Below are 143,960 nucleotides of genomic sequence, written 5' to 3' on the forward strand. Positions count from 1 at the left end.
AAATGACCTCAAGTAACTGTAAAAGGTACAGTGGTGACTAATGCGTGTTACATCAGCAGACTCATTTGATTTCCTTCAAACATGGTTTTGGTTTAGCGCTTTCCAACAACACTGATCCAACATGGAGGGGATTTCTCTAACTGGACTAAAGACATTCTGCTGTCTGTGCCTGATGACCTTCCTGGCTGGGGGAAAGCTGCTGTACCTTTCTTCACATTTTTAGTGCCCTGACTTTTTTTTCCTTCCTTCTTTTCACTAGCAGCTGCTGCTTCTTTGATTCATACTGGACTTAGATTATTCCACAATACACAGGAAGTAGAGATTATAATAGTCCCAAAGGAGTCTGTTCCCTTCACACACCTGAAAGGCCTGGTTAAAAAAAAAAATGAGATTAAGTCTCTGAAAACTGTGCACTAACATGGAAAGAATGGCATAGCTGTGAAAACACTTTTTGAGTGGCCATCGAACTCTGATTAGGACCATCTTGAGATCTAGAGTCTCAAGAAGCACTGAACACCTCTAAACTATTCCCAGTTTAACAGGTGTTTTTTTTCTTCTTCCAGAATTGTAGTAATCATTTTCTGATTTTTAATGTTTTTGTATTTTCCTAGAATACTGTAAATTCTTTGAAGACAGGGGCCACATTTTATTCATATATTAATTCCCATCAGCCCTAGGCTTTAACTAGCCTGCTGCAAATACTGGCTGTTGTTTCATCGTTTTATAGTCTTAATTTTCTAATAAACTCATGCCTTTATTATGGTTCATTCCCATAGAACAGTATGCTACTATTTACTGTTAATAAATTTAAATCTTCCAGCTTTTTTTTTTTTAATATTAGGAAAAGCCCAAGCAACAATGCCAGATTTTAAAAAAGTGCCGCAAAGCATGTCACTTCAGATGCCCAGCAGGCCAAGAATTTCAGCATAGAGAAAATCCGGAAATGCAGGGCCAGTGGGAGAGGCCCTATAAATACCTACAGTCTTACAAGGCCTCTATGTTCCAAATTCAACTCGTATTTCAGGCAGCGGCTTGCAGTTTCCCAACTACATTTGGGAACAATTCTTCGGACTTGCAGGCGCAGATGGAAAGACTTCAGGTAACGTGGACAGGTTGGGAATGTTTTCTGACACAATCCTGGCAGGGACCGAAAGGCGGGTTGGCCAGGAACCTAGTCTCTGGGTCACCTGCGCGACGTGGTCATCCTTTCCACTTTAAAACGAGGGCTGCGGTTCAGGATTTGACAAGCCCCTTTTTATTTCTTAATAAATTCTAGTGCCCTGACACGTCTTCAAGAGGGAACTAGGCTGGGAAGGGCAGTTGTTTCGCTAGGGCACGTCTGAATTCCCCTTCAGTGTTTGAAGGGTTGGGTGAGGCTTCCTTTTCGGTGGGTCCTCCGACCGGCTGCAGCCGGAGCCGAATGACTGGCGGGGATTAGTACCAGGTCATAAACAACCTTTCACTTCCCCTCCCCCCCCCCCTTGGTTCCCCCCCCACCCTCCCCTCGGGCCGCCCCAAGGCCGGGCCTGCTCCCGCCGCGAGGGCCTGCGCGGTCCCCTATCCTTCGCCCTGCCCTCGGAATCACGACGCAGAGCCCTCACCCACAGGCTTGGGGGGCGGCTTCCACTTCCCTTCTCCCCGACCCTGTCACCTAGCACGGCCCCAAAGGCCGGACGCCCTGACACACACGCCTCCCGCCGCTGGCGCCCTGCGCGCGCCGACGCAGTCCCCGCCCCCAACCCGCGGTGCTTCCGCGGCGTGTCCCCGCCCCTTCCCGGAGCCCGCCTCCCGCCTCCCGCCTGCGGGGCCTCCGGCCGCCCGCCGCCCCTCGCCCCTCGCGCTGGCTCCAGCGTGCACCCGCTGCCCCGCTTCCGCGCTTGCTCAATAACTGTCCCCTCGGTCCGCCTGCGAGCTTCCCCCCCCCCTCCCCGCCCCTGAGCTGTTTGAATATGCTAATGAGGCTCTAAGGCCCAGCCAATAGAACGGCGGGACTGTGCGTCACATGACCCGAGTACGTGTCAGGGGCGGAGCCTACGTAGCCCCTGCCCGAGTTAAAACCGGAGTGTGAGAGAGAAAAGCGCTTCAGTAGCGAGAGGGGCTGAGAAAGTGGTGACACCGCTGGGGTGCGGAGGGAGTCCCTGAAACTTCTCCCAACAGCCCCAGGGCCAATCTCCCCTCAGCCCACTCCCCTCTTCGCCAGAACCCTGATCCCCACTCCCTGCACTGGGGGTGGGGTGGGGAACTGGGCCCGTCTCCCGCGGGGACACACACAGGGGCCGGGAGTGGGGACGGGACCCCCCAGGCCGGGGCGGGGGACGGACGGACAGACGGCCGTGCGGCTGCCCCAGCGGGCGGGCAGGCCAGAGGCGGGGGTACGACCGGGAGGACCTGGGCTGGGGAGTTTCCTCTCAACTATCGGGGGAGAAAACTCCCTGTAGCCGGTGTTTTCCTCCCGGGGGCCGCGTTCCCCGCCCCGCGTAGCGGCGGTTGCCGCCGCCGGTGCCTCCACCTCTGCCATCTCTTCACCACCTCGGGCCCCGGTGTCCCCGGCCAGCACTATGCCCATCTTACTGTTCCTGATAGACACGTCTGCCTCTATGAACCAGCGCAGCCATCTGGGCACCACCTACCTGGACACGGCCAAAGGCGCGGTAGAGACCTTCATGAAGGTACCGACTGACCGAGCCCCGGCGGCGACCCCGACCCGGTGGCCCGCGGGGGGCAGGGCGGAAGGGGGGGGCAGCAGCGGGGCTACTGCGGGCTCCGCGGGCGCGGGGACCCCCTCCCCCACCGCGCGGGCGGGCGGGCGGGCGGGAGCTGGGGAGCGGGCTCTGCTGGGCCTGGCCCATGTGGGGTTGCTGTGGGTGCTGGGGGCGGCGGAGGGACGGCCCTGCGTGTGCGGTACTGTGGGGGGCGGCCAGCGACCCTTCTGCCACTGGTAACCTGGCCTCTGTGCTTCCCTCTCTTCCGCCCGTCCCCACCCTGGCCCGCAGCTCCGTGCCCGGGACCCTGCCAGCAGAGGAGACAGGTATATGCTGGTCACTTTCGAAGAGCCGCCCTATGCTATCAAGGTAACAACCCTCGCCCTCCCCCCTCCTCCCTTCCCTGCTCCTTCCTAGCTCGCCCTCCCCGCCCCCTCTTCATTATGCTCCCCTCCCCCACTGCTGCTCCCGCCTCCAGGTCCCTTCCCCTGCGGCCTCCCACCCCTCCCCAGCTCGGGAGCGCCGGCGCGGTGGCAGTTTCTGGCCCACTGCCGTCCCCTCCGGGTCCAGCTCGGCCTGGCGGCGGAGGCGCTACGATCAACATGGCCGACATTTCCCCTCCGCGGCGTGAGCGGCAGCAATGAACTGTGGGGGATATTTATTCAAGTTAGCCCGAGTGACAGCCGGGCCCAGCCTTGCCTAGCCCGGGTTTGCATTAAAAGGGAATCAGTCAAGCCGGCAGGGAAGCGAGGAGAAGGGGGGCTTCAAGACTTTGGTCATCACGGAGTGGAACTAGGAAGGCCACCCGTGGGACAGCTGTGGTCAACTTAAGAAGTCCTGCTGCCATCTGCCTTCCACTAGTACCTTCGCAACACCCACCCACTTACACACAATTTGGAGGATGTTATGTTAGCAAATTTTCCAGTGAAGTTATTAAAGTATTAAGACTTGTTACCTAATCGAGAGGTGTAGGGCAGGCAGGTTCATTCTTGACCCCCTTTGGAAGAGTTTCCTCACTAGAGACAACAGTTATAACACATTGCCCGAGCCGTATCCATCAAAAGTGTGAAGTTCAGTATACAAACCCGAAATGGAATACCTGCTTGGTGGACATCACTTTATAATCAGTGTCAGTGTGTGTCCGTGGCTTCAAATGATAAAAAAAAAATTCTTACATCTTTCTTTTCAGGCTGGATGGAAAGAAAATCATGCAACGTTTATGAATGAACTGAAAAACCTTCAGGCAGAAGGACTTACGACTCTTGGCCAATCCCTAAGGACAGCTTTTGATTTGTTAAATTTAAATAGATTAGTAACTGGCATAGACAACTATGGGCAGGTAGGTTGAATACTAAGCTAGAAAAGAGTTGTTTTTATTTATGTGTACAAAACCACAATCCAGTCCAAAAGTATGTAACATGGAATGCAAGTATAGAAAACATTCGAGGTTCAAAAACAGTGCGCACACAGTTCAAAACACCTAAGGTGTATGGTTTTATGTTCCTCACTTCCCCCTTAAATGTGTTTGCATTCAGAATTTGAAATTCAGTCCTTGGCTAGAAAGTTGACACAATTTGTTTTCAGTCCCTCAAAGTTCATAAAAGACAAAAGGGAGAGATAACCTGTCTCAGTATTACCAGTCTGGAAGACGCGTGGGTGCGTGCAGCTACTGCAGTGGGTCACTGCCCTGAGCTTACTTAGTAGTTGCTTCTTTATCTGTAAAGGTGTTGGAAGAAGGCTTACTCTAACCTAGACCAAATACTTGGAAAGACAAGGTCTTTGAATAGAGAGCAGGAACTTGCTGGCTGCATCCAGTAGGAAGTCTGAAATAAATGGCAGATTCAGAAATTTTACAGTTTTAAAAAATCCAAACCCTTGGGAAAATGTTTTCCGGGAAACACGAAAGCTCTCTTGTCTTACTTAAGCTCCCCCAAAGTCCTTTTCTCATCTGTGAGGGTGCGACAGGAGCTTTACATCACGGCAGTCAGAGGGGAACAAGATTATTATGTTGCTATCCTTGAAATACAAGATGCCAAAAAGTGTGCAGTGGTACACACAAAGAGTCCTGTCACGCCCAAGGAATTTAGTATGCAAAGCACCATTACCATAATGCTGTGTTTAGGAATATGTGCTATATGCATTCCCCAAGTTCCATAGTGCACAGTACTCCTGCAGTTTTGAATATTTTAAGGAACTCTTCATGTCATTTGAAGCTATATGCCCAATTGGGGATTACACTTTAACCATCTTTAAGAATGGTTGAGTTTAATCCAATAGTATTTAAGTATGCATTACAAGTCACATTCTCTGAAAAGCATTTCTATCATTTAGGTAACTATCAACACATTTTCCTTTTTGTTGCTTTATTTTATAATTCTTTGCCACTTGTTGGTCTGTTTGTGTAAAGCGTTTTATTTTCTGTAGTGTATGCAGCTTTTTTTTTTTATCGTTTAAGAGTTTAATCTGAACTTTGCTGAGTTCAAAGACACATTTGATTTTTGCTATTTAGCTCCTTTATTTGCTTGTCAGATTGTATTGTAGAACTCTTAATTTCCTGCGTTCTGTGTCAGTCCATGAGAGGGAAGAGCGTTTGGATACAGCCATCTGTGACTACATATTTAAAACATAACGTAAGGTCCTTCAGGAGAAGGAGTGATCCAGGCACTTGAGCACTTAGACTTGCAGGGAGCTGAAGGCTGCAGGCAGAGCTTTTGTGCTTTATCTCTTTGACCAACAGAAAAAACCTGGAGATTGGGTTGTTCTTACTGGTTAGGGTTCTTAACTTGACAATAAGGAAGGGTAATGTTTCTCAGTTATTTTAGTGGATCAGCTAGGATTCAGGAAGCAATACTAGTACTTTTGCTTATGTCCTGGATTTGCACATAGTGAAAGTAGCATTAAAGTAATCTAAGCTATAAATCTAAATAAAAGGACATTTTTGAGTAAAATTGACTTAGAAGAAATTATGCTTCTTTTTTCATCTTAAAGCCAGGGTTTTTTTTTTTTTTTGTGGATGTTTTGTTTGTTTATTTAATTATTTAGCATTTTTTGTTTATCCAGAAGCTATCGGAATTTTGGATGATTGAAAATACTGAATCCTAAATCTCATTTTGGATATTTGGGAAAGAACTTTGTAGGGTAGCTTTATTCCTTAACCTTAGTATTTTTCTATATAAGTATTTCATACTGAATCTTAGGAATACTGGATATGGTCTCCGTTGAAGGAAGTGAGAGAGGTAGGCCGGCTGGAAGCATGGTAGTCCTACAGAGCATCTATACAACTTAAAGTATAGTTCCAAATTATTAAATATGGCTTAACTAGACACATTTGTATATGTGCATCAATAACCCTTTCCTATATTCATACATACCATCAATTGCAAGAACACTTTCTATATTGCATTTATTAACTGAGTAGTCTTAATTAGATAGGATACACAGATTTAATTGTAAGGTTAAAATAGCTGAGCCAAAAGGATTCTTGAGTGGTTTTCTCAAGCACCTTGGATATTCCTCTGACAGTTGGTCTGCCTATATAGAAGGTCCCTTTAAGTACTTGGTAATCAATACCATTTGCTGGTGTTTCTATAGTCATAGGTCCATTTGAGTCTCTAGTCATCCCTTCCCTTAATAAATTGCTCATTATTGCAGATAAACTTGAAAAATTATGTCCACGTTAGCAGTTTCAGATGATGTTGATCCTTTTAGAGTCAGAAAATAAGCTCAGGTAGATGAGATTAAGAATGTAGACAGATTGAATAGTTTTACTTTATAGATTGTTCTGTTTTTGTATTGTATGTTTGTTTATTTTTAAATTTTTATTTTTTATAATGTATGCACTATTTTTTGTTTTTGTTTTTGTTTTTGTTTTTCGAGACAGGGTTTTTCTGTGTAACATCCCCAGCTGTCCAGGACTCCCTTTGTAGACCAGGCTGTCCTTGAACTCATAGACATCTGCCTGCCTCTGTCTCCCAAGTGCTGGGGATTACAGGGGTGCACCACCATGCCTGGCTTTTTTTTTTTTTTTTTTTTTAAGCTGACGTTTACCTACTGAATCTGACTCTGGCATGCACATCATTATCTTTTTCACTGGCCTGTCTTTACCACCACTCACCAGTACAGTAGCACTGATTAGATTATTTAGAATGGTGCCTGATCATCTGTATTTTATTTATTATGTATATAATGTTGTGCCTGCATGTGTGCCTGCCCACCAGAAGAGGGCACCAGATCTCATAGAGGTTGTGGGCCACCATGCGGTTGCTGGGAATTGAACTCTGCACCTTTCAAAGAGCAGACAGTGCTCTTAATCTCTGAGCCATCTCTCTAGCCCTTTCTATATATTTTAAGAAGAAAAAATTATTCAGGGCCTTGAGGATTTTAAGTGGGAGTAACTACCCATTTGAAAATGATAGTTTTGCTATGAGGTGAGTTGGATAATCCTGTTTTTGATTTTTAAGTTGGTTTCAATGTCTAGCCATTGTTGGCCTGGAACTCACTATCTAGACTGGCTAATTCTTGAACTCATAAAGAGATTTGTCTGCCTCTGCCTTGAGTGTTACAAGCCTGTACCACCACACCTGGCCAGGCTTTTCTTTTAATGTTAATTAGTGAAGTAATGAGAAGTTGGTTTCTGAGCTTTAGGTTTTTCTTTTCCCTTAGATTATCAACAAATTCTTTATTAAGCTATAAAATAAATTTTTATGTTTATTTATAAAGCTATAGATAACCATTTCAAGTGGAAAGGTGTTTTCTTATTATGCTTGCCTGTATATTGCATGTACTACACTGCTGAAATGCGAATTGAAATAATAGTTAGTTTTGTGTGGTGTTGAGTAAGAAACCCAGAACCGTGTGCATGTTAAAGGGCCTACTACAAAGCTATACTCTCTTTCCTATTTCAAAAACTTTAAGCCCTTAAATTAAAAAAAATTTAATGACATTTATGTGGGGGAGGGGCAGTATGCCATATGTGATGTAAAAGGACAGTTTGTGGGAATTGGTTTTATCCTTCGCTGTGCTGGGTGCTGGGCTCCAGACGCATGCCTAAGATGTGGTGGCATGCCCCTTTCCTGCTGAGTCATCTTGCTGCCTCAAGGTCTCTTATTTAAAAAAAAAATTAAGATGTAGAAAACAATATTTCCTATCTTCATTATTTTCAAGTATGCAGATTTATAGAACTAGGTATATTCACACTGTTGCACAAGCAATGCTAGTACTTTTTAATCTTGCAAAATTAAAACTCTACCTATTAATAACCTCCACTCCCTACACTCCCTTGAGGATCCTTTGGGTACTTTGTGTTTTTTTGAGTTAGACTACTGCATATACCTCTTATAACTGTTATCATATAAATATAGTTGTACCCTGCATCTGTGGGGTTTGCTAATCTATGGATTCCACCAACCACAGATCAGAAATATATCTGAACAGATCCTGCATCTGTACTGAACGTGTTTCCATGCTTCTGTTTACAAATACAACTCTTTACATAGCATTAAAATTGCTTTAGGTATTTAAAATAACCTAGAGATGATGTAAATAGTACATAAGTAGCTGTATGTAGTTTATAGGTAAATATTCTATTTTATATAAAGTACTTAAGAATCTGGATTTGTTATCGTTGGAGAGGAGCCAACTATTTGTGATGCTGAGTGAGCTAGGGTGTGTTTGTCTTGTCTTGGGGGGTGTTCTGAGAAAGGGGTTCTCGGTGTGTAGGTTTGGCTGTCTTGGAACTCGCTCTGTAGTCCAGGCTGGCCTTGAATTCACAGAGATACACCTGCCCCTGCCTCTTGAGTCCCCTGACTAAAGACATGCAACATCACTGCCTTGCAAGATTTACTATTCTCTTTCAATGTGGGTAGCCAAAAGAATTGAAAGCAGAATCTTAAAGAGATATTTACCTATATACATTAATTATAGTATTATTTCTGTTAGTCAAGAAAATTCTAACAAAAATAATACATGCTACAGCATTGATGAATTTTAAGGATTAGGCAAATAATACTTAAAAAGACAAACACAGCCACGTGGTAGTGGTGTACACAGAGGCAAGTTGATGTTTGAGTTTGAGTCTAGCCTGGTCTACAGAGCAAGTTCCAAGACAGCTGTTGTCTTGGAAAAAAAAAAAAAAACAAACAGAAGAAGAAAAAAAAGTTGTCTTTTTTCTTTTTTTAAGAAATCACCAAACTTTTTTCCATAGTAATTGCACCATTTTACTTTTCCAGCAGTACTACGTGAAAGGCTATTTTTCCTATGTCTTGGGTGTGATTTGCATTTTTAAGATCATTACTTATATTAAGCATCTTTTCATGTGCTGGTTAGCTATTTATATGCAGTCTTTGGAGATGTGTGCATTTAAAGTCTTGAGTTAAAGATGGACTCAAGACACACATATACATGCACAGGAGTTTCTGTTTTGTTTTTAGTATTGTTCAAAGTGTTGGGAGTTGAATTATGGCCATACATACTCTAGGCAAGTACTTTGCCATTGAGCTACCTTCCTAGCTTCTAGGATTTAAAAAAAAAAATAACGTTTTTTTGGTTTTTAAAGCCAGAGTTGCGCTGTGTAGCCTTGTTGACTTGGACTCATTTTGTAGACTTAGGCTGGCCTTGAACTCACAGAGATTTGCCTCCTCTGCCTCCTGAGTGCTGGGATTACAGGTGTGCGCCATTGAGCCTGACTCTATTAATACATTTTTTAAAAAAATTTATTTTATGTATGTTGGTGTCTTGCTGGCATTTATATCTGTCTGAGTGTCTGATCTTGGAGTTACAGACAGTTGTGAGGTCCCATGTGGGTGCTGGGAGTTGAGCGTGAGTCCTCGGGAAGAGCAGTCATGCCTGAGCCATCTCTCCAACCTCTGGTTCTTAACTCTTTATCAGGTCACTCACACCTCTGTCATTGTGTAGATTATACTTTTGCACCCTTGATTATTACCATTTATGATTTGAAATAGTAATTCATAGTTACTGGTAATTTAGTGGCAATTTAATGAGTCTTATTCCAAGGTAGAGTCAGCAGATTTTCTGTTTTTCTGTCTGTAAATGATACAGTGCGAAGTTTTGCGGTCTTGTTTGACAGTAGCATTTTATTTAGCTGTTACATTTATCCGTTTGCATAACACTTTATCTAAATATTATTTGTTACCTTCAATTGAATTTCTTCTCCAGTTTGGAAAATTGGATGTGGATGTATAAGGGGTGGGGGGGTTGATAGTCCTAAAGACAAGGTTATAATAATACAAATATTACAATTTTGTGTGTGTGTGTGTGTGTGTGTGTGTGTGTGTGTGTGTGTGTGTATGTGTGTTTATCTGCTGATTTATCTCCCTGGCTCCAAGGCCAAGGTTCTAACATATGTATGCAGTTAATAGAATTTTTTTCTCGATTTTAACATTTTACTTTCTGATTTAAGCGTACAGCTAATAACTTAACTAGCTGATCTTTTCATCTGTGCCAGCCAGAAGAAGGGCTATAACACCTTCCCTGAGCAACTTTGTAGTTAGTTAACTGTCATGGTTTCTTTTTGTCTAAGATGGTTTTGAAGATATTTAAACCTCCTGTCTTAAGTCAGGAAAAAAATGTGACTAGGTGTGCTTATGGATGTCCGCCACCCGGGTGGGTTCTTGCGAGGCCTTGTAGCCTCTCATCCTGCCCTTCCACCAGGAAAATTGAATAGAGGAGCTTACCATAGATGACTGTTGTGAGCTCTTGAGTGGTGTGCAGCCCACTTCATTACTGTAATGTAATGTATTTTATAAATTTCTTTTTGGATTTAAAAAACTAAAATAATGAGAACCTAGTTTTGGTTTAATCCTGCTTTTTCCCTAGATTGATACAGAAAAACAAGACCAAAATCAAACAACAAAATCTCCAACTTTATTTGTAAAGGATATATGCTGGTTTGTCCTACTTAACAGCTTATGTTTTGACAAGTCAACTTTAATCTCCAATCTTCAAATTTCTCATCCACAAAATGTCAGTACCAATCTGGAAAGTTTTGTAAGGACTAGACATAATGTTTGTTAATCAACCAACCTAGAAAATAACTACCTGGATGTGGTAGGATCTCAGTTGATAAGGATCATTATCTTCATGTTAAGGAAAATACTTACCAGGATAAAAGCTTTCTTTTGTGAAACTGACCAGTCCCAGAATATCTGTTGTATACTGTCTGCTCCCACCACAGGCGGCTGTATGTTATTTCCCACAGAAGTCATAGGGAACCTGTTTCTTGGTTTTAATTTTGAGTCCCAATATTTTCTAAAAATATATTTTTAAAAAACCCTTTATTATATTACTGTAGTCTTTCATGAAATCTTAATTTTTTTTTCAAAGGAAGTTTCATACTAACAGACACATGCAAACACACTTGTGATTTCAAAATAAGAAACACCTTCAGTCTTTGAGGAATCTCAGATCAGTCTATTTCTAGGACTATATATTTTAGAACTCACATTGGTGATGTTTAGGATGAAATAGAAGACAACTTTGTCCTAAGAGTTCAACAGTAAGATGTTCCCTTTGTATAGCTTTGTGAAGGAAAAGCTATTTATAGGTTAAACAAATTGAATGATTTTTTTTTAAATATGAAGGGCATTTTTGATATATACTATTTGAAATTTTGTTACTTATAAATTGAGGTACTCCTGTATGTGGAAAAGACCTCTTAATTCTGTCAGCTTAGTGACTTTTCATAATGAAAATTTATTCTAATTCTTACATACTTCTCTGTAATGTATACCTTAAAAAAACCATGGAATCTTCCCTGTTTGATATGCCCAAATATAGTATGGGCCTAACAAGGATCTTAGAAGGGCTATATTTCCTACAAACACTTGATTACTAGTTTTAAGTATGTAAGCAAAGATCATTGTAATATTACCTGTTAGGTAATACAGTTTATGATTAATGAATGACAAAACTGATGTTTGTTTATTAAAACATTTTCCTAGGCTGAGCGTGGTGGCATGAGCCTTTAATCCCAGCACTTTGTATGCAGAGGCAGGAGGATCACTGTGAGTTCCAGGCTAGCCTGGTCTACAAAGCAAGTCTGCCAAGAAATCAGAGAAACCCTGTCTCGAAAAACTAAAAAAAAAAAAAAAAAAAAAAAAATCTTAGTCTCAAAGCTGTTGAACCTTGTTAGGTATTAGAAAACATAAAATCTTCCTAGGGATATTTTGGAGCTGTAAGATTAAAAACTCCAAATATAATTATTTTAATGTTAAAAGCAATTATTTTAAGAAAGTTAAGATAATTGAGTCAGAGAGCTGAGAAAAGTTAGGCTGCAAATACAGTCAGTGGATGATGACAGAGGTTGTGTTCATGAGATGGCAAGGTATAATGCTCTTGAATTGTCATAATTTAACAAAACAATAATTTCCATGGCTGGAGAGATGATGGCTCAGCAGTTAAGAGCACTGCTTGCTCTTCCAGAGGTCCTGAGTTCAATTGCCAGCAACCACATGGTGGCTTACAACCATCTGTAAGATCTGGTGCCCATACATGTAGACAAAGTACTATGTACATAATAAATACATAAATAAATATTTAAAGATAATTTCCATGGCTTTTGGTAATGCCTAAATTGCGATAGTTCATGGTCAGTTCTATATTTTTTTTGAATGTAAATGGTATTTTTAACCAGTAAGTTGGAAAAGAAGAGATAATATGCAAAAAAATAGGCCTAGGTGGAAGAATAAAAGGTCTTTGTTTTAATTTTTGTTGAACTGTTGTTTATCCAGAATGGATAATGTCTAACCTCAAATCAGGTTCTTTTGAATACAGGTCCTAATGTAAAAAAAGTGTTATATTGTGTTCATAGAGTTTCTGCTACAATGAAATGTATATAGTAAGATTTTAAATTTGTTGCAATCTGTATTTTCATCCATATGTGACACCTGATCTTTGTGACACATATTAATATGCTAAAGCCAGTATCTGCTTTCTGTGTGCAACTAAGAAGTCTTAGAGACATTTTTGGGAGTACTATGGGGATGTAGCTTCATACTTCGTGTCTGTAATGTATGAACCCTTGAGTTAGACCTTTGGATACAGAACAGATAATAAAGCTATTTTTGAAAGATAGGCCTCGTAGCTGGATGTGGTGGCGCACGCCTTTAATCCCAGCACTCGGGAGGCAGAGGCAGGCCGATCACTGTGAGTTCAAGGTCAGCCTGGTCTACAAAGCGAGTCCAGGACAGCCAAGGCTACACAGAGAAACCCTGTCTCGAAAAACAAAACAAAACAACAACAGCAAAGGCCTGGATAGAAAACTAAATTAAAATTTAAAAAACAAAAAGCTTTAAAAAGCTTTGAAACTAACCTTGTTAAGATTTACTCTCAGCCTTGGCGTATGAGAAATAATACCCTTATTGTGAATTTCCTTTCAAAATTGTAAAGCTTTGTCACTAATTTTTGTGATCTGTCACATATTAACTAGTTTCTCACTATATATAGAGAAAGCTGTTGCAGAATTCTATGTTATTGTTTTAAATTTTTTTAATTTAAAAAAGTAAAAAAAAAAAAAAATTGGGTGCATGTATATCTGTATCCCATGTGTGCCTAGTAGGTATCCTTGTCTGCCAGAGAGAGTGCTGAATTCCTTGAAATGAGTTATGGATGTTAGCCTTCATATGGGTATTAGGAATTCAACCATGGTCTTTTGGAAGAGCACCCAATGCTCTTAACTGTTGAGCTATCTCTCTGGGACTCCTATGTTTTTGTTCTTAAAGACAGTAACGTGTGCAAATGTATTCTTCTGTGAACCTGTTTGTGGTGTGGATCTTTAGAGAGAAGTAACCTGAATCTTACAGTTTTGTCATACAACCAAGGACTGCTTGATAGAGCATTTAAATTTGAATTTGATTCCTGAGTTCAAGAAATGATTAGGAAGCTGGACAGCTGGTCTGATAGTTAAGGGCTCTTTGAGAAGAATTGGCCAATATTTCCTAGCACCTACATGGCAGCTCTCAGCCATCTGTAACTTCAGTCTCAGGAGATCTGACACCTCAGGTACCATGCATGTGGTATACAGATTTGCATGCAGGCAGAACACCCATACATATAAAGTTAAAAACAAATCTAGCTAGGCTTTTTTGCCAAGGTGTAGTGTCTGTAGATTCTGTGGTGGTGAGCAACTGGGGGAGATTGTTAAACATGAGGATAGGATAGACAGATCTGGGAGGCAAATTTGAGTTTTAATCTTTTTGTCTTATCTTCATTTACCTGACTTTGAAAATATCTTTGCATTTATTTTACTTTTCTGTCATCTAACATTTACTGCATAAATTTTTCCCACATTAATTTTACCTATTCCCTATAATACAATTGCTATATTAGATTTTCTATCAATAATATTAATATTTCTTAAGTATACTTATCCTCTCATTTTCATTTCTCTTCTATGCCTGTATAAAATCTGTTTGTCTGCTCCTACTTTTTAGGAGTAACACCAATTTGTTAATCTTTTTCAAACTTTAGAATCCAGTTAAATGTAAAACCCAAATTCTGTTTGAGTTATTAAAGAAGACTTAGCATTCACAAAGTCAAGCGTTAGTAATTGTTTATTTTATGGTGAAGGTTATGCTCTTTATTTGTTTTAGATGAAGTTACAGAATAGAGTAACCTAGTCTCTATTGTAATATTGTTACATCTTCCTGCTTTCCCCTCAGTACTAGAGATTGAGTCTATAATTTTGCTTAAACCTTTTTACTCCATGTTTTTAATGCTGTTACATTTTCCACATAAGAAATTATAGGACTGAAAGAGCAATCATATTGAGATACAAGTGTATAGTAGAATTAATTTGAAAAGAAAATGTTTCTTTTAGTTTATAATTTTAACATAGTTTTCTATAGTTAGAGACCTTGATTATGTGAAGATACTAGGTTTTTGTGCACTCCCATTTTCTGTTCGTTTTGATGTAGGGTCTTAATAAATGCAGCTTCATTGGCCTTGCACTGGCCAAGTAGCTCAGACTGGCTGTTAATGCTCTGCTCTGCTTCAGCCAACCAAGTGCTGGGATTACAGCTGTTAGTTGCTGGGATTACAGCTGTTAGTCTCTATGCCCAACATACCCTTGTAGAGTTATTAAAGTTTTAATTTGGAATCTTAAGCATTTTTAACTTTTCATGAGTATTTACTTAGAATTTGTTAGCAAATGTCTAATCATTATTTTAAATGTGAAAAAAATTAAGATGCATTAAGAATAGATATAAGCAACCTTGGCTAAAGAGTTTCTAATATATCCTTTATGTATAGTCAGACTTTTTTTTCTCTGTGTAACAGAGCCCTGGCTGTCCTGTAACTCACTCTGTAGACCAGACCAGCCTCAGACTCACAGGGATCTGCCTGCCTCTGCCTCCCAGAGTGCTGGGATTAAAGGCGCGCGCCACCACTCCTGGCTCAGAAGTACTATTGTGTTTTAGAGGCTGGAGGCTTGGTTCAGTGATAAAGAGCACTGGCTGCTATTGCAGAGGATACAGGTTTGTTCCTAGCATCCACATGGCAGGTCGCAAGCATCTGTAACTCCAATTTTATAGGGGATCCAATCCTCTTTCCTGACTTCCTCAGGTACCAGACACATAAGTGGTGTACATACATACATGTAGGCAAAACACTCATACACATAAAATAATAAATGTTAAGAAAAATGACTACTTTAGGGTTTGATATATTAAAAACAAAACAACTTGTTTTTGCTATAGCATTTGATACCTTAATAAAAATGTCAGGTTCTAAAACTGAAATTTTGTTTTAGAATTTACTTGTGGAAACAAGATTTTATTTGAAGTTTTTATTGACTTCAATAATTGTATTTTGTTTGGAATCTATAACTAGCCAGTTGTATATCTATTTTCATAATTTGATGAACAACCTCGCCCTTTGGAAGGAGCAGCAGTAGTTCATGGTCAGGATGTACTTGTTCTACATACCTGTCCCACTTTTGTTGTTGTTGTTGGTTTTTGTTTTGTTTTCTTTCCGTTTTTTGAGACAGGAGTTCTCTGTTTAGCCCTAGCTGGCCTGGAACTCACTCTGTAGACCAGGCTAGCCTCAAACTCAGAGATCCACCTGCCTGTGCCACCAAGAGTGCTGGGATTACAGGTGTGTGCCACTGTGCCTGGCTGTTGCTTATGGCTGTTTATTTGAAAAAGAAGCTTTAGATTGGAGAAAAGTTTGAGCTATTTTTGAAAATTAAAAAAAAATTCCTGCTTTTCCTAAAAGCTTTGGCTAAAGGACATACATTTTGACATCTCATTTGGTTATTTCTGGGCATTTCCTGTCATATGGCAAAACACTAAGACTGAATAACAGATATGGGTTAAGTAAAGATGTAGTAGGAGAAGCAGAGTGCTGGCTCTTGGTTCACACTTTTTCCTTTAATAGGAGCTTCAACCACAACAAAATAGTAGTCCAGGCTCTTCGCTGTGCACGTGTGTGGAATGTGCTGGCATAGGAAGAAAACGTGGGCCCACGGGGCCAGTGGCAGATGTAGCCACAGCTGTTTGTACTGAGTGCTCAGGACTGGTTTCCTTTTGCTTCAGATTGTCACTGGCTTAAGGGCTCAGTAGGAATCGATGCTTCCATTGCTTTTTCAGGAATTTGAATGAAATAGACTTTAGGCCCTGAAATTCATTTTGGTATTTGAAAGAAACTGACTTAACAATTTTAAAACTACATTCACAATTCTTTTAACATTTCCCAAGCTTATTAATATTGCAAAAATAATGTAAATTCTAAGTAGGCTCTTTAATTTATATTCTTTTTTTTAAAGGATTTATTTATAATGCATTTTATGTATGAGTGCTCTGTCTTTGTGCACACCAGAAGAGGCAATCAGATCCCATTGCAGATGGTTGTGAGCCACCATGTGGTTGTTGGGAATTGAACTGAGAACCTCTTGAAGAGCACTCTTAACCACTGAGCCATCTCTCCAGCTCCTAATTTATATTCTTTAAAAATTTCTGAAATTTTATGCTTTTATTGACATATTTAACACCATGATCAGTTGTTGATTGAACTGTTAGTCTTATGTGAAATGGTGGTTTTTGCTTTATAATATCTTGGTCCATATTAAAATCAGGATTGTTTTTTTCTTTTTCTTTTTCTTTTCTTTTTTTAATTTAGATTCTAATTTTCTCTGTGTATTGTGGCCTAGCCTTGAAGTGGGTCTGTATGTAGCCTAGGGTGGTCTCAAGATCTACAATTTACAATTTACCTCAGCCTTCAAGTACTGGGATTACATTTGTGTCCCACCATTCCTGGCTTAAAATTAGATAAAGTGGAGAATTTTATACCTGTCATGTTTTCTAATGATGGTGTTTGCATTCCTTAAGAATTTAAGAATGAGCTGGGCGTGGTGGTACATGCCTTTAATCTCAGTATTTGGGAGGCAGAGGCAGGATTATCTCTGTGAGTTCAAGGCCAACCTGGTCTACAAAGTCCGTCTAGGACAGCCAAGGCTACACAGAGAAACCCTGTCTCGAAAAACAAACAAAACAAAACAAAACTTAAAAAAAAAAACTTAGAATGGCAAAGTAAAGAGTTAGTCCCTCTGCTGGCTGCTAAGTCTTAGCACAGCTCTCTCTCTGTGTGTGTGTGTGTGTGTGTGTGTGTGTGTGTGTGAGTGTGTGTGTGTGTGTGTGTGTGTGTGTGTGTGAGAGAGAGAGAGAGAGAGAGAGAGAGAGAGAGAGAGAGAGAGAGAGAGAGAGAGAGAATGAATATATTATGGGGAAAGGTCAGTACAAAAGGGAAATGAGAAAATTAGTCAAAGTCAAGTATGTTTGAAAGTGCCATAATGAAATCTGCTCTTTTGGATGCTAAGAAAACCATAATGCTTTGTAATGAAGATGGACACCAAGAAAAATTCTTTTTTCCCTCCCTCCTTTTCTTTTTTGGTTTCTTGATACAGGGTTTCTCTGTGTAATAGCCCTGGCTGTCCTTGACTTGCTTCATAAGACCAGACTGACCTCGAACTGACAAGAGACCTGCCTGCTGCCTCTGCCTCCCAGAGTTCTAGAATCAAAGGCATAGGCCTCCATGCCTGGCTTAAGAAAAATTCTTATGCATTGTTTCCAAATTAAGTGCTTTTACATATGTCCTGATAAGAATATAAATATAAAATAACTGTATTACACAGCTATTGAGAGTAAGTGCAGTGAAAAGCAGGGGAGGTTTTGTGTAGAACTGTTCATGAGAAAACTTCGGCAGCAGCACATCCTGCTACTGTTAGTGATTTGAAACTCATGCTAAAAACTAATTAATTTCTAATGTGCATAGGGCTTTTCACCCTGAAGAAATAAAACATTATATTTGTATATCAGATTACCTGTAGTCATTCTTTAGTTTTGTAATTTGTGTGTGTGTGTATATGTATGTGTGTAATTTTTGCTTAACAAATAGAAGAAAGGGTCTTAATTATTATAGAGGGGAATAATTGGTGCCAAGAAGATGATTATATTTTCTTTGATCTTTATCTGAATTTTCCAAAATTTAAGGTATTATTTATTCATGTACACACGTGAGTCTGTGGGTACATTTCTGGTTGTAGTTGGTTTTGTTGTTGTGTTCTTTGGGTTTTTTGGCTTTTGTTTCTGTTTTTTTTTCCGAGACAGAGTTTCTCTGTGTAGCTCCTGCTGTCCTGGAACTCACTCTGTAGACCAGGCTTGCCTGGAACTCAGAGATCTGCCTGCCTCTTCCTCTGAGTGCTAGGATTAAAGGCATGCATCACCACCTCCTGGCTAGAAGTTATAGTTTTTACAGTAATCATTCCTGTATATTGTGCTTTGTTTTATGTTGGGACAAGATTTATTGATTTATATGTAGGGGGAAAACTATCCTGTTTTAGTTAACTTTGCCCCAAATAGAATCCACTTAAGAGAACAATGGTGGGCTGTCTAGCCGAGTGACCGCCCGGGTTATGTGTGAGACTGAGGAGTTCTAATAGCATTCACTGGTGGCAGACAGCACAAACCAGGTTTTGTGCAACTTATGTGCTACCTGTGCAACTACTTTTTAAAATTTTTTTTTTCGTGCAACTTCTTATTTTCCTTTTACTTTGTGTTTTCTATGTGTGCATGGAGGTCATAAGGCAGGTAGTGGGGGCGTCACTTGTTGCCTTTCTCTTTCCACTGGCATCCAATTCAGGCCACAGGGCTGGCAGCAAGTGCCTACGTGCTGGGCCGTCTTGCTAGCCCTGTGCAATCTCTTGATGCTGTGGAATAGCTATGATTTATAATTTAAGTTTTGGCTTTGCTGCTTATTAATCTTACTAGTACATCTTGAGTTACACCATTTCATCTTCCTGAAAAATGTGACTTTTAGAATATAAGTACTTTATGTTATTGCCAAGGTCTGTAGTAGTGCAGTAATTTCTGGCATGGCTTTTGAAAGTGTAGTACAGTAAAATTGTAGCTGACAGTTTTTTGTTATAGAAAAACTCATGTAACATTCTCTTCTGACCTGTAAATAATCTGTAGATCGTCATACCTAATTCCTTGTAAATTCTGTGTGAATTATAGTTTCATTGCTTACGGAATGACAGAAAAAAGATAGACAACATATTCAATATAGACAGCTTTCTTTTCTGAACAGTTTTAATTCATAGGAGTTGAATCTGTGCATGTAACTACTAGGGAACCTAGTTTCCTAGAGACAAAGCTCAGCTGTGTTATTTTTGGGCTGAGTTTCATCATACGTGAAGGTCCTAATATACAATAGCTTTTTGCTACTTAATTAAAAATTTGACCAATTCTTTTCCTCTAAAAGCTAATTTTCATTGTGTTTATGAAAGAATAAAAATGAAACTAAAACAATAATAAGCAATATTAGATTATGTATATGTATACTGTTATTTTTAAAGGCTTATATATTTATATGTATGAACGTTGCTTGCATGGAAGTGTGTGCTCCATGTGCATTCCTGAGCCATAGAGCTCAGAAGACAGCATAAGACTCCCCCCCCCCTTCCCCCGCCTCCGCCCCCCGGAACTAGAGTCACAGAGTGTTAGCCACCATGTGGGTGCTGGGCCTTGGACCCTGGTCCTCTGCAAGAGCAGCAAGTTCTCCTAACTGCTGAGCTATTTCTCTTGCTCCCAACTACATGGTATTTATTTTTAGTCATGATAAAAAAGACAACATAAAGTTTAGTATCTAAATCATTAAAATTTAAAAAATGTATGTTATCTGTATGTGTCTGCAAAAGCATGTACCTATACCCTGTGGAGGTCAGGAACAACTTTCTGGGACGCTGTTTTCTACCATGAGGATCCTGGAGAGTAAACTGAGGTTGTTAGGGTTGGCCTTTCCTTGCTGAGCCATGGTTCTCTTATTTTCACTCTACAGTATAGTAGTGTTAAGTATGTTCTCATTGATATGAAAATGGTTTGTGTGTGTGTGTAATTATTTTTCTTCGTTGAGACAGCTTCTTGTTATGCTCAGGCTACCCCTGATACATTCTGCAGGCTCAAAGCCTACTAACTCAGGGGTCTCACAGATCTACAACAACTTGACGTTAATCCCAAGTTTATTTGAAGGAATGTTTATCTTAATATAAAGCTTGAACATTTTTACTATATTAGAGTTTAGAGAATCAAAGGTTTGGCTACTGAAGGCCTTAGTAATAAGGAAGATTTCATGGAAGAAGAGAGATGTATACTGGGTCTTTTGGAATGAGTAAGAATTGGATAGGTTTTAAACAAGGACTATTAACAAGCATTTTACTGAGAGAGACAAGACTCAGGTGGGCATAGACATAGCTGTGTGAAAAGACTTGAACTTTTTAGAATTTAGGATTGACTTCCAATGTGCCTGGTACAAGAAGCAGTATTATGTAATGGTTCCCAAAATGCATTTTACCTAACATAAAAAGGGAGGTTAGTAATTATGTTTTCTTTCTAAAAGGTACCTGGGATGTTCTAATGCTGTTGTGTGTTTAGAATCAGCCTCTCTGTGTTTCTCTCAATCTTTCCACCCTTCCTGTCTCTTGAGTGTATATAAAATTGGAGGTGTGGATGTGGAGGTCAGAGGTCAATGTCTTTCACTCCTCATTTCTTCGCCATTTTATTTCTTGGGGACAGAGTCTCTCAGTAAACCCAGAGCTCACCTGCTTGGCTGGGTTGCCTGCCCAGCAAGCCCAATCATTTTTTTGTCTCCTCATTGTTGGAATTTCATCTGTGAGCACTACTGACTAGTTTTTTCTTTCCTTTTTTAAATGTATGTACTGGGGCTCTGCAAGTTATATCCAAAGATAGTGTTCTAACCAACAGAAATTGTACTTTCTACAACTATTTTTTTTCTTTGACGTCAATTTGAGAAATCTATGTGCTACTTACAACTTTTTATGACTTGATCAAAATACTTAACTTAGCAGTTCTCCTTCCCTCCTTTATGATGATTAGATTATAATAATATAATAACTACACCTGTAAATTTATTCAACAGATAGTATGGGGTACATACAATATGGCAGGAATTGAGAGTAGTGAACGTAAAGGGAAGGGAATAAACTGTAGATGGTTTATACATATAACCCTTTACCTTACTATTCTAGAGATGGTCTGTGGATATTAGCATCTCCCAGACTCTGGTCTCGTTGAAAACACTGAATGAACAACTATATTTTACCAAGATCTCCAAGTGATTCTTTTGCTTTCCTTTTTTTTGGTTTTTCGAGACAGGGTTTCTCTGTGTAGCCTTGGCTGTCCTGGACTCGCTTTGTAGACCAGGCTGGCCTCGAACTCACAGCGATCCGCCTGCCTCTGCCTCCCAAGTGCTGGGATTAAAGGTGTGTGCCACCACACCCGGCTCCAAGTGATTCTTATAATCACTAAACTTTGTCATATACTGTATGTCAGACACTAAAATCATTCAGTTTTTGCTGCTATTGATAGCAGAGAATTTGTCTTTGAATTCACTCCTTTCTTTTTTGAGATGGGCAGAATCTTACTATGTTGTTTAGGCTAGCCTGGACTTCTGCTTCAGTCTCTTGAGTTGTGGTGACTGTACCCTTATGTATCACACTATGTGTAAACATGTTCAGAAGTACTTAAGATTTCTATGTAGTCCTGGCAATCACTTGTCTTCCTCAATCAGTTCCTTAGTTCTAGGATTTCAGTTGTGTACCATTGCACCTAGCTTTTAGACTGCTGTTACTTATTTTGAGATAGCCCTGCAGTGTTACAGTCGCAAACTCCTGGCTCCCTCCCTTAGCTTCCAACATACTGGAGTTACAGGTGTGTACCACCATATTCCACTAGTACTGTCCTTACTATTCTGGTTTGTACCATGCAGATCTTAGCCAAAGGGCTAAGAAGTGGTTATTATCACAGTTTGTGATAGCCTCTGAAGAATCTAATTACCAGAATTCAGCTATTGGGATGCTATTTAAGAAATTAAGTATTGGGACTGGAGAAATGGCTCAGTGGTTTAGAGCAGTTGCTGCTTTTCTAGGTTAAGGTTCAATTCCCAGCACCTATAATTGTCCACTTCCAAGGCATCTGAACTCTCTTCTTTTTCTGTTTGGCTTCTGTGGCACCAACCACAAAGATGGTCCATATGTATGCAGTGCAGTCCAAACACTCATATACCTAAAGTGTTATAGGTACATAAGTATTGTACACTGTAAAGTGAAAACAAGAGTATATAATGAATGAGAAATCCATGTTTATATCTCTAATTAGTTTGTATTCTAAAAAGTTTGTTTTTAAATGTGCACACAGACAGGTATGTTACATAAGCCTTACTGACAAGAGAAGTAGGGTTAGAGAGATGGCTTAGTGGGTGCTAAAAAGGCACTTGACTGCTGAGCCTGACAAACTGAGTTTGGTTCTCAGGTCCCACATAGTAGGAGAGAATAGATGACTCCAGCACGTTGTCCTCTGACCCGCACACATGCTTTATGACACTTGAGTACAGACACATACAAACACACACACACACACAAATGCAGTAAAAAATGTCTTAAAAATGAGAAGGGAGATGATATGCATTCCAGGGGGATTGTGAATGTTCTATTTTAAGAATTGGCTTTGTAACTAAAGGTTAAGCCAGAACTTAAGCTTTAACCCCCCCCCCCCCCTTTTATTTTGTACTTTAGGGAAGAAATCCTTTTTTCTTGGAGCCAGCAATAATTATTACAATCACTGATGGGAGCAAGTTGACTACTACTAGTGGAGTCCAGGATGAGGTAAGTCGTGTGTGTGTCGCACGGGCTATATAGATGAAGGTGACACCTGTCTGTGTGTGTGTGTAATAGGGTGCTGAATACTTTGTAGTAGGTTTACTCTTTAGTAATGGTGCAGTTGATGATAAGCCATCCCCTGGGGTCATAGGTCTACCTTTGTTCATAGCCGTTGTCATCATATTTTCTTGCAAAGCAATCCTTTCTGTGCAGAGTTTGTGAGTGTACCTCCTGCTCTCATTTAAGATATCACTTTATATGTGAGGATGGTGTCAGTGTCTGTACAGTAATAAGGTTGTTATTCTCAGGTTTAAAAAAACCCCAGAAACAGAATTCTAATAATAACTTTGCTTACTTAGTTGATTACTATGAGAGCTTTTAATCACTGACAGTGACTGAAGTAAATAAACTTAGAAAAAGGCAAGATTTATTTTAACCTCAAAGAGGTTTTAATCTATAGTCAGTAGACTAAGAGTTTGGGCATTTTGGTGAGGCAGCATTGGTGGGACAGTATGAAGGAATAAGCCTCTCACTTCATGTCCCAGTAAGCAGAGGGACAGGAAGAGACTGCAGTCAGATAACACTTTTAAGACTATACTCACAGTGACCTAACTTTCTGCAGCCAGACCCTGTCCCTCAGTGTTGCCTTGGTCTCCCAAAAGCACCCTGAGCTTGGGACCAAGACTTAGAGGACTTTCATAGACAATTCATCCTCTTTACTAGAGTCCATATTGGACTACAACACCACCAAGTGAAAATTGTTTAACATTTGTTCCCTCTAAGTCATATGTAGTATAAATAATTCAGAGCTAATATTATTTGCTCTGTCAGAATTTTATGTGCTGTAGTATGATACAGTTATTAGATTAAAGGAAGCAAACTTCAGCTGGGCGTGATGGAGCACGCCTGTAATCCCAGCACTCGGGAGGCAGAGGCAGGCGGATCACTGAGTTTGAGGTCAACCTAGTCTACAAAGAGAGTCCAGGACAGCCAAGGCTACACAGAGAAACCCTGTCTCTAAAAGCCAAACCAAAAAAAAAAAAAAAAAAAAGCAAACTTCACAGTGTTTTTACTGTATTTGAACTGTTGGCAAATGTTTTACTTTTTATTTCTTAACGTGCTGATGTTCAGATCATCTTTTAAAGACTCGTTACTCTTTGCATTTGCTCTTAGTTTTTATAATATTTATTAGAGTTTGAAATGGGAAAGGTACAGACTTTAAAGTTTAGATTAAGATTTAGAATTAGAATTAAAATTTAGTTACAGATTTGGGATTTATTTCCGTTTGTGTGACACTGGAATATACATTATATGGAGTGAGACCGTGTGGTTTTATTCTTAATTCAAGTACTTATACCAGGGAACTTTGTACCAGTTGGCCTAATTTCCCTAAATCTCTGCCTTATCATTGAAATAATGACAATAATTCTTGTTCTCCTTCATAGAGTTGTTGGAGTGTATAAAATAACATGTGAAAGTGTGTGGTGGGCTATAAAAAAGTATATTATATCATTCCATCATGAGACAATGGAACTAGTGTAGAACTTAGGTTACCTAATTTGACTTATGGAGGCAATGCTAGAATTGCTTTGTTTCAGCAGGTAATATTAAAAAGATTTTAGGAATGATTCTTGAGGTAACAGTGAAAAAAGAGGATACACTTAATTAAATATTTTACAGCCTGCTTGAAAGTGGAACTTAATGGATTGCTGAGCTTTCTTGGACTTAGTTGACATGTACAGCCGTTAATGGTCCTGCCACTCTTAGGAATAGACAGACACCAATTAGATCTGTAACCACGAGCAATAGAAGTGTCAGTAAGCTTCAACTTAGAAATTCTCAAACTCATTTTTCTATTTTAACCATAATAATTTTAGTATTTGTATTTATGTTTATTTTGTAGAAATTCCAAGTCTTTTGGTGGTTGGTATTATTATTATTACTTTTTAACTTTTAATGATTTTGATTAAACAGTTATTTCTGTTTTCTGTTATAAACTATGCTGACCTGTAAGATTATCTATTCAAAGCACTTGTTTTCTTGCCTTTGTAGAAATGTGTTTGGTGATGTAGTTTGTTCACTTAAGTCTGGATCTGTTTTTAAAAATCTGTTTATGAGACTTCCTCCAACTTCAAGATGTCTTGAAATGTACTCAGGGCTGGACTTACTTTCTGACTCCTTCCTTAGGAAGGATATGAGAGAAATGTAACTGTGTCTTTATAATATTCCAGTATTAACTTGCAAATAAGATTTGTTCTTGTATGATATTTAACATATTATTAAGAGTAGTGTTTACATTAAAAATATTATAATGGTAGGAAACTTAAATTGATTCCTATTGCTGCTTCTTACCTGAAGCAGAAAGTTTATTTTTAAGGCAAGCATTTTTTATTATGAAGTTGGAGCATAGGCCTGTGAATTATTTTGAATATTAGCTTTGAGAAAGTCCCTGCATGTTTCTTTTTCCACCTCTCAACAACCCAATATTGTGGATCCAACACAGGGCCTAGTTCATGCTAGGCAAGTGTTCTAGCACTGCACAGTATTACAAGTCATGTCTCTCTCCCTCTTCCTCCTTTGCCCTCCTCTCCCTCCTTTCTCTCTGATGTTGTGAATTTGGATTTACATGTTTGCTCCATAGATGGTTTATATTGTCATTTCTACCAGGGAATATCAATTTTGCCTTTACAATTCTTCAAGTCTTGTTACCTTTGCCTTTGGCAAAACTGGATTCTCTTTCTTTATTTTTAAATGAGTAAATGTGTGATTAATTTCCATTAAAAAGATTTTATAGAATATGTGTATGTAATATTGGTGGTTTGTGGCTACTCTGTGTGTGTGTGTGTGTTTGTGTGTGTTTTAATAGGCTGTACCACTGGCCTCACTCAGATCCTCTTACCTGCGCCTCCGAAGTAAGTAGTTAGATTACAGGCATGCACCACCACATTTGGCCAGCTGTGACTGCTGTTGATGTAACCTGTTTCTATTTGTGGATTTGTGTGTTCTACCCTCATGATACCCTTTGATGAGAGGTGTGACATCTCCTGTGATAGATCATATCTGTTCTGTTTTTATAGAATGAGTGACCCTGCAGCTTTCCCATAAACCTCATTGCATATTATATATAAAATTCATTTAGTCTTTTTTTGTTTTTTGATTTTTTTTTTTAATACAGGGTTTCTCTGTGTAGCCTTGGCTGTCCTGGACTCGCTTTATTTATTTATTTATATTTTACAAATAAGGAAATTGAAATAAAAAGAAAGAAAATGATTTGCTTGGGTTATGGTATTTGTTGTTGGCAAATTTATTTTAGAATTAATCTAAGTTGTGACAGTATGTCAGCCCAGTGGTGTTTCCTCCCCTGGGTCTACCCAACACCTCTTTGATTCTCTTGTTGAATGTATTAGAATTTACCTTCTGTTGTGCAGGTTTGTGTATGTGCAAGTATGAATGCAGTCCAAAAGATGGTGTTGGAGATCTTTTTTTAAAAAAAGATTTATTTATTATTATACATACGGTGCTCTGCCTGCATGTACACTTGCAGGCCAGAAGAAGGCACCAGATCTCATTATAGATGGTTGTGAGCCACCATGTGGTTGCTAGGAGTTGAACTCAGGACCTCTGGAAGAGCAGTCAGCGCTGGTAACCTGTAAGCCATCTCTCCAGCACCGGATATCTTCTTCTATTGGTCTCTACCATATTTTTTTTTTTTTTGAGACAAGGCTTCTTCCTGAACCTGTAGCTCACTAACTGGGCAAGATGGTCAGCTTATCTCAAGGATCCTCTTGTTTCCACCTCCCTCTTGGTGCTGGCCTTTTTATGTGATGTTGCACATCTGAGTTCAGGTCCTTGTGCTTGTGGGACAAGTACTTGACTGACCCACATCTTAATGTCTATTTAAATTATTTTTCTATTTCAGCTTTCTATGTAGTATGATATGGATTGTTCTTTTCTTAATTTGTTTAGTTTTCCATGAATCACTACTGAACTGAGCATTTCTAGGCGATGAGTATATAACAGGATAAGTTTTTGGTGTTGTGTTTCATGACAGTGTTTAAGTCGCTTTTTGAGTGATATACATAGTGATTCTGTCTGTGGAAGCACTGAGAAGGTAAACTCATCCCATCTCGTAGACACTGCTACCTCTCATGCAGTTGGTAAACTTTTTGATCAATCTTACTGACGCCCATCTTTGCTGCTGCAGTACCGAGAAGATAGATAGAGAAGCAACAGTGTGCAGCGACTGCCACAGTTCTCGCATACAGCCAGACCTCCTGTGTGCCACAGGGGAAAGCGACACACTGAAGCATACTTAGTAACTTAAAATACTTTCATAGCAATCTAACTTGATCTGAAGATCTTAGAATAGCTAGGTACTGCGTGTAGCTTACTATATATATTTGTGAAATTTATAAAAAGGCTCAGTATCAAATGGTTTTGAGCATAGGAAAATAGTTAATTGAAATATTTAGAGTCACATTAAGCATTGGCCTTAATAAAGCTGCCATGCACTCTGTGTACTTAGCAGTTGTTGAGTTAGGAGAGAATGACCGCTTTGAACTGTGGATGAAACTCTTGATCTAGCTGTGATCATTTTATATTAATTAAATGAAGCTTAATGAGTCTGGGTTATTGCTTGAGGTGATATGATATTGTGTAAGACTTCCCATGACTCTTTGGATTGATAGTTTAAGTATTGTTTTGGCCTTTTTTGTGTGTTTGTATGTGTCTGTGTATACAGCCATTAGTAAAACTGGTTATCTCCACTATTTTCAGTTAAGGGAAAAGGTTACGTATAGATTTGAATCCTGATATACAAAGAATGCTATTCCTCTTGCTTCCATGGTATTTATTTATTTATTTATTTATTTATTTATTTATTTTGGTGTTGAAAAATATTTCTGTGGCCAAATACTCATAATGCTAATTATATCAGTATTACTAGTGTCTCAAATGTTTTGGTAAAATCACCAAATTTTTTGGTGTTTGGAGTTGTTTATTTTATTTACTTAAGTTTGAGGCAGGGTTTCACTTTGAAGCCAAAGCTGGGCCTGACCTCAAACTCATGGAGCTTAGCCTGGCTTCAAATTGAGGGCAGTTCTTCTTAGCTCAGAATCCTGAGTACCGAAGTGAAAGTCGGTCATCATGCCTTGCTGAAAACTTGTTTCTTTTTATTTTTTGCAAAGGTCCTCTGGAGTACTGAGTTGCAGTGGTAATGTGTTCTGAACTGATTTCAGAAACACATTGCCAAGTGCACTGTTCAGTAAGGCAGCAGCAGAAGTTCTGGTGAAACAATTCAGAGTAGTGAAACCTTCATTTTTGTTAATTCCCAAAGGTACTAATAGTACTGTTCTTTTTCAGATATTGAGATTTCTGTGTACAGATGAGCCTGTTACTATTTCAGTATTAAGATTGCCATGAAGGTCACCTTTTTTGAGAAGGTATTTGTTCTCAAAATGAAGTGTTGGTTTCACAATGCTAACTAGGCTTTAAAAATTTTTTTTTTGTTGTTGTTGTTTTGTTTTTGTTTTTGTTTTTTCTGAGACAGGGTTTCCCTATGTATCCATGGCTGTCCTGGGCTCACTTTGTAGACCAAGCTGGCCTCGAATCCACAGAGATCCATCTGCCTCCTCAAATGCTGGGATTACAGGCGTGTGCCACTGAGTCTGGCACTAACTAGGTTTTTAAGACCAAGCTGAGTAATTACTTTTATAACTTAGATGTCCAGTTAAGACACTTGTACAGATCAAAATTTAAAAATTAGTATCAGCTTATGGGTTCAGTTGATCTTCTACTCTGATTTGTCATTTGTTAAAGTTGGTACAAAAGTCCATCAAGCTTTGGGTTATTGGATTTGATACCAGCAATTTCTTTTCTGGATCATTCTACACCCTACACAGTGAAAATAGTTTTCTTTTATCTGACAATGATGTGTAGTTACGCATTTGCTTTCTTAATGATTCAAAAGTAGTATAGATTTCCTCCCTCCCCAAAATATTTTTACTGAATGAAATCACGAAAATATTTGCCAAAGGCTATTATAACTATTTTATAGGTAAAGATTTAAAAACACATATTTAGAGTGGGTTTCCTACTCTCGGGGATATTTAGAATGTTGGACAACTTTCTTTGTTTTTAAAAAAGACAAAGAAATCTTGAGGAATTTCATGGAGTGATGGAAGGTTTCTGCATTTTATTTTGTTCTGTGGTACCCTCTTTATACTGTTATTACTGGGATCTAGTAACTCTCAAGGAATCTTATTTGTCTTATTTGTGATTAAATATTTAGAATTTTACTTTATTACCTCTACCAAGTCAGCTTTGTAGGAACAGCCAAGAGAATGTGTTTACATTTCCCTTTTCTATTTATATTTTTGCCTCAATTTTCTTCATTCCTGGATTTACCACTGTTGGTATGGTTTAGAAATGTTTGTACTTGTAGTTAATAGTTTCTTGAAAATACATACTTAGAAAATAAAGATGTTTGACACAACTTTTTGTAGTGCATATTCAGAAGTTCAGTTATACAGTTAAAACTTAAGAACTGTTAAACTTATATAGTAAGAATAATCCTTAAGAAAAACTCCTAGACAAACAGAATAATTAAAAAAAAATGCTTCTGGTTATCCTAATGAAAGGGGTATGGCAGCAGTAACAATTATCTAAAATTCTGTGGTAAGATACATCAAAAATAGATTTTATTCAGAGGCTGTGCTAATCCTGTCAAGAAAGTTTCACTTGGAGACACTTCTATCACTGCTTGTAGCTCTGACATACTTAAACTATACAATGGTAGCTTTTACAAAGCTGCATCAAAATCACCAACTGAGCTTATAAAATATGCAAACCTCAGCTCTGATTATGGATCCATTACTTTAGGCTGGAAATGTAGAAGTCTGTATTTTATAAAAATGTTGTAATTGATTCTGATGAGTAATCAGATTTGAGAACACAATATATTGCAGATAATTTTTTCCTGCATAAAAGCATGTGAAAACACGTTAATAAACAGTATAGAAATGTCTTTAACATAACAAGGCTAGCCTGCAGTTACTCTAAGATAAAAGTAATCCTTGATCTTTACAATTGTTATATTTGTAATCCTTTCCAAGGTTGTAGACTTGGGTTTATATGGATATTTATAACAGGATTATTTCCTAATCTGTTGATATGGCTTAGAATTGATTATTGGATAGTCTTAAAATACTGACTACCTGTCAGTGTAAAGTTACTGCAAAGAGTATGCTATATTGAGGGCTTTCTTTGGACCCTGGTTTTAAGAGGAGGTAGGGAAGATGAGCTGCATATCTACACCCTGATGAGGACTACTTACAGAAGATTGATGGCAGTCAATGATTAATTTTCTGGAGTTGTGACTTAGTTTCTTTCCAAAATGGATTCTTCAGATCTGAGTTATTAAGTATGCTTCAGTGTGTCGCTTTCCCCTGTGGCACACAGGAGGTCTGGCTGTATGCGAGAACTGTGGCAGTCGCTGCACACTGTTGCTTCTCTGCAGCAGCAAAGATGGACGTCAGTAAGATTCTTGCCCCGAGAAAACATACTGTCTTTGGAAGCAGGCAGCAAAATTAGCATTTGTAGTATACTGAGAAATGTCATGGCAGAAATAAAATGAAGTGTCTCAGAGAGTGTAAGCAAAGTAACTTTAAACTTTGTGTAAGGAATTGAATTGTGATATTCCAGGAGAGAATATACCAAACTATAAGTACATGGATACCATTTAGTAGATGATTATAATTTAGAAAGCATAAGATGCACAAAATGTGTTATGCATTGAATGCAGATGACAGTGCTCCAAGGATATAAGCTTTTATTATGCTAACATATGCAAGGGAAGGTATTAAGATTGAAGTTGAGCGTTTGCACCGGAGTTGTTCTGATAGCTGGTCAGTGAGGATGGAGCGAGGGCTGGACGAGGCTGCTGTGTGGAGAGAACGAGGAAGCTGCGTACGACGCGCAGGGAAATAGTGTGTGTGGAAGGTAAGCCAGTGTTAGGGAGAAACTGGAAGAAATTTGATAGTGTCTGAGGCAAGTTTTCAAAGATATGTTAGGTAAGAAGAGGAAAAAATGTATTTTACAGGGTGTTTTATAGAATCTTCTATAAAAAGGTATTTTATAGAATCTTGGCCCTCTTAAGGGTTCTGTAAATTTCTTAAAGTAATCTAAGCATTGCTTTTGTGCTCATGCACACTTCACTGAGAAGTCTATAGATTTGGGGTGTGTGTGTGTGTGTGTGTGTGTGTGTGTGTGTGTGTGTGTGTGTGTGTGTGTGTGTGTGTGTTCTGGTATATAAGTCTAGGCTGCCCCAAAACTCACCTACACCTCCTGCCTCAGTGCTTGAATCAAAAGTGTATATTATCCTACCCAAACTCAGTAGCTTTTAGTCATATTTTCAAATAAGTTGGAACAAATGGTCTAGTGTATTTCTAGGCTTTCATCTTGTGTGTCTAGGTAGGTAGTATTGTTACCTGGAATATGGAGGATACAGAAAAGTAGGAAGAAGAGAAAATAAAGTAATTGTTTTTAGGGTAAGGATGTTGTCAAGGAATTATGAGGCAGCTTGTAAAACAATCACCTCAGTCAGTAAAAGGCTGAGGATCTGATGTGGTCTCCCATGAAAATGCTGGGCTCTTGATGCAATTGAAGGCAGAGACACATGGATCTCTGGGGTTCCCCAGCCAGCTAGTCTAGCCTAATGCTCCAGGTCAGTGAGGGGTAGACACATAATCCTTTAGCTGTCATGTGTGCACACTGGAAAAATAATTGCCTCAAAACTTTACAAGTGTCATTATTGTAAGGCTTCAATTTTCCTATTCTGTTTTATCCTTCCAAGTGCTGTGAACATGGCTGTATATACCCAGTATGGTCACGTGAGGTTGTCCTGTTCTGTCCTACCCTGCCTCCCCTTCCAGTCACCTTTCTGGCCCATTGTTTGTGTTTTATTTTTAAAAAATAATTAGTTTTGAGACAGGGTCTCATTGTGTTCCTTGACTGGTATGGAACTGGCTATATAGACCAGGCTGGCCTTTCAGAGATTGGCCTGTCTCTGCCACCCAAGTGCTGGGATTAAAAATGTTATGCCACCATGGTCAGCCCCGTTGTTTTTTATTTTTAAGAACATGATGATAATATTTAAATTTTTTAATTTAAAGCTGCCATTGATACTGACATTAAGAAATTGCTAGAACTGGAATATTCTCTTCCTGTGTGTATAGATGTATATCAGTCTGTGCATCTACACCCAGGTCAGTTTTCTTGTGAAGTTAGTCTGGCTATTGTCTGCCTTTGTGAGTCAGAGTCTAACCTGAGAGAATGGAAATGTTAATGTTTGGATTCCTGATAGCCACACTAACATAAGCGTGAGGTTGCTATTGCCTTATAGATGTGTTGATTATATTTACTTAGTTCTATTCCCACTATTTAAACTTAATCTCCACTTTTGGTTCTTTTCAGGTGTAATACAGTAGATTTTAAGTTTTTTAGATTTATATATTAGAAGTAAACTTGATGAAGTGACCAGAACAATCTTGAAACTTTGGCTTTACACCAAAGCAAGGCTAAATTTTGATCTAGACAAGGCTGTTTTGGTATATTTTTCCCACACTCTCTTTTCAGATTGAATTACTGATTCCCCCTCCCCCTCGTTTTGTTTGTTGTGGTTTTGATGTTCTTTTTCCTTTCAGCTAAAGGAGCGGCCCAGTGGTTTTCAAGAAGTGCCAAAGTGCACTGACTGTCTCATGATGACTGGTGCCTCAGGGAGGGTCATGATTCCTGGATACAGGATCGACCTGATCCTGGATGTCACTTCAAGCAGTCATATCGTGGGGAAAAGCCTTGTCTAATGGCTAGCCTTCCACAAAAGTCTGATGCTAGTCATCTCGGAAGGCCTCAGAAAGCCTTAAAGGTGAGCAGAGTAGAGTGTAGTTCTCTCTGGGGACTGTGCCTTTTTTTGTTGGAGAATCTGATTCAACACAGAATGATGACACTAACCTGATTATTCAGGTTCAATTGGTCAATTAACTTGAAACTTAAAAATTTGTTGTTGATGATGGTCAGACCCCAACTTTTGAGTTACTAGAGACTATCTTTCTGAGCTTAACAGCCATATAGGGAGGAATTTGGTATTTCCCATTCTCGTTAGAGCTTTAGCTTAATACTTGTTCTCTTAGAAGGACATACCCTTTCTGTTGTAGCTAAGTGAAATTGCATTTAGTTGTTAGCTACAACTAGATTTTTAAAATTCAGTTCATGAAGAATCCTTTTAGTTTATATACTTATCATGTACTAAATATCAGGCAGTTAAGCTTCAGAGATTGACTAGAACAAGTTTGCATTTGACTTTTGTCTGTCATAAGTTTTTTTTTTTTAATATAGTTATTGCTGGGCATGGTGGTGCATGCCTGTAAATTCCAGCACTGGGGAGGGAGGAGGATTATAGTTTGGCTGGGCTACATATGACTCTGTCATAAAAGAAAAATGAAAAACTAAATGAAAAGTAAAAAGCACAGAAGCTGTGAAGCAGTTCCTATTTTATTGTATTGAACTTGAAGAATATTAATACTACCTCCTGCATCAACATCTTTCATCACAGTAAAAACAATTCTCGAGATGTTTGACCCTTTTAGTTGTGAAAAGTTTCATCTTAGATTGCTTTCTCTGTATTGTAAAGCTCTTACAGAACCCAATAGTTCATTAATAACCTCAGTTTCTAAACTTAACGTAGTAATTTTTTTGTGTGTGGACATGCATGTGGTGGCTAGAGGTTGATGTTCAGGTATCCTCCTGTTGGTTTCCACCTTATTTCTTGGGACAGGGTCTCTAATGGAACCTGGCGCTCTAGTGCAGTTAGATTTTTCACCCAGAAAGCCCTAGGGATTTAGAATTATAGATATGTGCTGCTATGCTTGACATTTTACTTGGGCTCAGGGGATCTCAGGTCCTCATGCTTGCATGGCAAGCACTTTACCAACTGAGCCATTTTCTCAACTATGTATGTATGTATGTACACACACACACACACACACACACACACACACACACACACACACGCATGCGCGCGTGAAGTTTTCATAATAAAATTAACCATTTTGAAATGAACAATGTTCTTTGGCATTTTTGTATATAAATATGAATATGGTTGCTGGGAATTGAACTCAGGACCTCTGGAAGAGCAGACAGTGCTCTTATCCACCGAGCCATCTCCCCAGTCTTGTACATAAATTTTTATACAGTGTTGGGTATTGAGCCCTGGGCCTTACATGACTTCTGTAGCAAGCTCTGTTCCACTGAGCTAAAACCCTGGCCCATCCTCCATCTCTTCTTTTTTAATAGGCTTGTGCTTGGCATCATATGAAATGCATAAATTCTAGGTTAAGCAAATGTCTTTCATGCATGACCAGATAATTTTAGTTTGGATATCCCTGAATTTAGAATTGCTATTCTTAGAAATAATTAGAAAAAATTTTAGAGATTAAGATTATTAGGATGATTGGAAAGCAAACCCTTAGAGAATAGAGGTCTGTCTTTGCTTATGATAGATAATATGAAATCCAGAAAGCAGAAGACCTAACAGAAGGGAGGTGTTTACTGGAAAGGAGGAAACTGAAAAGAATCTGAAGGTCCTAATACAAGTAGTTCTTGTCTCCCTCTGATTTGTTTTGAATAAAAGTGTTGTATTTGAGAGGTGAGTTTTAAGAAACACTGAAGTCGGGCCCAGGGGTCCTGCGCAAACTATGACACCAGCAAGGACAATACGTGCAGTAAACTTCGAACCCCTACCCAGCTCTAGCCAAAGGACAGGACGTTCTTCACAGTTGAGTGGAGAGTGGGGTCTGACTTTCACACAAACTCTGATGCCCCATATTTGACCACATCCCCTGGATGGGGAGGCCTGTTGGCACTCAGGGGAAGGATAGCAGGCTACCAAGAAGAGACTTGATACCCTATGAGCATATACAGGGGGAGAAGGTCCCCCTCAGTCATAGGGGAGGGGAGTAAGGGGGAAATGGGAGGGAGGGACGGAGGAATGGGAGGATACAAGGGATGGGATAACAATTGAGATGTAATATGAATAAATTAATAAAACATATTTTTTAAAAAAAACACTGAAGACATTAAACTCTTTTTTGAAAAATTTCTATCTTTGTTACCTAAGCAAGTCAGAGAAATTGGGACTAGAGATACTAGCTTTATGCTTAGTAAGTTACATAAGCATTTTCATTAGTTTTATAAGGATACATAAATTCTTGCCTTTGCTAAGCAGCACAGTTCCTTATTTGCTTTTTGAGACAGAGTCTCACATATAGCCAAGGTTAGATCTCTTGCCTCTTTCCCAAGAGCTGAGATTATAGGCCTGTACCACCTGTTACAGGGTTGGTTTCTCTTTGAGTGCATATTTTCTCCAGTAAACAAAATGACAAATTAATAAGCCATTAGTTCAGTGGTTCTCAATCTGTGGGTTGCGACCCCACAGGGCTCATATATCAGATATCTTGCACTCCAGATATTAACATTACAATTCACAACAGCAGCAGAATTACAATTATGAAATAGCAACGAAATAATGTTATTGTTGGAGTCACCACAGCATGAGAAACTGAATTAAAAGGTCTCAGTGTTAGCAGGTTGAGAGCCAGTGCTCTAGTTGAATGTTGGTGGATTTTTTTATTTTTTTATTTTTTAAGGTGGTTTAATGGTCTAGTTGGAAAATAACAAAAACAAAAAGACTATTTCAAAGATAGGTCTGATCCAGAAGTAGAGTGCCTTGCTCCAATCCAAGCTATGCTGGTCTCAAGTGCTTCTTTTTGGTGGATAGTTGACTGCCAAGTGGGCTCATTTTATAAAACATCCTGCAACTAAAGTTTGGCTTTCAAGGAAAGCCGCAGACTTTGGAGAGAGCAGCTTCCCTACATGAAGACCATCCCAGACTTACACAAGACAGTCCCTGCCAGCATCCATCAAGGAGAACTTGGCAACTTAACTAATATCTGTATGGGTCATGTTGAGACGTGTGTGTGTGTGTGTGTGTGTGTGTGTGTGTGTGTATGTGTGTTTGTGTGTGTAGTGGGTTGATTAGGAGGAGGAATGAGAGATTGATTAGACTAAAGGAAGGATCTGGAATTAAAGGAATAATAAATTATACTTTAGAAGTTTGAATCTTCAAAGCTTACATTTTGCTTCAGGCTTAGTATTGGGTCAGGTTTTTCATGCTAAACAAACAAATACTCCTGGTGTAGGGGTAATTCTTACTGTTGGGTTGGTGTTCTTCCTCCACCTTGTGAATAGACAATTTTTTTAATCTCAAAGAGAAAATTGATTATGTATTTTTATTTATATTCACTTCAGATTTAAGTTATTGTAAATGCACTGGTTGAAGTGTTTATGTTGTTAAAGTTTTGAATCCTGTCTCTGCAGCTAATTAGCGATCTGCCAGTATTCTCTCCTGTCACAGGGTTAGTGGTCTAGCTTTAGGATGAGTATAATAATGACATCTTAAGGTTACTTTGATTTTAAATGTCCTCAGTATCATTGAACAAAAATGAGACATTTTTACATCTTACAGGGGTTTGAAAGTTGTCTTTTAAGGTAATCTGTGTGCCTTCAGAGAGGATTGGCTTTAAGTGGGATGTAGCAGTTTATTTAGTCAGAAGAAATATTTGGGTAAGGGACTTTGAGAGGTCATGGTCTGCATTATTTAAAACCCAAAGCAGGGGCTAGAGAGATGTCTCAGTGGCTAAGAGCATTGTCTGCTATTCCAGAGGTTCTGAGTTCAATTCCCAGCAACTACATGGTGGCTCACAACCATCTATACTGGGATCTGATGCCCTATTCTGGCCTGTAGGTGTACATGCAGATGGAGCACTCATTTACTACATTAAAAAAAAAACAAAACCCAAAACTTAAAACAAAACAAAAACAACAAAACCCCAGAGCATAGGGTTCTTCTGTGTAGCCTTGTTGTCTAACATAGGGGCTTTGAATTTGCATTTAAATTTGGAATTGGGATTGTTACTCTGATCCTTTATTATAGCTTCTTCTCATATTTTTACATCTTTAATGTTCTCAACAGTACTTACAGCATTTAGTGTGTGAGCTTGACACGTCTCTTGTAAATCCGAGTCCCACGTCAAGTTGTGATTTTTGTGTATTGCTAGTGTAGAAACATAGTGAGTGGGTTTTGTTGTTATTCTGAGACCTTTATCCTGTGAGCTGCCCACATTTACTTACTGAATAGTAGCCTTTTCTGGAGTTTTGGGGAGTTTTTATACACACAAAGTAGTGTCTAAAAAGTTTTACAAACTCCTCCTTCTTACTGTTTGTCTACCTTTTCTTAATTTTTCTTCTGTTAATATACTAGTAAAAATGGTGAGACTTGGCATCCCTGTCTTGTTCCTGATCTTGGGAAATCAGGTTAGAGATGAACTAGTCTTTTCCTCTGCTAATGTGATGTTAACTACCGGTTTGTGTTTGTGGGGGTGTGTACCTGTATGGTTTGTTTTTAAGAAAACCTTACCCTGTAGTCCAGCTGGTCTGAACTCAACTGTGTAGCATAGCCCAGACTAAGCTTGAGCTCAGAGTCATCCTGCCTTGGCTTTCCAAGTGCTGTGATTATCAGCTAGTACCTCAACCCATACCTGAGTCTATGCTGGCTGGCAATGCTATGCTGCTTACAAATCTTTTTATCAAGTTGAGGCAGTTTTGCTTTATTTACAGTTTGCTGTGAGGTTTTGTGTGTGTGTGTGTGTGTGTATGTTTGTTTTTTGGTACCGTTTTTGTTTTTAAAATTATAAATAGATACTGAGTTTTAAGATGATCATATTTTCTTTTTAAATTCTGTTAATATGGCTAATTGTATTAACTTGAATTTAAAGCAATTGTTTATTATTTATATATTGTATTACTCTGTTTTGTAGGCGAGAAAATATATTCAAAAGTGGTAATGTACTTAGGCAATCAGAGTAACCAGAAAAAAAGTATGGGCTTGTCAAGTGTAAGTTGCAGCAGGAAGCATAATGGAACCAGTATATTACACACTGTAAATAATTGGCTGGGGTCCAGACGCACGGGGTGGGCATTTAGTACATTGGTTCTTTGAAAAACCTGTGAGACTTAGAACGAATAAATCAATTCCTTGATGAGAAGAAGGTCTCCTTACCCTGGCCTTTCCAGTGATAATTATGACAATTATGTTTCTTTGTATAAAATACTACTTACCTGTTCTCTATCTACTTTTTAAAGTAGGATGGGACTAAAAACTACTGACAGAAGAACACTGCAAGTTGTCATATACAGGAGTAGTACATACTCCTGTGTCTGACCACAGCAGGCCAGTGCACATTCTCACAAGGGTAGATGGCCACTTAGTGCTGCTCCAGCTGTGTATTTGCTTTAGAGTAATTAATACCTCACAATGATGAGAATTTTTAATACTATTTTAAGGTGTTGTTTCCCCCTTTGGTATTTCAAGACAGGGTTTCTCTGTGTAGCCAAGGCTGTCCTGGACTCTGTTTGTAGACCAGGTTAGTCTCGAACTTACAGAGATCTGCCTGCCTATACCTCTCGAGTTCTGGGATTACAGGGGTGTGCCACCATGCCCTTTTGCTGGCTCAGTTCTTTTCATGACTGCCTTCTCTAAAATATGCTGTTTGTGTATTTATTCTGCTCTCACTATCTCATTGCTTTTAATTGTTCAGTAGATTCCTCAATGCCTTCATAGTTAGCCAGTCATATTATTAATCCTTTCATTTTCACTCAGCAATATTTGTTGAACAACTTCTGTGATCTAGATATGCTAGCTCTAAGCATAGTTTTAAGCATAGAATAGAGAGAAAAGTGAACAGGACTCCAAGGTTCTGGAGACAACAGAAATTATTAAAGATAATTAATTGTGTGGATGAAAGTATATTTACATTCATGATTTACTCTCCCCAAAGGGAGAGTGGGAGAGTGCTATCTTAGTATGTATGTGAAGTACTGGGCTCATCCTCTAGCCCTGAGAACAAATTGGGGAACAGGAGGGAAAAATATGCTATGAGGGCTTATAGAGCTGTATTAGATCTGCTCCGTGAGGCCATGGGTTGCTGGTATCTGAAGAGAAGCCAGTGTGGTTGTTCAGTTCTGTGGTTCCAGCACTTGAGGCTGAGACAGGAGGATTCCTATGCCAGCTTGGGCTACAGAATGAGCCTTTGTCTAAGAAAAGACCTGAAGAGAGTAAGATTTATTTCATGGAATATATAAATAAAGATCATACCAGGTAGAGGGACCTTCTTTTCCTGAAGGGAATGTTTTAAGAGTGAGAAACTAAAAACAAGGCTAATGGCACTTGAGATCATTAACAAAAAAGGGGACTTTAGTATAAGATGGAAAAGTTTGGGCTTGACTATGTGTGCAAAGAGCTTGAACCATGCTAAGTAATGGCGGTGCTAATATAAAAGTATCAGAGGCTGGCAATGTACGTAGCCCAGTGTTTGAGAGCTTGCCTAGCATGAACAAGATACACAGATGTCACTGAAAGCTTGGTGTGGTGGTGGGGAGAAGACAAGTAAGTGTTGGAAGACTAGGTAGGCACTGCTGTGTTAATGTAAGCAATTTGAGCAAGGAGACAGAATAGATGACAAACCCCACAATTTAAAGTAATATTTAGGATGTCACTGTCATAAATTGAATTTAAGTTTCAGGGTCAGGGAAATGGCTTCTGGAGAACTGTGTGGGTGACGATGGTAAAGCCATTCATTTCCTGGCCTGGGGAATATTGCAAGACTTAGGGAAGAGAGTCATCATGAGTTCACATTAAAATGCTTAGATTTTAAGGTATCTTTGAAATCATCTTAAGAGAAGAATTTGGTATTAAGAGGAGAGAATTTGCCTGGGTATATTCAAGTTCAATGCTATCTAAATTTAGATAGTAATTAAACCTGTGGATAAGTGCGCTGGGGCTGAGTGTAAACTGGCGTGGGCCCAAGAGTAAGCTTACTTGTCTTCAACATTTAAAACTTAAGTATTTGGGATTGCGACTGGGTTGGTGTTGAGGCTAGAAGTTAGGAGCAGCCAGAGAAGAGGAGGGAGGCCACAAGGACACTTTCATATGAGAAAAGGCTAAAGAGGATTTTTAAAGTGGTAAACGTTTGAAATGCTATTTTGAAGGTGAATCTGAAATTCTCTAGATTTGATGATGCTTGTAGTTACCAGTTGATGCATAACTTACCATCTTTAAATCTGTTGACTTAAACAATTTATTATTTCTTTGGATTACGTGGCTGGTGCATTCATCTCTAGGCTTTTTGGTGCTGAGGTACCTGGCTTCTCTTTCCTAGAGCTCCTTTGTCTCTGTCATTCAGCAATCCAGTTCAAGTTCCTTTACATGAGTTCCATTTTCAACAAGGGAGAAATACACCTTTCAAGGCTTAGTAAGACTTAGTTCAGAATATTTGGAGCCCATTATGTTGTTTACCATAGCAACATAGGAAGAATCAATAAGAATTAGTGCCATTTGGTTAAGTGCAGTGAGTGGATTGACAGATAACTAGATGAAGAAAGGTACCTATTACTTCTCTATATTTTTTCTAAGCTTGACCTGAACTGGACTGCTGATTTCCCTGAATGCTAAGCTGTTTGTCTCCTTACTAAAATCCTACCCATTTATCTGTAAGCCACTTGTTGGAATGTGCTTGGGGATTGTGGTGTTTGTTTTTATTGTTCTCTCTCCTTTCTCCATCCCCTCTTCATCTTTCTTCTTCATCTTCCTACCCGTCTTCCCCCTCTCCCTCCTTCTTTTCCTCCTGCTTTCACTTCCCCTCCCCCTCTGTTTCTTTTTTCTTTTTTCTTGGCCTCTTTTCTTTATGTCTTCTTGCCTTTTGGAGGCAAGGCCTTAAGACATAATCCAGGCTGATCTTGAAATTACGGTGACCCTTCTCCTTTAGTCTTTTGCTGGATTATATAGGTTTGAGCTGCTATGCTAGGCTTAAAGGTGCTCTTAACATCTCCACTTTATTCTCTTTCACTATTCTAAAGTTCTCTGTCTGTTCTAAAATGTGTTTGTGGGGGCTATTGGTCCTCCTGTGTCTTCTGTGCAGTTATGAACTTTCCGTAAGCTTTCATTCTTTACTCCCGCCTTTTCTTGTTTTCCCCTAGGTAACTAATTACTCCTTCTGTACCTTGTTCATGCTTTTACTGTTAAAATTGCTACAGTTACTTACTCATGTGATCTTAAAGGTAAGAAATTATAACATGTAACATGTTACCTTTCATTAAATAACCTGAGTCACAACTTGATTTATGATATCTATTCTGTTCTAAAAAGGTTTCATTGTTAACAATTAGACATAATTATATCTTTGATACTCTGACAGGCTCATTGGTACTAGGCCCCTACAGAAACTACACAAGAACGTTAGGGTTTGGTTTGTTAGGTAAAAAATTACAAGAAATGATATATGGTTAAATTCTTTGTATATGTCAGTACAGTGAGAATTGAAAAGGTTGTGTTCTGTGTGGGTCTAAATGGAATTATGTCCAACATAAGTACATTTTCATTGTGAGTGCTGAACAGGATATAGTAGCTGCTATGGTATCTGCATAGGAAATATTTTATCTACCCTATTTTTGTTCCAGGTGTTGGGTAGGTTTTGTAGCTCATTACTTTATCCTCTATTTCTGGGTATATAAAAATGCTATTTGTAGAGTTAAGTATGTGCACAGGGATAGAATTGCACTTTTATGTCTGGAGATGGGACTACCTGGTTTTATGATCTATTGATTTCTTGTTGTTAGTAAAACTATGTAGCCCTGGCTGATCACTATATAGATCAGGATGACCTTGAACTCACAGAAAACTGCCTGCCTCTGCCTTCTGGGTACTGGGATTAAAGACATCTACCATTGTGACCAGCCAGCTCCATCACACTTATTTTATGGGAACTGTTGTGTGTATGTCTGGTATTGAGGTAGAGGAAGCAGCTCATTGAAAGGTACTTGCACTGTGGTTTACAACTCTTACTCATTACTTTCTTCAGAGTTTCATTTGGTAGCTGTTGTGGGTAGAAAGAATCAGCTTGTCTTCTCTATGCTCACTAAACTAGTAAGATAGCCAAGTAAACAAGGTCATTAAAGCTCAAGAGGGAAGTGCTATTCTGAAAGGACATATATGTGCAATTATTTTAGTAATCGAGTTTGTTAGCAGAGCATGCCAGAGCAATGATGTGTCCTAAGTGTCAGTGCAGACGATGGTGTGCTTTCACCTAGGAACTGGCTGAGTTGTGGCCAGATGTCTGCTCATATGCAATTAGACTGCTGAAAAACAAGTTACCTTTTAGTGTTTCCTGGCTTCTATCTATTTCTTATATCCTTTAATTTAAAATGTAGTTAATGTGTAAAAATTCTGGCTATTTGAGATTTTATTCATTTTTCTTAAAAGGTGAAACAGCTAAAATATCCTCACCGCATGGCAGCTTCTAACCATCCATACCTCTAGTCCCAGGGGATCTGACATCCTTTTCTGCCCTGCAGGTACACACATGGTACAGAGACCCATATGTAAGCAAGTATTCGTATGTAGTGATAGAAAATAAATCTTTAAAAAAAACTATTGTCTTTACTTTTTCTTATTTGGCTTTTAATATCCTTATATGTACCTGTCCCATAAATAAATAAATTGAAATCGAACTTTTAACAAGGTCACAGATGATTAGATATGAGCCATTGTCAACTGTTAGACCGTCAAGAATGGGAGAGAAACCAGTAAAATGCTCCCTGAGCAAGCATGAGGATCTGCCTTGGGCATGGCAGCAACTTTCTAACCTTTTTCTGGAGGCAGGGAAGGCAGGGGAGGCAGGGGAGGCAGGGGAGGCAGGGGAGGCAGGGGAGCTGATTGGCCAGTCAATCCAGGCAACACCTTTTGTCTCCTGGTTCAGCAAGAGACTGACCAATAGAAGCTACTTCTGCCTTGGCACACCATATGCTAATGACAAACAAATAGGCTATTGCACTTTAATAAAGACAAGGTTTGACATGCAATATGGTAAGTTGTCACCAACCTACTCTGCCATTTGTTTTCAGAGCAGTGTTTGGAAGAAGTTTAGTTTTTGTAAGGACTCAAGGAGTTCCAGGGGAAAGGTAAAGCCGCCGAGGGGAAGAAGGGAGACAGCTTTCCTTCTCTCAGATTGAAGCTGAATTTGATTTTCTATTGGCTACCAAGAGAATCACATACCTAGATTGATGATGTTACTAAAAGTACTCATTTTAACAATAGAGAAAACCTCATTTGTACCTAAGTTAAACTTTGTAAGTATAAACAGTAATTTTCTCTGTGTATTTGTCCATTAGACTGATACTTTGCCAACAGTTGTGTTGTATAAAGGTCAGTAATATGGTTATGGGAAAAATAGCTTACTAAGTCACATCTGATTTATCCAATCCTCAAAGTTTACAGCCCTTTTTAGATGTTCTAAATTTAATTGTAAAGCAGGGATTGTTTGAGGGCATTCTACAAACAGATGGTTCTGAACATATAATCTCATTATATCTCATCTCTATAAGTGGAGTAATGATAATATGTATCACTCCAATTAACTTGTTATAAATATTATGTAAATCTTGTAAAATTATGCTAAAAATGTGCTATTATTAATTTCATTTTTAATCTTTGTTACTACCCATGTTTTGAGAACTAGAAGGGGAAAGAAAAATAAACATTGTTGCCTTTTTCTGTTAGCTATGAGGGTGAGTGGGAAGAGTAGAGGACCTAAGTGTAGTAGTGACCCCAAAGTGCTCATAAGAAGCTTATGGACACAGTCGGCAGTTTATAACACTAGCTTAATTCAGAAATCATTAAAAAAATTTTAAGTAGTTATTTTTATGAAGTTTCAGGGTTCTTTGCTTTGATAAAATTAGATCTTTTAATAGTAATGTTTTAATACTTGGATTTTTAGAAGGGGTGTGTGTGCACGCTCGTGGTTTGTAATGGTTCAGTATTAAAAGTCATAGGATCAGGAACTAGACTACCTGGACTTTAATTCTGTCTCCTCACTTCCTGTATATCTTCCAAAAAGCTGCTGAAGTGCTTCTGTACTTTAATTCTTGAAATCTGTAGTGGGGACTATAATGGCCATTGTTTTATGTATTAAATGGAATATTATGTGTGTGGCTATTTATTGCCAGGGCATGACTCATGTAAAGTATGTATGCATTTTACCGATGAGTTACATCTCTAGTCCAGTGACTGGGGTTTGTTTGTTTGTTTGTTTCTTGTTGTCTTTTGAGATAGGATCTCACTATATAGCTCTCACCAGCCTGAGTGTGAATGTACTAAAATTTCCCAAGATAGATAATGTTGCCTATAAAAATGTTTTCTTATCAAGTATTCAAAAAATAGAGATCTTCTAAATACCATAAAGCTGCTGGTACTGTGATTTTTCAGTTTTCTTCTTTCTGTTTGCTAGTTTAATTTTAAGCACATCTATGAAGGATTCCTAAAGGATCATGACTCCCTCACACCAAGCTTTCCCAGTTCTGGAACCATATCTTCTTATTTATCTTTAAACCACCCAAATCTAAATTTAAATTTGCGTAAATTTTTATTTGGTAGCTACTTTGTGTGTGTGTGTGAGTGTGTGTGCGCGTGCGTGCATGCGTGCGTGCACGTGCGTGTATGTGTATGTATGTTCGCCTTTGCACATACTTTTTAGGTAGCTGATCAAATCCTAACAGATGTATAATCATTGCAGTTAATTATCTAACTTTTCTATTTCCTTGATGCATGTGTGAAGTTTTGTCTTTGGTTTTATATAAAAAAAGACATTATTATTATTTTTTAAAAGTCTGGATAACTACCTAAACACTTTGTTGGCTTCTACAGTTGCCTCAGTATTTTCCAGTATTTTGGGTAAGAATAAGTAATATAAACCTTTTTGCCATGTTTACTTAGTTGTGTTCATTTTGTTGTGTACTTTAGCACATGGAAGAGAACACTGCAGATAGTCTTTATACTCTACACACTATAAAGTGTGTAGTCTTTATACTCTTACATAATGCCATTTTTGTCCCTCTTAAATAGGTATTTAGTCCGTATTGCCCTTTTCTACATATATGTGTTGAACATACAGGAAATGACACTTGTTTGCTTTTACCTTATATAAAGATGCTGTTCTGCTCAAATCATTTGCATTTTGCCTTTGTAATTTTGACTGAAGAATACAGCTAATTATGTGGACAGGCACCTAACAGAAAAGGCCTGTGCTCAATGAAGGAGTGAGAGGATGGTGTTATATATTAGCCACAGCTCTTAAATGCACCACGCTCACTTCCAGAGGATTTATGAGGACAATAAAAGGCACTAATAATGAAAGAAAAACATAGATGGTGCCGACTGAATGAAAGTGGTCACAGAGTAGAAGATATTTGCAGCACCTTAATCCAGCACAGGGCTAATTCCTGGAATATATCAACCTCTGAAATCTTAAAAACAAACAAACAAAAAGCCGAACCAAACAAAAAACCCAGAACATAAGACTTCACAAAAGAGTACATTGAAATGATCAATAAATTGAATGAAAAGATAACCACCTTCTGTAGATCCCAGGGAAATAGAAACTCCACCGATACACACACACACACACACATACACACACACACACACACACACACACACACACACACACACACACACTTAATGTAAGGCAGTTCATACTAAGTATTGGTAAAAAGAGAAGCAAGCAACTAGTTCCTCTCATACATTGCTTATGGGAATATAAATTAGTTACACTGCTTGGAATACTTCCTTTTCTTTGGAGACAGTGTGCTTCTGGGTTGCCTTGGCTGGTCTCACATTTGGGAATCTGCATCACTATTCTCTGAGTGCTGGACTTAATAATTGTGCCACTGTACTAACTTGACCTTTTTATGATAAAGGTAAATATATTATTGCCTTCTGACTATGTGCCTATCACAAAGACCTTCTATTATACCAAAACAACTGAAATTTCTGTCAACAAAAGATGGGTATATTATAACATGTTTACAGACATAAATACAGTGTAGCATGTTTATGATGATCTGCAGCTACATGGAAAAACTTAATGGAACTCACCTTACAGTATTGAGGTGGGGGGAGCTGTAAGCTAGAGAGACCCCATTCCATAATTCCATTATATAACGTTCAAATTCAGGAACTGTTTGGTTCCTGTTTGGTATCATCAAAAGTAGTAGCTGGATGTGGTCATCTGTGAGATCATGCTTACCAAATTGTATATTCAAATGTTATTTTATTAGTGGGTAGGTATATCATAAAAAGTTCTATTTTGAGATCTCTCCTTGTTGGATCTTTGAGATTTAGGTTGCTCTTTTTAACTGTGGTATAAATGAATGACCGGCCACAGTTTGTATATGATTGCCTTATGGGACTTAGCTGTAGGTGGTTTTTCAATTTTCAGATAATACCATTGTATGACTCTGTAGTAGTTGAACCTAGGGTCTCATGCATGTGAAATACCACTGATAATACACACAAACATTCTTTGTCCGAACTTTTTGTGAAGATGAGAGTGTTTCTGGGCAGTGGCTTTTCTGTGGCCTGTGCTTATCTTCAACTCTGCCAAATGACATCAGTATCCTCCAGATGGCCACATACTTACCAGCACACCAGCAGTGCGGGTCATTCTCACTGCTTTGTATTCACTTTGCTTGTGCTAATTTTATGGTATGAAATAGCGTTCTTTGTTATTTCAGTGTGTAGTATCTGGTAACTAATTGATATTTCAATGTGTAGTGTCTGTTAACTAAATACTTGATTCTCTTTCCACATGTTGTAGGTCACACGAATTTCCTCATAAGCATTTTTCCATTTTCCATTTTAGAATGTATCTACTTCCATTGCATATTTTTATGATGATCAGATTTGTGTTTTTCTTGATTTATGTGCAGTTGTTTTTAATTCTCAAACTATTCATGAAGATTCTTCCCGTAGTGACTAATGCTAATTAGGATTTCAGGTATTTTAGGTTGAATAGTACAGCCCTCGCAGATTTTTCCCTGTTGTTGTTTGCCAGTCATTATTCTTCCTGGCTTTGCTCAAACATTCCCATCTCAGGAGATGAGAAGTTGGTGATACTAAGGGGAATGAATAAGAAATACAACAATACATGAGTAAAAACACAGGCAGTTTTATAAAATTGAAATAACCATGTATATAATACTTGAAAATATTCTCATGAACCTGTCCTTTTTTCCTCTTAACTTGTCATTATACAACCAAAGACCAGTTGTGTAATGTTGTCAGTGCTGATGGACTTTATCATTGCATGAGGAGTTGTGCGTGTGTAGTTCAGCAGAGCCTCTTCTGCCTCAGAATGCTTGAGTGGTTCTGTGCCTTTTTTTGGGAGCACTGAATTAATCATTGAAAAGGTCTGCAGCCAGTGTCTGTGATTAATGCTTTTAAAAGTAAAGTTGTTTATTTACTCATTTATATGTCTGTGTGTAAAATCTTATACCAAGATTTCTGAAATTGATATTAGGGCCTTCTGTCAAACCTACCCTGATTTAAAACTCGTTTTTCTGTTTTTTTTTTCTTTTCTTTTTTCCTTTTTTTTTTTTTAAACTGGTTTAACAGTCCCATGAAATTTTTTATTTCTTTTCTAGGAAGTATGCTTATCCAAAGATTCATGCTTAATAGACTATACTTTAAGACTATATACTAATGATAATGGGCAGTCAAGGGTTTTGTTTTTTGATTTATTCTAATTTTTAAATTTTTTATTTGTATGGGTGTTTTGCCTGAATATAAGTCTGTGTACCTTGTAGATGACTGTACATACCTGGCGTCCTTGAAGGCCAGAAGGATCCTTGAGGCTTGAGTTACAAACAATTGTGAATTACCATGTGGGTGCTGGGATCCAATCTAGGTCTGAAAGAACAACCAGTACTTTTAACCTGAGTCATCTCTCTAGCCCCTTTAAGGCTTATCCTTGTTTTTTTTTTTGTGGGGGGGGGCATGTAGTGGTATATGTCCAAAGAGGCCAAAGGTGTTAGATCCCCTGAAACTGGTATTAGAAGTAATGGAGAGCACCCACTGATATGAATGGGGCCCTGGAGCCAAATGTGCGTCCTCTGTCAGAGCAGTACGTGCTCTTAACTGCTGAGCCATTTAGTTTTTTTTAATTTCAATTTAAGATCTTTATAGTAAAGCAGTATGTGTTTTAATGATAAGAGACTCTGTGGTTTTGATCTGTTTTTTAAAGTTGTTTTAAAAAATAGTATGAGTAGCTGGAGAAATGGCTCATAGGTTAAAGAGCACTCACTGGCTGTGCTTCCAGAGAACCGAGGTTAGCTTCCCAGCGCCCTTGTGACAGCTCTCAACCATCTGTAACTTCAGTTCTAGAGGGTCGGATTGATGCCCTTCCTGGCTTCCATGAGTGTCAGGCACACGTGTGGGGACACAGACAGCACATACAGGCAAAATACCCATACATATGCAATAATAAAATAATCTTTAAAAATTAAAATAGAGTGTGGAAAACTTACTTATTTTTCCCCATTACTTTCAGCTTCATTTACCTCTTAATTCTCCTTTGCCTGGAAGTGAATTGACCAAGGAACCTTTTCGTTGGGATCAGAGACTCTTTGCTTTAGTCCTACGGTTGCCTGGTACCATGTCAGTAGAATCAGAACAGTTGACGGGTGTGCCTTTGGATGATTCTGCTATCACACCAATGTGTGAAGTGACAGGAGGTAAGTTTTTACTGGTAGTAACTCGGGGACTTAAAACAGTTTATCTGAGTGTGCTAAAATGTACATTACAACATTTGCATGTTTATGTTTGTCAAACAACATTGACATACTTGTATTTTTTAAATTGCATGTGTTGATGGTGTATGGTCTTGGTAAGTCAATAGTTACTGTTGGATTTCATGAATGTTAATTTTTTTATACCTATGTAACAAATGTTAGTATTTGAAGTTGTTAAACAAACTTTGTCTACCAGTGATTTAGCTGCCATGGTTGGCATATGCCTTTAATCCCAACACTGAGGAGGCAGACATGGGTAGATCATTGAGTTCCAGACTAACTAGAGCTGGCTACACAGTGATTCCCTGTCTCAGAATAGAAATGTTGTACAATGTACAGCCATTGATTAATTGATTTAAAAAGCATAAACAAGTTATAATCTTAATATGAAATAAAATTGTTAAAGATTTTTACAGAAATTAGAGAAAATGAATACATAAATCATTTTACAAAAAATTCAAATAATTTGAGATTAGCTGAACAAACTGAACTTTATTCTATGTAATGTTCCTCTTATGATTATTGTTTAGGTGAAATCTCATCCTTTGTAATATTTGGTAATTTTTACCAAAGCATAAACATTGCCAGACTTGGTCATTTTAACTGTGGAAAAATTATTATTGCACACCTTCAAGTAAGAGGTTGGCTTATTTTCAGTTAGACACACACACACAGCACATACGCACACAGAGCCAAACTAAATATAATAAACCTGGAATCAGTATTAGCACCTGAGTAAAACAGTGAAGAGTCAAAAGAAAATTTCTGAGTTGGGCAAAGTTAAATTTATTTATTCTATAAAAACTGTAGGCAATTTTCATAAAATGCCTGTATCTTTTGAGTAGTATGTGTGTTGGATGCTTTTAACTTGCTTTCATCCCCAAACCACCTTTTCCCAGCATGCACAGGTGACTTGGAGCCCTGTAGCTCATCTTTTATCTCAGGACAAATGAAGCACCTGGGAATCATCCTTGGTTCTCTGGTGAATCACAGTAGCTCTTGCCACTCCGAATTTGGCAGTCAAGACAGATCAAAGTGTCGTGGTCTCCTACTTGTCCCGATGCTTCCCTTTTAGGCTGTGCTATCGGTCTCACTGAAAAGCTGATTGTAAGAAATAGAAATTTGATCTCAAGCTGTATAAAATGACTTTCCATATTTGGCAAGTAAGCTGTACTTATGGGCTGGAAGACACTTAATCAATGTTAGGTCCCTAGCTGTGTGTAAATCTAGCACTCCTCCACATGTAAGGTCTCAGATGTGCTCCCACATGCATGCAGTGTGTGCTTTTCTGCACTTTCTTTTCTCTCTCCAGATTTTCTTGTGGTTCATTGTATTTTTCAGGTTCCTGACTCAAGTGTCACTTCCTCAGAAGAAACTTACCACAAAATACTCATTCTCAACCTCATCACTACCATCTATATGTTAAAATAAATGCAAATACTTAAGATCTGTGGTAACTGCCAGAAGAGCAGTTCTCCTCAGTACGAAATTTATATACTCACCTACAATGAGATTGTTGGTTGGAAATAATTTTTTGTTTATTCTTCTTTAAAATTGGGAAATACCAACCACTGAACTTCTATTAATATTGTCAGAAAAAGCCTTACTGTAGTTCTTATAGGAGATAGACGTCTTATAACTAACTAGTTTATGTCATCCTTTTTATCTCAGGCCGGTCATACTCTGTGTGTTCTCCAAGAATGCTTAATCAGTGTCTAGAATCCTTGGTGCAGAAAGTACAAAGTGGAGTAGTAATAAACTTCGAAAAGGCAGGACCAGATCCTTCCCCTGTAGAAGGTATTGTATTATTTTTACAGACATTCTGAACTTGATTTATGAATTATCAAACTAGGTGCGCGCTCGTGTGTGTGTGTGTGTGTGTGTGTGTGTGTGTGTGTGTGTGTATACACATATGTGCATGTGTGTTGGTCTTAAGATCAACAAGGGTGTGATGATGCACCTTAAATCCAAGCATTTGGGAAGTAGAACTCTTTGAGTTAAAGGCCAGCAAGATAGCCAGGGCTATATAGAGAGATTCTATCTCAAAATAAAATTTAAAGATTAACAAGGCTTTTGTGTCATGGCTACACAATTGCTATTGGTACCGAAAGCAAGATAGTAGGAATATTAGTATAAACTAGTGGTCTAGGAGCATAACCTTTTATATAATAAAGGTTGTTTGAAGTTTTAGAGAACCAAACACCCTTTAAGTGTCTATAGATAGCATGAACTCTTATTTCCTTTTTAGTATTAGAACATTGACTCTTATTTCCTTATGCTTGGTAATTCTGTCTTCATCCTGAGATGCCTATTCAGTTCCATAGCTACTGTTGTTCCATTCATAAGGACATAATAGTTTGTGTGGACCCCAAAATGAAGCCCCAGCCTTTGCTGTTGAGGTTGGTTCTTTAAAAAAATAAAAACAAGCCAGGCATGGTGGTGCCTGCCGTAATTCCAGCACTCGGGAGGCAGAGGCAGGCGGATTGCTGTGAGTTCGAGGCCAGCCTAGTCTACAAAGTGAGTTCAGGATGCCTAAGGCTAACGCAGACAAACCCTGTCTTAAAAAACCAAAAATGAAATAAAAATAAGAATTCTGCTCTGTTTCACCTGACTTTATTCTCAGCTTGCTGTCCATACACTATATGTAACAGCTAGTGGGTCTGAGGGATTACAATGATTCCATGGGCAGCTGTCCATAGCTTCAGAATTAGAATGCCATCAGTGCCACTTTGCAAAGGTAATTGACTAGAGGATGATTGGGAGAAGGGAAAGGCCGTGGGAACACCCTGTGCTGATATAGCGAAGGACTGTATAGTGAAGCACTGTGTTAAGTTTAAGTAACAAAAATGTTAAAGGTTAGTAGGATGTATTTTCTTTACAGCTATTTTAATGTTTGGTTTAGGCCGAAGTCTAAACTGAATAAATGTTTATTGAATTATTTTTAAAAAATTACTTTTTCTAGAGTTATTCTAGATTGAAGGTAAGTAATAAGTACTTTAGATCTAGATTTTTTTTCTTTTTTTTGCTAAGGTTAGCCTTTAATTCTAAGACTGTTTTGCCTTGTGTGTGTGTGTGTGTGTGTGTGTGTGTGTGTGTGTATTAGATTAAATCCAAGGCACTGTCCATGATAAGTGATGCACCATTAGCAATACTTAGATGCTATTTACTGTGTGCCTGTTATTATTTTTGACAGTGGATATACAGGGATAAAGAGTGCAAAGTGATTGCTTGCCTTCCTTTATCATCTGGTAGGGAAAGCATGTAATTCATTAAATTTTCTGTGTAGTATGTTTTACACATTCTGATTCAGCAAAAGGTAAAATGTTCTTTGAACTGATGAATTCTTATTTGAAATGGCAGATTTTACTAGCTAGTAAACTGCAATCTTGTCTAACTGTTAAGCAGTCATGACTTAAAGGAAAGTCCAAAAATCAACAAGCACTGGGATTTTTGTTGTTGTTGAGTAATAATAGATTTGACTTAATTTTTCCCTCCACCTAAGGTTATGTTTTCTTTGTCCTAATTTCTTTGCTATAGATGGGCAGCCAGATATATCAAGACCTTTTGGATCTCAGCCTTGGCACAGCTGTCACAAACTCATATATGTCAGACCAAATCCTAAGACTGGGGTTCCTATAGGACATTGGCCTGTTCCAGAGTCTTTTTGGCCAGATCAGAATTCTCCAACACTAGTAAGTACCAGAGAAACCATGACTATTTACTAATAACCATTTAGATGACTTTGTTTTGTGGAACTCCTTGTTTGCGAGAAGGTCCTGCTTTGCAGCTCAAGCTTTGTTGAGCTAACTATGTAGCAGAGGCTGGCGTGAAGCATGTAGTGATTGTAACTCCAGTTATTTAAAGGCATGGCTCATTTACAGAGATTAGACGGACATATAAAGTGCTATGATAAGCCATCATTTGCTATCACATGTGGTGTTGTGAAACAACAGAAAAGGAGTATCTTGTTTCCTTTAATAGTGGCTTACCTTTTCGTTATTGATATTTGGAAACTAAATTGTAAATGTAGTAAAACTTATTTATTTGGATTTTAAACGTAGTGTACCCTGAAGAGTTACCCAGGGTCCCATTTGAAATTAAAACGAAGGTGGAGAATGCTTGTGATAGTTGGCCTGCAGTCTTTCAGGCCATAGTCTTGGAAACTCAGATTTACTTGTACACCTTTTACATTTAGGTGTGGTGTTACAACTTGGAAGTTTAGCTTCTAGGGAGTTTTATAGTTTTACTTATAAAAATTGTTTTTATGAATGTATTTATTTAGACTCATTTAATCTATTTTTTTATTTGTTAATGTTTTTGTAGTGTCTAGAGCATGGCAGTGTTATTAGTAGTACTCCTAGAAAGTAGGTTGTGTTTCAGAGATTCAAGCAACTATAACTCATGAATTAAAATGACCCACTTGTACTTTTTCTTTTCTTTTTTTTTTACTGTAAATGTGTCTGATTTTCATGATAACTTTTACTTTGAAATATGAACTTCAAGTTTATGTCTATTAATAAGGTCTCTATCCTTGAAAGAAGTAGCACACGAAAGTACAAGTTTAGTATGTTTCATTGGGTTACCTGTTTATTCTTTTCTTTTTCTAATTTAAATGTATATAATTTTTTTGTTTGCTCTTAAAAACATGCTTTCCATTTCTTTGGTAATTTTACCATGTTTTCCTAGAACATTTTAAAAACTCTTTTCATATTTTTATTAAGTATCTTCTTGTTGGATATTCATACAGTTGTGCTGCTACTGACAGCAGTATCTATGGGATTTCGTGGGAAGTGAGAATCATCTGGAATTCAGAAAGAACAAGGCCCACCTGGAGGAGTGGGAGCGGTAGCTGGAGCACTGTTAAACAGTCCGAGCTGCCCATGGTCTGAAGTGCAGGGTTAGAGACTGAGCGCTCCCTGTTTCCATTCAGAGTGCGCAGGAAGTTGTTGTTAAGGAATTGCTTTAGGAAAGTGGCTTGGTTTTCATCTGGAGCAAATTAGGAGGAGGTAAGTTGGAAGGGCATGTAGGTTCCCTTCAGGACAGCGATATGGCTCATTGAATACTGAAATATTTTGTCTGAAATGAAGAAAATCATAAGAAATGGTACCGGAAAGAGCTCTTTAAAATTTGTTTGTTGAAGGCTAATAGCAGGGGAATGGCATTTTTCTACAAATTATAATTTTTAAGTAATTATTGTTACTGAAGTTAAAAGGATTATCTATTAACTGTGGGCCTGCGGATCATGGCTCTTGTCTTCCAGGATTATTTGGGGAATTAAATGGAAGAAACACATAAGAAAAGGGGTTTTTTGTTGTTGTTGTTTTGTTTTGTTTTAACCTAAATATAGAAGAATTTCCTCTCAGAAAAGGTAAAAGGAATTTTTAAGATTGGCCTGAAAGATGACAAACTATTAAAATATTTTAAACCTTCATTTAAAGTTGAAATAGTTGGGTAAAATCCCACCCCCCCACCCCCCAATACGTTTAAACAAAATGCACCTAGGCAAGAATATATTTATGATCTTGAACATTACCAGTCTCTGGACAGGTTTTCAGAATGTGTAGGTAGAGCAGTGTCCTGATTGCAATGGAAGGCAGGGCAGAATGTCAGGAAATGGGACCTAACTGCTTGGTGTGTGTTTGGAATACATGTTGGGAGAGAGTACTGGAGAAGTTCCCCTGAGTTTGGTTCTTGGCACTCGCTCATTCTCTTAACTGTAGTTTTAAAACAGCCAATAATGAGGTAGTCAGAGCGAAGCACAGGGGCAGGAAAGACGATGTGGGGCAGCTGCACACAGGCAGCGTGGGCGTGACTGAGGAATGCCTGAAAGACCAAAGCAGTGAGAAGAACCTCTGCTCCTGCCTCACCCCATGTGTGATTGGCTGCTACTTTTCCTGCATACATTTAAATAGGGAATTACATAAAATGACAACAGGATTGTTGGAGGAGGCTGACTAGTCAGTGAGACTATTTAAGCAGTTGTGAGTCGTCTTGAGAAACTGAAGATTTGAGTTAAAGTGGTAGGAAAGATTAGTTATTGTTGTTGGGGATTTAATGTTGTCTGAAAGGTGGAAGCAGCTAGTACCAAACACATGTCCTGTTCATGTGTTCTGGTAAGTGCCTTAGAACTGCACTGCTGTTTATGTAAGTTTTTGACAGCTAAAATGTCGAGATTATTAGAAGAGGCCTTATGGTTTGAAGAGAAATTAGATACAGTGTATCTGATGCATGTGTAAAAGCCAGGTTATGTCCAGTAGACACTTGTAGACATAAAAGAAATGAGAAAGTTTTTATTCCTTAAGGTAGATTTGGGAGCCACCAGAGTATGGGTAGTTCTGAGGCTGAGTCTTTATAGCAATGACATAAATTATAGCACATATATATTTCATAAGTGGGATTTTTATGAAGGAGACAATAAGTTAGTATCATGTCTTTTTTTGGGGGTGGGGTAGGGTTGGAGACTGGGTTTCTCTGTAGTTCTGGCTCCTGGAACTCACTCTGTAGACCAGATTGGCTTTGAACTCAGAAATTTGCCTGCCTGTATCATACCTTTTTCAAGTGTTGTGTTTTTATGCCTCTAGGACAGGGATCTTCAAAATAAGGTACTTATATATCTTAGGAATATACCAAAGGAATAAACAGCCAGAGGAATCCATTGAGAAATAGAGAAAGAAAGAGAACTTATAAATAAAGTTTATGTCTTTTATTATATATACATTGGTTATGTATACATATCAATAGTTTATACATATTATTTGAATATTACATATTCAGAAATTAATCAAGGAATGCGACTGATGATAAATTTGATTTTAAACAAATAGATTTTCATTTTTTGATGTTTTTCTTTTTCTTGGTAATATGACATAATTTAACATTGGTCTTTTTGTTTTTTCAGCTTAATGGTATTTCTAGTAAATCAAATTTACTAAAATGACTGTCAAGTAAGCTTTGGTAGGAGAAAAAAGGTAGTAAAGATGTGCTGATTTCTGGTATTATGTTTAAATAGTAATGAGATTTTCCCCTCCAGCCACCTCGTACATCTCATCCTGTAGTGAAGTTTTCCTGTACAGACTGTGAGCCAATGGTTATTGACAAATTGCCTTTTGACAAGTATGAGTTGGAACCTTCACCATTGACTCAGTTTATTCTAGAAAGGAAATCTCCTCAAACATGTTGGCAGGTAAGCTGAAAAACTATAGTGAATAAAAAGTTCAGGTGAGATGTTTCTTAGCGAACTAAGCCAGGAGTAGAGAGATGGGTCAGTCAGTAATGTTTGCTGTAAGAGCACAAAAATCTGGTAATCCAAATTTTATATCCTAGCACCTGTGTAAAGAGCCAGGTGCAAAAGCCCGGCCCGTGTTGGGGGGGAGACAGGAGACAGGAAGACCCCTGGGACTCATTGGGTGCATAGTCTTGCTGAAATGGTGAATTCCACGTTCAGTAAGAGACTGTGTCTCAAAAAATAAAATGGAGAACGACTGAGGAAGACACCCACTGTTAACTTCTGCCTTCCAAACATTCTTGCATGAGCATGTATATACATGCACATATAAGCTAAGCTGAACCTGTGGTGTGTATAACATTCACTGCAGGTTTATAGAATATGAATTGTAACCTTTCTTTTTAAACAGGTATATGTAAGCAATAGCGCAAAGTATAATGAACTTGGTCATCCCTTTGGTTACTTGAAAGCTAGTACAGCACTGAACTGTGTCAACTTATTTGTGATGCCTTACAATTACCCAGTCCTCCTTCCTCTCTTAGGTAAGTCATTCTTGCCATGTGCTCTTACGGAAAGCTAAGGAATCGCCCTATCTTCCTATCTAAAAAGTAATGAGAATGCTGAACCTACTTACATTTTAATCATAGCCTGCTTGTGTTTACGATAGATTGAAAGCTGATGTAAAAATCTTTTCATTTTACTAACAGGTACTGCTGTATTTAAAGCTTTAAAATTAAATATTCTAACTACCTATTTCTTATACTTTCTGGGGTAGGCTTTCTGTTTGGTGCATAAAGCATGGTATATTCATAAAAATATAAATACGTGTTCTACAAGTTTATCTAACTTCATTTTGAAAACAGTTTTGTGTTAGTATGTGCATGTGGAACCAATAGGTCATTCTTGGGATATTTCTCTAAGGAGCTATTCACTCAGTGGTTGTTGGGTCATTTAAATTTTTGTGAGCACATATGTTCATGTAATCATGTGTGCATATGTGCCACGGGGCATGTTTAGGGGCAGAAGACAACTAACTTGCTTTCTACCATGTGGGTTCCCAAGATTGAAGCTAGGTTCAGGTTATCAGGCTTGGCAGCAAGCACATTTGCCTGCTTAGCTATATTGTTTTTAAGTCAGGCTCTCTCACTGGGACGTGGGGCTTGCTGCTAGCTGGCCATGAGCCCCAGCAGTCTGTTCATCGCATCTGCATTGAGATTACAAGCATGTGCACCACACTCAACTTTTAAAATTCTGGTTCCCCTGCTCACATGGCAAGCACTTGACCAAGTGAGCTGTGTCCCTAATCCTGAAAAATACTTATACACTATGAGAAAACCTAGGGTTTGCTTTCAGGTTTAAGCTGGCTGTCATTTTTGAAAAGTGCTGAGAAACATTCATTCTACAAACCATCAGATTTAAAAGTTGTAGTGAAGATATTAGTAGATATATTTTTATAGGAAATATTGTACGTACTTCAATTTTCTAGCAGGGCATAAGATTTATTTCTTGTGTATTTTCTGATGGTACCTAATGGATGTGTATTTTTTTAGACCATAATTAACACCCTTTCACCTTTAAAATTGAATTACAAACAAAAACTTCTAGAGCAGGTTTATTGTTCTTAATTTTGTTAAGATTTTTCTGGTGTAACTCCCTCATCAGCAACAGAATAGACTTGAGAGGGAAACTTTAGCTAGAGATGAGAGCAATGAGTGATGCTCCTCTGCTGTTGACTGTTCCTAGATGACTTGTTCAAAGTGCACAAAGCAAAACCAACATTGAAATGGAGACAGTCATTTGAAAGTTATTTGAAGACAATGCCTCCCTACTATCTTGGGGTAAGAATCATATTGTTAAAATAAACTTGACACTTAAAGCTTATTGTCGTTATTATAACCTTTTACTCAGCGCCGGAAATGACATGGAAATTGAATGTACAGATGATGTAGAATGAATGTAGTGATGAAGAATTTAGTAGTTTGTAGAATAATAGTGGCTGTGAAAATAGGTGACTACTGTATAGCCAGGGCCAGGAACTGTCCTAAGTGTGATGTGTGTACTAATGGTATTTAATCCTTGCAGTCACTCTGTGAGGTAGAAATGACTTGTTTCTGCCTCAAACGTGGAAGTCAGAAACTGAAAGTAAGAATCATTCTTAATTCTAGCTTCTAATTTGGATGCAAGAATTTTATACCTCTATCTAGATTTAATCTTTCTAAGTGGTCCCTAGTATCATTAGGAGGTTAATAGCCTTGTTTTTATGGTTGTAAATTTTAAGTCTGACACCGGGTATTTGTCATGTTAGAGAGAATGAACAAAGAAACTTGTAGATTTTTTTGAATAAGGTGTCTTTATCAACCTTCAAGACTGATCCAGAGCTTCATGGGTATTAAGTATGAGCATTGGGATTTGATTCCAGGAGATAGCAGAGCTTCTGCACATATATTAGTAGGCATGTTTGTTGATGATCTATAAAGTGATTCTGAGTTAGTCTCTATTACTAAAGATTTCTACTGCTAGATATATGGTTTACATTTTTTTACTATGCTTATTCTCCTGTGTGCCCGTCACCTCCACACTCAGAGCTTGTTTGCTTTTTTTCAGTTCAGTTAATGGTAATAATAGTGAGGATCAACACTCTTTGAATGCTTACTGTATGCCAGATGGTTTTATAAGTGCTTTCTGTGTATTAACTCATGTAATTCCATAACAACTTGTTAAAGATCCCATCCTCCTTCTAAAAGTGAGAGCTAACTGGGAAGTTGTACCACTAGCTCAGCTGGTGTGCTGAGCTGGGTCCAGCTGCTTTAGGCCCCCGCCCCTCCCAGGTAGCAGTCAGACTGGCCCCCACAGTGTCTGCTCCCGTCCTCTACATGAATATCTCCCCATGGTATTGAGCTCTTCAGGGCTCATTCTTTCTTCCCTGGAATGGATTATTAATGCTTCTAATTCATGTTAACTCTCTTACTGCTTTTTGTGTCACTGTTGAAACATTTTACTAAAATACAAATAATGATGCATTGTGTTCTTAAGGCAAAGAAGGCAATTTGGGGTGAAAAGTTTTAAAATGTTACTCCATAGAACATTTTTAACAAACTTGATATTGAATGCTGTTTTTTCTTTTATAGCCTCTGAAGAAAGCTGTTAGAATGATGGGTGCACCTAATCTGATAGCAGACAGCATGGAGTATGGACTCAGTTATAGTGTCATTTCATACCTCAAAAAACTGAGTCAGCAGGTAATGTGAGAAAGTGGAAGTGAGCATTAAGAATCGGACTGCTAGCTAGCATGGCTAGCAACCAGAAGCTAGCTCGTTCTTGATGACTCTTCTTTATCGCTATGGTACTGGGGTCAAAGCCAGGGTTTCCCGCATGGTGGTAGGTAAACACTTTACGACCAGTCAACCCTTTTTTACTTTCATTCGAGGCAAGTTAATCCACATCAGACTTGGATCTGGCAGCCCTCTTGCCTCAGTCTCTTTAATAGCTGGAATTACAAGGGTGCTACTGTACCACCGTCCCTAATAGACTACAAGCAAGTTCTTGCTGACTCTAAATTTTTATAATCTCTCATTTTTTAATATGGCGTAACTACTTTCTGCATATGATTATTGGTTGTGTTTTGTTTTTGAGAATTTATTTTAGAAAGCCGTTTTCCTTGGCAGGGGGTCGGGAAGGAAGGATGTGATACTATTTTATTTTGCTTTTGTGTTTTAAAACCTGTACCTTTTATTTTTATTTTTTTTCAAAACTGGAAGTTTCTTTGGAACTGTAAAATCATGGGATTTTTCTCATTCTGGCTATAAGTGCTGTTAATAGATACTGTGAATATCAAGCAGCAGGCACTTTACTCCCATGCAAATTGTGAACACCTTTTCAAAACTTTCCTGGTACTCTAGACAGCTCTCTGCAATGTAAAAGGAATCAAAATGTGACCAAAGTGTGCATCAGTGTTTGCCACATCTGTAAATGTGTATATGCACTAATCACAAGGTCTTCAAGCACGTTGTTATCTTATTTCCTGTTGCTCTGACTTGGGAATGCTTTCTTTTATGAAACATACTTCATGGCTTATGTGTGATAGGTATTAAATAAGTAAACTAGCTAGAAGGAATGTTTATCCGGCTGCAAAAGTTTAGAGTTGTAATTATTTTAACTGATAAGGTATTGTTATTTAAAGCATGTTTGGTTTACCTACTACTTAGTGTAAACTATGGTTACTTGAAGTTTAAAATTTTTAAGTTCAGTAAATAATTTGTGGAAGAACGTAATCACCAGTATCTGATTTATAAACTTGCAGATTGTATTGAAGCAGTTTTTGTTTCTTTTTACTTTAGGCCAAAATTGAATCTGATAGAGTCATTGGATCCGTAGGCAAAAAAGTAGTGCAGGAAACTGGAATCAAAGTCCGAAGCCGGTCACATGGGCTGTCAATGGCACATAGGAAAGGTTTTCAACAAGTCCTGCAGGGAATTTCAGAGGATGTCCCCCACAGGCTGCTAGACCTTAATATGAAGGAGTACACTGGGTTCCAGGTTGCTTTACTGAATAAGGTAATAGTCAGCTTAACATTGCTTTAGTTGTGTTGTATTCTGTTATAGTGTAAGTCACAGTTTATATTAACAATTTGTCCAAGCTTCATGAGGCCCTTTTTTAAAAATATGACTACAGAATGATACTTGTTATATTATCACTGAACTATTGAGTTTTAAAATTAAAACAAATTGTATATGGTGTGTGAATGAATGAGTTGATTGATGGTAAAAACAAAGGCTTAAAGATTGTTTAAAATTATAGAGCTGATATTAGAATTCACTTACACTGAAGGCCTTAAAATGTTTTATACTCATTATTAAAATTATTTTCATTTCAGCAAGCTTTCTGTAAGACAATAGATTAGCCAAACCGATTGTAACATTTATATGGAAATATAAAGGATCTGGAATAGCTGAACCAGTTCTGGGAAAGGAGTAAAGTTGGAGACCTGAAATTACTGAAAAGCTACAGGGTTATGTTGAAGTGAGTGTGTGTGGTAAAAATACAGAGGGAAGGTAGAACGGAATAGAGCAGGTTTTCACACAGTCATTTAACAGAGCTGCCATGATAATCGAAATGGGAAAAAGCCTGTTAACAGGTGCTACAGCAATTGCTATCTCTAGACAAAATAAGTAACTTGACTCTTACCTTATATTATTTGAAGTAATCAAAGTCCTAAATGTAAGATAAGCCTTAAGCTTACAGAAGGAAAAAAAAAGAGAGAGAGAGAGAGAAAGAAAGTCTTCATGATATTTTAAGCTAATGAAGATTTTTGTAAAACAATACAAAAAGCATAAACCCAAAAGGTTGGTAAATTGAACCTTTTTCAAATTAAATATCTGTTCTTTTGTGAACTAGTGTAAATTGAGATGCATTTGAATGGTAGTGATTGCCTAACATCTGAGAGTCTCTGGTTTTACCCTCAGTACTATATACATTAAAAAAAGAACAAAGGAAAACCAAAATAGGAAGATAGCATCTGATAAAAGACTGCTGTCAAGATAATTGATATCTGGACCATGAAAATGCCCTAAGCTAGGTTGTGATGATGTCATCCAGCTGTAAACCCACACACTTTGCTTAGATGTTAGAAAACCTTCCAATGCTGAAAGAAGGGGTTTTGTAAAGTGTTTTGCTTCTCTTACCTAGAACATATTAAGAAACCTTAAAAGTTAAAGATGAATTTGAAATTACTTCATTGAGCTTATAATAAACTTTCTGTCATTTGGCCCTAAAACAGTATATTTAAGATTGCATTATGTGTCTTTGTTTTCTTTCTTTCAAAGCTACCTAATTAACTTACATATTTTATATTTCATTGCTGGTCCTTGTTTTCTTTCTTTCTTTTAAAGCTACCTAGTTAACTTACATATTTTAAATTTCATTTCTGATCCTATGCTTCAGGCTAAAAGAGATTTTTTTTTTAGAAATATTTTGTCCTTGAATGTGTTTATGTAGGATTTGAAGCCTCAGACCTTTAGAAATGCTTATGATATACCAAGACGGAATCTTCTGGATCATTTAACAAGAATGAGATCTAATCTTTTAAAGAGCACCCGCAAATTTCTTAAAGGCCAGGATGAAGGTTAGAGTATGATTTTAAATATATCTGTTTTTAAAATAACTTTTCTGTATAATTTGTAAGGGCATAATAATATATATTTTACAGGCTTATATATTCCCATTGTTAATTCAAACATGTGACACAAAAGAAGAATTATTTCACCCAGATATACATACCCATAATTAAAAATTTTTTGCTTTGTTTGTTTTTTGTTTTTCTGAGACAAGGTTTCTCTGTGTAGCCTTGGCTGTCCTGAACTAGCTTAGTAGACCAGGCTGGCTTTGAACTCACAGAGATCACCTGCTTCTGCCTCCCTGAGAGCTGGGAGTAAAGGTGTGCACCACGACACTCAGCTAAAAATTCTTTTAAAAGGGTGATTCATCCCTCATTTTCTACCTTCCTTCTCACTGGTAACTTCAGATCTTGTTAACAGTTTAGTTTTCTACCTTCAGACACATGGACACATAGAGCCATTTTCTTGTGCTATGTGACTGATAGTTTGACTCAGGCAGCCATTTCATGACATGTTCTGTTACTTCCTTGTTGTATCTACTGCAAATCACACCAGATGATTGTTAACCCTTGCTGTAACTTAAGCATTCCCATCACTACAGGTTTATATGCATGTGATAGTTCCACTCTATTATTTTCTACAAATTCCACTGTATTTTGTGTAGAAGATAAAATTAGAACTTAAAATTTTACTTTTGAAGCATTAAGGGCTGTTTTATTTATAAGTACCCTATACTAGCTTTCAGTATGTAATAACATGGGATGATATTTATTTATCAGATAACTAGAGTATAATTATTAGTGAGGGTAACTTTTGTTGTTGATATATTCTCTCTGAAAAGATCAAGTACACAGTGTACCTATAGCACAAATGGGGAATTACCAGGAATACCTCAAGCAAGTACCTTCTCCATTGAGAGAACTTGATCCTGATCAGCCTCGAAGGTTGCATACCTTTGGCAATCCTTTTAAACTGGATAAAAAGGTAATTCTTCAGATTTGTTCTTTGATATAATTTGTTTGTGGTAGCTGTTGTCAGTTTAGCTATAGTTAATATCTGGGTAGAGTATCTTATTAAAGTATCAGTTTTAAAGTATTTAATTCATCAATTAAATAATTGAGATTACTTATACCGCTTAAAAATTGTGTAGAGGTGCTGGGGAGGTGGTTCAGTGGATTAAGGGCATGCCATGCAAGTGTGAGGAACTGAGCTCAAATCCCCCAAAGCTCATATAAAAAGGTAGACAGCACTCATTTGTAATCCCAGCACTCCTTTGGTGAATTGGGAGTTAGAAACAGGTGACACCTAGATGCTAGTGGGCCAGCTAACCTAGCATGCGTAGTGGTGAATAAAAGACCTTGTTTCAAACAAGGTAAAAAATGAGGACTGATACCTGAGGTTGTTCTCTGACTTCCACACGCGCAGGATGGCATGCTCATATCCACACTGACAAGCATGCACCCCCACCCCCACATGATTGCAGGCAAGTTCAGGGAAAAGGTTTGTTTTTTGTTTATTTATTTGTTTTTGTATAGAGTAGAATGTTAGATAGATACCAGAGGCTATGAGAAGGGCGAAGAAGAAGATAATGGTTAAATGTCAGCTTCAGCTTTTTAGTAATCTCTTCTGTAGACCAGCCTGGCCTCGAACTCATAGAGTTTCACCTGAGTACTGGGATTAAAGGGTTGTGCCACCATGCCTGGCTACCTTTTTAAAGTGTGTGTGTGTGTGTGTGTGTGTGAATGCATGCATACTGGTGTCATGGCCCACATGTCAGAGGGCAAATGTTCCTGCAGTCAGTTCTCTGGTTCTCTCCCACTTTTCTTTGGGATCTGGGCTTTGAGCTCAGGTCACCCAAAGCACCTTTGCCTGTTATTGCACCTTGCTAGCCCTTGATTGACTCTTTCTACATAGCATGCAGAGATCAGGCTATCACATTGTAGGCTCTAAATGTATAGTTACACATCAGTTAAAATAAGGGTGGCCTTTACATTTTTTTAAAATTATATATAAATCTAAGATCATTTAATATCTGTTTAATAGGGTATGATGATAGATGAAGCGGATGAATTTGTGGCTGGACCTCAAAATAAACACAAACGGCCTGGAGAGCCAAGCATGCAAGGGATCCCGAAAAGGCGCCGGTGTGCCTCTCCACTCCTGAGAGGCCGGCGGCAGAGCCCTGCTATGAACAGTCACATCGGAGGGAAAGGACCGCCTGCACCCATGACTCAAGCACAGCCAGGTCTTATTAAACCCCTTCCTCTGCATAAAGGTAGCACTTTGGGGCTTTCAAATACTACTTGCTATTTTGGGGTTCCTAAGGGAAGAGATTTTTATAATAGAAACAAAAAGAGATTGTTCAGCAGAGTCCAGTGAGTATTACTTATTGTGAATTGGTATGTAGTAGCTTGGGTATCTTTTTGATGAACATTATAAATGCATACTTTGTCATGCTCTAAAATGATGTTAGCAAATCTCAAGTATTTCAAAAATGGTTTTGGAAGGAATATTGTCACTATCAGTGAAAATAGCTTTTCAGTTCAGTGAAACTCAACAACTAATTAGTTAATGCATATTATACTGTACTACAGACTGTAGCATGTCTGCGGTGATTTCTGTCCTCACAGTAGGGAAGGAAAGAAAGTAATTATTCAGTCAATTACAAGTGGACAAATATTAGAGAGTGAGCTGTGGTAACATTTGACATGAAGAATTAATTTTCTGACAACATTGTCTCTGGATAAGTGGGAATTAAAGCTTTACTGTGCTAGAAAGTCTAGAGTGTATGCATAGAAAGAGATAAAGAGAAAGATATCAAGGAGACCTGAAAGAATTCCATTGTAGCATTGGTATTGGGCATATTTAGTAAGAAAAGAATGGAAAGATAGCCAGATTCCAGATCTTGGTGGCCTTGGCACCTATTATAAAGATTCTACGTTTTATTCCAAGGTCAGTAAGAAACCACTGAAAAGTTTGAAAGTGGTGGTAACCTGGTTAATTAGCATTTTATGATTATATTTTGATATAATGTGGGACTGTGTATGAGGATATAGGAAACTTAATAAACCAGTGTTTTTATTAACTGTGCATAGTGATCTCACTGGCTTATATAACATCTTAAATGGAGAGAGACCCAATATTATGTACCATTAAATGGAATTCTACAGGACTCCGACTTAAACACACTTGGCCCTTCTCCTCTGCCCTCTATTGAATATCAGTGTGACCCAGCCTCTAGATCCAATAATCCCATGGGAAATACAAGAGTCAGAAGGAAGGTTAAATAACAAAAGAGGGTATAGTCAGAAAATTACGATCGTGGAGAACTCTATAGGACAAAAACAAGTCTTGTGTTAGTTTTATTAAAATACATAATGAAAAGCGAGCTACAGAAAGACTTTATAGAGTCAAAGGGAGCAGGAAACAAACCAGTTGCCGTGCATGCATAGGCCTAATTTGGGCCCAGAATCAAAGAAGATCAAACTTTTTCAAAAACAAAATACAATAACTGAAGGATGGATGCTAGTTAGGTAGTTCTCTGTTGTGAATCCACAGGGGCTAGTTAGAAAACGTAAATGACTATGACCTGACAGTGTGTCTTGAGAAACGATAGGCAGCTTGCGAAAAGCAGTGAATATGAGTTTACTTTAATAGTGTGTTGGTAATTTCAAAAGAGAAACAGACCATGAAAATTAGAAACATCTTTTGGTCTCTGGCTGTCTTACCAGTAAAATTTTTTTTTGTGGACCAAAGGACAGAAAGCTTTAATAATAATAATAATAATAATAGTAATAGTAATAGTAGTAATAATAATAATAATAATAATAATATATTATAATATAATATTATAAAATTATAATATAATATTATTATTATTATAAAGCTTTAATGATGATGATGATAATGGTGGATGAAGACAAACTGAGAAGAAGAAAAAAATAGAGATGCACATGAAAAACTAGTTTTGAGTTTAGCTGTAAGAGGCAGGGTGTTTAGTGAGTTGTCCAGAAGAGCTCATGGAGATGAAAATGGTGGTTTTGCGTGAGAGTGTTAAAGTGCTGGCTTGGTGGACCCAGTAGAAAGAAAGGTGAGAGAGACCACTCTCTCCACCAAGAAGGCCAGGGAATGGCCCAGTGTACTAATGAAAGACTGCTATTTCTGTTGAGTGTGAATCTGGTGTGAGTACAAATTCATTAGGAACAAGGGTAGAAGCAATTCCTCACCCAGGGCTTTGCATTTCTCCTTTAAATAGAAAGTAGGTAGACTGCTGAGACAGAAGGGGTGATTGGAAAAGTTAGAGCTTGGAAGAGAATGAAGGACGCAGACTATCTGGGACAGGGAGAAGGCATGTGGTAGGCTTGCTAAGCAATGCAAGATCCAGACCTAGGTGGTAATGGAGACCACCCTTGTAGATCTGGTGTCTGTTTCTACAGCTAATGCCTGCAGCTAGCAGGCACTGTGAACCAGCCATTAAGTCTGATGTTTTATTTGACAGATAGAATAACCTGGGGTGTTAGAACTAGCTCATTGGAACATTGGTAAAAAAAGTGATCTGTCATGGGATTAAGCTTCATAAAGAAGAAAGTATATATAACGAGTCTGATTATTAGAAGAAAGTAGAGGCGTTACTGGAGTAAAAATCCAGCTGTATTAAGGACAAGGAGCTGGAATATTACAAAAGGATGCAATTCCATCTCTGAGTTTGTTTTAAATGGGAAAGATGAAGTAGGAGTGGAAAGCTCTTTGAGGTCAGATCTTTGATAAATGATGCTCTGCATAGACATTGGTGCTGCAGAACTTAATCAAATTGGAGCATGCATGGGGTTCTTGTTAAACTGCTGGTTATCATGCAAGGCAGGGCTGGGGCACAAAGGGAAGCACTTGAGAAAGCTCTGCTGGGGCTAGTGCCACTTTGAGTTGTAAGACCCTTCTAGAATGTCAGGAAGGCTTAAGAATGTACAGTGAACAGGTGCCAGAACCATGTGCACTAAACTCAATATGAAGATAATGGTGAAGGGAATAGGTAAGTGATAGTACTGCTCAACAGTGCATGAGTTTAAAAAAAAAAGAAAATTTAAAATTACATAGAAGAGGTGAATTAATGACTGTTTCACCTTTATACTCATGAGAAAACAATTTCAATTCCAGGTTTGAAAAGGAGAGCAATGCAATTATTTTTGTCTTATTTTTAAATAGGAGAACTTGCTCTTCATTAAAGCAGGAATTATTTTGATTTTTAGATGAATTTTAGCCAAAGGCTGAGAAGCAGTTGTAGAGAAAAATCAGTAAAGAGGTGTTTGCAAACTATCGGATAGAGTTTAGAAATTAGAGAAGAGGTGGTGGAAAGAGAGTAGTGGATTTGTGGGAATGTGCGTTCAAGGAAGCATGTAGACACTAGGCCTTACATTGAGATCTAAGAACTGTTGTTTTAATTGAAAATCTCAGATCCTCTTACTTTAACAATAAAGACTAAGGAGCCAGATGTTGTGGTGAAAAACCTGCTAGCTCGGAGAGGCAGAGAAAGCACCCAGCTGAACTTCCTACTCAGCTCATGTCTGGGTGGAAAAAGCCAACAAACCCAAGGCCAGAGACTTGCCAGCACACAGCCAGAAAAGCCAAAGGCCAAGGAGCTGAGGAGCTCCAGAGCTAGAGAGCTAAGAGCCAAGCAAAAGAAGCGCCAAAGACACTTTGTCTTAAATACCCAACTCAAAATCCCTCCTACTCTTTAATCCCAGTCAGCTGGTGTTTTGCTCTACCTCTTTACCTGGGGTTTAACTTTATTAAATCCTGTGTACAGAAAGCTCTTGGATTAAAAGAGTGTGTTAGGGATCAACCGCGCAAAACAAAAGATAGATTTTTATAGTTCACAATCTCAGGGATCATATTGGGATCAAAGGTCGTGTAACGGAACAGATGGAGTTCAGCTGGTACTCAGAGGCTGGTGAACAATCCAAGCTTAAGGTCATGTCTAAGGAATATTTATTGGCAAGCTAGTAAAATTTTGCATCTACTGGTCTAATGAGCAGAAGTGGGTACCAGATTACTTTCCATGCCTGGGGATTGAAAGGATAGCTAGAAAACAGTGCGATGTGAAATGTGCCCTCTTTGGTGTTCCCTGCACAGTGTTAATTTTTCTCTCTGAAGAATAATGGATTTATAAAGGCAGAAGTATACTTGAGGTGAGATAGGTAGGACTCTAAGCTAAAGTTGGCAATGACAATTTTAGTGGTGTGTTTTTTACTGAAGTACTGAAAACTTGTTTAATAAACTTGATAAAATAAAGTAGAAAACAAGGCTGAAATTAGCTTTAAATTTCTTTCTATGGGCAGAATTGCAGGGTTCTGTGTTACTGATGCTTCATATTGATACACTGTATCTTTGGCAAAGCCTAAGAACCATGTCACATTGTTGCTGTGTCTTAGTCTAAGAAAGGAGTTATTTGTGGAAATTGTGTTACTTTAATACCCAATCTCACTTTTTGCTCCATCTCTTTGGTTTCATTTTAGAAGCCACTAATGATTCAACAGTAGATGATGTGGTTGAAAATCATGTTGCTGACCAACTTTCATCAGATATGACACCAAATGCTATGGATACTGAATTTTTAACATCTCCAGCCAATCTTTTGGAACCGTCAACCAATCATACAGAGGCTCTTGGTCATGAACATTTAGGAAACAATGACCTCACTGTTGGTGGATTTTTAGAAAATCATGATGAGTTAAGAAATAAAGAACAGAGTGCTGAAGAGAATATACCATCATCTTCACTCAACAAAGGAAAGAAATTGATGCACTGTAGAAGCCATGAAGAAGTTAACACTGAACTAAAAGCACAAATAATGAAAGAGATCCGAAAGCCAGGAAGAAGTATGTATAATGAGAAACAAACAAAACTTGTTAATTTTTTTGTGTGTTCAAATAAGCAAAACCAAGTCAAGTTTAGTAAAAGCATACATGTTGTTCTAGATTACTTTTGAAGTAGTTTCTGAACTCTTTCTGGAAAACACTGAATAATCTTGGTACTTAAGTGTGGTAGACAACACCACACTTGAGTCTATCATCTAAAGTAGACTCCAGAGATGCAGTACATGTAGCTGCCATGGCCGAGACTCAGAGTTTTGACAATTGTAACTAGGAGTTGACATTTTGGTAGAACAGCCAACCCAAACACATAGAATGAGCACTACTAAATGGCTGGGCGTTGGGCTGACAGCATATAGAGCAACTTGTATAACCAAAGTTCAGTTCTTAACAGTGTCTCCTGAGCAAGCCCCTCCACAACCTGTGTAAAGTTGCTCTCTACTGCTCATCACCACATACGCCTATGATAGTACTCTGAATGATGTGCTTAGGCCCCAAACCAAGGTCTTTAAGGCCATTACACGAATGCAGGAGAATTCTCTGGGTACAAGAATGTGTTATTCATTGCTGTGACATGAAATGAAATGGAAAGGGCATTCAGGGACTTCTGTAATCTGGGGTGGAGCTGTATGTGAAAGCCTGAAATTGAAACAGTGCCTTTAACCTGTTTCAGGTTTTAACCTTCTACTGTATTAGAGTTTAGAATTTAAATGATAAAGATAGTTTCTGTAAAGGCCATTTTCCTTTACAGGGGTAACTGAGGGCTCTTTAATTCATCCCCTAAGCTCACTTACTGTGTTACTTGGAAAGTTTTGGGGGAAAAACAGTACTTGGAAAGTTGTTTTATTTTTGGTGATACATACTTACAACAGTCATGCTCATATGTGTTAACTGTGGTCTGTAAAAGCTTTAAAAGAGTGGTAACATCTTTTTATGTAGAGTATTTTTTAGTATATCTCAGTACAAAGAAGCTGCAGGAGAAACATAGTTAGAATACAAATAAAGCCAGTTAATTGGTTTTCCTTTTTTGTTTGTTTTAAGAATATGAAAGAATCTTCACTTTACTGAAGCATGTGCAAGGCAGTTTACAAACAAGGCTAATATTTTTACAAAATGTCATTAAGGAAGCATCCAGGTAAAGAAACTTGTTTGTTACTAAATAATGATGAAATAGTTTTCAGTTTGCATCTGTGATGTTTGAATGGCGTTTGTTAGGCACTTTGGTTTATGTATGCATTTGATTTGTTGAAATGTGTGGGATTTTTTTTTAAGTTGTTCACTGAAATAGTTATATAAACCCTTGAAGAATTATGGATCTTTTCCCTAGTAAATTATTACGAATTCTTTTAAAATTCTTGTTTTTTCATCTGTGTTGCTTTTCAGTGGTTTTGTCTTAAATTTTTTCTCCTTTCTATTTTAATGATTATTTTGAGTGATTGGAAGTACACTAGAAAGGTAATATTTGAATGCATTCCATTTTCACATGGCAAAACATGGGATAGAAGGGGTGGGTTCAATAAGCCATGATTATGTGCTTTCCTGTGTGGGATGAGTCAGGATTATATACTATAGCAATGACCACACTGAATTGGTAAGCATAGTTGTATAACCTTGCGGACATTTAAAATTTTTTCTTTCAAGACTTAAGTTTTAGTATTTACTTATGATCTTCTATGTTTAAGCATAGCCACCCCGCTAACTGTTTCTCTTTCTCTTCCTTGCTACCTATGAAGGCTTTAGATAGGGGCTTCTCAACCTCTGGGTCATGAGAGCATGTAGAACGACACTTTCACAGGAGTTGCCTAAGAGCATTGGAAAACACGGATATTTATGTAATTCATAACAGTAGCAAATTACAGTTATAAAATAGCAATGAAAATGATTTTATGATTGAGGGCCACCACAGCATAAACAACAATATTAAAGGGTCACTGTCCTTTAATTGAACCACTGCCTTAGACTGAATTTTTGTTTTGTGTGGTTTTTTTGGTTGGCTTGTACATGGGCTGCTTGGAATGCTGAAGATAAGGCTATGTGTTTTCATATGTTGAAATATTTAAATTATTCTGCATTTAATGAAAACTGTTTTCATCTTTTGTTCAGTTCAAAGAATGCCTTGAATTTTTAGTGTTGATGATTTTTGACATAGCCCAGGCTAGCCCCAAACTTAGGTTCATTCTGCCTTAGACTTGCAAGTGTTGGGATTACAGGCACGTGCTGGTGTGTCTTGGCTCTAGTTGTGTCCTTGCACTTGCCTTTCTGCCACCTTTGTTGTAGAACTTGATGCCAATTTGCATCATTTTACAAGTAAGAAAGAAGTAGGAATAGAACATCCAGTATTTTGGGATACTCTAAAAAGCAGCAATGATATTAATGATTTTATATATAAGTTTTGCCTATCTATGTTCATTGCCGATAAATATTTTGTGCTATATATCCTGTGTTATAGATACTTTATGATACTTGCTGTCCTAGTTTTCAAATTATAGTAGAACACTGATTTTTAAATGCTATCAGTTTTCCATTTCCATTTTGTAGGGACTCTTCAATAATCAATTTTCAAAAAGGACTAGATATAACAGTAACTGCTTTGGCATTCAACTTTTAATATAATGTTTAGAATCCTTGTACATTTAGTATTTTCCATTTTTCTTTTTTTGGCATAGGAAGAATGACCACTCTTCCATTGTTCTTAAGGCTAGATTAGTTCTCTTAAGGAAGAACTGTAATCCTGTTTTGGTATGAACAATATTTTTCATCAGATTTGTACAACTTTATTTTGTGTGTTTGCCACATATGTGGAGGTCAGAGCACAACTTTCAGAAATCAGTCTCTCCTTCCATGTGAGTTAAAGAGACAGAACTCAGGACATCAGGGTTGGCTGTAGGCTCATTATCTTCTGAGTTATCCTAATAGTCCCAACAGATTTTCTTAAAATATATTTTTTGAGATTACAATATCATGACATAATTTTCCTCTTCCCTTTTCTCCCTCCAAAACCTCTCATATTCCCACACCCTCGCTTTCTTTTCGAATCCATTTCTTCCAAATCATTAACAACTGTTGTTTAACATCCCCTCATCCCCCTCCCCCGTGTAATAAATATCTTGTTACTTGTATGTATTTGTTTCCAGGGCTTATCATTTAATATTCCCTTCCTGGAGGAAGACTTTGTCCACTGTCAGCATTCTTTAGTTTTCTGTTAGTCTTTTGATAGGGTTGAGACCTCATGAGCTCTCCCCATCCACTTAAGCATGAGCCTATTGGTGTTATTTTTGTTCAGCTCATGTCCAGGTAGTGCCCACCAGATTTTATGAATTGTTTTTCATTTTCATCCTACTTTAAAATAAATGAATCTTTCCCAAAGCCAGTTTTTCTTTTTGAAACATGCTAGTATATACTGCCCATTAAGAGGTAATTAAGAATGCTCTTTTTTTCCCCCCACACACAGGTTTAAAAAACGAATGCTAATAGAACAACTGGAGAACTTCTTGGATGAAATTCATCGACGAGCCAATCAAATCAACCATATTAATAGCAATTAAAGAAAATAGAATATGGCCAGTTATTTCACTATTTTCTCCAAATACAAAGTAAATACAAGACTGTTGTAATCTTGTATTCATTCTTTGACATGCATTGTTGGCTATTTGAAATACTAAAAACAGTCTACAGATCTTTTCCATCATTCTACAGTGACCTTTTTATTTTGGTTTATTTTTATAATGTGAAAAGTATCACTAAAGTTTTTTTTCTTTCTTTTTTAATTTAACAAACTAAAACTACTCTCCAAATCCTCTGCTTGTCATTGGCTCTTGCGTGTCAGTTTCCCTCAGGTTATATTTTCTTAAACCAACCTTTAAAATTGTCAGCTCTGTTAAGGTTGATCTTTGCCAAAAAATGAAAAAAGAAAAAAAAAAAAGAAAAGAAAAAAATTAAGAAGTTACTTTGTAATTTTTGGGGAAAAAAGCACATACATTAAAAACTAGGTAATGTTTTGTATATACAGTTATTTTGGATATATTATTGTAAGTTGTACAAATGTATTTTGAAGAATATTTAAGAAAAGCACTTTTGTTATTCCATCAATAAATGCTCTATTTTACTCTTGTGTGGTTTAGGAAATAATCACATTTAAAGTAACTACTTAAAAACATTCTAAGACAATGGAATTTTAAAGGCCTTGCTTTTTAGTCTTAAAAAATACACAACTTAATATTTGTTAAACTAATGTAATTATATGTTACATAGCCTGCATTGTCTTTTTTACTATTTGTTCTTAGTTTTTGTTGGCCATGCCAATATACTCCACTCTTGCCTGGATAATAGGAATAGCTATGTCTGGAAGACAGACAGACATTTAAAAAAAAAACAATTTTAAAAGTAGATAACTTGGCATTATTGCTTTCTTAGCACCCTTCAGTCTTTCGCACAGGATTTGGATGACACTCAAGTCTGGCCATTAGTTGGTTGTGGTTGGCTTAGGGTACATCACATTTGGAAATGTCTGGTGTGTAGTAATTTGATCCCATGTCATTGGTTACATGAGTCCATGATGTGTTGATTCAGAAGGGATCTCTTGGTTTTGCTCTCTAATTCTCACATTTAGACTGTTGTTTAGAAGCTAACTGGAGAGGATAAGGTGACTGGTTTTCCTTCTTATTTGCACAGGATGAGGATATTTGTCACTTGCATTCTCCATCCTCACAGGGCAGTGCATCCTTACTAAGGATGGGATCCTGTGTCCTGACTCATGCACACATCCATAGGTCACTGCTGTGCCTTTTACTGGTTTGGAGGGAACCAGTAGAAAAGGTTAGAATTTTTAGATTTGGAATAATCGAGGGGAGTGGGGAACTTCCAAAATTATTTTTTTTATTGAATTATTTTTAGATTAATAATATTTGGAAATCACATACCCTTAAAAATTGTAAATATTTATGAAGGAACACATACGTAGAACATTCTTGAGATCTGCTATTTTAGTCAAGGGGATTTGAAACTCTCCCAATACTGAAGACAAACCCTGTAAAGAAAAAGAAGCATTTAATGTGACTTGTAGTATTTTCATATAACAGTTCATTAAACATTTCTTACCTCTTCAAAATTCCTGGAAGTAAATGAAGATATAATTTAGAGATGAAATTATTGAAGTAATTGCCTGTAGTCACACTGCTGAATTCAGCAAGAACTGTACAAAATCCAGATTGACTTTGTGGTTATGAGCTTTGTGTATTAAAGGGAACACTTGTAGGCAGTAGAGAGAAGTCTGTTTAAGTGAGAGCACCTGGGGAAGGGTTGTCATGCCACAGTCTGGAACAATGCTCACATCTTCTGCCTTTACTACAGTTCCATAATGAGCCCTGAGGGGAGCGCAGAACAACAGGCTCTTCTGTCTCTGTGCTCCTGCCTCTCCCTCCCACTCTCTCACTCTCTCCCCCTCCCTCATCTCTGTCCTTTATCTGTGTGGCATAGTATTCTTTATATCCTAATACTAAAACTAAGGCTTAAGATCCCATGCTTTTTTACCTTTCAAAAAGTTTCTACAGAGTCCTTGTCAGGAAAGGAAAGGGAGGGCATACCTGGGAGGCAGGGATTTTAAGTCTTTGGGATCGTGGGATGATGCTATGCTGGATAAGTGGTACTTTCCAAAGGGTTAATATTGGGGTTTTTAGATAATTTTTCTTAAATGTTTCCCTATGTCCCCACTTATTGATTGATTCAGTAATTATCTTTTTTTTTTTTTTAAATAAGATTTGTAAGCTTTTAACAGTGAAGGCTGAGGCTTTTTCTTTTTAAGGTTATTTTTTAAGTGTTTTGCCTACATGTACGCAAATGCACCACATGCATGCCTGGTATTTGTGGAAGTCAGAAGAGAAGAGAGGATGTCCAATCCCCTGGAATTGGAGGTACAGACTGTTGTGTATTTCCACGTGGGTGCTGGGAACTGAGCCTGGGTCTTTTACAAGTGAAGCAATTTTTTTTAACCCCTGAGCCATCTTCTAGCCACAGCTGAAACTTTTTACATTCCCTAAAGTAATGCCATCAGAGATGTAGCCACTTTTAACAGTCCCTAAAGTAATGTCATCAGAGATGTAGCCACTTTTTACAGTCCCTAAAGTAATGTCATCAGAGATGTAGCCACTTCCGTTGGGTGATGTGAAGAACCACCTTCCAGAAATGAGAGGCCACAGAGACTAAGACTTGTGGTGACTTAGGGAAATAGTTTTTGATACCAGTGTAGTTAAAAATTGTACCATTGGAATTGTGATGTGTCTTTCTAGTCCAATAACTTTACATGGTTTTTACACAGTTGAATCTCAAGAATCTGTTATTTGTATTCTTAGTGCCCCTTACTGGATATGAGCTTTTCACAGTGGCTCTTCTGCTCAAGGTTGGTATTCCCTCTTGGTTTGAGGGCTTAAAACTTGTCTTTTTGTTGTCATTATTTTTATTTTTGCATACTTTCTGTTGCCTGCTCTGATCAGTGCCGTTTTTCTCAAAGCCACCATGGGGTTGGGGTAATTATGGTGAAATACTAAGTGGACGTTGTCTGTTATGAACTCTCAACTCCCAAATCATCCCTTAGTAGATTATTTTCAAGACTTGCATCCTTTTGTCATGAAATGTTTTTATTTCTAGCATAAATTATGGCAGTATACAAATGATTCTCAGATAAAATGATGTTGACAGTATTTCCTGTTAACAGTCTGTGTTAAACTATGCTAATTTTCATCCTTTCGATATTCTTTCCACAAATAAAAGTAATGCCTGATGTTTAGTTAAAGTACATCCACTTTGGCTTGATTTTTATTAATCTTGTTCCATACTATTGTTTTAAACTCTACTGAGAATTGCCAACAACTCTTTACTGAGAATCTCTTCTACTTGAGGCTAGTAATTGTTTGGGAGAGACGAAGGAAAGAAAGTAATTAAAAAATGATTTTGTATATTGCTGAGTTGTAGAGACATCTGCTTGCCTTTGTATTGTGCTAGCTAGACTAACCTGTGTCTACCATCTTTATAGATACATTGTTCTGTAGTGGTGTGGAAAAGTACTAGGCAAGTATTTGATTTTTGAGAAAGTCAGCAAACAGCATAGAAATCTGTGCATCATTAAAATACTGGAGTCTCTGTGATACATCTTGGCCTGAAGAAACCATCTTCTCTAAAATAGGGGAGCAGCAAGAAAAGCAAGATTTGATTGATGTGTTTTCATAACTTTTTAAGTCTCTCTAGAAGCATTAGGGACAAATAAACAGAATAGAAAAGTAAAAGGCATGAAAGAAAAGAGTTAACTGTACTATGAAATAATTCCCTTTTCTCAGGTTGTAAGACAGCAGCCGCAGGCAAACACCAGAGAACGAGCTAGAATACTTGAGATTATAAAGAATAAATAAATTTAGATCACTAGAGAAATGAGCTTTAATGCCTGAGTCCAGTTGTTCAGGAAGTCAGTACCTGTGCTGTGTTCTCTCAGAAGAAAGATGAAGGGTCGATCTGCTTTAAAAGCAGGGGTCCGAGACCTCCTCAGCAGCAGCACAGCTGTGGGAAAGAATAGGTCACATTTCCTTTTTACTGAAAGCACCATGCAGATGTAGATACATAGGTGTGGACCTAGATTTGCTTTAAAGAATCAAGGCATCTTAATGACATCGTTTTTCTTTTTTTTCTTAGTGACATTTTATCATGTAGTATTACAAAAGTGCAAATGGAGAAATTAAAGAGGAAAGATACTACTTAATTATTTCTCCTCTCTCTTTTTAATGTTACATAAAATAGCTTCCCTCTTGAAAATGGAGTACTTTATGAGGCATTGGATGATACCTTGTTAAAATTGTTGTCACCAGTTTTCAAAAATTTTGTTTTCTCTCATTGTTTTCTTTTTTTCTTGCTTTTTTTTTTTAAGACAGGGTTTCTCTGGGTAGCCTGTGTAGCCTTGGCTGTCCTGGACTCAATTTGTAGACCAGGCTGGCCTCAAACTCACAGCGATCCACCTGCCTCTGCCTTCCGAGTGCTGGCATTAAAGGCTTGCGCCACCACCACTCGGCCTGTCATTGTTTTCTTAAAAAGTGCTACATTACACCTGGGCTTGGGCTTAAGTGGTGTTCTGGTTTACAACTGCAGTGTCAGCTGGTGAGACTTAACAAGGGTAGATGTTAGTGAGCAGCCCCTCGCACTGAGTGCTTGCACCTCTGAATGTACCTGTGGCTGCAGATGCCTTGGTGCCATCCTCTGAAAGCTCCATCTTGGCCTTGTGGGTTGCTTCAGAAACATAAAAGCCAGCTTGGCCTAATTTGCAAATGACAACAATATGAAGTGACTTATTTCCATTTTCTTTGCACATAGTGTATGTGTTTAAAAACTCAAGTGAAACTTGAGTGGTACAGAAAATTGCTACATTTTATTTTTCTACAACTCTCAAAAGCTTTAAATACTAAATTTAATAATACCGCCCCCAAATTAGTAGAGACTAAACTCATAAAGTTAATTAGGTACTGCTGTAGGTTCCCAAGGTCGTGTGTTAAAAGATCGTATAGCCCAGGAATAATTTCAGTGAGCTTTTGAGATAATTTCCCAACTATATCCTTGGGCTTCAGGTTTTAAGAAGACACTGGTGTTAAAGCCATAGGTTTGTATTAGGATAATCTAGGGTTAAAGGACCTGCTGCTACATGGCTGCATTCTGTGGAGCTGCTTGTGCTAGTTGACTAATTTGCTTACCTTAGGGGCTGGAACCTGCTGAGCAATGTAAGGTTATAGCTGGATGTGTGTGTTAACAGTACCAAAGACATTCTTAGCAAATAGGAATGAGAGAACTTAGAAGACTTGGCAGATTTCTTTCTTTTAACAGTTCTCCACAGATAAGATGGCATGTGTTTCAATAAAGGGTGAAAGCATGTAGAACTAAGATTTGAAGCTGCTCAGCCCTTCTGTTTCAGAGGAAGTTATCGTTCAGACCCAACGCGTGTTTCTGCCCGAGCCTCCCGTTCAAGAACTTGCCCTCTACTCAGCTGTAGCACTCACAGAGACCTGAGTATTAGCAGTCATTTTGATGTACTTTGGGGGAGCTTTGCTTGTTAGATTGGACTGTCATGCACACACAAGGAGATGGCCCCTCAAGGTCATGTAAGACTGCAATCCAGTCTAGGATACAGATTCTTCTTTATCATCATTGTAATTGAGACAATGGGATATTGGGAGGTGGCTAGTCTCACTGTGAGGAACAACTGTTTGCTGACAGTAGAGGACGGGCAGCACCACAGGAAGGAAGAAGTCAATAGACATTCACTTGGTATCATTGGAGAATCAGATTGATTTAACAGGAGTCTTTTTCTGCTTGTCTTTGAGAAAAGAAACAAAATTCTCTGTTAGTGGTTAGCCCCTTCTAGCCCATTCAGCGAATAGGGTCAAAGTTAAAAAGAGTTTTATAAAGAGCATCTTTGCCAGTTGAGGTTTTACTGTCTGTGACTTGGTTACTTTTATACTGTCTGAACATTTCCATATGATTAAATGAATGCAACTTCACTCTGAAACCCCTTGTCGGCTAACATACGGCAGATCCTGTGTCTGGATCATCTGAAGTGGGAATGGCTGATAGGAATGCATCTTCAATAAGCTAGGTTGGGCTGTCTCAGTGTCTTTGGAAACCAAGTGAATTCACAAATATACACAAAAACATACACATACATATATACACACTTATATGAATATTATATATGTATATATATGTACACATGGGGATAGATTTGATTATTTATGCAATAGGGGTTATGTAGTCCTGCAACAATCATCTACACCCTGGAGAATCTGAGAACACACACCCACGTCCACTTGCTTATGCCTTTGAAAGGCTGGCTAAATAAATATCTGGATTGCAAAAAAAAAACAAACAAAAAAAACAAGTGAATTGCTTAAGTACCTCTACTCCACCAGATTCTAAGACTAGTATAAGAATAAGCCCAGTGATTGTGCACAGCCATGTTGAGACTACGCATAGCCGTTGTGCCACCAGCATCACAGCTCTCAAGTTTTATCTTTGGTAAGAGTTGGCATGTCTGTAGACTAGCTCATGGTCTTCCTTTGTATTCTGACTGGGCTTTGCCCACGTTTTTTATGTGGCTACTGAAATGTTTTGCCATTGGGGGGGGGTGGGAAACAGAAAAAGTTGAGAGATTTTTCTGTTCTTTGCTTTTCTGAATTGTTGGCATCTGCTTAGTGCCATTAAAGGTGATGCAACCTGTTTCTCCAAAATTTGCCCTCAGAGTCCTGTATAGGTGCTGTTCTTTAAAATGGCTCCTTAGTTAAATGTGGGAGAGGCAGGTTAATAGATTCCATGTTGTGAGTAGGAAACTTTCTTGGAGCTATAATTTGCTAATGTTTGCTGTATGTGGCTCCAACAGGACTGCAGTACATAGCTTCCAACCTTGAAGCCAGCCCCACCTCCCTTAATCCCAGTTTTCTAACTGAACTTTCTGGACTGCACATCACTGCCAACTATAAACATATCTGCACCTATATTTTATTACATGTTGGTGTGCAGTATATGTGAGGATCTTCTGCCTTACCAGCACACTGTCCATTCTTTCCTGGCATCTGCTGTTGGGGATTAGCCCTCCCCACCTTAGACTCTTAGCTCTAGCAAGTAGAAATTGTGGCATATTCACTTTACTACTTTGTCCCGTTTTTCAGAATAATGCTTAGTGCCTACGTGTGTTAGAGAAATGGTTGGTGTGTGTATCCAGAAGGACGAAGCACACTGGTCTTTTGGCAAGTGTTTAATTCCCACCCCTTTGGTTGGTAGAAGCTGTCATTCTTTTTTATACTGTTGGTCCCATATTTATTAATCATTGTCTGCATCTATACCTCAGCTCCTCATCAGGACAGGGACTGGACATCATTTGCTTCCTTTTGTCTTTCTGATAATGACTTCCTTTGGGAAGAGCTTATCTTTTTCATCTTTTCCGTTAACTACCGAGAGTGGGTGTGTAATGTGTATCATTGCAGCTAGTCCAGGATAGAGACAGGGTTAGGACGTCTCTTAGATGGCTCAGAAACTAGCTGTAGTTGGTAGCTTTCTCCATCCCTCCCCTAGTTCTCTCCTTTTTCCTTTCTGGGCAGTGTTGACTTACTGTGGCCCAAGTTAATTCATGTGCCGTAGACAGTTGGTTTATTGAAGTCATAGCTTTAACTTCTTACTAGGCAGATACTGGAAGCTGACTACCTACTTATGAAAGCAAAGACCAAGATAGTTTCTAAAGAATGTTGAGTTTATACCCAAGGAATACCCAGAACAAGTGCCTGCCTACCTGTTCCCCTCAGTGAGGGAGACAGGAACAATTCATACCTTTGTAACCTGTAGAAATAAGTGGGGAGGGACGCTCTGGACTCAGGTGAGCTTTGAAATAATTGAGAAGGAGCAGAAATGTGTTTTAGCTGGGGAAGGAGAATTGTGCTTCTGGCTTTGGAACTGAATGGGAAGAAGGACTTTGTGGGCTTCCTCAGTAGTGCAAAACTTGGTAGCCCTTTGTTAACTGAAGAGAGGGTGGCTCTGTTTATTGTTCATTTCTTGGTAAAATGTCTGCAGATGGGGCTGGTGAGATGGCTCGACAGGTAAAGTTGAGGACCTTAGTTCAGTCTGTTGAACCTGTGTTAGAGTGGAAGGAGAAACGGACTTCACAGAGTTGTCCTCTGGCCTTCACATGTGTGCTGCCTTCATGTGCTCCCCTCCCCCGCTCTAGTATGCACACACAAATAATTTTTAAAATCAAGGCATTGTCATACAATTAGTGAGTTGGGTGGTGGCTCCCCATTTTAGTGATGCTGGCACTGTTAAATGGTCTTGTCTCTAGACCAGGCAGAAGCCTACTTTGGGTACTGATATGAGTGGTCTTGGGTTAAGTTTGAAGAAGGGCATTGCAAAGCTGTATCTATAAAAATATTAAGGTTAACTATCACCAATTCCATGATGTGTGTCCTAGTGACTCAGCTTCACTACTGTAGCAAGAAAACCTTAGATTATTTTTTTAATGAGTGTAAGCAGCTGCTTATTTAATAAAAGCAGGTGATGGTCATCATTTGTTGACTTCTATGTTACTGGAACAAAACAATGGGAGATTGTTAGGTCTCACTAGCAGAAGTATGAATACAAGCTCCGCATTTAGCACATTCTGGATTATTAAGTAAGTGAGATCTGTGAGCCTATGATTATGTTGGTTCAAACAAACATAAGTAAATTGCATTAGATGAGTGCCATCAAAATGGTGCTCAAAAAGACTTGGTGGCAGGCTGGGGAAGTTCTTGGCTGTACAAGCATGAGGACCCAGGTTTGATTCCTTGAAGCTATGTAAAAGGCCAAGGGATATAGTGCGTACTTATAGTTGCAGCACTGGAAGGGCGAAAGGCAGGGAAGTTCCATAGCTTGCTTTCCAGACAGTGTAGTCTGATGCTTCTGAGAGATTCTCAAAAAACAGAAACAAATAGTGGACTGCTCATAGGTTGTAGGTATATTTGCTTATAGTGGGACTGCAAGATATGAATGAAGACCACTACTATTTAAGGACACAAGATTGACATTTGAGTGTTTTTCTCACATACTGAGGGGAAAAAAGTCTGGGAATTATGAAGGAGCAACAGTAAAATTAATTGAATACAGTAGTGTGGAAGAGGGCCAAGAATAGCACAAAGCTGCCCCCACCCCCATCCCCAGAACTGGATACTGAACCTAGTGCCCTAAAATTTTTAATTTGGATGACTAAAAGTAATAGAATTTCCATTAGCCACAGGGATGCCACGGCTGCACTTTGAAGCCTTGAGAAGACAACATGGCGGCCCATTATTGAAAATAGAATGTGTATAGCTTAGTTGTCCCTTGCTCCTTCTCTACCTCTGAAAATTTTGCTGTTCTATTTTTCCTTTTCTGCAGTATCAAAGCATGTCTGTCAAATAAGGAAAGTGTCCGGTTTAAATTTCTAACTAAGCCAGCAATATTGCCCTGTGTCTAATTGTATACCAAGCATTGTAGACACTGGAAAATTTTGACTATTGTCTTATCTCTGTGCATTTAGACAAGTACAGAGGTGAGAGAGAGAGAGAGAGAGAGAGAGAAAGAGAGAGAGAGAGAGAGAGAGAGAGAGAGAGTGTGTGTGTGTGTGTGTGTGTGTGTGTGTGTGTGTGTGTGTTGTAGTGTTGGGGATGGAACCCAGGACTTTGGGACTACTCAGCCTTCTAGTATGAAGTCCCTTCCCCAAGATGGCAGATTTTTAGTACTCTGATAGATACTCCCTGCCATGCTATTTAATAAGTAACTGGCAATTGTTCTGTTTGTTCATATCTAAAGCACAAGCCAGGATTTGAAGATCAAACTCCCATTATTTTTTGTAATTAAGAAGGAAGATTCTGACCAAAGTTTTGGTACCATATGTTCAATGGTCTGGCCTTTAAAAGGGTTACTTTGACATCCATCAAGTAAAGGCAGTGTCAAGACCAATGAGAATGCCTGCTGCCGTGCTGTCGGGGGCCTTCTGAGCTGGCAGAAGCTGAACCAATGGCTCCCTCAAGAAATCCTCAAAGTAGATGTTAACATTCCTTTCCTTTTGGTGTGCAGTGGAAGCTTAGAGCACATGCAAACATGGTAGTAGAATGTCAGCTATTTTTTAAAAATCGAGTACAGATGCTAGGAAGAAGAGCATCTTAGGACAGGGTGATGAAAGCATGGGAAATTTGAGGAATAGGTGAAGGAGAGATTTGTGCTTAGCTTCTTAGGAAAGGCAGGAGTTAAAGGAAGGAAAAAAGTAGAACCAGGATAACCATGGTGCTTGTGTGACAGCAGTGTGTAGTGGGCATCTGTTACTTCATGGGTTCCTTGGTCTCACCCTTCTCCTCCATCCTTTAGTTATTCCCTTTCAACCCCCTAACACTAGATGGAAAGGGGGAGAGGAGAAAGGGGGCGTTTTTGTTAGACTATTTCCTGCTGATTAGGGGCATAAGTTCTTTGGGGCAAATTTGGTCTTCACAGTCACGATACCTAATTTCTTCTCATCTCTGGGTATGACTGCTTGACAAACTGCAACCAACAGCATCTAGTCACCTAGCAGGGCTCTATCATTTGTATAACCCCTGAAAGTTCCCCAGGATTTTAAACATCACACACTCACAGAAACTATCTGCAGCTGGCAAAAACCACACCCCTACCAGAGCACAAGGCAAATCATAGTCAGCTGCTGTGGAGCAGTCCCATATTCCCACACCTGGGATTAAAATAAAAACATTCCCATAACATTTCTGTGGGTTTTTTTTTTTTTTTTGTTCGTTGTTTGGTTTGGTTTTTCAAGACAGGGTTTCCCTGTGTAGCCTTGGCTGTCCTGCAAACCAGGCTGGCCTCAAACTCACAGAGATCTGCCTGCCTCTGCATCCCAGAGTGCTGGGATTACAGGCATGACCCACCACCCCCAGCTCTTTTCTATATTTTTTAAGAAACCAAAATTACAAAATTCTCACTATAGCAGAGGACATAATGAAGGTTCTGGTGCTGCCTACAGTGTTCATGAGCGGCTGGTCATGGCAGAGGGAGGGCTCTTTATTGCATCTTGTGGCCACTTGCCCCACTGTGGTTTCCATAAAACACACCCGCAGGAGCACCCTTTCCCCTCCAATTCTAATCTAAACTTGACTGTTAGCAGAAGCCCCACATTCGTACACAAAGCAAACCACTTTATTCTTTAATGCAGTGTTTACTGTGAAAAACCGTAGAAACAATAAAGATCCCTTAGAGTATGACAGAACTGCCCCAAACATTACCCCTCAAAGATTGGAAGAATTGAAAAATTACCTGAAATTCCTTTCAAGTTAGCTTTGAGTGGGTCAAAAAGATCAGTGATACCCCATGATCTTAAAATACTTTTTAAGTCGAACTGAGTTTGGATCCTAAACCTGCAAAGGAGAAGCAAACTGTTAGCTGTCATTTAGAACTCACTATTCTCATATACACTACATGAAGTGTAAGGTTCTAATGGGAGGTCAGTGCATACTGGACCGCTACCTCACTGCAGTCTCACTGTTCTTCCCCTTGCATCATAGCACCTGGGATTAACCTGACTCCCAGCTCTGTCCATACTGCTCACTGTGATGGCTCTTTCTCTTGACGGCCTTTAGATAACTGTCCACTCTTCAGCTGTTGCCATCCTACTCAACTAGTCTCTTAATTTTTCAAAATGGTACTAGAGATAGGATCCAGAGCCTCCCACATACTAGAAAAGCATTCTATTGCTTGAGCTCTACCCCAGCCTTGTGGCTCCTGCTTCTTAAAGCCCAATTTGCATAGTTGCACTCAACATGCACAGAACAGACTGCTTCCTATTAATCTTTATGACACTGTATATGACCTAGAATCTACCTCAGCTCTTTTATTAATATCAGTAAAATATAGGTTAAGATAAATTTATTGAATACTGAGTGCTGACAGTATGCTAGACACTATGATGAGAGCTTCATAGAAATTACTTCATCTTCATATAATGGTTACTCCCTATGCAGTAGATGGAAAATTCAAGACAAAGTATTTAAGAAACCTGCCCAAAATGACCTAATGAGTATGTGGTGACTTTCAGTTCAGATGTGGGCTGTGGGAATGTGGAGCCCAGCCAGGATTATTGGCATTTTGCTCCTCACATTCAGTTGGAATCTCACACATAGAGGATGCAAAAGAAAAGAAAAAAACTACAGTACCTCGTATGGCACTTTGTATGTCTTTTTCTACTGTGTAACATTTTCATGTTTGCTGTGTGCAGTATGTGCCTTTGCTGTGTGACAGAGAAGGAACTCAGTCTTGGTTTGCCCATAACCCACTGAGAGGAGAAAGAATCAGCACACCAACATTTCCCCAGGACAAAGCACTTTACATTTGCCATTGAAGGAATCTGGAAATTTGGTTTCTTTACAAACACAGAAATAGAGCCAGGCATGATGGCACATGGCTTTAATCCCAGCACTCAGGAGGCAGAGGCAGGCGGATTGCTGTGAGTTCGAGGCCAGCCTGGTCTACAAATCGAGTCCAGGACAGCCAAGGCTACACAGAGAAACCCTGTCCTGAAAACAAACAAAAAACAAATATAACCCCAGCACTTGGAAGACAGAGGCAAGTGGATCTCTGAGTTTGAGGCTAGCCTGGTCTACAGAGTGAGTTCCAGGACAGCCAGGGCTACACACAGAAACCCTGTCTTGAAAAAAACAAAACAAAGCAAATATTATAAGAATGTGTTCTTGTTTTAATCCCAGATATGGTAATACAGAGCTGCTTCACAGCAGCTGACTATGAGTTGCCTCATGCTCTAGCACAGGCATGGTCTTGCTAGTGTGTGGTGTTTGGAATTCTGGGAAGTTTTCAGAGGCTATATAAATGCTAGAATCCCAGGAGGTGGGTGGTGGTTGTTGGCCATTCAGGGGATTTGGTTGTTTGCGTTTTGTTAGTAGTCTTGCTCAAAGGAGAAACAAGTAATTAGATTCAGGGCTCGTTCTCCCTTCTATCCTTTCCTGTCTAGTGATAGAGGGTGAAAATGGGGACGAGGGATAAAGAGTGGGAAAAAGAACTTGCAAAGTAACAAAGACAGGCAACAAGTGGCACCTCAACAAAGGGCGAAAGTTGAAGATAAAAGTGGGGAATTTGATGTCAAATGTTGTAAACAGCAGTGTACACATGAATGAGTATTTCAAGATGGCAGCAAAGAAATAATTGCAGCTGTTTCTGCTGGGTTAGGCCGGACTTTGCTCCCAGAAGGGGATATAGTCTCCTCTTCCTCCTCCTCCTCCTCCCTCCTGCTCCTCTTCCTCTTCATATATTCTGTTTCAAAAAAGCTTACAAGACTGGCTGTGCAGCTGGAAAAATTGTGGGTGGAAATGAAGGGGCCTGAGGGGAAATGGTTGAAATAGGGAAACAAGAAGGGTCGCTGTGCTCTCTCTCTTCTGAAAGGGTTGCAGGATTGGTTGTGCAACTAGAGAGGTTTGTGGGTGGAGGTGGAGGCACTGGAAAGGGGCGGGGGGAAAAAAAGGCTCAGTGTTGGTGGCTGAGTAGAGGAAAGGGGAAGAAATGATGCTGGAGGAGAGTCGCGTCAGAGAACAGCTGAAAAACGAGGACAGTGTGATGGAACAGTTCTGCGAGGAAGAGTTAATCTGGAACCAACTGTGCAGCCAGAGTGGGAGGGAGGGGTGGCCTGGGTTACGAGATCACTTCAACTTTCCCAGGAGTCTATGACATATGCCTGCTGATAGTGTGGAACAAAGTTAGAAGGTCTTTGATACCTCATCAGAATCTTCTTGCTTTACAGACAAGTTACTTTACTTCTCTTTATTGTCTTTCTTTGAGAAATAAGCATAACAACAGTAAAACAAATAGGGTTGTTAAGTGAAAATTCTTGTAGTGTGCAGTACAATGCTCAAGGTAGCTTAAGCACTTAGCATTGTGGTTTTCTGTTTTTGTTTGTTTGTTTGTTTGTTTTTTGAGACAGAGTTTCTCTGTGTGTAGCCCTGGCCCTGTCATGGAATTTGCTTTGTAGACCAGGCTGGCCTCGAACTGACAGTGATCCACTTGCCTCTGTCTCCCAAGTGCTGGGAATAAAGGCATGCACCACTACTGCCCAGCCAGCATTGTGTTTTGACTGTGGTTTTCAATATTAAGAAAGTTAAAATCTGTTCAAAACCGAAGATGTGGTGGGTAATAAAACTGAATAATATTATGTTTTAGTAAAGTGAAAGCAACAAAAGTAAAGTCTGATTTCAAAAGATGTTCCTGTTACACAAGCAGAAGTAGAAGAAATGAAATGGCACAGTAACTCAAGTAAACAGCAACCAGGGAAGCTTCCTACCCTTTATGGAAACCAGACAAGGATATCACAAGAAAACAAAGCCACAACCCATATGAATTCTCAACAACATAGTAAAGAGTGACTTGAAATGAGTTGGTTCCAAACTGAATGCAGCATCATACAAATCCTGCCATGACCAAGGAGAATTTATCGAAAGAATGCAAGATGTGTTCAAGACACGAAAATAGGATGACACATATGTGAATAAAGGGGTTGAGATCACATCATGATCATTTCAACAGATTGGCTTTTGGCACAATCTAGCACCTTTTCTTAATGAGAAATCAACAGGACTTGGGGGTATGTTCAGTGATAGAGCGTTTGCCTCGCTTGTTTGAATCTCACTACTGAAAACAACGAAAAAACAGTTCCCAAACAAAAAGCGCAAGAGGCACCAAACACTGAGCCAACTTGGGACGTAAGGTAAGTCTTTCAAGATGATGAAGAATGCTTACAAACCCACACGCCTTGCATATTTCCAAGTTTCCCAATTGGCTACCTGTATTCACAGATGACTCGGTCTTATGTGTAGAAAATACTGAAGAACATAAAAAACAAAACAAAACCCTATTAGAGCTAATTTGAGATACACTATCATAAAAAGCAGTGACATTTCTAACATTAACAATGTGAAGATGAAATTCATAAAATAAGTTGATTTCTAATTCACACACACAAACTCCAAATGCTTAGAAATAAATTCAGCAAAGGAAGTGTAAGGCATGAACACCTAGAAGCATAAAACACTGTCAAAAGAAGCAATGAACTAAATGGAAGGCACCCAAAGCTCACAGCACTCCCTGGCTGACAGACACACTGAAAACATCTCTGTCTAGTGCCAACCTGCTTGTTTCGGACAGAAACAGTAAGCTGATCTTAAAATTTGTAAGTAACACACTCTTCAGGAAGAAGAGAACACAGACTCATTTCCTGATTCTAGACTGACTAGTGTTCTATGAGCCACAACAACACAGCATTACAAGAATACAAGAATGTAAGCCGTAGAATCAAACAGTTCAGAAACAAACCCATACCTTGGGCATTTAATTTTGCTACTGATGTTAAGAAAATATGATGGAGGAAAGAGTGACCCTTTCAACAGGTGGTATAAGACACCAGGCCAAGCACATACAAATACACGAAGACCTGCCCTCCACTTACAACAAATGTAGCTGACTCTCAACACGGGCTTCATTCGCATGGGTTTGCTTAACACAGATGTTGCTTTTCTTCTGGGAAAAGTTGAAACCATTTGAAAACTTCACAGGTGAACTATGCAGACTAGAGGAGAACACTGAAGGGGAAGCTATGTCATGAACCTATAAAACTTAGGGTCTAATTTGTCGTTTACCGCCAGAAGATGTGTACAAACCTGCTGGAACAAGTTAAGCTTAACACACACTTGGAAACAGCCACATGCAGCAACCTTTCCCTCTTGAAAATGTGAGCAGGCGCCACGATGCTCTTTTGAGTCCTAACTGCATGAGATTAACGCCAGTGCATCACACTGTGTGGTCATTTCACAGTTGCTCCTGTTGCACATCTGCAGGGCGCCCACTGTGCCTTGCTGATCATCTCTGTGAAAGCAGCGTGGCCGCCTATGGGCTGCATTTATTTCTAACCACACATAATACCTACCACACACACAAAATACATACTGTGTAACTACTTGCTGTTGGGATAAGAGCAGTCAAAAGCCGGCTGTCAGTAGTTTTGTGGGAGCCAAAAGTTACATGTAGCTTTCCTACAGTAAGGGAGGTGGTGACCACTGGCCCTCAAGTTCTCAAGGGTACAGTAATTAATTCACAATGGATCAAAAACCTAAAGTAAGAGTGAAACCTATGAAATATTTGGAGAGGGGCTGGAGAGATGGCTCAGAGGTTACAAGCCCTGGCTGCCCTTCCAAAGGTCATGAGTTCAATTCTCAGCAACCACATGATGGCTCACAACCACTTATAATGAAAGCTGATATCCTCTTCTGGTGTATAGTCATTACATGCAGACAGAATACTGTACACATAATAAATAAATGCAAAAAAAAAAAAAAAAGGCTGGGCGGTGGTGGCGGATCTCTGTGAGTTTGAGGCCAGGCTGGTCTACCAAATGAGTTCCAGGACACCGAAGGCTACACAGAGAAACCTTGTTTCAAAAAAACTTTAAAAAAAGAAAGAAAGAAAAATATTTGGGGAAAATAGGCCTAGGTCTTTGAGAGTTTAATTAGGCAGTGATTGTAGAAATCACATGAAACAGTTGCTTCTAGAAATGGCTGCATAAGCAAGACTAGACCAATGATGATATCACGGGACCTGTTAACAGGGCAGGGAAGCATTGTCACCGGGTCACATGCCTAGATAAGGAACTATAGGCATTAAAAAAATAAAAACAAACCCAAAAACTACAGGCATGCTGGGTGATGGTGGTGCACACCTCTAATCCCAGCACTCAGCAGACAGAGACGGACTGAGTTCAAGGTCAGCCTGGCCTACATACAAAGCAAGTTCCAAGACAGCCAGGGCTACACAGAGAAACCCTGCCTTGAAAAGCCAAACAAAAAACAAAAGAACTACAAATAATAGCAGTTTAAGGAGGAGCATGGGAGGCCCTCAAAAGAGTAGCTGGAGGACCTGGAAGGAGGGAAGGAAGGGGAAAGTGGTGTTATTCCATTTCAATTAAAAACATATTTTAAAAGAATGCTTAAATAAAATATAGTGTATCCACTAGAATATTATTCCGCCATTAAAAAGAGATGAAATGTTAAAACTTTGTTCTAGGCGAAAAAAGCCCAATAAAAAAGCTAACATTGTATTTTTTGATTTGCATGAAATAATTGTAAGAGATAATTCATAGAGTAAAATAATGGTTGCCTAGCACTGAATAGTGATAGCTAATGAATATGAGTTTCTTTTTAAGGTAATAGACATCTCTTACAGTTTGGAGTTGGGGTGTAGCTCAGTTGATAGAGTGCTTGCTTAGCACATATAAAGCCTCAAGTTTAATCCCCAGCACTGTATAAACAAACTGCCCTAGGTGCCCATAGGTGCACACCTATGAGCCTAGCATTCCAGATCCAGAAGCAGAAAGGTCAGAAGTTCAAGGTCATCCTTGGCTATGTGAATCACTCTCTCAAAAAAAAAATAGTATTTATGGTTGCAAAATAGTGTAAATATACTAAAAAGATGTGCATTCTATCTATCTATCATCTATCTCATTTGTCTATCTATAATCTATTTATTGAGACAGTATTTCACTCCATAGCCTAGAACTTACTATGTAGACAAGGCTGGCCTTGAACTAGAAGAGATCTGGATGCCTCTGGCTCCCAAGTATTGGTATTAAAGACATGTGCCACCACACCCGGTGCAATGTGCACTTTAAAAGTGACTTTTATGGGGACTATATCCCATTTTTTAAAAAGAGAAAATGTCCTTAGAAAAGTGCCTCACATCATGGTAGCCAGCAGCTTCTTTAAGGAGAAGCAAAACTCACTTTGGGTGTGTGTTACCTAATTTGAATATCGTGTGAGTGTGTCCCCAAAGGTTCATGGAAGCTTGGCTCCCAGGATAGTGGTACTGAGTTGGTGGGGCCTTTGGGAAGTTGGTCCTAAAAGAAGATGAGTGCTTGGGAGGGCCCGTGGGAAGTATAAACAGAGTTCTGCTGTTGCTTCCCATGAGAGCGGGTCTCTGTGCAGAAGAGGAAGCCAGACCCTAAATCTCTCTCACACCCCTTCTTGCTCTGTGGCTGCTGCCACCATGATGCCACCTGTGTGGAGACACTGGTGCCAGGCTCTTAGGCTTCCAGAAATGTGAGCTAAATTGTGTGTGTGTGTGTGTGTGTGTGTGTGTGTGTGTGTGTGTGTGTGTGTGCGTGGGTGCGCGCACGCATGCCTGAGAGACAGAAATATGACTATGCAGTCCTGACTGTCCTCGGCTGTTCAATATTTTTAAACATATTGCTTTCTAGTTTCAGGCATTGTTTTTCAAATCAATGCCATGCAGGCTAGTACAATATCAGACCTACTATTGTAAATGTTCTCAGTTTTCTCCTCTCTAGACCTAAAACCAAGCCTTTTAGTCATTAAATGTAACACTTGACACTATTAATCTTCTCTGTGGAGTATGGATATAAATGGCCTATAACCACCCATTCTTGTTTTTTTTAAAATTATTTAATAGGTTAAATGTTTTAAACGAAAGCTAAAGGTCTCTATGCATTTGATTTTATAAATAAATGATTATTCTGAAGACAGCATCACAGCTCACCTCACACCAATGCTTGGTGATGTTCAACCCAGCACACCCACTGGGATCATGCCAAGTAACCTGTAAGACCACAAAGTTGCTATCCACAGGTAAGGTCTTTGGACTCTCACTCAGTGAAATCTACATGAGGACCACAGAGCATGTTGTAGTAAGTGGGGAATGAATAATTTGAGGGAGCTAGAGGCAAATTCTTACTCAAAAGCTGGCTGTGTAATGGGAGGTAGTGGCCCACACCTTTAATCCTGGCACTAGAAGGAAAAGGCAGGTGGATTTCTATGAGTTTGAGGCCACCCTGATCTACAAAGCAAGTTCCAGGCCATCCAGGGCTACACAGTGAGGCTTTGTCTAAAATGCAAACAAGCAAACAAACAAACCACAAGCCCCTGCCTGTGTCTGTCATGGTCCAAGGTGTATGTCTAGACCCAAACCTAGAGCAGTATTGATTTGGCAGTTTATTCTCTTAAACAGTGGGCCTCAGCCTTGCTAATGCTGTGATCCTTTAATGCAATTCTTCATGCTGTGGTGACCACCAATCATAAAATTATCTTCGGTGCTACTTCATAACTATAATTTTGCTATGTTATGAATTGTAATGTAAACACCTGATTTGTGACCCCAAGGGTCACGACCCACATGTTGAGAATCACTGCCCTAAAGAGTTTATAACTTGGCTTTTTGGTTGGTTGGTTTGGTTTCTTTGGTCTGGTCTGGTCTCTCTCTCTCTCTCTCTCTCTCTCTCTCTCTCTCTCTCTCTCTCTCTCTCTCTCTCTCTCTGTGTATGAGGTTGATTTTGTTTATTAAATAATGGCTTCATTTTCTTACCAAAAAAAAAAAAAAAAAAAACCACCCCAAACTTCTATTAGTCTTGGATTAGAAGCTGGATACTTTTCTGGTGATTAAATGTATTTATCAGAACGAGGTCATTTACGTCATTACTGCGGCCCTCAGATCTTCTCTCCCCCTGTCCTGTGTTTTCAGGGCTACTTCTGAGGGTTTGGGACGTCATGTGACATTCTCCTCTCTTTGCAGAGCAGAGCATTTTCTTGGAATTGATTCTTCTTTACAGCGGCCACTCCAGGCCAGGCTACTCATCTTCATGCAGGACAGCAAGGAGATCACTGGGCTGCACTTTGTCTCCCTGCTCACGGCAAGAGCTCCGCCCCTTCCTGCCCCAGTCACACCCACGGTTAACTAGATCACGGCTTCACTAGGGCCTGAGCGCTTGGCTTTGAGAAGTGGGTTTTGTCTTGCATTTGAGTTCATCTTTGGTTCTTCATTTTGCCTGATCTCACCTTAGACCTGGGCCTCGCCTCCCTGGTCTCTCCTTGTTCTGGTTCTAGGAGATGGGCTTATTTTTAACTGCCTGAGGGAGCATGGCCAAGGCCTTCGCCTTTACTCCTGGGGAGCCCCAGCCTTGGAGTGTGACCAAGGCCCCACGTGGACAGGTGGAGGAAGAATCCACATGCTGCAGATGAGCTCCTGGACACCAACACTGTGTACTTAATGCTCATCTACAAAGCTACGCTGAACCTTCTCTGAGTTCAAATTGCCCAACATGCACGCCATCTGAAGAAGTCTGGGCGGAATCCTTTTGTTAACAATGAATTTTGCTAACATCTTTGCTTTAGAAAGCAGGATGTAGCGCTGTCTTTAGCTTTTTTTTTTCAATTTATATATGTAAAATATATATAATTACTGGATTTTCTTCAAGGAAGGAACCTCTCCACTTAGAACAAGCGTATCTTCAACACAGAGATGTCAATTCTTGAATTTACTAGCTAATAGAGACAGGGTCTCATGAAATTGTTCAGAGTCCCTCTGTAACCCTGGCTGGCTTTGAGCTTGCCAGCACTATGACTAAATGGACTTACAGCTGTACCACCATGCCTGGAAAAAAAAAAATCTTGAATTTTTGTGTCTTTTGTTGTTGTTGTTGTTGTTGTTTTCGCTTTTGGTTTTCTGAGACAGGGTTTCTCTGTGTAGCCTTGACTGTCCTGGAACTCACTCTGTAGACCAAGCTGGCCTCAAAGATCTCACAGAGATCTGCCTGCCTCTGCCTCCCAAGTACTGGGATCACAGGCATGTGCCACTATGGCCTGGCTCGAATTTTTGTGTCTTAATGTGGCTTCTGACTAGAATTACATGTGAGTGACATCTTGTCTCTCTGGTTTGCAGGCAATGGCAGCTGTGCCCACATGGTGCCTCCTTGCACTTCTCAGCCCACAGTGACATGAGCTGGAGCAAGAGGGTAGGGAGGTGAGTTACCTAGTGAGAACTGAGTAGTTCATCTCGGGAAGACCCAGCAAAATGACCCAACACCGTATGTGCCATGATCTACTCTGCAGTGACTTTAGAATAGACTCAAACTCCTGGGGACTTCCTGGCCTAAGCTCATTTGACAAGTTAGCTCAGTGGGAGGATGGGCCTTGGAGTCCGACCAATTGGCTCTAAGTGAAAGACTCACTGGCTACCATAGTAATTCCCCTGTAAGGATGCTGTAGCCACTTACCTGGGGAGGAACACATCCATCCTGGCTCTCTTCAGCCTGGTGGTCCAGAGGTGGATGACTCTGGCTGTGAGGTGTGGTTCAATGTGGTCCAGAGGGGTGTGCTTGTCTTGAGGAAGTACCAGGAACAAACTGGCCGTCCTTCCCAGGTACAGCAGCTCCAGAACGTCTACCCCATGGCCTGCAGCATCCTGGAACTGGCCTAGGGGTTCAGTGGGTCAGGAATTAGCCCTGTCCTAGGAGCCAGGGAAACTTAACAAGGCCACAAGCTGAGGTAGGTGGATTTACAAGACAGTAGCAGTAAAACAGGGTGTCCCGCTCAGCCCCAGGAATCAATGTGATACTGGCAACTACCGGGTGACAGTGCCCCTTGACTGAGTCTGAAGCCCCGTGAGATCTCACACAGGATCTCTCAAGGATCCACAGCCGCTGGGCCTGCTGGGGCAGTGTTTGAGGGAGCCACCCAGTCTGAGCTTATTGGAGTTCAGGCTCTTCATATTACATCTTCCAAATTTGTGTCCTCTGCATCCCGATGGGCACACCCATCCAAGACCTCGGTGCAAGTTTCCTGTTCCCCGGGGCTTTCCTTCAGTCTACCCACAGCATGGAGAATGGCTTCTATGGAGACATGAGCCCATCGGGTCCTGTAAGACGGAGGCCACCTCCTCTCTCTTGCCCATGCTCCTGGGTTTCCTACAACTTTATAAATGTGGAGAAGAGGAGGAGGACTTACCATAGCTGACCTCTGCCACTTGGTGCATCGCTGGGACTGGAAGGATGAGGCCATGGGCACAGGTGAAAGGCAGGGGCTGCGAGGCCATGGAGGAGAATCTCTTCTGCCAGGTGCTTTGGAAGGTCATGGTACTCACGATGGAGAGCCGGGAGAGGCAAGTAGACGGGGTACCAGCCTGGACCCACAGCGGGCTACCTGGGCCTTCACCTATAGGCAGAAAGGCATTCTCTCTCTCTCTCTCTCTCTCTCTCTCTCTCTCTCTCTCTCTCTCTCTCTGTGTCTGTCTCTCTCTTTCACTTGCTCTCTTGCTCTCTGTCTCTCTTTGTCTCTCTCTCCTCTCCTCTCTTCTCCTCTCCTACTTCATGTTATTTTCAATACTACAAAGGGGCCCACATGCTAACTGGCTTTTTAACTTATTGTCATGGAGTTAGAAAGTAAGAACAAAGGATCAGACTGGGTCCCTGATGACTGCACTCCTGCTGCGGAGCAGTGAGGCACTGTAGATTTGAATTATAGCCATCTTCTTAGCATGCATTGAGAGTGGCCTCCCTCTCTGCTTCTAGCTGCTGCCCAGGATGCCCCTGGCTCTGTTGAGTTACTTCTCAGAGACCATTAGGCACTGGCTCCCCAGGCAGATGCTTGCACGGATGAGGCTCTATGACTAGAGAAGACTCCATGTCGCCCCCACCTTGGGGCCCACTAATTGCTGAGCTGCATCCCTCCCCACACCTTTGTGGACATAACTGTCACCAGAGGACAGTTTTTGAAGGGCTGTGGTTTAAATTGCATGTCGGAACAGGAAGGAGCAAGACCATTCCTACAGAGACAGCTTCTGTCTCAAGCCTTCAATAGCTTAGTAAATATACAGCTAGGCTCTGCCTAAATCCTTGAAGAAAGCTTTCTGACTTTTTGTTATCCTTCTTCATTTCCCAGATGAAAGACGTGAGGCTCAGGGAAGGTGGTCACATACTAAAATCTACCCAGTCACCCACAAAATATCCTTGCACTTGAATCTGAGCAGATAGGCTCCACACGCATCCTTTAGGGTTGAGAAAAACCAAGGCTTTCTTTTTCTTAAAGGGAAACCAGGCTGGGAGTTGAGAATAGCTATGTTGGGTTTTGAGTGGGTCCCCCTGGCAGCTTAAGAAGGATATGGGAGTCTCTCTCTCTCTCTCTCTCTCTCTCTCTCTCTCTCTCTCTCTATATATATATATATATATATATATATATATATATATATATATATATATATAGTCATCTGTGTGTGGGTATTTACACATGAAAGCAGGTAACCTTGGATGCAAGAAGAGTGTATCAGATCCCCCAGAGCTGGGGATCAATGGGATCAAGGCAGTAGTGAGTTACCTGGTGCATCCTCTTTAAAAGCTGAACCATTTCTCTGAACCAATTCACTCCTTTTTAAGTAAATAGCCAAAGACAGCATAGCGCAGCTGAGAACCTTGAGTGAGTGCAACCTTCAGTCCACATGTGTCCCAGCTGTTCTGTTTTTAAGTGATCCTGGAGCCTTCTCTATTTATCAGAATCTTTACGTGCTCACCACGAACACTACAGCCCAACTACCTGGATCAAAAGCCCGGCATTGCGGTGCATGGGCAAGCAGGAAACTCAGTCCTTGCTTCAGTCCCTCCACTTCTAAAATGGAGACAGCACCCACTTTCTAGGGTCAATGGGTGGGTGCAGTGGAATCATAGACTTCAAGTAAATAAAAAAAGGCCAGCAGCTGTTAGTCACTTCCACCCACATGGTGGCTGCCCCTGATGCCTGGGTTATGCATAGCAAGCATCCCAGAAAGCCACATGGAATGTGTTGGGCATAACTTGTGCCGTGGTGTGTGTGTGTGTGTGTGTGTGTGTGTGTGTGTGTGTATGTGTGTTGCCTTAACCTAAGTTACTTTTCTGGCCCCTGCTATCTTTTGCTGTCACGTGGGATTAGTTGTAGGTGAAAACAGAGCCCCGTGAGAAATGGCCTGAGGAGAGTGATATGGGGCAAATCCTGTAGGGTATTTCCAAAAGTGGTAAGCTCTGTGCACTCAAGCACAGGTGTGTGGGTGTGGCGTGTACACATGTAATTATGCTGGGGAGGAACAGAGGAGGATTAAGTTAGCTTTGGTTGTTTTCCAGAACATGCGTGTCACTTGAAGGTGGGTATACCATCTCAACTTCTGCTGTAAAGCAGGGCATCCTGGACCTCACCGTGGCTTCTGATAAACAACGGGCAGTGTTTATTTCTTTGTAGCCCTCTGCTCTCAGCCTGGTCGAGGAGGATGGCTTCCTTTACCTGTGCCTTCCGGGACCTCCGTGGTGCTGCTGTTGGGATCGCTGAAGTCAGCTGGCTCCACACTGCTGTTGGCCCACCAGGAGACCTGCTCCACAAAGCAGGGAGACAGAGATGTTCCGGTTTGCGTGAAAAGGGTGCAGCCCAGCTCCATCCCGATGCCTTGACTGGAGTTGTGCAATGTGGTATAAACAGTGTGTAGAAATTCTCTCACTCTTGGATCTGTGAGAAAGGAGTGTTTTTAAGAGCTTGCACAGGCCCCGCTTGCAGGTTGTCTCACAGGGTGTATCCACTCAAAAGTCCCTCACTGGAATTGACACAGCTACCCTGGTTGAAATCCACCTAACCCCACAGCTTACAAGCTGGGCAGAAAACATGCTAAATCACAAACAAGTCTAGCTGGAAGAGAGTGGGCCTGGGCCTCGGAATGGCTAAGCTGGGCTTTCCTGGCTTCCTGTTTCAGGGACATTGCTGAGTTCTGGAGGAGTGTCTCGAACTGGGATATGACAGGTCCAGTGTGCCCTGACAGAACTTCTAACAGGAAGCTGTAAGAGTTCTGTGCAGTATTGAAACAAGGATGGGCAGCGACCAAGGAACTGGTGTCCTACTTAGAATTCTGTGCTGTGGTAAAGACCATGGCCAAAAGCAACTTAGGATGGAAAGGGTTTATTTTGCCTTATAGTTTGCAGCCCATTACCAAGGGAAGTCAGGGCAGAAGCTCAAGGCAGGAACCTGGAGGCAGGAACTGAAGCAAAAGCCACAGAAGGAGTCCGCTTCCTGGCTTGCCCCCCATGTCTCACTCAGCCTGTTCTCTTACACAACCCAGGACTCCTTTCCCGGGTGGAGCACCCACAGTGGTCATTAATCAGGGAAATGTCACATAGACTTGCCTTCAGGACAATCTGACGGAGGCTTTTTCTCAACTAAGGCTCCTCCTCCCAGATAAATCTATCATGTGTCAGGAGAGCTGCCTTGTCGTCAGTGCGTCTTCTCTGAGGTCTCATAGCCAGGGCTTTACTGAGCTAGCCCCTGCTCTCTTTGTCAACAGCAAAGAGAAAAGCAACAATATGGCCTGGGACGAGTGTTCTTGGAGCCAGAAATATTGAAGTAGTGGAGCGATGGAGCGGAAGTGATTTTTTATTTGACGTCTTGTCTGCACATAGAGAAGGGCTCTTACATATGTTCCAAAGTGCAATGCCAGAATGAAATTTTAAAGCTTGATGGTTTCTACAAACATTGTACAGTACGCTACACAGTCTGGGTTACAACGAATGCTCCCAGAAACACTTTGAAGTAAGGGCTATGGTCTTCCTATTGTAAGGAGGGGAAACGGCTGGGGGTCAGGCCCATTGATCACTTGCTTAGGGCCACCATGTTGGAGGCAGAGCTGCCTCATCCTGTTGCCCCACAGGGTGAGGGATGGCTGGCTGGGTTTGAGAAGACCTTGCTCAGCAGAGCTGGGTTCTCCAGATGAACAGGAGCTGTAGAGCACATAGATTTTGGGGGGAATGGGTGGGGTGGGGGCTATATTTAGTACACTCTAGAGCAGCTTCCTGATGCTGCAACCCTGTAATACAGTTCTTCATGCTGTGTTAACCCTCAACCATAACATATTTTTGTTGCTACTTCATAACTGTAATTTTTCTACTGTTAGGAATTGTAATGTAAATATCTGTGTTTTGCTGGTGGTCTTAGGTGGCTCTTGTGACAGAGTTGTTTGCCCCCAAAGAGGTCAGGCCCACAGGTTGAAAACTTCTGTTCTAAAGCCTTCTATAGGAGCAGAAGCGAATGGTCTGAGAGCAGGGACAAGGCTCTCCAAGAGGAACCCTGTCACTGGTGGCTTCTGCTCAGCCTCCTGCTTCCAAAGTAAAAAGGTATAAAGCGAGTACCTATAATTGGGTGGTTTTTAACGGGGTGATGAGAGAGAAAAGGAAGGAGGAGGAGGAGGAAAAGAACCCACAGCAACTGAAAAAAAAAACCACCCTCTTTCCTCATCTGATAGGTGGCTCCAAAGCTGGTAGGCCTGGGCTCTGGAAGGTTCTGGACTCTGCAAAGTTCTAGACCCTGGAAGGTTCACCCTCATAAAAGCTCAAACTATGAGATCTGTCTTCTGAATACAGATATCTGAATTTTCAAGAACGCAGAGAAGGGGGCCTGGAGAGATGGCTCAGTGGTTAAGAGCACTGATTGCTCTTCCAGAGGTCTTGAGTTCAATTCCCAGCAACTACATGGTAGCTCACAACCATCTATAATGTGATCTGATGCATACTGTATACATAGTAAATAAATCTTTAAAAAAAATGAAGAGAAGGCTGAGTGCAGGTGTTCCCAGCAGATGTGGTTGGGTTGATGGATGATGAAGCGTCCTCTGATGAGAAAGAGAGAAAGTGAGATACTTCCACACTTATGCACCTGCTTCCCGGCTCTGGTGGGGCTGGGGAACTCTGGAGAGAGCACAGGATTTGGAACTGACATTCTACAACTTGAACTCTGGCTCTGTCACTTGCCACTGGGTCAGCCAAGTTCTGGCATGCTATTTACCTCTTGTGTTCGTCTGAGAACCAAATGACACAGTGGTGGTGGTGGGGAATGACTCAATATGCATTACAAAACAGAATTCTTTTCCTAGGACTAGACCGTCTTCCTTTCTGAGGCCTATGTGCTATAATATTTCCATTAACTTACCTAGAAGAATAATGAAAATGCTTAGACACTAGACCAATTGGAAATCAGATGTTCCCGTGTACACAAGACCCAGAAAACTCAAGCTGGATCTGACTGGAAAGCCTCCTCCCTGAGGACAAGCTTTCAATGTACTAGAAGTTGCCATGGAAGTTTCCAAGAGAAAAGAGCAGTCAGTAAATAGTCCTACCCAGGAGAGCCACAACAATGACCAGTATGACACAAAAGTCCTAAGGTGCAGTTGTGGCACTTGTATCTTGTCAGTAACCAATAGCTCTCTAAACGGACTGAAGGCCCGCTCAACAGGAGGGAAACCGTCCTTAGTAAGGAAGCCTGGCCAGCTACTGGGGAATAGTGAGGTCATGGATCTTAGAGGAGAGCCTACAGCCTCCACTTTGCTAAACCAGCATTATTCCTAAGCGCATTCCAAATATCGATCTTTTATACCCACACTTAAGAGTAGCTCTCAACCCTCATCAAAGAAACTTCTCTTGGCAACAGATTGGCAACCATTTACAGAACACCACAAGTGGTCAAGATGCAGTGCACAAGTGATTCTGTGATTCCCAGATCCAACTGATAACATCCGCAGAACAACTCCTGCACACAAGGGCTTAAGGAACATAGCAGAGAGGGGGCTGGAAGACTGTAAGAGGACCAAGAAACCTCTTGTGGGATTGTGTCTTCTACAAATGACAGGGAAGTTTTGCCCATGAAATCTCAACAATATAGTACCCTAAATAATACCAGAACAAGTACAGCAGCAGTAGATATGCTAACACAGAAGAGAAATCTCACGGGGCCTCAGCCCTAGACAAAGAACTACGTGCAACTAAGCATTGCTGAGAAAGGAAGAAATAGCTTTTCTCAGGGAAGAGCCTCTCCCTGATTGGTTATCCAATACCAAGTGGTCAGGCCCTGAGACCATCCATGTACAAGTAACATTGAGTGGACTGAACAGGTTATGTTCAGTAACCTGTATATACTTAGGGGTGTGTGTGTGTGTGTGTGTGTGTGTGTGTGTGTGTGTGTGTGTGTGTGCGCGCGCGTGCGCGTGTAACAATAGCAAATAAAGAGGCCATGATTTCAAGAAGCAACAAGGGGGCAAAGGATATGCATGGGAAAGATTTGAGGGAATAAAAAGAAAAAGGAAAGTTATGTAACTATATTTAAATTTAAAAAAAGAGGATATAGCGGAGCACAATGGCGCACACCTTTAATCCCAGCACTCAGGAGGCAGAGGCAGGTAAATCACTGTGAGTTATAGGCCAGCCTGATCTACAAAGTGAATCCAGATCAAGACAGTCATGGCTACACAGAAAAACCTTGTTTTGAAAAAAAAATTAAATTCTGTGTATGTGTTTGCACACATGAATGCAATGCTCACAAAGACTAGAAGATGGTATTGGCTCTCCTAGAGCTGCACTTACAGGTGTTTGTGAGCTGTCTGACATGAGCTTTTAGCTGCTGTGTTATGGATGTCTTTCCCTCCTGGGCTGCAGCGGGCAGCTGGCATTGGTGTATGAATGTAAGCAGGGCACAGTACAACTAAAATGGAGGCAGTGATGAACAGGACGCGGAGCCTGGCCTGTTCCTCATCTTCCTAGTCGACGATGGCTCCAAACAATGGCAAAGCAGTGCCTAGGTCCGAAGCTTAAGGGGGATTAGTGTTCTGCATAGGGTTCCTGGCATCTGGGCAATAGCTGATGGGCTCTGTTGAAGCCCTGACTTCATCGTCATACTTACTCAACCAGTTAACCAGGCACCATGACGGGATCTGGTCTCAGAACTGACCCCCTCTTGCATGTCCCACCCTAACCATCCTGACTTGTGTGAGACTCTGTTGAAGGCCAAAGTGCCTGCCTTTTCTTTTGGAGTCACATTTCTTCTTTCTGACCAAAACAGACACAGTCTCTTCCAGGGAGCCTCTGACATGCTGCTGGAATCACAAAACCGCACGGTGCCTACCCCCCATCTGCGTGTACTGCTACCCTGAGACATCGTTGCTACCTTCAGCGTTCTCCTCATGTACGTAAACCAAGTGCCTGACCAGCCATGGTCCACAGAGCACCACTACACTTGCGGGATCTACCGCACTGATCCCACTGGAGCCTGTGGACACTATACTGCTATGGCATACTTGCTCAGAGTGACCAAGTTTTTAAAACTATCTTTGATTTCAGTTGTCCCCATAAGAGAACAAACCTGTCTGTTGTCCAGCAGGATTGTAAGACTTGTTTTAGCAGTGGCCAGGGTATGCATGGAGGAGGACAGACAGTTCAGGTGACACTTGACTTGCCAGCTCAACGGTCCACCCCCAAAGGAGGCCATGGCCAGGCTCGATTGGCATTGTTTCTTGTACCTTCTGACAAATCTTAATTCTGCCAAAGACCACTCCTGTCGGTTTTTAGTGACCTTGTTTTTGTTTGTTTCGGGACGGGGTTCCCACTACCTAACAGGCTGTCCTGGAACTGAGAAATCCTGCCTCAGGCACCACACTAGGTCTTTTGACATCTTATTCTGAGATTGAGACGGCAAAGCCATGTTTGCCTTAGCCTAGAGCTGGTCAAATACTGAGCTGCGTCAGTATAGGCCACTGCAGGCCCCGCTGTGCTGCTCTAAGGATTCTCGTTGCTGTTAGCAGAGCTGATGGGAGAAACACAACACGTAGGTAGGAGCTGGCAGAAATCACAGAATCAAAAAAAATAGTTTGGTCAAAAGCATAGTCGTGGGTCTTAACAGTTTGCACTTAAGTCCAGCCCTGCCCCTTTCTGACTACGTGACTCCCAGCAAGTTGTCTCCACCCTGTGTCTACCCACTTCCCCAAATAGGCGCTACAGTCAAATCACCAACCTCAAAAGGGTTGTTAAGGCAATCTGCGAGCATTTAGAGGGTGTTTCCCACACCGCCCAGCCACAAGAAGCATTATGAAAGGGGGGAATGACTCTAAACTGAAATTCTGCCATGAGGCTAGAAAGGAGTCTCTACAATCAAGAACAAGCCTGCTGGTAAAAGTCCGAGCGCTTCGTGCATGGCTACACCTCAGTCTCTGTGCACACTGGGAGCTGAGCTCCCCACTGAGAGCGGAGAGGGGCAGGGACCAGGGGTGAGGGGAAGTGCGTAAGAGAAGCCTCTTACCTTGTACAGTATAGCCCAGGGCACCTGCCAGCTGCCAGCCGGTGTTGCCCCTGGCTCCAAACTGCAGGATCTCCAGGGAGAGGGACACACCAGCAGGTGAGATGGCAAAGTTTGTCCCATTTCTCTCCGCTGCTGCACTCCGGTAGAGGTGGAGGGCAAACTCGGTCTTCAGTAGCCACAGGCCTTCCCCGAGGGAGCTACCTCCTCCTGCTGAGATGCAGGAGGAGAGGAGAAAGAGGGTGCCCTGCAGGAGAGGCAGCATGGAGGCTGGCACACCTGCAGTCCAGAGGGAGGAGAAGCAGAAGGAAAGATGCTGGTGACCAGGATGAGAGCAAGTCTTATGGCCTGGGGACCGGGCCACCTAGTTCTGCTTTCAGTGGCCTGGAATAGCCAAAGGACAGGCTCATTGCATTTTCTTCACTACCCACCATGGTCCTATCTGGCTAGGCTACTTGACCAGACTGAGAGCCTTTTAAAAACTCAACCATGTGCTGGAAGACCTGCTCCTGTTACTTACTACATGTGTGACCTTGGGAAAGTCCTGGTTATATCAAAACAAACCATTATGTTGGGAAAAGAAATGCCCAGAGCGCATCCTATTAGTTGTTTCTTGGTCCCTAGCCTGCTTATAACTGTGTTGTGTTTATCATAATTATGATATTACTCACACTCAAAGATTATCTCATATGCTAAAAAGATTGTATATGCTTGCTTAACATTCTCACAAACGTATTAGATATCACAACTATAGTCATGGTGGCTGTGGCTCAGGGACTCAAAGGTATGGGGTGAGTAGCAGGGCTGTGACGTATCCTGGCCTTCAAGAGTGCTATAGGAAACATGAAGAATGTATATGAGCTGGGAGCGGTGGCACACACCTTTAATCCCAGTACTAGGGAAGTAGAGGCAGGTGGATCTCTGTGAGTTCGAGGCCAGCCTGGCCCACAAAGTGAATCCAGGACAGCCAGTGCTACTACACAAAGAAACCCTGTTTTTCTGCGGGGGGAGGGGGGGGCTATGTACATGCAAAGACTGATGCATGGGTTAAGTGGGCCTAGAATACTAGATCCCATGCTACGTGGATTAGTCCACAAAGAGTAAAACACTACAAAGAAAGCCCCTCCTCAGAACTGTGCCTTCCAGGAAGAGAAGACTCCATGAGTAAGTAAGTACTCACTGCCCAAAGATAGCAGGGCCGAGTGCTTCCATTGGCCGTGCCAACAGAGACAGTGGGCAGTCTTCGCTAAGTGCTTCAGCTGTGGAACCAGACAGTGGATGGGAGAGAAAGGTCCAGTTCCAAGCACTGCCTATACAAGCTCACAAGCAAGGCACTGGGCTCACGGTGTTAGATAAAGACCCAAGAGAAAAAGCCCTGTTTCCCAGCTCTCCCTTTTCCAGCTGAGCTCAAATGCACACGACCTTGGAACCCAGGGAGTGGGAATTTACATGGGTGTGTTTGTCTGGGTCATTAGTGAAAGCTTAAAGTCCTACTTTGAGAGCTCTTGCAGATTCTATAAGCCCCCAAGAACACTAGCAGCCCTTAGCAAACAGACTTCGATGCCCCGGTGGGCTCCGGAGACCCCAGTCCTGCCTTGGCTACCAGGGATGCGCTACAGACTCACCGCCTCTGATTGAATGGGAGTGTCCTAGTTCGAGTCTGTTCCTGTGTCTCCAGCATCGACATGCTGCCCTTTTTAAAAGAGTGGAGCAGAATGTGCTCTGAATCACAAGACATCACAGGGAGGAAGCTGGCGATTGCCGTCTCTGCCCGCGATGTCTCTACCACTCGGTCCAAATTCCTGGAGCGTGGAGGTTCTGCAGGGAGCCAGGAGAAGCGACTCAGCTCTAGGCAACAAAGCCCAGATGAGAGAAGAGTACGCCTCGGGGACAGAGCCAGCCGTGCCCATCAAGCCTTCTAAGGCGTGTGACCTGGTCGTACCAGCAAGGAACGCTCCATCCCTAGCCCTTTATTACCTTGAAGAATTCCACGGTAACTCTGGGTTTTGCTGGGTGCCAGGTACCTAATGCTTCTCCCCCTCCTCCTGGAGAGAAAAACAATAGATCAGTCTTTGAGCATGACCGGAAACTTTCAGCAAGTGCAATGCTGAAAAGAAAAAGCAAGCAGTGCAAAGGCTGGTTCAATCAGGATGGAGCCAGACAGCTGGCCTCACCTGTTATTAACAAAAACAAGTGTACCTGGTGTGTAATGTAACCTCTAGAGACAGCGCAGCAAGGCCACTATAATAACTTGGGACAGAGAGACACCCTGGGGGGTCTCTTTAACCTGACAAGTACTCACACCCCATAATCACTTTGCAGCTCACAGTAAAGTTTAATCGTAGGTCCTCAAGCCAAGGGTAATTTGGGTCTAAGGATAGTTACATGCCTGTAGCTGTTTCGTACAAAATCTCCCCAAATCTTGAATTTTGATGTAAATTCGTCATTGTGTGTCTTGGACTCTAAGCCATAGTTTGGCAGGGGAAAATGTATTTGACTCCTGTTAAAGTCCTCAAAGAAAGTATTCCATTCATTCGTGCTTCCAAGAAACGGCTCCAGATTGCCTGCTGGGTTCCAAGGCTCTGTGCCAGGTGCCAGGTGTGGGGAATGTAGTTGAATCAGCAACCTGGGCCTAACTCTCCCCAGACTCAGTTTTTGTCTTTGAACATGGACTGCAAATACTCACACTGACAGTGTTGAACAGAAAGCTGCGGGAAATGGTGAGGGCTTTCTTGCAACACCACAGGTTCTTAAGACTGGATTTACTTTAGCAAAAGTTGGTTAATTAATTGCCAATGGTAGTATGGGGAGATGCTTGAAAAACAACTTCTGGGAAAAAAAAAAAAGAAAGAAAAAGGAAAGCAATTCCTGAAACTGGGTGATCTGGCTGTGTTACTTCTGCGGACATGATTGTCTAACTTTATGAATGTACAATCCTAAATTGTTTTTGAAAACATTTTCATGAAACAATGCCAGAGAAACTTCAATACAAGAGAAAGTCCCCATGTGGATTAAATATTCCAAGGTGTAGATGAGTAAAATATGACTAGCAACTGATGTTTCTTTGGGATCCTCAGCAGAAACTGGCACATCATCATGGTCACTGACCATTGGAATAGACTGCGCATTGGCTTCAATCTCATCGGACGGATGCTGGTTATATGGATATTGGTTGTTCATAAGCCATGACAATCAGCAAGGTGAACATTACTGCGTGTTCTCTGAGTTCTACGAATTCTGTTAGATACTTTCCATTCCTCACAACAGGGCCATGGGGCTATGTATTATTTCCTCAGTGGGAGAAACTACAGACACAAGAACCCAAGATTCTGTTGAGGTTTGAACCTATAGCTAGCTGCTTTTGCTCTCCGGCTTATGCTATTTCTCACAGCCTCAGTGGTGTCTGTTAAGGGGCCAAGACATTGGACCCTTTGAACTCCCCATGGGAGGCTAAGGCTTTTGATAGTCTGTCCAGACTCTATGGACTGGTGATATGCTTGCACGCTGCTTTCATCTCCCAGGGCCACTCTGGTGAAATACCTCTAGACAGATGAAGGGCAGTGCCTCAGATTACGGTGCTTCTCTTCATCCTAGTCACACCCCACCCAGACCTCCTTCAGGGCCCTCTCCCTCCCTTTGGGGTTCACTAATTCTCAGCCTGTACCTCCCTAGGCACTCTCCATCCAGTCCAGGTAGCTGGAGGACACAGGCCATTTCCTCCTTTTGGGCTCACCAGAGCCCTTGCCAGCTGCCCGGCTGGGACCTTCTTATTGTCCCAGCCCATCTTGAGACCCAGAGTCAGTCCACACTGTCCCAGAGGAAACTTGTTCCAAGCTCCTTGATCAAGCTATTTGAGGCATCAAATGTAGTTGACAAGCAAAAGACCTGTGAAAGAGTTTGTACCCCCAAATGCCAGAAAAACAGAGGAAATAACTCTTGGTGAAAGAAGGAGTCTTGAGCAACAACAACAAAGAAGAAGAAAGAGAAAAGAAAAACTCAATCAATAAACTAACTCTAGGTGTTCAAATCCCAGCACAGGATTAAAAACAACATGAAAACTCTAAGAGTAATGTCCCCTATTGAAAATGACTAGGAAGAACTCTCAGACAAAGGATTAAAAATAACGATGAATAATTACAGTCAAACATGCAAATGTTGTTTTTAAATAAAATCTCAAATGTTCGATTTTACCAATAAAGACTCAGGAGCCAGATGCTGGGATGAAAGCCTACTAGCTCAGAGAGGCAAAGAAAGCACCCAGCTGACCTTCCTAGTGGGCTGACATCCCAGAAAGAAAAGCATCGACTCCTTCTCCGTGCCGTCTTAAAAACCCTTCAAACTAAATGTCCCTCCTTTCTACTTCCTGTGCATCTCTCTATTCGTCCTCCGGACAGACTTCCTCTCGCTTTCTATGTTTTTATTTCTATGTTCACTCCCTGTCAACTGGTTGCTTGCTCCTCCTCTTGACCTATGGTTGATTATCTTTCAGTGTCCCACACGGGTGGCCTGGGTCCCACATCTGGCCTAGGTGCTGTTTACCTCTGGGTAAGAGTGGACGGACCTCAAGATCAAAGGTCCCAAGGTTCCATTTCTCGATCAAGGGGCAGCTAGAGCGCTTTATGGTGAGTCTTGCGCCCTGGGCCCTACACAAGGTTCCCTGCCTCTCTGGGGGGTGGGGGTGGGGTGGAAAATGAGTTTTCCATGGAGTGTTATAGTCTTAGAACAAGACTGCAGGTCTCAGAAGGCTCCACAAGCCTGGCATGATACCAAGGGTTACAGCTTCTTATTTAAGCTGCTGTGCTAGGCACTGGGGAGGAAACAGGAGGATGTCTGAAACCCACTGGCAGGCAGGTCCGGTGAGGCGCAGGCCCAGCTGTGCTTCACTGAGGGCCAGCACCGAGCTAGCGGCCATGGGGCAGCAGGCCCCAGTGGCTGCAAAGGCTGTTCCACCATGGCTCCCTGACCACCAGTCATCCAGCGGTGGTTGCGCCACCCCCCCCCCCCCAGAATAAATGGAGTCTTAGACGGGCGTAGTGGAAGAAAGGTGAGCAAGAGGGTGAGCAAGAGAGCGAGCACCCAGCATGCCAGCCAGCCTTTATTTATAAACAGTGGGGGAGGGGTTTTGAGGGCTTAGGGCACCAGGATACTTAATCTACATCCACTGATGCAGTAACACAGGGGTCCTATGACAAGAAGGAGAAAACAGTACTGTACTAAACTAATTATCCTATATTTGAAGGGATGACTTCTAGGTACAGTTAAAAGTCATTTGCTAGAGGCTAGGCTCTCCTCAGCATAGGGTGGGGGCACTTCCAGGAATTTCCTGTGCTTGTTGAAGAAGTTCCTATTCAGGAAAGGGTTGGGCCTGTCATCTTCCCTGAGGGCTATATGACACTCCTTACAAAATCTGGGGTTACCAGATCAGGTGGAGTAGGAACCCAGCTGAGAAAAGGGAGACCCAACGCACACAAAAAAAGGGAGACCCAGCCATCATGCCCGGCTGGTGGCACACACTTTTAATCCCAGCACTGGGGAGGCAGAGGCAGGGGGCATCTCTGTGAGTTCCAGAACAGCCAGGGCTTTGTTACACAGAGAAAACCTGTTTTCAAAACAAACAAACAACAACAACAAAACCAAAAATAGAAGAATTGGATCACTGAGTAAAGGCCAATGAGAAGTTTAAAACTATGTGAATGGACCATGGAAAGGTTTGGAGTACCATAGAAAGAAAGAAATTGTGAATTATGCCATAAAGCAGGAGATGACACACTAGCAAACACATAGAAAATATCTTCAGGAATATCATAGAAGAAAAATTTCCAAACACGAAAAAAGAGATGTCGTTCATGTAGAAAGAGGCCTTCAGAATGCGAAAACAAACAAACAAACAAGGCTAGGAAAGAAAGTTCTTCATGACACATTACAACTAAAACATTAAAAACAGAATAACAAAAAGGTATTGAAATACACAAGAGAAAAAGTTCAAGTTATATACAAGAATGCACTGGATTCCTTGGCAGAAACTTTTTTTTTGGTTTTTCGAGACAGGGTTTCTCTGTGTAGCCTTGGCTGTCCTGGACTCACTTTGTAGCCCAGGCTGGCCTCGAACTCACAGTGATCTGCCTGCCTCTGCCTCCCAAGTGCTGGGATTAAAGGTGTGCACCACCACGCCCAGCTCCCCAAAGGATTCTGTATCATATTATAGAGATACCTATAATTCCATGTTTATTTCTGTTCTATTCATAATAGCCAGGAAATAAACATAGCTTAATGTCTACCAGCTGATAAGTAATGAAAAGGTGATGTGTTCACAGTGGAGTATTATTCTGCTGGTAAGAAAAGTGAAATTAGCACAACACAGTGGCACATACCTGTAATCCCAGCACTCAGGGAAGCAGAGGCAGGCGGATCTATGTAAGTTCCAGGCCAAGTAAGTCAAAGACAGCTAAGGCTACACATAGAAACCCTGTCTTGAAAAACCAAAACCAAAAAAAAAAAAAAAAAAAAAGAAAAAAGAAAGAAAAATGAAATTGCAAAATTAGCAGATAAAAGCGTGGACCTAGAAACAATCATTCTGAGTGAGGAAACCCTGGCCCAGAAAAAAGTGTCACACAGTTTCTCTTATTTGTGTATGTAAATGTTGGACCTTCAGATATGTGTGTTTTATTTAACATATCCATAGAGGACAGGGAATTATTAAAGGGCCACAGGGGATTGGGGGAGGCTCAAGAAAGGAAAAATAGAATGCAGTGGTGTCAAGGGATTAGTGTAACAGGAAAGGTTAAATTGTGCTTGGCGAGGGGAGGGTAGAGAAAGGGCTAAGGAAAGGGAAAAATAACATTAAAGATCGTTTGAAAAAGCTTCATGGAGACTTACTGTTGAGGCTTCCTCAAGAAAATACACGCATACACATACTTGAATATACGTACTCAAAATGGAGTTATCCTATAACAGAGTGGAAATGCCCCTAGTAGGCACCAAAAACTAACAAGTGAAAAGCCCAGTACCAGGAATGGTTGTGTAATTTGTAGTTGTTGGTCAGTGAGGCCCCATACACCCCTAAATGTTACAAGCTTGCCAATACTCTCAGTTACTCTCTAAATCTTGACAGTAAGAGCTTACTGCTGAAAACACCACACACCTGAGTTGTAGAATATGGAGAAATCAAGCTGAAAGCTTCATCCCTGCTGGCTAGCTTTCATAGTGCTGCAAAGTTCTATACAGGCTCTCAGAGAGGAAGAAAAGTAATCAACAGTCTTACCCAGATATGAGCCCTGTGAGCTATAATGACTGGCCTGGCAAGTCATGCCCACTGATGCAATAGTGGCATGGGTAGCAAGGGAGTAACCAACCACTTTGTGCTTGGATTTAAGTCCTGCTCCACAGGATGAAACCAATGCCTGGACCAATGATCACCTCCTACATTATTCTGCTAAAAAGATATGGTATTAAACTGGAATCCTAATAGCATCATTATATCCACAGGTTAGCGCATCTCCCAACCTTCTTCAGAGTAGCTTCTATTTTTCACTAGATGGTAATTAACACAGAGACCCTCAACTAACCAAGGTTCAGAGGGTGAGACTGAAGAATGCTTAGCCCTAAATGGAGCACCTACACTGCCCACCCCTCATTCCAAGGTTCGAGAGTCACTGCGGAAGAAGGGGTGGAAAGATTGTAAGAGCTAAAGGTGATGAACAACCACAAGGAAACAGTGTCTTCTGGACACAGCAGGGTAGCTGCCCATCTGAACTCACAGTAATTTATGATCTCATGCACATGAACGCTCAAGCCAGACAAATTCCAGCTTGGAGAAGGTCATGAAGTCCCACACCTAACTGATCATTGCTATTAGCAATGATCGCTGCTGGGGGAGGAACAGTCAGTTTTCTCTGAGAGGGCAGCTCCTAGTCACCTCCCCGTGGAAGGCAGCACATCCAAGAATACTTGAGCAGCACAAATTAGACTTGATGTTTTTTTAAAAAAAAAAAAAAAAAGGAAGGGACTTAAAGTAGCATGAGTGGGAGTGGGTCCTGGAGGAGTTATTAAATACAATCAAAACATATTCTATAGGATTCTAAAAGAAGTAATATATATCAAAGAAGAATAATATAAACATTTTATGATGATTAATTTTACACTGGCTAATATCTTATAGGCACAAACAAATCATTTTCAAACCTGGAGTTCTATTACTGAAGCTAATATATTGGGTAGAAGCATATCATTTTAGTGTAGGTAGATCATGTTTAATACGCAGACTTTTCCTTGTTGTTATGTGTTGCCTGCTTGCCTGGGGTTGTGTGGGGACAGTCCCTACTTGTGTAGGACAGTCCCTATTTGTAGCTATATTTTTCAGGAGTTCACAATAATAAGAAAACATACTAGCTGTGTAGAGGAACTTTAATCCAGCAGCATGGCTGCTCTGGCAAAAGATCACATCTAAAGACCTTGTAGGTCTGTGTGATCCCGCTGGAATGCAGACACACACTGGATTAAAGTATGATCTGGCTGGAATACAGACATGCCCTTAGTACACACACACCTTTAATCCCAAACAACGAAGTCTAACTGAGGGACAGACAAAGTGATGAATCAGGGAGGGATTTGACATAAGGGGAAACATAAGCTATTTAAGAGAGCCCAGAAAGAGGCAGTGGAGTCAGAGAGCTCAGTTCAGTCAGCTCTGGCTGGTCAGTGAAGTTCAGTTGATGGAATTCAGGGGCAGTTTTTCAAGCAGAGCATCTGGGACTCTGCCTGTCTTCCAGGAGGGGGAGGATGGGAAGGACCATCGCTGGGCTTCCTGCTCTCAGCGCTGACTGTTATAAATGGCTTTACAGTTCTTTAAAGTTACCCAGTGCATAGGGTCCAAACAAGTAACCTAATGCCTGCCAGTAAGTATTGTCAATCAGGTAATATGCTTGACTGCCTTTTATTGACTATAGATCCTATTGGCAAGTCGGTGATCTGCCCAGAGCTTCAGTTACCTCTTCAGCCTTTAGTCCCAGCATTCGGGAGGCAGAAGCAGGTGGATCTCTGTGAGTTCGAGGCCAGCCTGGTCTACAAAGGACAGCCAAGACTAACACAGAGAGATGCTGTCTCTAAGAACCAAATATAAATAAATAAATTTTAAAAAATTAAAACATCCTGAAGATGTTTAAGTTTTGTTGAATTTTTTTTACATTTATTTATAACAGAATTTAGAATTTAGAGCTAATTTTTCTTTTTAGACAGAACCTCCCTATGAACCCTAGGCTGATCTCAACACTGTGATCTTCCTACTCTGCATGTGTCTAGAGGTAAGCTTTATCTAAGTACAAGAAGTAAGCCACTCAATATTGCAATATATCTTGGGTGCCAAGGTATATTGGCTATTTTTTTTTTTTTTGCTACTCTGATCAAATAATTGATAAGAAGCAACATAAGGGAAGAAGAGCTGGTTTTGGCTTACAGTTTGGGGGTACAGTCTGTCATGGTGACAACTGAGTGAGGTGGCTGGCCACATTGCTTTCCCCATTAGAAGGAGGGGAACAGATAGGAAGTGGGGCCAGGCTATCAACCTTCAAGATCTGCCTCTAGTGACCCCCTTCCTCTGCAAATGCCTCACTCCCTAAAGGTTCTAGAACCTTCCAAGTAAAAGCCCTTAGCTGGGGATCCAGTCTTCAAATACAGAAACCTGCGAGGGAAAGATTCACATTGAAATCACAACCCCAGGAGCGAGCTAATCCCCAGTTCATGGCAGCCAACCTGGCCCCTGGAAAGCACTCTACCCTCTTGCTTCTTCCTTACCTCCCCCTGAGGACTCTGCATTTTTGCATTGATCCGTTTACCTTTGAATACACAATTTTATGCGTTTCACCAAGGCTCTGAATATCTTTTGGCAAATGCTGTTCTCTCAGACTTATCAGGCAATGTTCCATGGCTCCTGGTGCAAGCAGACTTTGTACTTCTCACATGGACTGCAGTCCTTAGAACAGTTACAGAGGGGACCAGTTTGGGGGACTAGGATGTACATGCATACAGTTGAACCATGGCCCACACAGAGTGATGGAGCATCTACCTTCATCTACCAACTTATATCCCACGTCCTAACTAACATGTACAGCTTCCCATCTCTCTTATTTTTCTTGTGTATTTGATCTAAAACGGTATTTCATTGTGCTAATTTGGGTGACCACCAGTGACTTTGAGGATTTCATAGTATGCTTCTTTTTCTGTTTCCTCTCCTGAAATTACCTATTCATATCTTTTGTGTGTTTTTTCTACATTGCGGGGTTTTCTTTTTAAATTTTTTTTACTGCACTTGTTATGTGTGTGTGCATGTGTCACATACACACGTGTGTGCACATGTGCTAGACGTATTGGGGGTCATGTGTGGAGGTCAGAAGACAAGTAGAGTTGCTTTTCTTCTGCCAACATGTGGGGCCTGGGAACCAGCTGAGGTCATTAGGTCTTTACCTGATGGTCCATAATCAGAGTTTGAAAATTAATTATTTGAAAATGTAACACAATGGCTTGTGATCATATTCACACTCCTACTTCCCCCCCACTACTATATCCTCTGAGATGCACCTCCATCTTCCTACCCCATGAGAGACTGAAAGTCTAAAACTGTGGAGCAAATGACACCTGGCTCGGCACGTCAGAGAGGTTCAGGGAGGCAAGTCTCCCGTGATTCAGGGTCCAGCTGGGATTCCTCTCTGCGGACTGTTGAGCCTCAGAGCTCAGGGATTCCCTCACAGCCCGTGGGCTGCAGGTGTATTCACCACCGTGAGGTGCCGCAGATTACTTACATGGCTGCATCGGTGGCTTCCCAGGTGTACCACAGCCTGCTGATACATGCCGCCAGTTTTTAGCTTATGCTGCGTTTCTGACCTTGCCGTAGAATAGGTTGTTATCCTTTAAGAGGGCAGCCACATAGGTGTCCATAATGTGATCAGCATGCTCCCAACTTGACTTTTGAGAGAAAAAACGTTTTCACAAGTAAACAAATGCTTTAGGTGGAGAACTTTGTTACCAGTTTTAAGCACAAGAAGGTTTTTACTCATATGTAAGATACAGGACCTGTCAGCTGGGCTGTCTTGTCAGGTCTCAGTAGGAGAGGGTATGCCTAGTCCTGCTTTGAGGTAAGGAGCCAGGGTGGGTTGCTACCCCTTGGTGGTCTCCCCTTCTCTGAGAAGAAGGGGGGGGGAAATGAAGGAGGGGGGCCTTGAGGATGGGGCTGGGCAGAGAGGAGGGAGGGGGCTGGGATCAGACTGTAAAGTGATCAAATAAAAAAAAATTAAATATAGGATAAGAAGCCTTTATGAACTTCATTATGTGTATCACAGGCTAATGGGTTACCCTTGGTACTTATACTTGTGTTAAAGTATATTTGGATTTCTCACACACTAGGCTTGTCCTTATAGAAGCAGGCTGCTGCCTTCTTGTGTGTGTGTGTGTGTGTGTGTGTGTGTGTGTGTGTGTGTGTGTGTGAGTGTGAGCATTCCATTGAAAAGAATGCTACAAAGATGATAACGCGCCAAGAACAAAGGGCTTGGGAGCTTACTGAAAACTGGAAATTTGGGTTTAGATTCTTTTGAACCCTGTCCACGAGGATAGAGGAGGTTCTTGTCCACAGCTCTGTCCTTAATTCTGAGATGGGGGTCTGGCCCGGGGAAGGCCCTCAACACATAGGTAACTTGTTGGTTGGTTGGAGGAATGAATGTCAGCGGTCTGTCTGTCACTGTGATAAATGTCTGAGCTGATCTAACTGATGGCTAAAAAGCTGGCTTTGCTCCACAGCTCTAGAGCTTCTATTCTGGCCATGTTGCTCTTGGGTCTGTGGGGAGGAAGAGGTAGCAGCCCAGTGACCTAAAGGCTTCCCACTGGGCCCCAGCTCTTAAAAGTTTTCACTACCGCCTTCCAGCCTGAGCTGGGGGCCAAGTCTTCAATACACAGACCTTGGGACACATTTCTGATCCAAACTAAAGCAAGATGGAAAGTGAATTGTGGCTTGGTTTCATTTCCTGAGGTAAGGTCCCATGTAACTTGGGCTGACCTCAAACTCACCACATGTCCGATGCTGGTCTTCGAACTCCTGACCTTCCTTCCTCTGCTTCTCAAGTTTCTGGGATCTCAGGCATGCGAGGAGGCTGAACATTCTAATGCTTGGTCGACCCATCCCCCATGTCAGGGCGTTTAAAGCACTAACTGCACTTTCCTTTTTACTCTAAGCATGAGTTCCTTTCACATGAGAAAAGAGGAGGCATTTGCATCATTGGACAGCTAAGAATAAACCTCTAATTCAGGTGGGGTCATAGTGAAGTGGGTCCTCCTAGGCTCTGGGAGGTGAGGGAGCAGCCATGGTGGAGTGGGTTCTTCTGGCTTTTTCCAGGCTCTATTGGGGTGAGGGAGTGGCCACTCTGCGAGCAGGCCAGTGTGTGCTAGCTGCCCACAAGTCGGCCAGAGGGAGCTCTTGTCCCAGACTTGGACTCTAGATCCTGAAACCAGCTTCCTCTCTTTTATCTCCCTGGCCTGGATTTATCTAAATTCCAAGGATTGGGAGGGGTCTGCAGGGTCCAGGGTCTAAAACTCAATGTTTTCAGGAACCGTGTGCTTTGGTTTCCAAACTCAGGAGTTAGCAGGGAGGCCCTAGTCAGGGACCTGTCAGCAGTGACAGGTTATTTTCTTAAAGAGGCCTAGGTGAGAGGGGTTAGAGTCCAGGACTGTGTGCAGGTTTCCTACTGGTCCCCAGAGTGAGTCACTGAGCCAGTTATCATAGCTGCCACACGGCTGTTGGCTGCGTCATCTGGACCACAGTTCTGTAATGTTTGGAACCGCAGTCTCACAAACTCTGAAACAGGAAAAGGTCCTGGTGAAATGGGTGGCAGGAAAGCACATTGTAAATGGCAAGTTTGATAAACACATTTTGTTTGCCTTGTGTAACAAATAGAGCCAGCTTTTGTTGAGAGGCACCACGTGAAGCCTTTCAGAAGTTCTCAACTAACAGTTCCAATCTTCTGTTGGCTGGGTTGTGTTTCTTGTGGTCATCGCAGAAAGAATTCACTAACAAGTAAAGATGAGGACACTACAGTCCCTCTCATGCAATTAACACTTACTGGCTATCTTACCTTTCTTCTTCAGGAAGGGATGTTGATGCTGGTAGGTTGAAGGAAAAGGGCCAAGACAGATGTGTGTGCACGGCAGTGTGTGCCTCTGTGCTGTGCATTGATTCTGGCCGGCTTGGCCCCAGGAGGAACCTAGTGCATACAAGCTCAGGAAGACGAAGGGAGGGATGCTCCATCTCTGTGGCTATGGGACATCATCTCCAATGGGCTATTTTCTTGTGAGGCCTTTTTTTTTTTCCGGGGGAGAGAAGCACCCACAGCCCTGTAGGTGGGTCTTCACCTATGCTCTATAAGGATGCTCTTCAAACTCAGTGTCCCCTGGAGTGAAGTTGGGTGGAACCGTGCCTCTGTTCGCCATCTGGACCTTAGGGTTGGTTATTGCTTATGTCTTCTCCCCCGGGAAAGAATTTTGGCAACACTAAACTCTATGTGGATGTTATGTTGGTTTAGGAGGGAGAGAGGAGAGAGGGACCATGCTGGAGAACCAGGAAAGCCAGTGACGTCAGTCCTCAAGCCCGGCAGACTCAAGTTCCAGGACAGCCGGAGTTCAAGTCCCGAGGCTGGGAAAGACCGACTCTCAGCTTCAGATGGGCAGACATCCCTCAGATTCAACTCCTCCTTCCACAGAGCGTGTCTGACCACAGCCACTGCAGCCACAGCAGGGAGAATCCTCTGCTTTCCAGTGGGGACCAGTTCCAATCTCCATCCTCGCTCTGAGACTTCAAAGGCACAAAGGAATAACACCCTTCATAGAGTGAGTGTCTCCAGGGCCTCACGACAAGGGGACGTGTGTGTGTAGAAATGAGGGAGGGTAGGGCACATCACATGCCCTCGTCATGCAGAAGCTGAAAATGAACTTGAAGGGGACACTATCTCTCATCTGAAAGACTTAGGGTTTTTGTGGGAACGGTAGGCCTCATACTAGTTAACAATACAAAATTACTATTCATATCTCACTATATTAGTGAATTCATTTAAGAAGTATTGTTTCTCACGTGTGGATTCTGGCCTCAAGGCACTTAGGCAAGTACAGGATATTGAAGAATAAAAAGTCAAGATGCTGTCCATCCCTTTGAGTTGGATGTGAGGGTGACAGGCACACACGATGTCTCTATCTGCAGGCCCTAGGTACCTAGGCCAGCAGGGCGGCGTGAGGCAGAAGAGACTTCTAGGAAAGGTGGTTTAGAAGAGAAGGAAGTGGTCCTGTTTCTTCACAGGGATGACCTTCTCATCACAGAGCATGCAAGCCCTGTCCCTGTCCCACAGCCTGTGAGATTAACATGGGTAAACAGGCTGGGAAGTAGCCTCCCAGGCACAAGACAGCATGGCGCAGACTATGCCACATAGGAAGCTGGCATGGAACTATTTGTGGTGCCCAACAAGGGACAGAAGCAAGGACCACAGGGACCCCAAGAGGGAGTGCTTGATTCTGCTGAGGAGGGTGGGGATCATCCAGAAGTTTCTGAGAAGGATGGAGTGGAAGTGAAGCTACCACCTCCCTCACCCCAGGGAGAGAGAAACTCACATATCCTCAAGGGCATGTGTGTTTTGGGGGTGACCAATTTTGACTGGTATAGTTACAACACTCCTTTATCACCGGACATAACCTACACAGGGCTGGACCCTGTACCTATGTGTCTATCACAAGACCCAGGTGTCTGGGCTCCGCTTGTTGTTAGGGGCAACACTTGGTCCTATACTGGTCTGTTAGCTTCTTACTCTTTAGAACAGTGGTTCTCAACCTGTGGGCTGTGACTTGTGGGGTGTGTGTGTGTGTGTGTGTGTGTGTGTGTGTGTGTGTGTGTGTGTTGCACATATCGAATATCCTGTATATCAGATATTTACATTATAAATCATAACAATAGCAAAGTTACAGTTATGAAGTAGCCATGAAATAATTTTATGGTTGGGGGTCACCACAACATGAGGAAGTGTATTAAAGGGTCCCAGTCCCAGGAAGGTTGAAAACCACTGCTTTAGACTAAAGCTGAGGAGCTCCTAGGGCAGCTCTGGGTGCAAAAATCCTAGTTAGAGCTGGGCTTCAGCAGGAAGCTTCTGGAACTGATACTATGGGTCTTTTGCTGTCACAGTCCCCCTTTTTTTCACCCTGGTTATTAAGCTCTGCAGAACTCTCCAAGCTTTCTCTTCTAAAATAATCCCCTGCGTTTTCTGTTAAGTGGACTTTCATTATTTCTACCCAAAATTATAATATGCATTTAAGTCCAGTTCCCCATCCACCTGCTCAGACAATGGCTAGGTACTCTGACTTCAGCACCCAGTGGGGCTGGCTGCTCCCAAGGTGTAATGCAAACATGACCAGGCTGACATGGGTCATAGAAGGAGATGCAGAAAGAAGTCACACTGTGCCCAATCTTGCCATAGTGCCCACCCCTCAGCGAGTGGTGCGAATTTGAGTGTGGAACAGCATTCCAATTCCTGCTCATCATGAATTCTAAAAGTTCTTGTTGGTTAGGAGGCAATGTCTCCTGTGGTGGTTCCATGATCTGCTTCTCTCTGGGGTGCCCGGACACCAGCTGGCACTGAGCAGAGGAGGGTGAAGCACAGTCCAGAACTGGAGGGACGGGGGTCTGCAGAATCCCAGTCCAGTTGGGTGCATGTGTATGTGTGTGTGTCCCATGGATGTATGTGTGTGTGTGTATATATGTGTGTGTGCGTGTGTGTACGCCTGTGTGTGTGTGTGTCCCATGGGTGTAGGTGTATGTATGTCTGTGTGTATGTGCGTATGTGTCCCCCATGGGTATATGTGTATGTGTGTGTGTGTGTGTGTGTGTGTGTGTGTGTGTGTGTGTGTGTGTGTCCCATGGTGAACAAGCACTATTACATAAACCTTGGGAAGCAGGAAGGGGTCTTTTGGGTGAATACCTTCCATTGGTTGGGGCTGGCATGCTGGTGATGCTCTGCTTTCATCTAGGTGCCAGCACATGACCGATTACCAGTGACCACCTTGTCGGGGGTTGCCAGGTTTTCAGTGCCCATACCTGAGGCAGGCACGGGAACAGGGAAGGAGCTGTCTCACCCCGCCAGCCTCAGGATGAGATTTTAAATCCCAAGTTTGAGAGTTCCGGGGTTTGAACATGCTCCACCTGGCCAGTTCCCCTGGTGGCACGGTCCATGTGTCCTACAGGCTACCTCTTCCCTGGGGCTTAGAAGAAAGCTAGAACACCACATATTTTGGGTGTATTATATAGCAGATTTGTGCATGAAGATTTGAGCTGCTTTCTTTCTGTTGTGAATGAAGTCCATGTGATCTCCAGTCCGTTTCTATGGTTTCCTTCCTCTGTTCGGATACATTAATCAGCCTGTCAGTTTATTATGGATTTTGGTGCCTTTCTTCCCCTTCAAATCTGAGTTCACATTAATTTAGTTTTCACTTCAACAATGTTTAAAAATAGAACAAAACTGTTTTGACTCACATACAGTTAAACGCTAGATGCTGAAGGAATTTATCTCAGCAGTCTAGATCCCCATTGCTTTTCTCTGTCATTCTTGAGATGCGGCTGTGCTGCACTGCCTCAGAGCGAGGCGAGTCAGCCACGGTTTTCTCAGTGATACTCCGGGTCGGTCAATCATCTCAATTATTGGTCTCCCAAGCTCAAAAAAAAAAAAAAAAAAATGCACCCTGCCATGTGTGAGCCCAGCAGACATGCCCTTCTGGAGGAAAGATAAGCTGTGCCATTTTTATTTGTTGTTGAAGAGCCTATGTCCCTCATCCAACGACGCTGGGGTTGTCACTTGGCACTGCTCCAAAGAGTCCAAGCCTTCACTCCAGCTGCTGCTGCACAACACCTTCCCTGCGGGGTTGCTGTCAGGACCTCTTGTTTGCTCAGTGTGCAGTGAGCTGCAGAGGTTAAGGACATGAGCCTCGGGGCCAGGCCTGGGACTGGCTACAAGGGCTTGAGCCACCTTCTTCCTGACTTCTACAAGCCCCCAAACCCTTACCTGTAAGACTAGGGGAACAAAGTTCTACCATTGCTGGGAGGTTCAGGGGAGATGATGCACAGGTGTAAAATAGTGGGTTCCCACAGCCAGGATCTTCTGCCATCTTTAATACCCTTTGCTGTCATTCGGATCTTCAGTGCCACCATGTGTTAAAGGCTTTGCCCCAGAGTGATGCTACAAGCAAGTGGGATGATCTTTGGGAGATGGGGCCCTCTAAGAGGCAGGTAGGTCACCAGGGTGAGCCCCTGAAGAGATCGAGGCCTCTTGCTTCCCTTTTCCTCCTCTTTTGCTTCCAAGACACTAGGCGAGGCACTTGCTCTACAGTGTGGCTCCTGTAATTGCCACTCTGCACTCTTATTGGAGACCTGAAAGTAATGCGAGAATGCCCTGCCCCCCAAGCAGAGCACAGACCGGAACCTCTAAAGCCAGGAACCCATGGGACCCCTTTCTCTCTATAGGTTGTTTATTTCAGGAATTTTGGGATCCTGACCAAAAGCCAGTGTCCACTATTGGTCATGTTCCCCCTATGCCTAGAGTTGTGCTGCTTGCTGCTTACATGTTGCCATGACTTTTGATTGTTTGAAGACAAAAAGGGCCCAGGAAGTCCTCAAACTCATGATTCTCCTGCCTCGGTCTCCTAAGGGCTGGGGTACAGGCCTGGCTGATTTATTTTTGGAAAGCATACCCATTACATGCTGGCTACTTTGCTAGACACCTTTTCTGTATTCCTCAGTTTTATTCCCATAGCAACCCTGCATGAAGACACCCCTGCTTCTCTGTAGCAAAGGGGGCTCTGTGGCTCGGCAGTTGAGGCCTGGTCATGGCTCAGATATTGTGCTGGTCTCTGCTTTTTGTTTTTATTACCTTTTTGAAGGCTGTAAATCTTATCAGTCTCAACTTTACCATCCATTTTGTAGGCAGGAATGTCCCGTGGCTGTCTAACAGCCCTGTAGGGTGGTAGCTGAAACAACAGGACTGTGTTGTGTCTCCCTCACCTGGAGGTTGGAATCTCGGATGCTCTGAGCCTACTTTGCTGAGCTTGCAAATGGTGTCTTTTCTCCGTGTCCTCACATGCTCATTTCTCTGCATCTGCCCAGTGTCTTCTAATAAGACGCCAGTCAGATTGGATTTGCCTATCCTAATGCCCTCTTTTAGGGTCTCTAAAGGCTCTCCCTCCAGATGAAGTTACATTCGGAGGTACTGGGCATTAATTAGGGCTTTACTAGACACATCAGCACACCAGAGAGGGCTTGTTCTAAACATACCAACAATCACTGTCACCATCACATTTTATCGTGCCGTAAGAGCCTCTTTCATATCATAATTAGGTGGGCTGTAAGGAAAAAGGTCTGTGTATGGACTTGACATGGGCCCAGTGTGATACACTTGAGGTATTAAAAGAGGCCATGTGGTGACAGACTGATGGAATAGCAGGAAGAAGCTTTGCTATGGTTGTAATGATTATTTATAGTCTGAATACACATATGCAATGTGCAGCACATAGTAGTATGCATAGTACACATATATGTTTCTAGAGAGTAATGTACAGCGACAATAGCATATTTATTTTGTATACATATATACAGTATGTGCATGGTAATGTCTTTAGTAATCTAGTGGCTATAGCATGCATTACATGTAATATATGCATATTCCTATATGAGTACACAGTATGTACATGTTCACAGTCTGTTTGTGGTAGCATTACAATGATGATGGTACACTCCTTGGGCATCTGGGGACGTCTTCCTTTCTGATCATAACTCATCATTATGGTCTCAACGTGGTTTCTCCTCATTTCCACATCCATGCACTGCAACTTCCTTAGAGCTTTTAAGCCACCAAGCTTTCCTCATTTTGCAGTAATGACAGCCCCCAGGAAAGGCACAGATTGGATTAGCACTCAGCACTGTTATTTGGGCACCCTGGGGAGCCACAGCTGCGACTCGCAGCTGTGAACAACTGCTTTGGCCCCACTTGCTTTCTTTACACCAGCAGCGACCTAAACAAACGCTGGAGCCACCTCACTGACAACTGAAGGCACGTGGGACAGAGTGAAAGTTTTGTGGCTGCCAACAGCTGACGTTGCAAGCCGGGACTTATTGGTTTGTCAGTGTAGCCCTCCAGAGCTCAAATCCCTCACAGAAACTGCCAAGTTGTTTTTAAGTGGAAACGTGGAAGCTATCCTAGTCTCCCCAAGTTTCTCATTGAAATTTGTGCATCTCTTTCTCATGTAAATGTGTTCAAGTCAACCCAGCTCAATGCAGTACACGTTTAGAGCTCCTGACAGAAGAGAGGTGCAATGCAGAATTCCTAAGGAATTCATAGAACAGCAAAGTCACATGCTCCTAGCAGCCTGTGACAGGCACCGAGGAAGCCGGAAGGAAGTATAAGCTGAGCAGATGGGAAGGAAAGACTAATCCTGATATGTGTGTAGGGAGACATCAGCGAGACAGTTCTTCCTGGAGAGTGTGTGGGACCTGGATCTTCCCAGGCGTTGTAGCTTCCTTTGCTTGGATTATGCAGGGTGAGAGAGCGGCATGCATCCAAAGGAAGCGTGGTGCCATTGTACTTGAGGGCATTGGTAATGCTAGCGAGGAGAGTAAGAGCTCATGAGGCAAAGTTCTGCACAGATGGGAAAAGGAAAGAAGCTGAGACGAGATACAGCTGATCATCTGTCTCCTCAGAGAATTAGGACCCACCTATGCTGGGCACATACCAGGGGGAGAGTCCAGCGTTGCAAACAAACCCGGTTAGAAATGCATGGTTGGCAAAATGGTGATTGGGGAAGCCGAACAGGTCTCGTTTCAGATATGAACACTTTTATTTTGCCAAAGGGCAGTTTGACTTTTTTTTTTTTTACTGTTATTGATTACTTCTGTTTACTTTCTGCTTTTTGGAAGCTTTAAAATAGCTTAGAGTTTTACAGTTTGTTTATTTTTTATTTATTACCAATCTTCTTTCATTGATTGTGGCTCTTGTTTGTTGGACAATGTTTTAAAGAGTTCTTAAATGTTGCATTTAAAGCCAGGCAGTGGTGGTGCACACCTTTAATGCCAGCACTTAGGAGGCAGAGGTGTGTGAATCTGTGTGAACTGGAGAACAGCCTGGTCTACAGAGTGAGTTCCAGGACAGCCAGGTCTGCACAGACAACAAAGCAAAGCAAACAAGTTGTATTTATACTCAAAGCTCTCCGGAGGCTGAAGCTGAAGGAGTGTGAATCCAAGGCTGGACTGGGCTCCACAGTGAGTGAGTGCGAGGCCAGGCTGGGCTCCACAGTGAGACCACGTCTTTTCAAAAATGGATTTAGCGGTTACTGAACTGCTACACTAAAAATAGTTAAAAATAAATGCATCCCATCTCTTGCATAGATTTCTATATCATAAAACTTTTGATTGTGTGTGAAGCCTTCTCTACTTCATATGTTGTTACTATGTTCAATTTAAAAAAAAAGACTTATTTTTATTTATGCATGTCTGTGTGAGCACATGCTACGTGCAAGCTGCTGCCCGAGGAAGCCAGAAGACGGAGTCAGATCCCCTGGAGCTGGAGTTACAGGTGGGTGAGCACCTCATATGGGCGCTGGGAAAACAACTGTGATTCTGCGTTCTCTCATTTTTAAGAAAATCATAAAAGAAAAGTTCCCTAGCCTAAAGGAGATGCCTATCAAAGTATAAGAAAGATATAGACTATCAAATACAGTGGACCAGAAAAGAAATTCTCCCTGGTACACAATAATCAAAACACTAAATATACAGAACCAAGAAAGAATGTTACAAGCTACAAGGGAAAAAGAGCAAATAATGTGTAAAGGCAGACCTATTAGAGTAATATCTGACCTTTCTTTCTTATTAAAAAAAAAAGATTTATTTATTTATTATGTATACAACATCCTGCCTGCATGGGGGCCTGCCCAGCAGAAGAGGGAACCAGATCTTATCATAGATGGCTGTGAGCCACCATGTGGTTGCTGGGAATTGAACTCAGGGCCTTCAGAATACCTGCCAGTGCTCTTAACATCTGAGCCATCTCTCCAGTCCCCACATCTGACATTTCAATGGAAAGTCTAAAAGTCAGCAGGGCCTGAATAGATACTTTGCAGACTCTAAGAGACCACAGATGTAAGCCCAGACTACTATACCCAGCAAAATTTCCAATCATCATTGATGGAGAAAGAAAAACATTCCATGATAAAACCAAATTTAAACAGTATTTATCTATAAATTACCCCCTGCCAGAATGAACTTGAATGAAAAATTTAGTGTAAAGAGGTTAACCACACCCAATAAAACATAAATAATAATCCAAGAACAGTAAATAAAACAATAGCAGGAACCAATAAACTTGGCTCATTAGTAATTCTCAATAAATGGTCTCAACTACCCAATAAAAAGACACAATCTAATAGACTGTATTTGAAAACAGGATTCATTTTTTTTTCTACACAGGATTTCTCTATGTAGTCCTGGCTATCCAGAACTTACTCTGTAGACCACGCTGGCCTCAACCTCACAGAGACCTGCCTGCTTCTGCTTCCCCAGGTGCTGGGATTATAGGCGTGCGCCACTGAGCCTGGCTAGGATCTATCTTTTAAACATCAAGAATAGACATCAACTCAGGCTAAAAGAATGGAAGAAAATATTCTAAGCAAATGGACTTAAAAAGCAAGCTGGAGTAGCCATTTTAATATGTGACAAAATAGTCTTCAAACCAAAGCTAATCAGAAGACACAGGGAAGGACATTACATATGCATCCAAGGAAAAAATTCCACCAAGAGAATATTAGAATGCTAAACATTTATGCACCAAACGCAAGGGCACCTGAATTCATAAAAAGACACACTATTACAGTGTAAGTCACATATTGACCTTCATGCACTGATGGGGGGAGACTCCAATACTCTTGCCAATAGACAGGTCACTCAATCACAAACAAAACAGAGAAATGTGGGGGTTAAATAGCATTATAAAGAAAATTGATGTGGTAGATAATGACAGAACATTCCACCCAAATACTAAAGAATATTCCTTTTTCTCAGTAGCTCATGGAACATTGTCCAAAATTGCCCATATACTCAGACACAAAGCAAGTCTCCAGATACAAGAGAATTGAAAGAGTGCCCTGCGTCCTATCTGACAAACATGGATTAAAGCTGGATATCAACAATAGTAGAAAGTGTACAAACTTATGGAAACATGACAACTCACCACTGAATGAAAATAAGTCAAGACAGAAAGTGCAAAGGAAATTTAAAACTTTTTTTTTTTTTTTTTTTAGAACTGAATGAAAATGAAAACAACATACTCAAGCTATGGAACAAAATGCGGGTGGTTCTAAGTTTCACAGCACTATGTGCTAACATTAAAAACATTGAGTGATCTCATAGTGTCATATTATCTTATTATCATATTAACATAACATTAAGTTAGCATTTTCATATTAACTTAACAATGCAACTGAAAGATCTAGAACAACTAGAAAAATTAACACTCAAAAGGAATAGGTGGCAAGAAATAACCAAGCTCAGGGTTGAAATCAATAAAATAGAAACAACAACAACAATAAAAATACAAAAGATCAATAAAATCAAGAGTTGACTCTTTAAAAAAAAAATCAGTGAGATTGACAAATCCCTAGCCAAACTGACTAAAAGATAGAGAGAAATTATACAAATTAATAGAATTAGAGACATAAAGGGGATATAATGACAGATACCGAGGATCATAAGGCTATACCTTAAAAACGTATATTTCAACAAGCTAGAAAATCTAAAAGAAATGAATACATTTCTATCTCTCTATATCTATCTATCTATCTATCTATCTATCTATCTATCTATCATCTATGCCATATATAGGCCATATAAATATATATATGACTTACCAAAGTTAAATCAAGATCAGATAAGCAATTTCAGCAGCCCTATTACGCCTAGGGAAAGAGAAGCTGTAAAGAAACATCCCAACAACAACAACAACAACAACAACAACAACAACAACAACAACAGTAGTCCAGGGCCAGATGGATTCAATGCAGACTTCTTCTGTACCTTCAAACAAGAATGAATGCTAGTAGCCCTCAAATTATCCCACAAAATGGAAGCCGAAAGAAGCCCAATTCTTCTTTTACAGCCACCATTACCTGGCTACCTGAACCACACAAAGATCCAGCAAGACCTGAGGGGCTCCCCCCTGAAAGACCGCCTTGAGTCTCAGAAGAGATGCTGTGCTTGGACGTGTGAACAGTCTTGGGCCCCCTAAAGACTGTAGGGGCTCTTGGAGTTGAAATGAATGCATCTTACATGATGTGATGGCCACGGAGTTACGGGGGCCGGGGGCAGAACACTGTGGTTCGAATGTGAACTGTCCCACGGGGGCTCGTGTGTTTGAACACTTACTTCCTACCTAGCATCACTGTGTTGGACAGTTGGGGACCCCCTTAGGTGGTGAAGCCTCCATGAGGCAGGCCTTTACGTTTTACAGTCTGGCTCTACCTTCCTTGGTTATCTGCTTCCTGAGCCACCGAAATGTGAGGTGAGGAGTCCCTACGGCAGCCTCCCATCACTGTGGAGCCTCCTGTCCACACCTTCCCTTCTGGGACAGAGTATATTCATCCCTTCAGGCTGTAAGCAAATTAAACCAATATTTTACTCTTAAAAAAAACCCTACCCATTTAAAATAGCAAGGTTATAAAATAGCCATGTTATAAATAGCAAGGTTGGTTTAGCAGCTCAGCGATGTTAAGACCTTGCCTTCATCATTGCTTTCCTCCTCTTGGCATTTTCCTCATGCTTCTAAGGCAGCTGCAAAGACTCCAGGCCTCACACCTTCCCAACTATTCAAATGAGAGAAGGCGAAATAGCTCTTTTTTTTTTTTTAAATAAGGAAGGAAAATATTTCCCCTAAATTGGCAATTTTTCTTGAGGTCTTCGGCCTCCCATGCCTCACGTAGACATATCACACATCTATGCCATGGCTACAAATTGGCTGGGGAAGTAGACTGTGGAAGGAAGGCTCTGCCTACAATACCCAGGGAAACAGCAGAGTTGCAGACAGGTGCTCAAGTGCGTGTCCAAGATTGTCACGTGCTTCCTGAACACAACTGTGACTGTGCGTTGAAGCATTAAAAAAATCTCCCCCCCCCCCCCCGCTCCCTCCCTCCCGCCCTTCCTCCCTTCTTCCCTTCCTCCCTTCCTCCCTCTCTTGTTTTTTTGTTTTTTGAGACAGGGTTTCTCTGTCTAGCCCTGACTGTCCTGGACTCGCATTGTAGACAAGGCTGGCCTCAAACTCACAGAGATCCACCTGCCCCTGCCTCTCAAGTGCTGGGATTAAAGGCCTGCGCCACCATGCCCGGCACAAAAATCTCTTTGCTGTAACCATTACAAATATTACAAATATTCCTTTTGAATTGTTACTGTCATGAGTTATTTCTCAGTATACAACTGATAAACAAGAATAGAATACTAGTTTGAGCAAATAATGAAACAGGAATTATGAATGAAGAAAACAATGGTTTTTGTCAGTAATGCCTTTCTTAATGTTACTAGAAAATGCACCGTGAAGAATATTATGGGCTGTTGGAATGGGGCAGGGTTTTGGCACTTGCATTTCAGTTTCCATGTTTGTGGGCTTGAGCATCATGTCCTCTTGCTAGTGAGAATGGTTTTATGGAATTGAAAGTGTTTTAGAACACAGGCGCTGGGGTCTGGAACGATGGCTCAGTGGCAAAGAGCACTAACTGCAAAGGACCCAGGCTTGGTTCCCAGCACCCACATGGTGGCTTACGACTGTCTGTAACTCTACTTCTAGGGCACCCAAGGCCCTCTTCTGACCTTCATGAGTACCATTCACACATATGGTTCACAAACATAAATGCAGACAAAACATTTATGCCCATAAGTAAATCGTTAAAAATTAAAATAGCAAGGTTGATCGGCTCCTTTAGTTCCCTTCTGATTTGTGTTCTGATATACACATGGTGATTCAATATAAAAGTTATATATTAGGTAGGGGATGGAGGAAATAAACATGACTGGAAGGGATGGATGGGAAACAGGAGCCTCATAGCACCTCCACTCAGGGTCTGCTCAGCAGATCTGATGTAGGCAGAGGGCATGAGCTGGGGCTGGGGACTGAGTCCCTCAGCGTCATCCTGCCTAGTGTTTCCTACTTGGAAAGTCCTTGGGGCCCCCACTGGTCCATGGATACCAGCTTCACGATTCCTGGCTGTGAAGATCAAATGAGGTAACATAGGTGAAAGCCTGTCAAAAGCTGTAAGGACTGGCACGTGTCCCTAGGATGTATTTTCTGTATTTTTTTTCTCTCTCAAAATTGTGGCTGCAGCCCACAGAGTAGAAATAGGCTAGATTTTTGTTGTTTTTGAGACAGGGTTTCTCTATGTAGCCTTAGCTGTCTTGGGACTCACTTTGAAGACCAGACTGGCCTCAAACTCAGACACCCACCTGCCTCTGTCTACCCACTCTTGGGATTAAAGGTGTGCACTACCACACTCAGCTAAAGATTTGTTTATTTATGTGTATGTCTGTATGAGAGTGCAGGGTCTCCTGGAACTGGAGTTACAAACAGTTGTGAGCTTCCATGTGGGTGCTGGGAACTGAACCTGGGTCCTCTGAAAGAGCCAGTGTGCTCTAACCACTGAGACATCTCTCCTGCCCCCACAGGCTTGAATTTAATACTTCTTGCTCTAAGTCTTGAAAATTGTCCACATCATTAGGCAAGCTAGCTCTCCACTGGGCTACCTGACACCACCACCGTCCCTGGAATAGGAAAGAACGCTGGAGGAAAGGGGTTGAGCCAGCTTTTGAGAGGGCATTGGATGGGGGTGGAGGTTGGGGCAGGCTCACGAGAAAGAATTTCTCCTGTCTCCTGCAGAGGTCTACTTCTTCAATGAAGATTTTTACTGATCACGTCTGGTTTATGTGAACAGAGAGGAGAGCCTTGGGGGATGTTGCTGTTGAGCCTCTATGCCCTTGTTCTAGGACGTACAGGCAACGCCATCTTCCCGGATACCCAGGCCCAGGAGGCCAGAGACATGGGGGAGGGGTCTTATAAATCAGTCTACTCTCCTTTGGGTTCTTGTCTTGCTGTTGACATGAGCACAGCATGAGGACCCCAGTGCCTCAGACCCATGGAAATGGCAATGCTCCCTCTGGTCCATGTGCTAGTGTTGCGGGGAAAGCTTGCCCTTTAGCTAAGAGCAGTGTACAGAAGTACCAACCACAGCTTCTTCCTCCGGGATGTTCACAGCCTGACACTGCCCACGTACAGAGACTTGGACATGAGACCAGCTACCTCCTCCTCCCTGTGCTGTACATAATACACATGCTGAGGTTCCAGGGTTATGTAGTAGGCATCCTCCACCAGAGCCAGCACAACCCGCCCGATCCCAGCTTTTCTGAAGGCTAGAACCGAGCTGTGCAGGATGCAGCATTCATCACCTCAAAGACAGTGGAGGCTGAACAAACAGCGAGGGCTTTGTTCACGCAGGAGCGACAGCTCAAATGAAGACACGGAAGCTCTGAGTTCTCAGCAGTGGCTGGATGCCAATGGAGACAGGCTGTGGGTGGGAGCTTTGAGCTCTTGGGCGTGGGGTGGGATGCCCAGCAGGAGCAGCAGCAGCAGCAACAGCAGCAGCAGCAGCAGCAGCAGCAGCAGCAGAGAGTTAGACACATACGTAGGGGAATAGCCATGTGGAGGAAGGGCACAAGACTGAGTCTGAGGTCACACATCACACGCTGAGGAAAATGACGGACAAGAACATTTCTAAGGACAGAATTTAGTGCTATGAGCAAGGCTTGTGCTGCATTACCTTAAAAGGGTGAGCCAGAATGACTTGGGCTGGTTTCTTATAAGTTTCTCTTGGGGGGGCATTATCTGAAATAATGATGATGATGATGATGATGATGATAATAATAATAATAATTATAATAATAAAAACCCAGAACAGCCTGAAGGAATGTACTCATTTGAAGAGATAACAGCCAAGCCCCTTCCCAGTGATGCAGTTCTGAGATCCAGGAGATCTTTCTAGGCCCAGATGGGTGTGGCTAGAAACTCAGCAGTCACCAAAAACCTGAGATAGTAACTCTCAGGAAGGTTAGAGGTGTAGAAAAGCTGGGGTGGGGGTAGGGTGGGGGAGGGGGAAACAGAAGAACGCTGTATTCAGAGACATTAGAGAAATGAGATGTTAAGGAAAGGAGAGAAACTCCTGAGAGGGGTTCCCAAGGGAGCAGTGGTGGGTCAACTACCCCGCATGGTGTTTTGGACCCATGGTAGGAGCAGGGCAAAGATCAGGGTAACTTCTGTTGTGAGTGTGAGTGTCCTAAGTTGAGCCAATTAGGAAGTGGTTCGTTCCGCACTTGTGTCCTGGCTGGCCAGGGAGAGCACCACGCTCTGCCCAGGCTCCCAGGTAGAGGGGGTTGCAGCTCCCCCCTGTGCGGCATGTGCTCGGCAGCTGACTGCCAGCCTAGGCTTGCCAGCCTTCACCCTTGCAGTGTCTTGCAGGCTGCGATCAGACTGCACTCGGTTTGTTCTGGCTTTGCTGTGGCTTGTTCTACCATGCAGCCCGCACCTCTCACAGCCACTATGGAAAGCTACAGTTGTCTTGGCTACCCCATGTGTGACTCCTTGCCTATGCAGAGGTCTGGGTGCGCTTTTTCCTGAGGTAGGTGGGGACTTCTTATTATCTGTTCTTGCAGACAATTTAGTCTGTTAAAAGCAAAACTATGAGACTGGGAAGCCGTGCCTTCTCTAAGGTCCCCCAGGATGTCACAAGCCAGCAGGTCTGCTGACACTGACTTGCTTCCCAGAGTCTTTGTCTCTCCCCCTTCGAGGAGGCTATCCCATACTCAGCTGCAAATCCTCTTATCTTCCTCAGGGTTCCAGACTCCACCATTTGTTTTAACTCCGACCTTCCATTCATTTATATTTATTTCTGGGATTATAATTTAATTGCAACACTTCTCCCTTCCCTTCCCTTTCCTCCTTCCGAACTTTCCCACACACCCCTCCCCTGTTTTCTTTAAAATTCACGGCCTCTTTTTCACTTATTGTTACTGCATGTGTGTATATGTATGTATGTTTGTATATACCTATATATTCCTAAATGTAATCCATTGAGTTCATATAATGCTACTTGTATGTGTGTTTTCGGGCTGACCGTTTGGCACTGGACAACCGATTGGTGTGCTCGTCCCTGGGGAGGACCCTCTCTCAGGCCCAGGTTTGCTCAGTTCCCTACAGTTCCTTGTGCAGGGTGGAGGCCCCGAGGGCTTTTTCCTGCCCAGTCTGGGATGTCCGTTGGTGCCATCCTTGTTCAGCTCATGTGTGGGCAATCATGTTGGCGAGACTTTACCTAGTTTACCTTCTGATCTAACCGGAGATGCAAATTCACAGCAAACTCCCTGGTCCTCTGGCTCGTACCATCTTTCTACCCCCTCTTCCTCAATGTTCCCTGAGCCGTAGGTGAAGGAGTGTTTTTGTAGATGCGCCGATGGGGACTGGGGCTCCATAACTCTGCATTTTGATTGGTTGTGGTTTTCTGTAGCGGTCTCTGTCTGCTGCAAAGAGCAATTTCCTTGAATGAAGAGCGAAGACCATGTTTATACTTGGGTATAGGACAAGTGTTTAGATTGTCATGAGTGATGACGCTGGTATAGTAAGTTAGTGGTTGTAGATTCTCCTCCAATACCCCTGACTTTACCAGCACTGAGCAATTAATTAGGTTTCCGTTTCCAGGCATGATTTCCTTATGGTTGAGAGGGTCCTGAGTCCAATCAGAGAGGTGTTGGTTACCACCCAGGTGTGGATGCCACTACCCCACCCTTAGTTGTCATGCTGTGCTGGTCATTGATGTCTAGCCTTCCTTTCTAGCAGCTGTTTTCACACGCTTTTTTTTTTTTAACCACAGGCTTTTCCCTTTCTTCTTAAGTGAGCTGGCTCCTCCTGACCCCGAGAGTCCCCAAAAACACTTCCTTAGTGGCTGACACCCCCACTCACTACCCCAAGTTGAGATGAGTGGTGAGTCTTCAGTATCTACCAGCCCATAGCTAACTCTAAGTCCTCAGGCACAGGAGGCCAGCATGTGCTCAAGGGAACAATTTAAAAACTGGATGTGACTAAAGCTTACTGACTGAAATGGAATCATCTTAACAATAAATGATTGGAAAGGTGTTAAATGGGTGGGAAAGTCTTTGAGGGGAACACGCTACTCAGCAGAAAAGTTGATTTTGAAAAAAACATAATGCTATATTAGAAGAACAATCTACCCCATCTCTCTTTCTCCCCTTCTTTATTTATTTAATTTTTAAAAATTGCTTGCTGGTACTGGGTAATGGACCCAGGGCCTGATATATGCCCAGACACCTGCTTATATTTCACCAGTTGGAACTCAACAAATTGCACAGCTTAACGAAACAGCCACTGTGTAATCAAGAGTGGAGGACACATGCCAAGCAATATTGGGGATCTCAGAGAGATCTTTCCCCCAGTGACAGCCACTTACCCTTGAACCCTTGCTTTTCCCCTAGGCTTGATCTCCATGGGCTCTTGGCCGTAGAGCAGTGCTGGTGGGTCTTGTCCTGTGCTATGCCTGACTTGGGCATGGGATGGACATGTGGTAGCATGTGCAGGGGGAGAACTCCTGTGTCTATGGAGATGCAAGTGTGAGCTGCGTCCTTTCTTGGCCAAGCTGCTTTAGGCTCTAGAAGCAGATTCTGTAGGAGCCTTGGGACAACCACTCCCCCACCCCGGCACTGATGTCACTTCTAAGGCTGAGCAGCTGTGCAGAGAATAGGCTCTCCACTGCAAAGCAGAGCCCTTTAAGGAGACTAATTGTTTTTATAATAAGACTTTCCAGGGAAGAGGAGAAACGGCTCCTCCTAAAAACAAATGAGTCCACTCTGCTTAGAAAGCACACAGCCTGCCCAGCAGGTACAAAAACCCAGTTGGTGCTTTCCCAGTTGGGCATTTAAGGAGGAATGGATGGGTCTTTCAACTCACAGGGCCGTGCAGAGTCCCCTACCCTCAAGATTCGTTTGGAGGGGGACAGCTATTTTAAAGAAAATGTAAATGATTCAAGCTTCAGGTAGGACGTAACTCACGATGTAATGTTTTTTATTGACCTTCACAGTTGTTCCTAGAAGCAAGGCTGCTGCCCATGTGCTGTTGCTCCAGCCACAAAGACAAGTTTTCACACCACTTAGAACCAAGCTTGGCTGAAATAGAAAATCTGACCACAGTAGCACAAGCAGAGGCATCTATTGCATACAACAAAAGTGTGGCTTGTGCAGTCCAGGGCCTCTTGTCCTCCTGCCTGCCTGCCCGCCTGCCCACCTGCCCACCTGCCCACCTGCCCACCTGCCCACCTGCCCGACCCACGACCCCCTCCCCCAGCCCCCCTGCCCCTCCTGTCTTAGGGGCTAGCTTCTTGCTCCTCCTTCATTAGTGTAGATGACTGCCTCTACCCCAAGGGCTGGGAGGATTGCTCCTGCTCTGTCCTTGTCCCAGAGGTGCAGGCCGGAAAACTGACAATAGGCAAAACACAACAGTGCAGGGCCAGGGCCCAGCGGCCACTCACCTGGGCATTCAGCACACGGACTGAAAACTTATCCGCACACAGAGCCAGCACATGGAAGCCGCCCTTAGCTTTCTCCACCGCTGCCAAGACTTCAAAGCAGCCAGGTGCCCTTCAGTAGGTGACAGGGAAACTGGCTGAGGTACACATGTCAGCAACAGTGGAAGCTGGCAGACAGATCACACCAAGTTCAAAGCCAGCCTGGTCTTTCTGCCAGGGTTACATAGCAAGATCGGTTCAAAACACCAAAAGATAAGGGGACTATGGCTGTGGCTCAGGTGGTAAAGTGCTTACCTAGCATATGAGACCTTGGGTTCGGATCTCAGTTCTGCATAAACTAGGCGTGGTGATACATACCTATAACTGCAGCGCTCAGGAAGTGGAGACAGGAGTTCCAGATCACCCTCAGTTATACAGCAAATTGGAGCCTGTCCTGTGCTACACGAGACTCTCTTAGCCTCCTCCTACCCTCCCCTGTGAAACAGCAGCAGCAGCAGCAGCAACCACAGCAGCAGCAGCAGCAGCAACCACAGCAGCAGCAACAACAACAACAACATGTACTAGTAGGAGAAAGGCTAAATCAACTGTGGTATGTCCAGACAATAGAATATTAGTCAGCACTGAAAAGAAGTGAAAAGAGATGAAGAAAATGCAGAAACTTAAAGCTGAGCCACGCTGCCTGAGACCACGTGTCTATGCTGGGAATGGGGAGAGAGAGGACCAGTGGCTGTAAGTGCTGGGAGGACAGAGCGATGGGGCGGGGGGGGGGCGGGGGGCAGGGGGGCAGGGGGCAGGGGGGCAGGGCGCCGGGGGAGCACAGAAGGGCTTTAGGGCCATGAGCTGTTCTGTGTTCCACTGCAGTGATGGATACACCTAGTGCGACCACAGAACCTGCTACACTGGGGCTGACTCCTTTTGTACGCTGTGGACTCTGCATGATGGCAATGCCCCGTCTTACAGAAGACAAGAAATGAGTTGCTCCAATATGAGGGGGTGCCAGCAACCTGAGGGGGCAGTAGGGGTGCCAGCAATAAGTGGCCACCAACGTGGGGATGTCCGTGAATGTGCGAGTGAGGAGAAAATGTAGACATTTTCAACATTTTCTTTGAAGTTTTACTCTGAACATAAAAATTGCCTTTAAAAAATTGCAGTGTATGAGTATCTGTGGCACACTCATGTGTGTGTATGTGTGCCTGTGGCTGTGTGTGTTATGATGTTTGTGGTGTGTGTGTATGTGTGCCTGTGGCTGTGTGTGTTATGATGTTTGTGGTGTGTGTGTATGTGTGCCTGTGGCTGTGTGTGTTATGATGTTTGTGGTGTATGTATATGTGTGTCTGTGACTGTGTGACTGTTGTATGACTGTGTGTATATGGGGTCTATATGTCTATGGGATGTGTGTGTGTGGTGTATACACACGCATGTGCAAATGTGCACAGATGAGGATGCTAAGTGTCTTCCTCGATTGTTCTCTGCCTTACTCTTTTAAGACAGACATCTTTCTGAATTGGGAGCCTGCTGTTTTAACTAGCCCAGCTGGACAGTAAATTCTCCAAATTCACTTGTCTCTGCTCCACCAAAGCTGTAGTTACAGGCACAGGTGGCCATACTACATTAAAAAAAAAATGGTTGCTGTAGATTTGAATTCAAGCCCTCAAACCCACTGAGCCCCTAAAACTGGGTTTATTGAATTGTTAACAAAACAATAGCTTCCCTAGAAACCCCTCAATGAGCTTTATAAATTGGGTCACCTGACCACCCCAGGCTACTTCAAACTCTGCTGGCTCTCCAGCAGCAAATTTTACCCAGGAAGGGAATGGATGCCTGTGACAGCTTCCCTAGCTGATGACTCTTTGTCCAGTCATCCAGTTAACCCTTTCATTTAAAGGTGTTGTATATGCAAGCACATTGTTGAGGTCACCTAGTGGTGTTGCTGTCACTCACTCTCAGCCTAGCGGCATTGCTGTCACTCACTCTCAGCCTAGCGGTATTGCTGTCACTCACTCTCAGCCTAGCGGTATTGCTGTCACTCACTCTCAGCCTAGGGGTATTGCTGTCACTCACTCTCAGCCTAGCGGTATTGCTGTCACTCACTCTCAAGTTGGGTTCTCTCACCACTCACTACCATAGGTCACTTTTCTTTCTGGTCTAATTGTTCCCAAGCACGTATTGTAAGACTGGGCTCCTTGAGCCTTTCTCTGTGGGTCTTAGGGACTATCTGGTTAGGAGAGTCCAGGCCACGGTCAGCATCACATATCTTAAGCAAGTGTGAGATGCAGCTCACACCATTCTGTGTGAGTGTGGCTGCCAGATGCTTGGGCAATCTTTTCCCTTCTGCCTGTCTAGCTTCCCAGGGGAGGAGGCAGGGTACATGCCCTTGGCCATGAGAAGCCAGCACATAATCATGAGTAAAGGCTCCAGTAAAGACACTCCTACTCTACAGCAAGGGGCGGAAGATAACACCTGCAGAATATATTTTCAGAAAGAGTGATGGTCTGGCCTTGGCTATGAGATTGCCTCTCGGTGACAACAGCAGAGGGATGGCCCCTGGATGTGCAGGCCCCCAAGCTCAATCCACTGACTTCCAGAGACTCGACACACTCATTCATTTCTCTCACAAATTCTTGCTGTTAAAACAGCATGGTTGAGTGGCACGCCTGAGTAGGTTGTTTGTAATCTGTAACTCCTCCTGGTACACTCTTAGGATGCTGTCCGGGATGCAGGCTCCTTTGGCCACCTGCCCCATTCCATGTCTACACATCTCCATGGTCACAATACTCTGTGCTTTCTTTCCTCCCTTTCACGGCTTTCTTTGCCTTCCTCGAACTCTATAGAAGCCCCACTCCTTGGGAAATGTCTTCATTTCTTTCCATTGTAGTAATAAAACACCGTGACCAAGAGTTATGTGGGGAGGAAGGGACTGATTTCATCCTCGAGCTGTGGTTCCTCATGAAGCCAGGGCAGGAGCTCCGGCAGGAGCCTGGAGGGAGGGGCTGACGCAGAGAGCATGGAGGAGTGCTGCTTCCTGGCTTTCACTCCACGCCTTGCTCTGCCTGCTTCCTGATACCATCCAGGACTACCTGCCTGTAGTGGCACCACCCACAGGAAGCTGGCCTCGCTCATATCAGTCATTAATCAAGAGAATGCTCACTCTACTTTCTCCTTTTTCTTCAGTCTGAGACCCCAGCTCAAGGGGATGGCTCCACGCACATGCAGGATGCATCTTTCCTTCTCAGTTAGACCTCTCAACAGAGACAATCATAGATACACCCAGAGGTGTGCTTCCAGGGATATCCCAAATACCATTAAGTTGACAATAAGGCTCACCATCCCTGTTGGCTAGAAACACCCTGAAGAGACATGAGCAGACACAGCAGGCAGTGAAGGGAAACTGACCGGCTAAACACAGCAAAGATTTCCAGCAAGTCTGATACCCACTGTCAGGTCAGGGTACCAGTCACCAGTCAGAATGGCTTGGTATTGGTCTGGACTGCATGCCTGTTGTATATACTCAAGCCTGGGTCTCCAGACTGTCAAACACTTTGGGGTTGGCCTCACATCCCTGGACCAAGTGCCTTTCTACATTTCCCCAGGAAACTGGATGTATTTATACCTAAGAACTATTTAAAACCAAGGGGTTAGAGATAGTACTGTGTGCTGACTTAGAGCAGTGTCTTTGCAGTTACACTGACCTGGTTTAAAGCTGAGACTTTGCCAGGTGTGGTGGTACAGGCCTATAATCCCAGCTACGTGAGGTAGGAGGGTCACGGGTTTAAGGTCAGCCTGGGCTACTACCAAGTTTAAGGCTAGCCTAGACAGCTTAAAAAGATCTTGTTTCAAACTAAGACTAGAAAAAGAGCTTCTGCTATAACTCAGTGCTTGCTTAACCTGTATGAGACCTTAGGCTCAACCCCCTCCCCTGACCCAGTATTGCATTAGAAACATTTGGGCTCAGTCATCAATTAGGTGTATGTTGCACAGACAAATTCCATCATTTTACCACTGTTCTACCTTATGAAGGATAAATAAATGCAATGCAGCCTATCACAAGGGCTGTCCTGGGAACTAAAAAGAATGTGGTGGCATTTAATACACAGTGCCTGGCACGCAGCTGGTGCTCAGGGAACGAAGACGGATCTTCTAGCACGTTCCTTTCTCAGATCTGTCAGAGCATTGTAGTTCTTTCTGCCTGCCACAAAAGCACAAAATGAAGGCTCAGGGATGGTTGGCAACCAAAGATCTTCTCTCTGTGTGCAGTAGAGGTAAAGTCTCTGCCTGATTTGTTCGAGAGAACCCCTGGAGCTCTCCGGAAAGCGGCCATGGGGGTCAAGCCCTATCTCTTCAGCATGTGGAGAGACTTTCTATACAGGACTCAGGGGTCCCCACAGTTTTAATTAGACCAGTGGCTACAGTGGTCCCCAAGACAGTAATGTAGGCATCCAGGGTAGAACAATACCCACACTGCTGTGGGGCCTGGCCAGAGAGCCTTCTGCAAACACATTGCTCCATTCCGTGTAATGGAAAATGCCCCCTGTTCGTTCGTTCATATCTCTTTGTTTTTCCACCAGAGACTTTCCTTCAGTGTTTAAATTTTTTATCCCAGACTCTCTCTATTAGAAACGATCACTCAGGTTATTTCTTCCTCAGCTACTTAGAACCTGCTGATGTATGTATGGTGCCTTACCGGAGACATGCGGTAAAGGAAGAGCTGCTAAAAGCTATTGGAGACATTTTCATGTCAGCGGATAGGATTGAATCATGGTACCATCTATGTGCTGTCTGGAGGGGATGGGCAGAAGGACTTACAGTGGTTTAGTTAAGTGAACAGAAGATACAGACAGGCAGGACAATTGCTCTAACAAGGGCTTGGCTAAAACGCTTTGCCAAATTGGTTTAACTCAGCTGAGACAAGGCACCACGATGGTCGGTATCCGCTCTTAGATCACAAGCCAAAATGGGCCCTCCCTTCCCTATGTTGGCTTTGTTAGCTCTTTCCTCAGAGCAGCAAGGATAAGAGTGCACACGCTCATTGCCTGGCTCATTCCTTCCACAGCTCCTGCTCTCTGCTCCAGCCTAGCTCTAGGCAAACTTTGTAAGGTACATAGAGAAAGACGACACTCAGTCTGATTGGAGGATTCAGGACCGGCTTTGGCCCAGCTGTTACAGATCTGACTCGTCTCAATGCTTTGATCCTGACCCCACCTGATTCCTTTCTATGCTGTGCTTAACTGATGCCGAGGGCTTTAGAGCATTGGTCCTTCGTGTACACCATGGGGGAATGTAAAGTATTTCAGGTGCTGAGTCAGGACCTCTTAGGAAACCGGGGCGCCCTTCGCAGGCTTCATTCTCTGCTCTCCCTCCAGGACCCAGCGATGAGGAAGAGTGGAGGCCGAAGCATCTCTCTGATTCTTCTATGGGAGCTTTGAGTGTCTCTACCCTTCTTACCCTCTGCTTACGGCCCCTTCCTTCTTCAAACATGAAAGAGGATGGTAGAAGGTGGTTGTTTTTTGTTTGTTTGTTTTTTTGAGACAAGGTTTCTCTGTGTATCCTTGGCTGTCCTGGACTCGCTTTGTAGACCAGGCTGGCCTCAAACTCACTGCGATCCACCTGCCTCTGCCTCCGAGTGCTGAGATCAAAAGCGTGCACCACCATGCCAGCCTGTTTGTTTTTTGAGACAGGGTTTCTCTGTGTAGCCTTGGCTGTCCTGGACTTGCTTTGTAGACCAGGCTGGCCTCGAACTCACAGCGATCCGCCTGCCTCTGCCTCCCAAGTGCTGGGATTAAAGGCGTGCGCCACCACACCTGGCGAAGGTTTGGTTCTTGATTTGAGGTGAGGGGAAGGTAAGGGCTCATTTTCATTTCTCTCTTCTTGCACCCCAACCCGGACAGGTGAGGAATTGCCCAGCTTGTGTAGGTGCCCCTGTTTGCAAGAAGAAGGTGGGTTACTTATCAAACCACGGGTGTGACGAGGGTACTTCTGATGGGACTATGTGGCCCTACCTATACCAAGAGACCACGGATGGGCCTAAAACTGTGTATTTTGGCTGTCACAAGAGCAGATCTTTCATTTCATATATGGATACCCACAAGTACCTTCCAAAGGCACATCAGCCTCTTAGACCAGGTGCTCCCTGCTTCCATATGCCACCAGCAGTACTTTCCTATTTAAAACAAATATAATTTACATTTAGTCCACTCAGTTAACCATATCTATGTAGTGGATATGAGCATGTTTTTGTTTTGATCCCAAGTGTGGGATGGGGAACAGACTTGTAAGAGAGCAGGTGATGTTTATCCACTAGAAGATGAACCACCTTGTGCAGGGGCTTGGTGTTTGCCAGATGAAACACATCTTAGCACAGACTCTGAGAGGCTGAGAGAACGCTTCGGGCCTCTGGGTTTCCGGCTGCTGTTCCAGGTTCCAGCAGCAACTTTGGTGGAATTGCTGGTATGCTGAAATCCTGTGGACTCTGCCAGGGGAATAACTCCCAGGAACTGAGTCCAAAAAGGTCTCCTTCTCCTGTTCCCATAAACCTCCCTTCTCTCCTATCTGGGGTAGATGAGTTGGAAAGGAGGTATAAGCATTAAAGAACCCCAAATAAAGTAGGTTTGGAGAAGGTCGAAGCCTCTATATCTAGGTCATTAGTGCAGAGTTGTTTTTTGCATATGGCTGTTTTTTCTATGTGTATGTCTTTGTACCACACGTATGCAATGCCCATAGAGGCCCGAAGAGAGGGTCAGACTCCCTGGAACTGGAGTTACACATGGCTGTAAGCTACCATGTGTGTTTTAGGTCCGCCGTGAGAACAGCAAGTGCTCTTTAACTGTTGAGCCATGCCTCTGGCTCATCAATCCCCATGGTAACAGCACCAAAGGCGGGGCCACTAAGTTATAATTCACCATGGGGGATTTTCCCTCATGAACAGACTAAAGCGTTACTGTGGAAGTCGGGCTCCTCTTAGAAGGAGACTATGGACTGGCTCCCTCAGATTCCTTTTCTCTTCATTCTCTGGGTGAGAAAGTCCTTAAAGTTGGATTTTCCAGCCTCCAGAACCACAAGCCAACAAATCCATGTTCATTATAAATTATCCAGCCTGCAGGATTCTGCAGTATTCTGTTACACCCCTGTCTAATGGAGGAAGACAAGAGAGCTTGACTTCGACACTTCTGCTCAGAAGGACTTCCTCAGGTTTTAGCTGCTTTTCTGTCTAGGAGAGAATTCCCTCTTTTCTATCAGAAAAAAGCATTTCTGCCCCTCAGCGTAGGTGTCACCCTTTCTTTTCCCCGTGTGTGTTTCACTCCACACTCTCCGCAGCACCATGCGCATGTTCTACAGAACGCCATGTGTCCTGATGCGACTTAACAATCAATCGATGTCTTGACTTAGAAATCAGATTGGGCGAATAAATGATGATTGTTTGCTACTGGCTGCCTGTGGACTTTAGGAACTGCCCATCCTCTGTCTCCTCGGACGCAAGCCGGCCATGACTGCAGCCTCTGACAAAGCTTGAGAGTAAACAAGACCAATGGAGGAGTCCTGAGCCCAGGTCTGTTATGCTGGGTTCTGTCTCAGCTTTTTGTCTTGTCATGATTATTTCAGAATGAGCTTTTCAGTAAATAGATATGTTAAGGCAATGTGGGCATTTAAAAAAATTATTATCATCAAGGTGTACAGTGGTAAAGGAATCTTAGATACTATAAAAACTATCCCATAAAAGCAAAATCACAGCAACAAAACTTGGCTGATTTCAAGCTTTATTAAACACAATAATGGGCAATTACCAAAAAGGTCTAATGTATTCTCAAGCATACAAAAACACCACCCAGTCTCACTATAAATGTAACCTAAGGCCTGGGAAATCGCATCCACTGCCAGCTTTCTCCCTGTGACCAGTGCACCACTGCTAGCAAGGTTAAATGAATGCCGATTTCTGTCCGCATTCACTTCCTCACACCCACAAGACCTTTGCATTAATAGTGTGACCCAAAGTAAATCTAATAAATATTGATTGAGGATCACAGGGAGGACGTTTCTCACCCAGAGTCATCTTTTCCAGGTCAGAGACACAGATCCAGTTTCACGTTCAGAACTTTCCTTGTTTTACAGGGGGAGGGGGCAGGGGGACCTTCACAAGTTGCCCCTAGTGTCTCCAGATCAACTGCAAATATTCACCTCTGCCAAAGAGCTCTTTTTCCTTGCCCACCAAGAGTCACTGTCCCCTGCAGAGCACCGCAGGACCAGACTTACTTGTTATTGCTTTTTTGTTGTTGGGCAAATGTCTAACGGTTTGTTTTTCTACTGGGGGTGGGGGAACAGCAGACCACTAAAAGATACACATTTGATTCTTGACCATTTCTATTTCTCTGTGTGTACTAAGAGTGCTTGGGGACAGTGGCGTGAGAGCTCTGGGCCTTTCTTTGAGCCGACCAGGTGTGCAGCACTTTGCCATGCAGGACTAGAGTTCTGTCCCACGGGCTGTCACCATGGACAGCAACCCAGCCCCCTGAGCCTCCAGCACCACCAAACCCCTAGACAGGATGTGGGAACCGCTAACAGATTGGGAGTGGATTATCTTTGGGAACAATGGATGAGGCTTTGGGAAACAAGTGGATGTGCAGAGGCAGGAATATGAGGTATCCTGTGCCACTCCATGCCGCTACCCGCTTGCCAGTGAGCATCTGCTGGATGACAGAACGCCATGACTGACTGTTCTTTCAGCCAAACAGCTGCTGTCTTTAGGCCCTCAACTATGCCTTTCCTTGCAAAAGATCCTAGCTGGCCTTGTTGACCATTTATACCCGGACATACAGGAACTAAGTGGACATGATAGTCTCACCTGGCTGTCCAGCTGTTCCCCACCACCTGCTATATGAAGCTCCACCTTGATTTCTCATGGTTGGGGGAGGGGCTAGAGTATATTGGCCAGAAGATTAGAGTGGTGTCTGTCTGTCTGCCTGTCTGTTTCTCTCTCTCTCTCTCTCTCTCTATGTATGAGGGGGGTTATCAATGTAGCTAGTGTGTCACTGTGACACTCAACTGTAGTCATAATTGTGAGTCCCCCCCCCCAATGGGGGCCTGGGAGGATTGTGTAGCGGGAGAACATGGCGTGGAGACTTGGTCACTTTGTGGTCTCAGCGATGAACATGGTCATTGTCCCAACAGGTAGTGACACATTCAGGCAGTTTCTGTACCATGAAGACACACACACACACGGCACAGTGAAGTATTTGATGCCCTCAATTGACGGATGAGTAAACTTAGCCAGAGAAGGTTAAGGAACGGGTTGTGGTTAAAGGTTTAAGGATCTAGGCTTTACTCATCAGACTATGCTGACTGTGTAACTAGGATGGGAGGGTGAGGGAGGAGCACAGACCTCAAAGCCTAGGGAGGACTCACAAACAAAAGTCAGGCAGATTTGGCGATGACGTCAAGACTAGTCAAGGGGGTGGGTTTCTCTAGTTTTATTATCTGTATCTTTAAATCAAACAGGTAATAAATGCTTATTATAGCAAATATGTCAAATTCAAAAAGGAAAATGAACAGAAAGGGTACCACACATGGTTGCAGAAGCAACTCCTACTTTGATGCAGTTCTTTATGTCTTCCAGATTGCCTTTATATAACCAAGGGCATTTTAGACAGTGTACATTGCTTCCTCTTTATTTGATTATTAATTTATTTTGAGGAAAAAACTCTCATGTAGTCCAACCTTGGTTATAGAGCCAAGGCTGACCTTGAACTTACAATTGTCCTACCTCCACTTTCCAGGTGCTGGGATTACGATTATGTGTCACCACAAGCCAGGTTTTCTAGCTTAGAGTTTTATCAGACTTTTTCTTTTGTCGTTAACAACATTTGAAGCACTATTTCTTGCATTTGTGCCCCTCATTTCATTTTCTTTCCAAATGTGTGAATCATGGAATGTTCAGGTTTGCCTTATCCCCTGGTGGCTTGATGTTACAAGCTGCTCTGTGATGAACAGATACACAAGCCTTTAGCCCTGTTTAAATAATTTCCTTGGGATAGAGTCCTGGAAACAGAATAACGAAGTGTTCCAAAAAACGGTGGTAATAACTGGTGCTAAAAAGTCACAGACACACAATAATTGAGTATTTTTGAAAACCTTGGCTAACTTGAAAGGTGGGCAAAAGCTGTGCCTGACCAGCGAAAAGGGTTTCCTTCATAAGCATATTGATCTTGGTGGCTAAGGTTTCCAGCCCATTCTGAAAGCTTGACCCTAATGCAAGCACCTCCTCAGCTTCACCTGAGTCCTGACGGGATCCCCACAACTCCACAAAGGAGGAAAGCAAGGCTGAGGAGTGGGTTAATGAGAGCCACGCGGCTAGCGAGCCCGCTCTGTCTACTCTGCTGTCTTAGTTCGTCCCAAGACCATTAACAGAACAGATAACAGGAAGAGGAGGAAGTGGGGGAGGCGGGGGAGGAAGAGGAGGAAGGGAAGGAGAGGGAGGAGAAGGAAGGGCGGGAAGGGGCCGAGGACCAGTTCTTTGTGATGTAGTGTTGTTTGTGGTGCCTGGTGGGATGGAATTTTGAGGCACGGAAAAATGTCATAACATGGGTGTGTGGCGGGCAGCTGAAAACTCAGGTCTAGCTCCTAAGAAAGTGTGGTGGAATGCGTGGGAGGGATTGGGAGGGTGCACCGGACAGCACAAGGAGGCGGAAGCACAGAGAATGGGAAATCTCAGAGCTCCAGCTGAGGTAGGTGCAGGACTGAATGTGACCAATAGACTTGCCTGGGATGGCCAGTGTGACCCAGCAGCTAGGACTAGGGAGGGCAGCAAGGCCACTGTGTCTAACAAGGGCAACACCAGGCAGAGGAGGCAATCCTGACAGCAGTGCAGAGCTGTGAGTGCTGAGCCTCAGCAGAAAGGCCAGTGGGCCCCCACAGGTCTACAGACACAGCTTGGATGATGGATACAGACCCTGCAAGCCCCTGA

General features: G+C 41.6%; 2 protein-coding genes across 7 annotated transcripts; one reads left to right on the forward strand and one right to left on the reverse strand.

The window, feature by feature from the left end:
- The first annotated feature begins 953 nt into the window (after positions 1-953).
- Positions 954-72,482, forward strand: INTS6 (integrator complex subunit 6). 5 transcript variants are annotated; one of them, XM_084766948.1, is made up of 19 exons: positions 954-1,099; positions 2,584-2,669; positions 2,994-3,071; positions 3,892-4,041; positions 22,801-22,890; positions 48,435-48,618; positions 50,347-50,472; positions 52,213-52,367; positions 55,706-55,858; positions 56,310-56,442; positions 57,644-57,738; positions 59,029-59,139; positions 60,238-60,453; positions 61,895-62,021; positions 62,855-62,997; positions 64,057-64,288; positions 68,523-68,885; positions 69,921-70,014; positions 72,331-72,482. In XM_084766948.1, exons 2-19 carry the CDS (start codon positions 2,598-2,600, stop codon positions 72,422-72,424), a joined length of 2,616 nt encoding a protein of 871 aa, XP_084623074.1. In that variant the 5' UTR covers positions 954-1,099; positions 2,584-2,597; the 3' UTR covers positions 72,425-72,482. The 5 variants fall into 5 exon arrangements, with proteins under 5 accessions (XP_084623074.1, XP_084623075.1, XP_084623072.1 ...); XM_084766949.1 differs by lacking the exon at positions 954-1,099 and adding an exon at positions 1,940-2,123; XM_084766946.1 differs by lacking the exon at positions 954-1,099 and having other exon boundaries at positions 1,940-2,669.
- Positions 72,483-72,609: 127 nt separating this feature from the next.
- Positions 72,610-109,660, reverse strand: SERPINE3 (serpin family E member 3). 2 transcript variants are annotated; one of them, XM_084766951.1, is made up of 11 exons: positions 109,486-109,632; positions 104,324-104,388; positions 103,972-104,164; positions 102,350-102,625; positions 96,533-96,751; positions 94,235-94,441; positions 93,505-93,703; positions 83,709-83,809; positions 77,085-77,171; positions 76,341-76,424; positions 72,610-73,905 (listed from the first exon to the last, which is right to left on the reverse strand). In XM_084766951.1, exons 4-11 carry the CDS (start codon positions 102,609-102,611, stop codon positions 73,862-73,864), a joined length of 1,203 nt encoding a protein of 400 aa, XP_084623077.1. In that variant the 5' UTR covers positions 102,612-102,625; positions 103,972-104,164; positions 104,324-104,388; positions 109,486-109,632; the 3' UTR covers positions 72,610-73,861. The 2 variants fall into 2 exon arrangements, with proteins under 2 accessions (XP_084623077.1, XP_084623078.1); XM_084766952.1 differs by lacking the exons at positions 72,610-73,905; positions 76,341-76,424 and having other exon boundaries at positions 77,044-80,525; positions 109,486-109,660.
- Between the last annotated feature and the right edge of the window lie 34,300 nt (positions 109,661-143,960).

The sequence above is a fragment of the Acomys minous genome (genome assembly GCF_964271855.1).
Source record: "Acomys minous genome assembly, chromosome: 18".
In the NCBI taxonomy this organism is placed as follows: Eukaryota; Metazoa; Chordata; class Mammalia; order Rodentia; family Muridae; genus Acomys; species Acomys minous.

Bases quoted from the DNA above. Each gene is read 5' to 3' on its own strand.
- INTS6 (XM_084766946.1), top strand. From the start codon at position 2,559: ATGCCCATCTTACTGTTCCTGATAGACACGTCTGCCTCTATGAACCAG. The intron at 52,368-55,705 runs GTAAGTACCAGA...TTTCCCCTCCAG, and splicing joins ATCAGAATTCTCCAACACTA to CCACCTCGTACATCTCATCC. The intron at 62,022-62,854 runs GTTAGAGTATGA...CTCTCTGAAAAG, and splicing joins TCTTAAAGGCCAGGATGAAG to ATCAAGTACACAGTGTACCT.
- SERPINE3 (XM_084766951.1), bottom strand. From the start codon at position 102,611: ATGCTGCCTCTCCTGCAGGGCACCCTCTTTCTCCTCTCCTCCTGCATC. The intron at 94,442-96,532 runs GTAAAGGAAGCC...TTCTGCCTATAG, and splicing joins GGAGGTCCCGGAAGGCACAG to GTGAAGGCCCAGGTAGCCCG. The intron at 77,172-83,708 runs GTAATTTTTCAA...TTTGCAAATTAG, and splicing joins TAACTTGAAAGGAATTTCAG to GCCAAGCTGGCTTTTATGTT.